Genomic DNA, 142,213 nt, shown 5'->3' on the forward strand with positions numbered 1-142,213 from the left:
AACATGCACTTGGCTCAAGTTTAGACATCAACCACTATAAAGGACTGTGGTTAGATATCACATTAAACTTGACACCCCCAAATATAGGAGGACATGGTCATCACACACCAGATGAAAAAGTTTCTTTTTCCTGTGGCTCAACATTTTCTTTCAGCTGCCTGCAAGATTTATTGGCAAAAACGTTTGTAGTATTTATATGGTAACTTCCATGAGAACCTATGTTGAACAAATGCCCAAACCTACAGTTGATGCCATTCAAATAGAGACACAGTTGTGCTGTTCAAATTATAAATCAAAATTCAGAAGTGTTATCCCTTGATGTCAGAAGACAGCCTTTTTGCCCAGTTTGGACTAGCATTCACATTGAGATTTATGGACAAACCAAGTTGGGGACTGGACGTGATGACCCAAGAGGTCCCTTCCAATCCCATGTTCAAGTTCAAAGAAGTTCAGTAGGATTGAACACATTTTAACTAGGTACCTTAGACTGTTTATAAACCCAGAACTAATCAGAAGCTTAGTCAAGCTTCATTGAAACTCAGGAGTTAGTCTTGACCTGGTTCAGACTGTGTGCCAACAGATCCAGCCAAGAACAGGCCCCAATCTCTTTCTTACCTCAAGCCATCTTCCGGTTTGGATGACCAGTGGCCTTCTCTCGTCCCTCTCATCTTTAGAGGATGGCTGGTAGACCCACTTTCCACACACTAATCTTGAGGGAGCAGCTGATTGGCCAGCTCCCCCTTCTGCTTTTAAGGGATCACACCAGAAACCCTTTCTTTTTTCAACAGGAGCAGCAAGACTGGAAAGAATCTTCTTGGACTCTCTATTGCCTTTTCACTAGTTCTTTAAACCATTTTGGGGCTGAGATACTATGAACTATGAGGTTCAGTGAAGCAGCAGATGCATGAAGAAGAGGCTTTTCAATTCCACAGTCATACCACCTTGAGCTGAGATTGCAACATATGTAAAGAAGGTCAGGTCTATTCACTATTTGGATATTAGACTTCCAGTGAACACCCAAGAGGCTCTCAGATGTGGTGTGGTTGTGACAAGGGGCCCTGTTGTCTGGCCGGGCCACCCCCGTTGGCCCAGTGTGGGGTTGGTACACCCCATCACCCAGTTGTTGGGATTCCCTGTTAGATCAGGTACTTGCAGTATGGTGGGCTCTAGATCCCTGGTGGGGCCGAGCAAACAAACAGCCAATAGCCCTTGAGTCTCTGGGCTGGGGCTGACAACAACAGTTGGAGTTCTGGCCCTCTGAGTAGGATGGAACAAGGGTCAGCCTATAACCCCGAGCAGGGCTGAGCAAACAAATAGTCTATGGCCCCCAAGCCTCCTGGCTGGGGCAGGCAATAGCAATTGGGGTTCTTGCCATCTGAGCAAGACAGAACAGTAATCATTCTACAGCCCCCAGGTGGGGCAGACTAAACAAACAACCTGGCTGCTCCCATTCCACCACGTTCGACCCAGGGCCCTATGAAGCCGGGGACTTCCCCGCTAAGGTTTGAGGCATTGGCTTCTACTACATCCCCTGGGTCACTTCCTACCACAAGTTGCATCCCGGGCATCTCCTCAGCTGGTGGCGGTTGGCGTCCCCATCAGTCTCCGCAGTCGGCGAGTTGCCCATAGTGTAGTCTAGCTCCACAGGTTCTACCTCTTGGAGTGTCATCGGCCCCTCTGGAGAAACCTGCAGTACACGTCCTTCCTTCTCCGCAGCCAGCCCCAACTGAGCTGGGCTGCCTACCTGGAGCATGCGCAGCAGGAGAAATGGGGCATGGCCTCCTAGGCCCACAGTGATTGGTCCATCCCCATTGGCCCAGTATGGGGTCAGTACACCCCATCACAGTAGTGAGTTAGTAAGTGGCAATTTTCATTCTGAATTAGTATTGAACCAATGTTCCAGCTTGGTGTGGGGGGTGCATTATGCTGTTGGAAGAGCTATCTTTTGAATTAGACATAAAAATATGGTCCTTACTACTTGTGTTCATTAAAGATCCCTTGGATCTTTCTCCAAGAATAGGGGAATTTTCCTGATCTTACATTTTGACAATACTCTGATTTAGGTAATATTGCAACTTCACTGCAGTTTCAAATGGATAGGGATTTCTACATTTGGGGCCAGATTCTTAATTACACTAAGGCCCCTTTATATCACTCTGTAAATGATAATTACGTTCACATAAAGAACTCTTTACAATGCCAGGGTGGTATAAAGAGACATTAATGTAAAGGAGAATCAGGCTCTTCAGTCCTAAACTACTATCTGGTATTGCTGCATGCTGTTAAACAGCTGGTGCATTTCAGTGGTTCCTGAATATACATACGGTATATAGAATAGTGTCTAATACCTTGTGGAATGAAAAATAGCATATTCTATATTGTAAATGTAAGATGTCATTATCATTATCATGAAGTTTACTGGAATATTTTATACTGAAATGAAAATGGGAGGGGGACCATTGTTTATTTTGTTTTGCTTTTTTTTTTGTTTAAAATCAGTATCTATATTTTAGAAAAATCAGTAGGTGACACGGAGTTAAATCCCAGAAGCCCAACATTAAGGCTATAAGCACATTCTTCAGCTCAAATAAATTCTCTATCTTTTCTTGTCAGTTTGATTAAAGGCTCATGTTCAATATAACTGATGTCCAAGTACATTAATTTTCCTTTGATAAACTGACAAAGAAGACATTTCTTTAATGTTAATCCAAAGGGCATAATGTTACAATGGACTCTTTGCAATGCACTAAAACATATTTTAACCTGTTCTTATCTCCAAAACCCTTTGATAGCAGCCAATACAATACCTTGCCAGTCCGATGTGCACATTCAGTGGATTAGTCTGGAGCAATTAGTTATCAATCCTAGGTAGCTGTTCCTTTAGTGGGGACAGGGGTATATTTAATCTCCCCTGGGACCTGGAAGGGTAGTAACTGTCTCCAAATCAATCCAGCTGAAATATAGACTGTGCTAGTCAAAGGAAACAGTGATGACCCAACTCAATGAGGACATATGCCCCCCACAGTGGTCAATGTTTTGTCTAGTCTCTGGATCTTACCAGAGTTATCATTCCTCCTGGAGGCCTACAAATGGCTTCTTTCACATTCACCTGTGTATGCAGACTAGACATGCCTATAAACTAGAGTACAGAAGTGTTATAATAACCACTTTTATAGACTGAACTGAAATACAGCAGGATTAAGAGACACAAAGTCTATCAAAGAAGTGTGAAGATAAAGCTTCTATTCCCAGTCTAATCCAGCGCCTTAACCATAGGACCATCTTTCTACCCAATTGGCATATGTACTAGAGAGAGGATGACTAACACACTGTGTCCTGTTGTACACATGGCACAGTTAACATTTGTCTGGTTTAAATAAAGTACCATCTGTTGTCTTACCCTGAAATTGTGTGTCTTGTTCAGTCAAGCAGAACCTTGACATGACAGGAGTTCAGCTCAAAGGAACTCATCATGTCAGCATCATCACAGGAATGAAATTTTCCCCCCTCTCCATTTTCATTTTCATTCAAATGGAAGGAAGGAAGCAGCCCTAGCAGAATCAGTTTGTCAGCTGTATTGCTGGTAAAAATCTGTTTAGAAACCAGATTCCTCCACATGAAAATCAGCGTGTTAATTAGCCCCTTTTGTGTCAGGCTGTTTCTGAGCCAGTCTGGAGAGTGATCTGAGGGCACTGGATGTCTGTTCCAAAGAGAGGCTTATATGACTGAGAGTGTCATGACCACTTGAAAAACTTTCTTCAAGGATGAGAACTTTTCTGTTGGCAACATATTATCAGGAACATCTAGTCCAATAACAGCAAGGGCTTTTCTGTTTATTTTAAAAACATCCAGCCACTACAACTTCTTTTGGTTGCAGTGCTACAAGGAAATGAGAGCAACAGAAAAACGGTTCAGGGAGATTTAATTAATGAATGATGCAGACTTTGCAATTAATACAAATAAGCCTGTATATCGAGGCCACAAGTTGCAGTATTATCTAATGCTTTAACGGTAATTCCTGTAGGACCGGCCCAAGCCAGGAAATGTAAATATTGATTTTTAACTTAATTTCAGTTACAATGCATGGGGATGCTTAGCTTCAGGGCTTTGACTTATTATCAGGATAGGGCCCAAAGTTCAGGGAAGTTGGGATCCACATGAGCCTATCTTGGCTACCATATTGGATTGCCATATCTGCCACTTTTGGTTTATCCTGTTTGGGCCAACAAAAACTGTCAAGTTTGACTTGTCTAAGTTATAGACAACACTTCACCATCCAACCCATCTCTTCTCCCGAGGGATGATTGAATCCCAAATCCTCTGGATGAAACTGGTACAAACAAAGCAACAGTCATCAACTTCCTAATGGAATCTGCATGTTTCTTTTCCCACTAATAGGCCCTGTACTCACGGTATCCCTCCATCAGACACCTTTCCACCCCCTCCCAGAACAAGCCCGAGGAGTCTCCTTCCCTTTCCCATTTAGCCGTACCCACTGTCTTAACAGCATCTCTAGCACTCGTTTTCAGGCATCTTCTGGGAAGGCCAATGCTCCCCCAAAAAGGTTTTTACAGGCAGCCAGCTATTAATAAAAGAATATGTACAGCTAGATTTGAATTCACTACCTGTGTGATGTAAACCTGACATTGCATCCATCACACTACTCAGGCTTTGTTGTCCATGTACATGTGCTAGCTACAGGAGCTCTCTGGTAGTGCTTCCTGAATAATGAGGATTATAAGTATAGTGGGGAAATTGTATCTTTGAACTACACATTTCACACAAATCCAATTCCCTAATTCACACCAGGGTCAATCATATGTCTTTGCAAAATGTCATAAACCTCCACATAAATCACTGAGAGACTCAACAAGTAGTTTAAGTGCTAACTCTAAGTGAACAATGAGATAATACAGATCAGCACTAAACACTGGGGTCCCTGCATATCAACAGCTTAACTATTGTCAAGTTTTTTCTAGGCATGCCAGTGTGAAGCTGGCAGGCCAGGTGCCAGTTCTTGCCCAGGCTGCAGGCATTAACTAAGAACTAAGAACACCTGGGGACCAGACCAGGTCACTTGTATGTTAGTTTTGCTCAAAAAGGTATTAATCTTATAAGAATGTATTTAGTGTTTAGACTCTATGAAATGCTTGTATGTTGCTGTATGAGTTAATCTCACTTGTAATATCTATAGCCCATGGTATAAGGCAGTTTGTTTTCAACCTGTTGTCCACGGACCTTTGAGGTTCCACAGACTATGTCTAAGGGGTCCGAGAATGGTTGTTTTAACCATAAAACAGTGGTATTCAAGCTATGGTCCACAGACCCCTGGGGGTCCGCTAACTATGTCTAAGATTTCTAAAGGGGGTCCGCACCTACAATTGAAATTTTTTAGGGGTCCACAAATGAAAAAAGGTTGAAAACCATTGTTATAAGGCAATATTTAATTGTTTGCTCTGTAATTGTAAAAGTGTTTGCTCTGAAACTGTAACTCCCCACCCCCAATCTGGAGAGAAACATCACCAAATGTGAAATATTAGTTTTCCACAGAAGGTGTTCTCTCTTGCACAACAAAAGAAGGCCCATAGATACCAGACAAACCATTGTGGAACATCATAAGACAAAAGACTTTGTTGATTCCCCCCCCCACACACACACACACACACAAACATGAAGAGGAGACCTGCACGTGAACTAGTCTCATCATTTTGAACTCTGGGGGAAGGGAATAAAAATCCCTGACAAGAAGAAAATGCATCTTTTTGGCTGTTGGAACTCTGAAGGGCCAGAGTCTTGAGACTGAAGCCAGATCCTCCTGGGTCTGCCCTGAAAGACACTTTGATTAGACAGAGCACTACAATTCTGTCACTCTTAGGATTTAGATAATAACTCATTTGTGTGTACATGTTTGCCTGCTTTAACCTGTAAATAACTCTCTTATTTCTTTTTGCCAGTTAATAATCCTTTAGATAGTTTATTTCAGGATTAGCTACAGGCATTGTCTTTGATGTAAGATCTAGGGCACCAATTGACCTGGGGGTAAGTGACTGGTCTCTTGGGACTGGAAGGAATCTGAATGTGGTGTGATTTTTGGTGTAAATGACCATTTATCACAAAGTCCAATTTGTGTGGATGGCAAGACAGACTGGAGTGTCAAAGGGGACTGTCTGTGACTCCATGGTAAAACAGTTACAATAATCCAGGAGTTCACATTTGTTACTGGCTTGGTGAAATCTAATTATAGAACATACTACCATCTGGGAGTGTCTGCCCTGTCTTTGACAGTCTGCCCTGAGGTAGGCACTCACAATCGTGAGCCACTCCAGAAAGTGTAACACTCAGCAAAAGACAGTTTTGAGGAGGAAGTTGAAGTTGGATAATGAGGATTTGAAGGTGGATAATGATATATGGATTACTTGAAATTGACCATACAACCGGACAAATCTTTCTGCCCTTACCAAAGAAAGGAGACATAACAGGATGTAATAATAATTGTATTGTCTCCATGATATCATACACAAGAAAGTTCTGCCCTACATAATCTAGAATTGGATGAAGAAAATAATAGAAGCAGAACTACCACCACAACAAACTGATTTCAGAGAGGGATGAAGCACATGTGATCAAAGAGTGAATATCCTTCACATCATTGAAAAATTCAGGGAGCACAATCACACATTGATCATATGTTTCATTGACTACTCAAAAGCGCTCAGTACCATCCAACATGACCATCTTTGGAGGATATTGGCAGACATGGGGATTCCAAAGCACCTCATTGAACTCATCATAAGTCTCTACTGTCAACAACAGACCATGAGGCAAACAGCAGCAAGCAAAAGCAAGTGGTTTTCTATTGGGCAGGGTGTGACCCAAGGTTGTATTCTGTCCACAAACCTTTTTAACATGCACACGGAATTTATTATGAGATCTTGAAAGTTTTGACAAAATGGAAAGAGCTGGGATTTCAATTGGTGGACACTTCTTAACTGACCTAAGATTGATGATGATATGATTCTCTTTACTACAGCCACTAACGTAGTGCAATGTAAGTCTGTAAAAACAGTTAGTGAGGAATATGGATTATTCCTGAATATGGCAAAAATGAAATGCCTGCATGTTGACATGATTAACAAAAATAAGAGGCAAGCAAACATTGCAATTAATAGTCAAGTTGTAAAAGAAATAAATGAATTAAATTATCTCGGATCATATGTATATTACATAACCAAGAAGGCAGTTCAAAAGAAATCAGAAAAAGACTAGGATTGCCTCGCTCAGCCATGGCCTCACTTACAAAAGTTTGGAAAAAACGTGGCAGCTGGAAATGTATGAAGGTTCAACTGGTTAAATGCTTAATTTTTTTTTCCTTAGTGACTTTTGGATGTGAATCATAGGAAATTAATGCTGCTAACAAGACAAAAACTGAAGTCTTCAATATGTGGTGCTGGCAAAGACTCTTGCATATCTCCTGGACAGAAAAGAAGACAAATGCTTATGTTAGAAACAATATTGGAGAGAAGCATACCATACTGTTTGAAATCAACAGGCGCAAACTTATGTACTTTGGCCGCATCAGGTGTAGAGATGGAAATAACCTCAAGAAATTTATCATGGAAGGAATGTTGGCAGGTCATCTCAGTAGGGGCCGACCAGCAAATAGATGGATAGAAGGTGCTTGCAGATCACTTTGAGGTTAGCTGCTGAATCTTCAAAGATGGATCGAGAAGGCTTCCAAAAATTTTGCTCTGGTGTCACCAATATTCAGAGTCAATGGATTTTACTTACTTAATGAGGTACCTTTGTGAATGTTTATGCCTCAGATTTTCTTGGATGTGATAGCTGACAGTTTTCTTCACCAAATAGTTGCAGAACCAACAAGAGGTAATGACATTTTCAATTTGGCATTGGAGAGGGCGGCTAACAGGGGAGTTTGAGAGGGAGTTTGCAGGGGGAGGTAAGGGGGGAGGCAGGAGGGCGCGGTGTGTTCTGTGCTCCATTCCCCCAGGTGGCGTGGGCAGAGACCGCAGCAGCCGTGAGCCAAGCAGCAGCAGCAGACAGAATGCAGATGGCGACATGTGGGAGCTGTGGTATGTATATAGTCCTAGCAGGAGACCTGGAACAAAGGTATGTGTGTATGAAGTGTCGCCTGATAGTGTTACTGGAGGAAAAGATTAAGGGGCTGCAGATGCAGGTAGATACCCTGGTGGAGTTTAGGCGGGGGGTTGAGCAGCTGATGGAGGAAAGGCAAGGGGGGGCTGAAGGAGAATGCCCTGTGGCGGAGGTAGAGGCAGAGGTAGAGGACGGTGAGAGGGGAATGGAGGGGGGAGAACATGGGAGGTGGAAGCATGTGACTGTGAGAAGTAGGCCAAGGAAAAGAAGGGCCAGTGAGGGGGGAATAGAACTCAGGAATAGGTTCGAGTGTTTGGATAGCGAGGTGGAGGGGCAGCAGGTGGCGACTGAAGGTGGAAGGGTGAGAAAGAAGAGAAGAGCAGCTAGTCCAAGAGAGAGAGGGGAGGAGTTGATGGAGACAGCACCAATTCTGGGCCCCGGGAGGATTCAGGAAGGCATAAGGGGGAGCATAAGGGAAGATAGGAACAGGCACAGGTCAGGACTAGAGGGATCGGAGACTAGATTACTAGATCGCACTGTTGCCAGGCGGCGGCAGGTGTATGTGATTGGAGACTCTTTACTGAGGAGATTGGACAGGCCTGTGACCAGGGCGGACCCAGAGAACAGAACGGTGTGCTGTCTCCCGGGCGCAAAGATACGCGATGTGGACCTGCGGTTGAAAAGGATCCTAAAAGGAGCAGGTAAGAACCCCTTGATAATCCTTCATGTGGGAACGAATGACACGGCTAGGTTCTCGTTAGAGAGGATCAGGGGAGAGTATGCCAGGCTGGGGAAGACGCTCAAGGAGATAGAGGCTCAGATTATCTTTAGTGGGATTCTGCCCGTTCCGAGGGAAGGGCAGCAAAGGGCTGATAGGATTGTGAGAATAAATAGTTGGCTAAGGGAGTGGTGCTATAAGGAGGGCTTTGGGATGTATGGCCACTGGGAGGCTTTCGGGGACAGACACCTGTTCTCGCGGGATGGGCTTCACTTGAGTAGGGAAGGAAATAGACTTCTGGGAGGGAGGCTGGCTCATCTAATCAAAAGAGCTTTAAACTAGGAAGTTTGGGGAGACGGTTGGGAGATGCACAGTTAATCTCCACGCCAGATTCCAGTATGGAAAAGGTGAGTAAAAGGAGAGGAGACATAGCCGGGGAGATGAGATTGGACATAGGAAGGACAGGGGGGACGGACACAAGGAGGCCCGCAACATATAGTGCTGCTAATGGGAGACGGGCTAAACGACATACATTAGGGTGTTTATACACCAATGCCAGAAGCCTAGGTAACAAAATGGAGGAATTGGAGCTCTTGGTCCAGGAACTGAAACCAGATATCGTAGGAATAACGGAAACGTGGTGGAATGGCAGTCACGACTGGAACACTGGTATGGAGGGGTATGCGCTGTTTAGGAAAGACCGGAACAAGGGTAAAGATGGGGGGGTGGCCTTGTATGTCAATAGTGAAATAAACTGTAAAGAAATAATAGTGGATGGATTAGATAACACAGAGTCTGTCTGGGCAATACTCACACTGGGTAATAGGACTACTAGAGCCTCTCCGGGGATAGTGCTTGGAGTGTGCTATAGACCGCCGGGATCGACCCAGGATATGGATAAGGAACTATTTAATGTGTTTAGAGAAGTAATTACTAACAGAAACTGTGTAATTATGGGGGACTTTAACTTCCCGGATATAGATTGGGGAACAAATGCTAGTAGCAATAACAGGGCTCAGATGTTCCTAGAAGTGCTTGCTGATCAATTCCTCCATCAAGTGGTAACTGAACCGACGAGGGGGGAGGCCATTTTAGATTTGATTCTAGCAAGTAGTGAGGACCTTGTTGAGGAAGTGGTAGTAGGGGACAATTTGGGCTCCAGTGATCATGAGCTAATTCGGTTTAAAATACATGGAAGGAGTAATAGAATTAAATCAAAGACTAGGGTTTATAATTTGGCCGTGGGGAAGTTCAGACTTGAAATTAGACGAAGGTTTCTGACCGTCAGAGGGGTGAAATATTGGAACGGCCTACCGAGGGAAACGGTGGGGGCGACGGACCTGTCTGGTTTTAAGATAAAGTTAGATAAGTTTATGGAGGGAATGGTTTAATGGTAAAACATAATAGTCAAGGAAAGCCAAGCAATGGTGGGTAAATAGTATAATGGCTAACGGGGTCGGGCTGGAGACTCTTGCCTATATGCTCGGGGTCTTACTGATCGCCACATTTGGGGTCGGGAAGGAATTTTCCTCCAGGGCAGATTGGCTGAGCCTCTGGAGGTTTTTCGCCTTCCTCCACAGCATGGGGCAGGGATCTCTAGCAGGAGGGTCTCTGCCGATTGAAGTCACTAAAAACAGGATTGGGGACTTCAACAGCAGAGTCCAGGGAAGGGGTAGGGACGGTTTTATGGCCTGCAGCATGCAGGGGGTCAGACCAGATGATCATAATGGTCCCTTCTGACCTTAAAGTCTATGAGTCTATGAGTCTATAAAGTCTATGTGAGGACCTCATAGAAGAACTTGTTGTAGAGGACAACCTTGGTTCAAGTGATCATGAGCTAATTCAGTTTAAACTAAATGGAAGGATAAACAAATATGCAACAAGGGTCCTTGATTTCAAAAGAGCTAACTTAAAAAAATTAAGGGAATTAGTTAGGGAAGTGGACTGGACTGAAGAACTCAAGGATATGAATCTGCAGGAGGCTTGGAATTACTTTAAGTCAAAGTTGCAGAAGCTAGCTGAAGCCTGCATTCCAAGCAAGGAAAAATGTGTAGGGAAAGAGTGGACAAAATTGGATGAGCAAGTATCTCAAACAGGTTATTAGGAGAAAGCAGACAGCCTACATGGAATGGAAGATGGGAAAGATCAGTAAGGAAAATTACCTCTTGGAGGTCAGAAAGTGTAGGGACAAAGTGAGAACTACCAAAAGCCAGGCAGAGCTGGACCTTGCAAAGAGAATTAAAACCAATAGTAAAAAGTTCTATAGCCATATAAACAAGAAGAAAACAAGGAAAGAAGAAGGGGGACCGCTAAGCAGTGAGGATGGGGTGGAGATTAAAGGTTGTCTAGGTATGGCCCAATACTTAAACAAATACTTTGCCTCAGTTTTTAATGAGGCTAATGAAAAGCTTAGGGATAGTGGCAGGGTGGCTAATGGCAACGAAGATAGGGAGGTAAAAATTACCACATCCAAGGTGGAAAAATCACCTTAATAGGACTAAATCACCATGGGGGGAGGAGGGAGGGGGGGGAGGGCTAGATAATCTCCATCCAAGAATATTAAAGAAACTGGCATATGAAATTGCAAGTCCAATAGCAAGGATTTTCAATGAATCTATAAACTCAGGGGTCATACCCTATGACTGGAGAATTGCTAACATAGTTCCTATTTTTAAGAAAGGGAAAAATTGATCCAGGAAACTACAGGCCTGTTAGTTTGACCTCAATTGTATGCAAGGTCTTGGAACAAATTTTGAAAGAGAAAGTAGTTAAGGATATAGAGGTAAACGATAATTAGGATAAAATGCAACGTGGTTTTACAAAACATGGTCATGCTAGACCAACCTGATCTCCTCTGTTGAAAAGATAACTGATTTTTTTTAGACAAAGGAAATGCAGTTGATCTAATCTAGCTGGATTTCAGTAAGGCATCTGATACAGTTCTACATGAAAAATTATTAGTTAAATTGGAGAAATGGGATTAATAAGAGAATTGAAAGGTGGATAAGGAACTGGTTAAAGGGGAGACTACAAATCATACTGAAAGATGAACTGTCATGCTGGGGGGAGGTTACTAGTGGAGTTCCTCATGGATCAGTCTTGGAACCAATCTTACTTAACATTCGCACAAAAAGTGAGAGTGTGATAATAAAATTTGCAGATGACACGAAGTTGGGAAGTATTGCCAATACTGAGAAGGACTGGAATATCATACAAGAATATCTGGATGATTTTGCAAACTGGAGTAATAGAAATGGGATGAAATGTAATTGTGCAATCTGCAAGGTCATGCATTTAGGGACTAACAATAAGAATTTTTGCTATAAGCTGCGGATTTATCAGTTGGAAGTGACAGAGGAGGAGAAAGACCTGGGTGTATTGGTTGATCACAAGATGACTCTGAGCCACCAATGTGAAGTGGCTGTGAAAAAAAGGCTAATGCTGTCCTAGGCTGCATCAGGTGAGGTATTTCCAGTAGAGACAGGAAAGTGTTAGTACCATTATACAAAGCACTGGTGAGACCTCATTCGGAATACTGTGTGCAATTCTGGTCTCCCATGTTTAAGAAAGATTAATTCAAACTGGAACAGGGGCAGAGAAGGGTTACTAGGATGATCTGGAAAACCTACCTTATGGGAGGAGATTCAAAGGGTTTAGCCTAACCACAAGAAGGCTGAGGGGAGATATGATTGCTATCTATAAATATATCACAGGGATAAATACCAGGGAGGAAGAGGAGTTATTTAAATTAAGCGCCAATGTGAACACAAGAACAAATGCATATAAACTGGCAATCAACAAGTTTAGGCTTGAAATTAGGTGAAGGTTTCTAGACATCAGAGGAGCAGGGCCAGCTCCAGCATTTCTGCCACCCCAAGCAAAAAAAAAAAAAAACCGCGATCGCAATCACTACCGGCGGCGGCATTTGGGGAAAAAAAAAAGCCGCGATCAGCGGCGGCAGTTCGGCAGCAGGTCCTTCGCTCCTAGAGGGAGGGAGGGACCTGTCACCCCCGAATTGCCGCACATGCCGCCCCTCTCCCTTGGCCGCCCCAAGCACCTGCTTGTTAAGCTGGTGCCTGAAGCCAGCCATGCAGAGGAGTGTTCTGGAACAGTCTTCCAAGGGGAGCAGTGGGGGCAAAAAACCTAACTGGCTTCAAGACTGAGCTTGATAAGTTGATGGAGGGGCTGGTATGATGAGACTGCCTACAATGGCATACAGCCCATTGGTGACTGCCAGTAGCAAAAATCCTCAAGGGCCAGAGACAGGACACTAGATGGGGAGGACTCTGAGTTACTACAGAGAATTATTTCCCAGGTATCTGCCTGGTGGGTCTTGCCCACATGCTCAGGGTCTAAGTGATTGCCATATTTGGGGTTGGGAAGGAATTTTCCCCCCAGGTCAGATTTGCAGAGACCCTGGTGGGTTTTTTCTTTCTTCTGCAGCACAGGGAATGGGTCACTTGCAGGTTTAAACTAGTGTAAATGATGAATTCTCTGTAACTTGAAGTCTTTAAACCATGATTTCAGAACTTCAGTAACTTAGCCAGAAGTTACGGGACTAGGTGGGTGAGGTTCTGCGGCCTGGAATGTGCAGGAGGTCAGACTAGATGATCACGATAGTCCCTCCTGACCTTAAAGTCTGTGAGAGCAAGAGAGTAAGGAGAAGAGTAAGGGAAGGGATGAGAGTGTGCACAAGAGAGATCAGGGGATGGGATGGGGTCACTGGGGAAAATGGATTTAGAATAGCCATGCCAAGGCTTTGGTCAGAGCCAGTGCAGCTTGAGAATCAAGGAGCCATATCTAGTTTCCTGACTGCACCCTTCACTATTTCCCTTGAGCAGATCTAGGTGCAGAAGAGCATTTGGGCCATACTAATTCCTCCTAATTCATGTAGGATAGAGAAAGGCAAAAAGGTAGGCCTAGAAATAGAAATTTATTCTAACCTATTCCCACCACTGGAGACATTTGACAGCTACTACCGTGGAATGGATATATAGAAAATGTTCCACCCACCCCACCCCCAAGCCTTAGTTTATTTATTTCTTTAAGTTATAATCTTAAATAGAATCTTTATTTAACATTTTGAACAAGTTTAGACATATCTGTCTACTGTAAGTCTAGTAAGACACACCCGTCTTGTTGATTAGATATTGAATGTCAAGTTTTCCTTGGTAGAGTTTTTGAAATTTAAGCGACAAATAAGTAAATGCTATGTTTTCTGTTAATATAGGTCATCTAATTTCCTGGTTTACTCAAAAGCAGTTATTTAATGGTATGTTTGAATCTGCGTTTGGCTCGCTTTCTTTTCTCTACTTTTTGGTGTTAGCAAAATTTTCATAGTTCTTACAAATTTACCTTAAAGGGCTAATTTGACAATCAGAACAGAGTCTGCCTGTCATTCTAATTGTAGTAGTTTTATGGGGCTGGACTGTAGTCTGCTGGGGACTAAAGGTCCCGAACCAAAAGAAGAAAATGCTTTTCTAGATCTCTCTCTTTCACTATTATTTTCACACATGCAATTCAAACTTTCTCATTAGTATAATCTATAAAGAAAGATAACAGCTTTACACATACACAGGTCACTGAAACTGAACATGGACATGGCAGAAACACCTCTGGTGAAAAAGATTACACACTCAACATCTGGAACATATGGAGTTTTCTTTAAATGATTACCATTAAACACAATTTTGTTGTGTTCTGACAGAGCTATAAAAAAGTGTTAACATGGTTACATCATGAATTTCAGCTGCTTTTTATAACACATGAATTTACCCAGAGCAAAGATGTTCACCTAACATTTGTTTGAAAAAATGTATTGCAAGATAAAATGCATTTCATTGGATTTCCAGGGCTGGCCTTACCATGAGGTGAACTGAGGTGGCTGCCTCAGGTGCTAGACTGTGGGGGGAGGAGGTGCCACTAGGACCCAGAGTGTAGAAAATTGTGTCTGCTGCTGGTGCATATGTATTCTCTCTGTTCTAGATGCACAAAGATGGTGGAGTGCTGTGCTGGAGGAAGGAGGGCACAAGAGACATCACAGGCAGGCAGGAGAAAAGGTGAGAGGGAATAACAGAAAGCAGCAGGAGCTGCAGAGAGAGAGAGGAGGAGGAGCCTCTCAGGGAGCTTCCTGTTTCCTGCTGCTTCCCTGAACCCACTTGAGGAGAACAGGCAGTCAACTGAAGTAGTAGGAGCCAGTTAGGCCCTTAAGACGCTGATATTTTCCCTCACTCAGGCCCTGCTACCAGCCGACTTATTTGTCCCCTTCAATTGAGTGTTGAGAGCCACTATAGCTGGCACAGAACAGCAGTCATGAGTGAATGAAGAAAATGCCCCTTTGGGGCAGCATTCAGAAAAAGAAAGAAAGCAGAGGAAGCTTTTCTATATAAGCAGGAAGGAGCTCTCCTGAGATACATAGACACAAATGTTCACGGTGAGCCTTCTGGCCCCAGTGAGGGTGTGAGTGGTGAGGAGATGCCTGATCTTCCAGTTAGTCAGAGTGCAGGTGACCTGGCAGCTACTGCAGCATCCATATCTCCAACTCAAATGGATGTAACCATACACATTCCTGAAGAAAAGTGTAGATCAGAGAACAGTGTGGTGGAGGCGCAAGAAACAGCTGCTGCTGAGTTTACTTCCTTAAGGCTAGATGATCCAGGACTGTGGACTCACTTGAGCAGTAGCCTGAGGGACTTCTTTGTACTGCATGGGCCACAGCAAGTGAAAAACTTCATGTTCCCCAAAGAAAATGAAAATAGAAGTTTCCATCCAACACATTACTGGTGTGAAATCCCCAATGGTGACAAAGTGGAGAGGCCATGGTTTATATACTCAAAATCCCAGAATGCTGCATACTGTTTTTGTTACAAACTCTTCCAGTCTAATGTTCCAGCCACATTGGGTTCTACAGGAACAAAGGACTGGAAAAATCTGGTTAGAAATCTGGCATGCCATGAGAAGGCAGCAAATCACCAGAGAGCAATCCATAGGTGGAAAGAGCTTGAGATGAGACTAAGGTTAAAGGCCACCATAGATGATCAGCATCAAGAGAATATTGCATCAGAGTCTCTTTACTGGCAAAATGTTCTGAAAAGGCTCATTGCCATTGTGAGAATGCTTGCTACCCAAAACCTAGCACTGTGTGGCACTTCAGATCAGCTGTATGTCCAAACAATGGAAACTTCCTTAAAATTGTGGAGCTGATGGCTGAGTTTGATGCTGTACTCCAGGAGCATCTTAGAAGAGTCACCACCCAAGAAATGTACACACACCACTACCTTGGAAAAACAGTTCAAAATGAGATCATACAGTTACTGGCAACAATAGTCAAACAGAAGATTGTGGAAGATCTGAAGTCAGCAAGATATTACTCTGTTATTCTGGATTGCACACCTGACATCAGCCATAGATTACTTTAATGGTGCATTTTGTAACAACAACAGAACCTAGTGAAAATGTCCCTGCAATGATAACTGTCAGAGAGCATTTTCTAGAATTTATTGACATTAATGATACTTCAGGAGCTGGTATGACAAATGTGCTTCTTAAAAGCTGGAAGATACGGGAATTGCGATAGCTGACATGAGAGGTCAGGGCTACGATAATGGTGCCGACATGAGAGGAAAGAACGGAGAAGTGCAGACACAGATCCGAGAGTTAAATCCTCCAGCATTTTGTCCCATGCAGTTCTCATTCATTGAAGTTGGTGGTCAGTGATGCAGCATCAGCTTCTAGTGAGGCTGCTGAATTTTTTAATGTAATTCAAAGCATCTATGTATTTTTCTCTGCATCAACTCATCAATGACAAATTTTGAAGCAACATCTGGGAACATCCTCTCTGACACTGAAACCACTGAGTGCCATGATGGGAAAGTCGAATGGAGGTGATAAAGCCTATTAAACACCAAATTGGGAAGATAGATGAAGCCATAGTTGCCATTATGGAGGATAATGCTATGACAGGAACTGTTCATGGGAGAACAGTGGCAGAGGGAAATGAAATCACCAGAAACATACATAACTTCAAATTTCTGTGTGGCTTAGTGTTGTGGCATGACATACTGTTTGAAATAAATGTTGTAAGCAAGAGACTCCAAGGTGTTGACCTTGATATATCTGGAGCAATGGAACAACTGGACAAAGCAAAGTCATACCTACAGTCTAACTGGTCAGATGAGGGATTTCAAAACATTCTGAAGAGTGCACAGAAGTTGGCAGAGGCACTTCACACTGAAGCTATTTTCCCACCCATTCAAGAATACAAGAGACACCGAAGAAGAAGACATTTTGATTACGAGGCACAGGATAATCCCATAAGAGACCCCCAAATAACAATTCGAAGTTGAATTGTTTAACCAGGTGCTAGATTGTGCAATACAGTCAGCTGAAGAATGTTTCTTGCAGCTCAAGGAACACAGAAGTATATTTGGGATGTGTATGATATTCCAAAACTCCTCACTATACCTGAAGAAGAACTATACTGGCAATGCAGGGCACTAGAGACAGTGTTGACACATGATGACATGCGCGATATTGATGCGAGTGATTTAGGTGATGAACTGAAAGCCCTTTCAAGATACATTTCAGCAGGATCAACTCCAAAGGCTGTTCTGGAATATATGTGCACAAATAAGATGACTACCCTCTTTCCACATACTTTTGTTGCTCTGCGCATACTTCTAACATTTCCTGTAACGGTTGCCAGTGGAGAATGGAGCTTCTCCAAGCTGAAGTTAATAAAAACACATCTACGCTCCACAACGACACAGGAGAGGCTGGTCGGCCTTGCAACCATCTCAATAGAGCATGAGCTGGCCCAGACTGTGGGCCTTCAGGAAGCAGTTCAAATCTTTGCAACCAAGAAGGCACGGAAAGCACCACTTCGATTATTCAAACAGATAAAAATGCCAGTGTTTACTATGCAGACAACAAAAGTTACATTTGCTGTTCAGGCATTTGAAAGTTAAGTGTTACTTAAAATTTTTGAACAAGGCATTTTAAGTTGTTAGTTCTCCTTTATTGGGGTAGGTAGCAGAGCAGTACCATGAGAGGAGCAGAACAGGAAGAAGGCAAAATTAAGACCTTTCAAAGTTTTGGCCCAAGCGAGGAGGCATGGGGGCATCATTTGAGCTCCCCGCCTCAGGTGCCAAAATGTTGTGGGCCAGCCCTGTGGATTTCTTGCAAGTTTCCTCTACTTAACTTGGGTCCAGATTTTGCCACTCTTTACATGCACACTGAATAATACTTTAAAACACATGTAGTCTCATTGATCGGGACTACTACTTTAATAAGGTACAACTCAGTTTGAGCGAAGGTGGCAGAATCTGGTCCACAGTAACTGACCCTTTCTTATTGAACCTCTCTCTCCAGTCTATAGCTCAAACGTTACCTTAATTATAATGTTGTACACAAAGTGCTAGGTGATCGTGTTTTAAATAAAGATTGCATTGGCCATGAAACACAATAAATTAGTATATAATAGTGTGTATCTTGAAGAATCTAAAAGTGCATTGCAAAAAAAGTCTCACTTCATGCAGCAGTAGAGTGGCACATAGCAACTATTTTACATTGCAAAGTACTGCACACTAGAACGTTCAGAATACCGTAACCAACTGAAATTGCAGGGGAATGTAGGAAGTTGATACAGAACCATATTGGGATCTGTCAGGATGCCCCTCATTCCTGCAATAAAGTTAAAAAGAAATAAAAGGCAGCTTTTCCAGCAGCACAGTGCCCACTCATACCATGCTGGGGATGTGTAAGGGCCCAGGAACATAGGGCAGCTGATATTCCCACAGTGCCACCAGGAGGCCAAGAGGAGGCACAGCCAGGGAGCAGTGTGAAGAGCAGGTGCCACAGGAAGTACAGCTCAAGAGATCTAGAGTGACAGTACCCTGCGATTGGCCAAGTGCCACTACTTAAACCCAGGAAGGAAGTTGTCTGGGAAATCACAGAGACTTGGCCTGCTGCAATGCCAGACTTTGCCTCATCTCCTGATCTCTGACTCCAGCCTGACTCTGATTCCTGCCTGTCAATTCTAACCTGGTACTATCGCTGGTCTCTGACCCTGGCCTGATTCTGGCTCTGACTCTTGTTTATGGGACCCAGCCTTGCAATTCCTCCAATTCCTGCCTGGCAACTCCTGTCCCTGGTAGGCAGATCTCAGGCTAGCTGTGATTGCTAGGTCAGACTAGCACTCTGGTCCCTTACTGGAAGAGTGCCACCTGATGAACCAATATTTGCAGTGGATAGAGTTTTTCTCAGAGGCAGGTTTCCATTCAAATACTTACCTTATTAAACCTTTATTAGAGTGTGAGACGTGACAAGATCACAACACAAGATGGTCTGGTTGCTGACAAACTAAGGCCCTGATCCTGCAAACCTGTACAGATGTGCTTGACACGTATGAGTAGTCTCACTGAAACCAATGAGACTACTCACATGTATGTTTGCAGAACTGGAAAATGGCTTAGGAAATGCCAAATTTATAGTTATCCATGCAACCTGGAGTCAGCCCCCTTACTATGATCTTTAATTACATTATCACAACTGCCTCATTCAGTGCACAGGCTGGATACATAAGGAGGCTGAATTAAGATTGCAGAGGCAACTGTAAATCTAACATTTCCTAATTTTTGAGTGCTTAGCTTTGCAACCTAAATAATATTTTTAACTTTATACATATACATATAAAAACTATGTCAGAGGTACCATAAATGCTCAATAGGCAGAGCAGCTTGGTGTGAAAAAATGTCCCAAATCACCTGGAAAAGGATTGAACAAAAGGATTTGCACATACATGTATTTTGGCGTGGTTAGAACGGAATACATACATGACAACAAAATGTTGACAGCACATTTTTGTAACATAAAATAAATAATAAAATAACGGCAGCAGCAAATAACGGGTAAAAAGACAATTTACGATTTTTTTCAGAAGGCAATAATCTACAGTAATGAAATGTAGATATAATTTTTAAACTGTACATGTAAGTGGCTCTCGAACTTTCTAATGAAGCCAGAATATGTTCTGTGTCTTGGTAATGAGATCATCCTATCCAGTGAGGGAGAATTATTAAATTATAACAGTCTTAGAAATCAGATATTGCTCTAGATCCTGAGCTGGCATAAAGTGGCATATCCTCCAATGGCCTTGACTTCACTGGAACCATGCCAATTTATATCAGCTGAGTATCTGGTTTATTGGGTTTTGCAGAAGGTTCAATCATTCTGCAAAAGATGTAAAAGTAGAAAAATACACAAATACACAAATACCTGCTTAAGCCATAGATCTTGTGCATGTGCTTTCCCTTGTGTTAAATACCATATCAATAGAAGTAGAAATGCTTGTTTCTATAATTAAAAGAGAACCCTTTTAATCCATTCACAAGGAGAGACTTTTGCCCCATTCATAAAACCCAATTCATTTACAATCTAAAATGCATTTACTGTCTAATCAGAATTGCTGTTCAGATGAACGCCCTTCCCTCCCCCCCAAAAAAATTGCAGACATGTTCAGTTCTTTTTTAGGATCATGATGCCCTTATTCACAAAAGAAAAGATCATAAACTAGTAAAGAGCATAAAGGCAACACCTGCTTCTCTAAAAGAGCAGCAGTATTATCTGATCCAGAAAATTTCCTATGCATTAAAGCCAAGCTAAAAAAAAAATAGTTCAGCAAAATAAATGTGATAGCTATTAAAACAGCCACATCAGAAAGGCGTGTATTGTTTCAGATACAATTTGCATAATTTGTCTCCTCCCTCCCGCAATCAAAACTTCTGTGTCTAGGTTTAAAAACCCTAAGCAAAGACCAATTTAGCCCTAAATGTACCTTGTTTCACCTCACCATTTTAACAGCTAACCCTTTAATAACATATTTTTATGAATCTCTTTTTATGGCTAAATTGTCCTTTTTCTTACTAATCCTTCTACATATCATAAAACCTTTCAGATCAGTTATTTATTTTTATTTTGAAAAAAGCAGCAAAAATTCATCTCCAATCTCACTGAAGGAGAAAGGGCAATAGAATCACTAAGAATTACAAACAACAATCAAATAGGGCCTGACACTCAGAAGGGTGGAGCACCCACAACTTCAAATGCTTAGCACCTCTCAAAAATAGGCCCATTGTTTTGTTTGCCAAATGTTACCCATGGTTCTGTTTGCCAACTCTTTGCCAACAGATCTTAATTTGTTCAAATGTAGATCCTGACAACCCACTAGAGCAAATGCTTGTGTGGAGCCAGCCACTTGAAATGGGACTTTGCACGAGCATGGGATTCCATGCTAGTGGATCCTATTGTAGGATCAGGGTCTTATTCTCTAATCAGAATTTTTGATGGACAAATCATTTATGGGAACAAATGTCAGTCTATGGGTTATTTGTAACTGTTCACTTCACCTATACATCACAAATAATGAATAGCAAGCAGCTGGTCCCCTAAGTCTCGTGGGCCCTGATTCTCCTATCATGCTGGTTTACGCTCATGTAATTCCACTGACTTCAGCTGAGCAACTCCTGATTTACATTGGCTTATGAGAGAGAAGAATCAGGCCCATGGTATTGTGTGGTTTTTTTCTGCCTGATTGAACAACTGAAGCTTCTTAAACAGGAGAATAATGAACCATGAATATTTATTATGCACTAATATTAGCCATCCTCCCAAACAACTATGTGACACAAACTTGTTTGCAAGAATTTTTGTGAATAGGGTACGAAAAGGGGGATAAGAATAGTCAAAGCAAACAGCTGTTGGAGATTCATCCAGCTATGCTCGACACCTGGGAAAAATGATCCAGACAGTTACCACTAGGGCTATGTCTACGCTGCGAGCTAGCAGTGCGATTCTCCTACTCGCACACACATACTTGCACTAGCTCTCATCGAGCTAGCGCAAGAGTAAATAGCACTGTGGCTCTGGTAGCATAGGTCACTGAGCTGTGCCCAGTTCATACCCACAGGTTTCAAGTGGGTTTGTATTCAGTGTGGCTCAGCCATGCCTCTCTGCTGACGCTACCAGTGCTACTGCAACTACACTGCTATTTATAGTCTCACTAGCTCACTGAGGGCTAGAGCAAAAATGTGTACACAAGCAGGGGAATCGCACCTCTTGTAGTGTAGATGTAACCTAGGTTATGTGGTAATTTGTTATTGCCTATACGAATGTAGAGATGTTACTTTGGCCACCAAGGTGCTCCCATGTTTTCAAAAAAAAAATAATGCATAAATAAGTAAATAAATCACTATGTATATTGCTTTTCATCCATAGATCTCAGAGTGCTTTACAAAGGAAAGCAAGTCAGAGAGCATCTTTCCAGCTGAGGGAAATGAAGCACAGAGAGAAGAAGTGATTTGCCCAAGATCACCCAGCAATTCAGAGGGAGAGGTGGGTCTAGGAGCCACTTTCAACGGAAACATATTTGAGAAAAATTACAAATGGCTAAAGATGTTCTTTTATTTTATTATTTCTGTAGCATCCAAATATTTATCTGAATGCTCTGAAATGTGAAACTGTGGGTTAACATAACTAGCCTCCATGGACCAGGCAGCCAGAACCATTCAGGAAACCTAACATTATGGACGTAAAGAAATAATCCCCCAAAGAAGAGCTGCTGGGGACAAAAGGGATCGATGGAGAATAATAAACTGGCTTGACAGACAAGCTCTTGCTCAGCGATGTGAGGAGAGCCACCAAAGGATTTAGGCAAACATGATCAGGGACAACGGTTCCATACTGGTAGATGCTGTCCCTAATGCAAGAAGTACCCACCAGCCCAATCTAGTTTGTATCTCAGGATGAAAAGCAAATATAATTTGGCCAGTGAAAACTGTTTGGGGTGGAGGGAAATGGGGAGAGATGGTTGCTAGATCATTAAGTATCCAATATCCATTGAAGTCAATGGAAAGCCTCCCCATTGACGTCAATGGGCTTTTGGTAGACCAATACATCATATGTTGGAGTGCTTGCAATATTAATAATAGATGAATAATACAACTTATTTGCAACAATCTTTTATCATCACATAGGCCTTGCATGGGATGTGGCTTGGTGGTGAGTACAAGAAAATGGACTGTTTGGCTTGCCTTTTTCCGTTTGGAGCATCTCCCTCCCCCCTCAACCACATTAACGTTTGTTTCTAGGAAATTTATAGAACTTCAGACATTGGTAAATAAATTCCTTATCAAACATCACACAAGATCGCTTCAGTTTAAGATAAGATAAAAACAGGTTTTCCTGCCATGTCCTCACACTGTCTGATTTGTGTGGAAATGTGTAACCTGGCTATAATATATTTTAAGGCACACAGCCCTTTCTAATTTTTGTTCCTTTGTTAGTCAGCAAAATAAAGAACCAACAAACCTGCTGAATAGAAATCATACATATCCAAAAAAATAAGTTATAACGTCGTAGAAAAAACCCTAAGTCAGGAGCCTCTGCAGGAAACACTTTTTAAAGCACCCCTTTTAGTTGCTACCACTTCTGCTAGGTAAATAAATGAGATGAATTACTCCCCACTACTTGCATCATGCTGAACATGGTCTTTCATTGTCCACTTGACTTTATCCCTTACTGGAACACAGAATTTCATATCAATAAAACTATTGTTCTCCCCCGCCATCTCTCCAAGCCCAGTTTCCTCCCAGGATATAAAAACTACATTCGTCCAGGGTTAATGTGAAATTTTACATCTCATTCACAAGAGTTTAGAAAAGCCAAACAATCCTGGTGTGGTTCAGGAGATAGTACCTATAATTTTACAGCATCTGAAAGTGCGCGAGGTGATTTACAGAATGTATGAAAAGAGATGGTCCCCACTTCACAGAGCTGAGGCTGGGATTTTCAAAGGCAATTAGGCACCCAACTCCCATTGAAATTCAGTGGGAGTTGGGTGTCTTTCATCCCTTTGAAAATCTCAGCATTAACATCTAATTTAGCCAATAAGGACACAAAGGGAAAAGCTGCCACAAAGACTACAATTGCCAGATAGGCCAAAGACTTTAATTTAGTAGCAAGCTAGTCAATCATATTTATTTAGGCATCACTCCAGACAGGTCTCTACTTCTTGGGGAATGAGAGCTGAAGGAATCTTACCACAGATATTCAAGACAAAATATCTCCTCACATTCCTAAGGCACTATCATGTTGATCTCACTGCTTCTCTGCGTGTTTCTTTCAGTATCATTGTCTTTCAAGCACAATCAGATGACTGCCCTGTCTCTGTGCTAGAGTGGGAGAAGAGAGATGTACAATGAGGCAAAATTACTCACTACTATTTCTGTTTATGATCTTCTGCCGTCCTACATCCCACCTTCTTCCCTGCTCAAGCATAGTGACACTGTATTTCTCATCCTCCCTCACACCATCTTGGTCTCTGCCGCAAAGACTTTACAATCTATGCATAAGTCTAGAGATAACCAAAGGATCGGTGGAACACAATCAGTGTAACAGTGATACAGTTATGATTAGTGTATTAAGCAGAAGTCACAGCACCTCAATTGCCTACCCATTGTCGAGTGTTTTGCAGACATCACACCATTAGTGAGTTTTAAGGAGATATTTAAAGAAGGCTACGGTAATAGCCTTGCAGATTTTTACCAAGAGCTCCTCCCATTATAAGTAGGGATGAGAGAGAAGGTGCAATTGTGCTTGTTGGAAAATTTGACAAACGACCATTACAGCATCTAATTGATATCATACAGGTCTTAAAAGTGCAAAAGGTGACACTGATAATATATAAATCTCCACAAGTTCAATTATCTCATACATTTGCAGTTATCTGTATGGGTCTTATATAATTTCAGGATCTAGTTAAGATGAATTCTCACCAAACAAAGCACCACCCATGCAATCATTCTATAATTTTAGATTGATTAGATGTATTCAAATTAAATCCTTATTTGTGACCTAAACATTTCTTGGTGATCATTTTTATGACTACTATGTAGTCTGTAGTTTATAGATGTGCTTCATTTTATGGGGCACAAGTAACCACGTAAGCACTCAGTCATTAAATACTAATCATATGGCACATTATTCCCTGTGGTTTATATAGTCAAGGCTATTAGAATTTGCAAGGAAAGAATGGACACTTTTCTAGTAGTTAGCCTATTTCTACATAGCAGTGACAGTTAATAGACAGTCCTGCATGATAATAAAAAACATTCCCCAAACTGAAATCTACAAAAAAATATTTTCAGGAAATGGCCTCTCACTATTAGAAACTGCCATTTAAAGTTAGCATGTTTCAAAATGGGCAGCTGATGAGGATGATTACAACTCACCAAAAAAGTCAGTTTTATTTGTTTTATATCCAATAGCTAGGACACCCATTTAAAAAATATTGTCTTCAAGATAGGGCTAGAAAGAGGTTACTGGAATGTGGCCACCAGAAAAAGGAGCTGTGACTCTGTACCTTACATGTTCAGGAACTAGCAAAACCCAAGGTGGATGTCACCTATGAAACGGTTAATTTTCTAAAGGAAGGAAGTGGGAGTCTGACAAGGGGTTCTGTCAGAGGGATAGTCTGTGGCTGTTGGGAAGAGAGCTCAGGTTAGGAGTCTTACTAGCAGTAAGTGTAAATGTGCCACTGCCAGGAACTTCTTCTTAACATGGTCTGCTCTCTCTGAGGCTCCCCCTGGTTGCGTGTTCAAGACCTTACTCTTAGGCCAAGAACTGGTAGAAAGAAGTGAAGTGCATCAGAAAGTTAGGCAGGGTGAGGAATGTGGAGTTGTAGTGGGTTTAGCGGTTATCTTTCCCTCTCTGGCTAGGAGAGAGGCCACTCCACTTCACTGTGTCACTGTGGGGTTAGCCCAGTCGCAGGGGGAATTAGAGACTCGAGGGCTACAATATATGGGGCTCTGACCCTCAAGCAGTGCAGAGCCACAAACGGTTAGGGGGCTCTGGCCCTCAAGTAGGGCAGGGCAGCAAACAGTATAGTGAGCTCTGGCCCTCAGGCAGGGAAAAGCAGCAAACAAACCATTTGGCCTAAGGTGGGGCAGCTGCCACCCCAGAAGGGGGATTGGCAGCAGGGGATAGAGGGAACCAGGGCCCACCCTACTCCACTGGGTCCCAGCCCAGGGCCTGACAGCGGCGGAGGACTGTGCCACAGGATCAGTGGGGATCCTACCGAAACATACCGATTCCATCACGGACAGCAAAATGGACTAAAGTCTGGTTTCCCTGGGCCACTTCCTACCACAATCTGGGGGTGGGGAGCTCCGGCGTCCACAGGTCCTTCATCTCCTCGCGGTATTAGGCCACCAGCAATCCCAGATGCTCCTCTCTGGGCTCAGTCTCCTCTGGGGGCAGGCCGCAGCCTGGTTTGGCCACAAGGCCAGAGGCCTGCAGCAAGCAAGAGGCATCTGTCTCCTTCCCTGACTCCTCTTCCACTGAGTTGTGGTCCCCGCTTCTTATACTTCCTGTCCCACCTCTCAACTTCCAGTGAGAGGGCAGAGCTCAGCCTGGCTTCACCCACCCAGGGACAGAGAGAAACCACTCCGCCTCACTGCAGGAGTTCAGAGTGGATCCATGTATGGAGGAAGAATTAGCAGTGCTGTGAAGTGACCAGAGACCTTAAGTCTCTCCAACCACTATAGGAGCTATATTAGTGCCATCTTCCAGTATAATCGCTATCCATCTTGCTAGGAGTACAACCAAGGAAGGGCTAATGAGGTGGGATGGAGGAAGGAAGGACTGAGGGAGGGAGTAAAGGAGGGAGTAAGGGAGGGCTTGTGTTTGGAGTTTTTGCTGGTTAGGGGAGAGTGTGGAGGAAGGATCAAGCATACTCATCTTCGTTGCTTATAAGGGTTACTCCTATAGGAGATCAGTGCTTTGATCACCTCTTTTCCAAAACAATCCTATTAAATTGACGAAGTAAGGTGATACATGCATTCTGAGTTACAGCAGGACATGTCCGACTCTCTGAATGATCATGTGATTATTCAATGGACTCTCTGAAATGTATTGACAAGGTTAAAATACACTGAAGCCACCCTGGAGAGTAAAATAATAAAATACAGTACCTGTACCACACATGAATATGAGGATCCCTTAAATGTTGGATGTTATCTGAGCAACAACATTTAATTTAGCTCAAAAGTACAAATGATTCAGCCTTACTAACCCATGATTAGGAGAGAGAAGTCCCTACCAAGGAGTATTCAGCTTGGTCAGTTGTATGCCACCTAGAACAGTATACAGAGAATTAATCAAAGGAGTATTAACCAGTGAGAGAGTGTTGGAATAACCAAATGTTGTTTGATTAATCATTGTCATATATCTTTTCTGCCTGACTGATATGATGTACTTCAAGGTAAACTGGACTTGAACCATTACACATGTAATGATATGAACTAACATGTGATTTTTAATAACATCCAAGTAGGTGCTCATTATATGGAGGAGTGGAAAGAGATAAGGACAAAATGCCATGTAAATAAACAGTTTTTGTAGAAATAATGCACTGTCTGTGCTATGTGTTTGGTCCCTGGCCATGCAATGTTGTTTAATAATCTTCTTGTATAGGCCACCTCTCAAACCCAAAGGATAACAAGCACAAATTGTATCTATGAAATAGCATCACATCTTTATTCTCAATGGCAAAAATTGAAATGCAATATACATTATAAACAGAAAAACAGCTGGCTTGGATTGTGTTGCAAGCCACTAACAGTTGAGGGATTTGAATGACATCATAACCCGTGAGAGCATGTTGCTGGCCAGCTGGTGTTATTTATAATATACACATAACTGAGGAAAAATAAAAAGGCAAAAGTTATGTATTATAAAGCTAACAAAGTAAAATTATCTCCTGCCTCTTGGCATTTAACTTGTTACCAAGAATAATTATGAAGAATACTTGTGAAAGGGGAAATTTCACTTTATTTTTACTGTACAAAAAAAAGCAAAGTCATGAGACAATGACCCATACTAGGCCAATAGCACTGCTATATTCTGACTACAGTAGGTTCTAGGAAATTATATCACTTCTCCCATGAGGTTGTTAAAGGTATTTTGTCTTATTTAGCACAAGTAAGTGCTCACCGAGTCTCATATTTATATCAAATTGCTAACTGCTATTTCAGGGTTAACATCACTACAAGCTGGAGGCTTAAATTATTATCGATTGTATAGACTACCAAATTTCCAACCCTAACAATGCAAAGGTGTATAAGCTGATAGATAGATACCCAGCTGAAAGTTAACCATAATACACTTTCTTGTTTTCCATGGCAGCATAAGCTTTTTCATGTGCTAACCCTTCTGTCACTAATGCACATTCTTTTAAGGGGAAAAAAATATGCTTCTGTGCTCTAGTTTTAAAATGCAAAGGTATGATGTTATTTGTCACCATGCCCAAAAAAGTCCTTACTCGGTAACTTTGCCAGAAGAGGGAGAGAGAGAGAAGGCAAATGCTCCCCCAGCTGTTTCCTGTCTACAGTGTCTGTGTAATGTAGATAAATGTGAGGATTTTCTCTAAATCCCTCTTCTGTTTGCTAAATCTCACTGTCACTGCTAAAATCAGAGCAGATAGAGCCTGCGCAATGGAATAAAGTCCTCAATATTGAAATGTGACATTGCTCTCAACATCTCACATCTCTCTGGATTTCTTTTTTCTCATTATTTCTGCTAACAAATTCATTTCCAGACTTTGCACTTTTAAGAAGCAATGGAAAAAATCAACAGTCTTTCAACACAATTATTAAAGTGCTGCTTTTGTGATTTCTTGAAGGTAAATCTTTATTACTATTTGAAATCATTTTGGAGTTTTATTTTAGTGTGTATTGTCTGCTTCTGGCTAAGAGAGTGTTATGCACTTTTTAGTAACAATATTTCTGAACTGGAAATTATTTATAAATTGCTGAATATGCAGTTTTAGATGATCTGAAAAATGGCTGTATGTGATAGTTGCAATTACATACCGATAACAACTGTAAAGGTAAAACTATTGCAGGTAATTATTTAAAATTCTGCTTCTGTTAGGAAAACTTTACAATATTTCTGTTATATCAATATTAAAGCTTCCAGTTACTATTATTATCTATAGTTAATTAATGTTGTTCAACTGAGAATAAGAACTTTTAGATATTTTCTGCAGGTGCAGAGGTTTATATTGATATATGCATTATACATATGGTAAATGTTAAAGTACTGTACTATTATTCTATGCAAACAATACATAAAACACTCATACTTTATGGTGTTCAAACTTATAGGTGATGGTATCACTGCAGCAGTGTGTTGCCACTATATTACATTTACTTATTTTTGTGTTTTCATATATTAAAAGTAAAAATGAAGTTCAGTTTGCCTTTTATTTTAGAAACCAGTTACAACTCTTGCTGACCTTGCATATTCATATAGTTTAAACAATTGTACATAAGGAAAGTGGAAATATTCCCCATCATCTTGTCAACTTTTCCCTTTGTAGGGAGGGCTTTTTCAGGCAAAGTTTCATGTTATAATACTATCATTTCTATTCAGGAGTGTCAATTCTCTTTAGGTAAATTTGACTGCAATAGATGCACTGACCTCTGTTTCTATCAACTGGCCCCCATTCAAGTTTCCATTCTCAGCAAAGTCATATCTTTCAAGAATTATGTTGGGATTTTTTTTTCCAATTTGCAAGCACAGTTTTAAGAAGTTGACACAACCTCCACAGCTATAATTACCTGAGGGCCCAATTCATTAAAAAAGGTGCCTGTCACAAGCAGAATTCATCCACTTTCCTTACTATAATTCATAATAGCTTTTCTAGGTAAAATATGTGAATTGCAATTGAACAATTTTTTGGTGTCCAGATAGACACCTCATTCCAACATACCTGAAAGATGAACAAATAAAAAAAATAGCTGAGCAATACTAAAAGTTAAAAGACCTAAAAATAATGGGCTAGTTCTTCAGTGGGTATAAATGAGCATAGCTCCATTGAAGTCAATGGAACAACACTGATTTACACCAGCTGAAGATCTGGTCCAAACGTATACTTTACTTACAAGATAATTACTAGTGAATACTATGTTATTACATTGTAATTACATGTTTCTTCAGATACTCTGGTTTGGTAATTCGCTCCTGCAGTTTCATATGCAACCTGTACTTCAGAAGATACATATAACCCTATATTCTATTTTACGCTGTAATACATGCTACTTATGTCATTACTGGTATTTATACATAGTATTTATAATGACTGCAAATGTAATTAAATGGACAACTGTCATTATGAATGTAAAGATTATTTACATGCAATTTGTGCCAACTGATTTCAAGTTTTTGCAATGGGTGGAGTCAGAAAACATGAAAGGTGTAAAAGAGGTCTGGAGTGTTCAGCCTATGTCAGTTCATTTGTGTGCCATTATTTTGCACTGTTGGAACAGGCCTGCAGTAATAGCTGGTTATGTTACTGGAGAAAGATCCATGGAAATTCCAGCTGTGAAAATATGATCAATCATTTGATGCAATTAATGGAATAGTTTACCCAGGTTCATCCTGTACTTGTATTTGGTGTCCAAATGTAATTAAATGCTTCAGTAAACCCCACCCACTAACCAGTACATTTTTTTAAATACCTCAGTTTTCTATTCAGATTGGGCACACAATAAACACCCTAACCTGTTGTAAAAAAACCTGTGACCAATTGTGTTACATTTCTGTAAGTATTTTTCTTATATTGCCCTCAGATGTAAATGGGAATTTCAATCTTATCACAAACATCTTGAATCAACTAATGGCACATTTAATTAAAATGATAAAGAAAATAAATCCTGTTCCTGAATAAGTTTGGAGGAACACTACCTAACTTTTTTTTTTTTTTAAATCAATCAATTGAGCCCTATGGACATGGCAATCCATTTCTTTTTTCAACATTTTAACTAGTCTGCAAGTTCTTGATTGTTTTATATTTTGGAATAAACTTCAGAAATTCTCTGTGGTTAGACTGTGCAGCTTTCTTGGCCTGTACTAAAGGAAAAACACCGGAGAATCTGTCTTGTCCTAGCTACATGCTGATATTTATCTTACCATGTAACCTAGCTGAAAACTCTTGAAAAACATAAAATTGTTAAATGCTTAGGATTTATGTTTATTGCTGTCCCAAATGTTATTCAAGAACAAACTGTTAAATACATAATGTTCTTATATATACAAAGTCTTTCAGTCTACTGAGGCTATGTGGTTAATATCTTTCTGATTTATCTCCTCTGAAGTAACAGCTATTTTAAATTGCAGGTGCATCACTTTTTTATTTGAAATTCAAGAATATGGAAGGGGAAAGAAGAAACTGGTGTTTGTTAAAATATGGAATCCTTACAGGAAATGATGCCCTATGTTATCAGTTATTTATAATCTGATGTTCTTGCATCTACCATTGAAGTCATTTTAATGCAATAACGTTTGTTGGTTTTTCCATGGCAAAATTGGCTAAAGACTCTTGTAAATGGGAATATAATTATTCTCATACTTTGTATGACATATTAAGGGATTTGGATTTGTTGGTTATTTTCACAGCGGAAATGCCATCTAGAAAAAAGGGAAACCGTTCCAAATTATTTATATATTTTCTTCTTTTGAAATCTGCAACATGGTAAGCATGGGGCGTAAGTCTGCAGAATGTTTGTCTCACTCACTGCCCCTACTACTAGACATAAATGGGTTTTCCTACTATTTTGACAATGGTATTTTCTAAAACTGCTATGTCATTTCTGCAGCCTAGGGGTTGTGTAGCGCTACACATATTGGATTAGATCCTTAGCTGCTGTAAATCAATACAGAAATGGAGACAAATGGGGCTCTGTCAATTTACATCAGCTGAGAATTTGGACCTTTAATATTTTTTCTAGGAAAGAAAAAACTTTCTGTGGTGAGTCTATACCACAAATACAAGAGAGAGAAAGTAATTATAATCTCTTGTTCATATGGTCAAGTTCAGACCTGAGCTAAATGGGTGTAACTCTAACTTCAATGAAGATATACCTGCTGGCACAGAACTGAATTTGGCCCATAAACCATGACTAATTTTCATCTTAATTTTTTGAACATTTCCTGTTTCCTGCTTTTGCTCTCCCACCCTAGTTATTTTGGCCTCCCTGAGTTCCCTTGCCTTCTTTCTACCTCTTCCATATGCAGCTGCAACAAGTCCAAGTCCATTCTTAGAAGGTTCTTTAACTCTGTGTAAACATGAACCATGAATGTTCACCCGGAAGAAAAAAACAGGTTATAAAATGCACGCAATGGAAAATGTAAAGACTTGCAGTATTATCATGAGAACTTTTTTAATATGTGGTTACTCTTATTTAACAAATTACACTGCATACGCATTCCCAATTCACTGGGGTGCAGTATTTCATTTTCTTTAGGACTCTACTGGGAAACTCTGACGCAGTACTTTTGCTTCTTTGGCAGGTGAAGATGCACACTGTGTCCTACATTCATCTCTTCTACCTTGGCCTGTGTTTGCTTACCTTAACCAATTCTGCCACTGCTGGCCCAGAGACACTCTGTGGTGCTGAGCTGGTTGATGCTCTCCAGTTCGTATGTGGAGACAGAGGCTTTTATTTCAGTAAGTCAACCCCTTCTATCGTTCAGCTTCGACATTTTTCCATGTAATCCTCTGGGTTTTGCAACCACTGCAAGCATGCACAAGAATAATCAAACCCGACTGTGAAGTATGGCTACTATCCTAAATCTCGGAGTTCTCCAAATCTGAAGTGAACATGAAGTTTCAATAAGGCATAGAGCACAGTCGGAGTTCAGCTTATCTGAGGTTTTAATGGGTTTTCTTTTTCAACTATTTTATTCCTTTTAACCACTTCCCAGCTACTTCTAGTCCACCTGCTGTGCTGCTACCTTCTGTTGGTCTTCCATTGAAATCAATGGAATGACAGGACATGCTAGACCTGATAGGTCCATGTGGCAGCGTAGTAGGTGCAGTGGTACATAAATGTATCAATTTGTTCTATGTACTAAGATATCAGGCAATAGAAAACAAGTTAAGTACATATCACATCATGTTAAAAACACACTATGCTCCAACATCTGGTTTGAGAGAGGAAATCTGGAAGGCAGCAGGCAGAAAGTTACAACATCCAAATATCCATACACTACATCAAATCAGTTCAGGCGAAGACAAAATTAATTTGCATTGGGATAATAAAAAACAATCACAAATACAGCCAACAGTTCAAGTGAATGGACTATGAGGCTGAACATAAGTTAGCACATGAGTTCCTGTTCTGAGCAAAATCCCCAAAATTGGCCTTGATAGACCACTGCAATATTTCACTGACTTAGCTTCTTTGGTATGAAACCGGAATAACGCAGTGGTGATTCAAACCCATTATAGCTTCCTAAACAATTACAAAAACAATGAAGAGTCCGGTGGTACCTTGAAGACTAATAGATTTATTTGGGCATAAGCTTTCTGTTAGTCTTTAAGGTATAGGGTGACCAGATGTCCTGATTTTATAGGGACAGTCCCAAATTTTGAGTCCTTTTCTCACATAGGCACCTATTACCCCCCACATCCTGTCCTGATTTTTGACACTTGCTATCTGGTCAGCCTATTAAGGTGCTACTGGACTCCTCGTTGTTTTTGTGGATAGAGACTAAAACGGCTACCCCTCTGATACTAAACAATTACAGGTGGTCTACAGTTCAAAAAGAGCAGAGCTATGAAACAGAGGGAATTTCAGTGTCACTTCCTACTTGAAAGGTGGCTTATTCTAAGATTCTAGTGCATCGAACATATTCTGGCTTTACCACTGATACACTTCAAAATATCAAAGTTTCCACATTTACTCATGTCGAGTGCATGTCAGTCTGGTAACTACTCAGATTGCAGCTTTTGAGTCCACTGAAAGACATGTGGCCTCTAATGAAACTTTCAATGATTTGCTAAAGAAAAGCCATTCAGCGTCTGCTGAGGTTACTCTAGTTGGTGTGAGGCTCACTCTGTGCCTTTACTAGCCTTCATTTTGGGAAAACCACAAAAGATTCAGATAAAGTGCCTCAATTCTGGACACTTACCTGAAGCTCCAAATCTTTGGAAGCTTTCTCCATCCTTTCAGTCTATTCAGGTCCTTCCTTTTCTTCCCAGCCATCCCCAACTTCACTTCAATAATGAAGTCACTTCCTCTCTTTCTTCCCCATTCTCCCCAGCACAATCAGTTTTCTGACATGGTTATCTCTATCTCCTTCATGCTTTTATTGTGATCGCCAACACCAAATATCCTTCTCCCTGGTCTCCTTCATGCTTTCCATAGCTTTGGTGATATCACACCAAGTACAACAGGTCTCTACTTATATACAACCACTGTCCTCAAAATTCATATGTTCTGGAGCTGCACAGGTCATAAGAACAACTCCCAATGTTGTATGGTGTATGGCCCTAAGGAAACAACTATGGATTAGAAAGAAGGAAGGTTATTACCAACCTGGACCTTAAAGCTTTGGTTCAAGGTCTGGGTTGAACTTTGAGACACCTATTATTTTTTCCAAATACTTAACCCATTCCTATTGTGACCTAGAAAGACTGTTAAAACCTCTCTCCCACTTTCAAAGGTTTTCATAAAAGGCTAATGAATGTACTGTACATCTCCTGAATATACATCTATCACCAACAGTAATGACGGACATCGAAGCTCTTTTATCTATTGTAAACATAGTTTAAAATACATTTAATGATCTGATGGAAGTTCATACATAAAATACATTTATGAGGTGTAGCCTGTTCATGAGTTTTAAAATATTATATTCCCAGAAATAAAAATAACCTCATCAACTTAATATTAGGGTTCCTACAGTAGGAAACATAAACATTAAAACAAAAACCAAGAACACTACAGGTAAAAAAAACAATCCTATTCATTAAAGCATACAAAATTATAATGATGTCATTGTACCTAAAGATATGAATACCTTTATAGTGATTATACTGCCTAATGAAAATCAAGTGAAAATAAACATTAGATATTCCAATAACAACCTTAACTCTGACCCCTTTTTTCTTTTTTCTTTTTAATTTCATACAGTTATTTTGTATTTTATCTAATTGCTATGGTATGGCAAAGGAAGTCAGATATATAAGTACAATGAACAGTGAAAACATGGTGTTATTTTAGATATTATATATTACCACAGTAGAAGGTGTACTGTACAAAGATATGTTAAATGTATTAAATATGCAACATTCTTCTTTGCACAATGTCTGCATAGTTTGATAATTATAAAATATCAATATTCTGATAGAAATTGTTTGTTCAATAGACCTTGGAATGTGTTGTTTCTGTATTTTGGTGCAAGGGATTATAGTTACTGTAGATCTGCTAGCGCTTTATCTTTCAACACTGTTATTTAAATGTTTATAACTATCGTTCTATAATTAAAAAATTGAAGTGCTATGTTTTTTGAAAGCTATGTCCTGGGGTCAGAGTTGAGGCTGTAATTGTAATGTTTAATGTTAATTTTTACATGCTTACATTTTTCTGGAAGTATCATAGAATCATGGAAATATAGGGCTCAAAGAGACCTCCAGAGGTCATATAGACCAGCCCCCTGCACTGAAGCAGGATTAACTATACCTAGACCATCCCTGTCAGGTGTTTGTCTAACCTGCTCTTAAAATACTTCAATGATAGGCATTCCACAACCTCCCTTTATAACCTTTCCGGTACTTAACTATCCTTATAGTTAGAAAGTTTTTCCTACTATCTAACCTAAATCTCCCTTACTGCAGATTAATCCCATTGCTCCTTGTCCAACCTTCAGTGGACCTGGAGAACAATTAATCAGTCCTCTTTATAACAGTCCTTAACATATTTGAAGACTGTTATCAGGTTCCTACTCAGTCATCTTTTCTCAAGACTAAACAGGCCCAGTTTTTTAATCTTTCCGGACAAGTTTTCTAAATCTTTTACCATTTTTGTTGCTCTCCTCTGGACTCTCTCCAATTTGTTCACATCTTTCTTAAAGTATAATGCCCAAAATCAGACACAGTGCTCCAGCAGAGGCCTCGTCACTACTGAGTACAGTGGAACAATTACCTTCTGTGTCTGACATATGACTTTCCTAATAATACACCCCAGAATGATATCAGACTTTTTTGCATCTGCATCACATTGTTGGTTCATATTCAATTTGTGATCCACTATAACCCCAGATCATTTTCAGCAGTTCTACTGCCTACCCATTTATTCCCCATATTGTTTTGGACATTTGATTTTTCCTCACTAAGAGTACACTTGCACTTGTTGTTATGGCATTTTATCTTGTTGATTTCAGTCCAATTTTCCAGTTAATCAAGGAAATTTTTAATTCCAATCCTGTCCTCCAAAGTGCTTGAAACCTCTTCCATCTTGGTGCCATCTGTAATTTGTATACATACACTCTCCACTCCCTTATGCAACACATTAATGAAAATATTGAATAGTACTGGACACAGGACAGACCTCTGCAAGACTCCAGTAGATACATCTTCCCAGTTTGCTAGTGAGCCATTGATAATTATACTCTTTGAGTAGTTCTAATGGTTGAATTATATGAGTAATTAAACCTATTAATTAAATTAAAACTTTCCTTATTATTTCTATTTTTTAAGTATAACATTCTTGATATTTATTGTTCTGATGTTTATTACTTTCTCTAACAACTTTTACTTTCACAATGAAGATTTTGTCTGAGATTTATTCCCCCTAAGGAATATTAAGAACATACTATACCTTGGGCTCCTGGAGGACTTATGAGATCTTCAAGAGCTCCTGAAAATGTTGACCCTCAGTATTTAAAACTCTATGGGTTAACACGTCCCAGTTCTCCTTTTGCTCCAAGTTACCATGCCTCTAGAGCTGGTCAGATTATTATTTTCCCCTGTGGAAAAATACAACCAAACTTTTTGGTTTTCCTGTTTTGGGTTTTTCAAGAAAAAGTTGAAATTTTCCACAGGAAGCAGGCACTTCCCATGAAAATTTTCTATGGAAAAACAGTTTAGATCAATTTTTTTTTTCAACCAGCCCAACACTGCTCTCCCCAGACTAAAATAAGTAAGGTGTCTCTTATACACATACTATCACTCAACACTTCCCTGCCTTTTCCACTCAGCAAACCTGTTGGGGCTGGTTACAAGGGACTACTGCTGCCACAGAGGACCACAGCCATGATCCAAAGCCAATTGAAGTCAATAGAAGCATTTACATTGATTTCAATGGGCCTTGGATCAGGTCCCAAAGGAAGACCTCAGTGGGTGCAAGGAAGAGGTAGCTTGAGGGAAGAGCTCAGAGGTCATTCCCCTTTTCCTGTGTATCTTCATAGGTCTGTACAAGTGGAAAACCCCATGAGCCTGAGGAGGCTCAAAGCCTATAATGCACCATTTTTGCAAAATTATCTTTTATTTCACCAAGTCTCATTTGAGAATAGATTACATGTTTAGGTCTATGTATGTAATAAAAGGGGCTAGATGCTTACTAAGTTCACCAGAGCCAACATTCCATAGCAATATCTCAATTGAAAAGTTGGTAACTTCTCAAATTGACTTTCATCATCTAAATTCTGCTGCTGTGCACTAGAGGTCTGGGACTGGCTAGGTGAGGAGAATGGGACTAGGAAGACGAGCCAGGGTGGGGAAGAGACAGGACTGGGATAGGGACAGGGCAGAAGCATAGGCAGAACAGTCTGAACTCACTAGAGTACAGGGTTCCTCAGAGCTGCAATGGAAGTCAATGGCAGCTCTCCTTTGAATATATAGTTCTAATAATGCTAAAGGTCCTAGGTGACTCAAATTGGGCCCCCAAAATTAATTGATATTTTTACCTCAGTCTCACTATTCCTCATTTCCCCATCTGTAAAATGGCCCTAATACCACCCCATCACCTTACTGGGGTTTTGTGAAGATAAATTAATTGCTTGTGAAGTACTTAGATTATAGTAATGAGCGCCATAGAAAAATCCATGAGGAAATTAATAATTCTTTCTTCATAGTAAGGTTTGAATAGTGTGAAGTAAATAAGGCTTAGGCCCACCGATTGAACAATGGGGAGAAAACAAAATACTGAATAGAGGCTCACTAAGTGAGCACAGTCCATCCTGTTCATTGAAAGAGGCAGGAGTCCTGTGGCAAAAGCAGTATGGTGACGATGTAATTAAACATTGTCACATAATGCATATGCAAAGGGCACAGGTAACTTAATTCTGGCACTTTTGAGTGCTTGATTTTGCAACCTTTATAATGTTCTTTTAATATGGGGTGGGGGGGTTGTGTTCATAATTATATGTAAATTTAAATTTCCATTTACTAGCACAGCCAAGTGTTTAGTTACAGCACATGTACCTAGGCTATCTTCATTACCAGTGAGGAGAAGCAAACTTTTAACTAATGGTTAAGTATTAAACACCACGGTATTTTAAGTGAATGCAGTGCTCATAATAGGCTTTGTATTGATAGCTTGGCAGACTGAAGTCTTCTGCTTATTCACAGAACAAACAGCATGGGCAGCAGCAATGCAAGCTTCCCCACACCATTCTGCCAATGTGCCTCAACCCTGATCCGGAGGGACCATCTCTAGGGCTGAGAGGGTAGTTCATTCCATACGCTGCTTTTATCTTTGGCGTTCTCTCCTGAGAATGCTATCAAGAGTGCTAAATAGTACTTACTATGATGGCAGTTTTATGATGTGAGCACCTGTCTATTAGCTACTAGACTGAATCCTTCAATTCAACCACATCACCTTCTGTTGCTACTTTGTTAGAACTAGTGTACTAATCGGGTTTGGGCCTGGTTAGTATTTGGATGGGAGAGCTCCAAGGAAAACAATAAGCTGCTGCAGGAGATGCATATTTAATAAGTGGTACTCTTCCCTGGGAGTCAGTATTGAGCCAGTGACGAAGTGTTCTATTAGGAAGGTGCCATCCTTTGGATGAGACTAAGAGAAGTTCTAATCACTGAAAAGATCCTATCTCATGTTTTACAAGAGAAGAAAAATTAGCCCCACTGGCTTGTCCAAACTGTAGTTTGGGAAGTCAGTCTATCTCCCTGCATGCATGTAATTGAATCCTCCTTTATTGTGCTTCATATCTACCTATCACTAGCTATTTATCAGAATTTCTAGAGTGCCCATCAACATGGCATCCAATTGCTGCCCATTCAAACACTGGGATCTACCCTGAAGGGACAGTCAATTCTCCATCCTATGACACATGTTGCTTTAAACACTAAATCCAGTAATGTTCAACAGCTGCTACATTCCATGAAGTGGTAGATTAATAAAAGCCCATATTCTGGCTTCTCTTGAATGGTTTCTGACATGGGCAGAGGAAGTATAGGGAGCTTTGCATGTCCTCCTTCTGTTCCTGCATTAATAGGCAACCTGAATCCCACACTCTGAGTTCACTAAGTAAGAGTTTGAGGAGGGCCATAATGTCATTGCGGGTTGTGACCATGTACCGTTCCCCTTCCATCCTGGTTGGCAGCTGAGGACAATACTGTGAGAAGCATGTGCTGGCCCCTATAATGGTGTGACAATCCTGTGCATACTCACTACCAGTCTTTTCTCCACATGCAGAATTTCTGTTGCTTGTGCAAAGGACCACTGCATCTGTTTACTCCAACTGTGGCAACTAATGCCACACAATGTGACCCAGCGTATGTATAGCTCTTTAGGTTTCTTAGGGGTAAACATAAAAGTAAGGTATTAGTCAGCAGTGATCACTCATTTCACTTTCAGCCCTAGTGATCTTGAGTTTAAGGATTCTGTTTCAAATTATTATACTCCCTGAACCACCCACCCTTTCGTTTAAGATATTACCATATGTAAGCAGGAAGTTAAAAGGATAATTATTGCTACACTGAGGTGGAATTCTGCAGTTTTGGTTTGCAGTCAATGTAGACCTTTCCCCTTGTTTCACTAAATATGGGTTAAGATATCTATGATTCACTAAGAGTTTCGGTTAGAATGAACACAAACAACTCAATTGACATCTTCAAGAGTCACCTGCTTTAGCTTGAAACCAAACCAGTTAAGTGACTGCCCGAGGAAACTCAGGAAGTCTGTAACGGAGTCAGGTATAGAACACAGATCTTGTCCTGATGCAGTCTTGTTGTGAACCACAAGATCATCCTTCCTTGTTATAGCTTTCTAGGCAACGTAGACCTTGTATTCTCACATCCTGTTATTTCAGGTTCATACATTGTAGACCCCGTACTTATTTTGCCTGGCAAACTGATAAATCTGTGTGTAACTTGCTCAGGAAAATAGTGTTATAGGAAGATTATTCTTCCATCATTCACATTTCACTAGAGACTTCAAAGGTAAAGAATAGAAGCAGAACATGCTCCAGAGAGCTACAGCACAGATCAAAGGGGGAGAATTTTGCTGTAAGTGTTCTACTTTTCTTGTAAGAGTTATTCTGTTGATTTCTCTAAAAGGAGATTATGTCTTTGTTTCTTTATATAATTCAAAGAGAATAACAGAATTCAGTCTACTCTAGCTCACATGTCTATGTTATGAATAAATTGCACTAGCTTGGGAGAGGGGAGCATTTTACTCTAGGAAACAAGTCACATTGTTTTCAATTCAGTTCCTTCTTCTTTAAGAAACATGCATTGCCTCATTCCCAAACATGGATGATTAATTTAGTTAAAGGTGCATATAAGTGTTAAAAAATAAATGGCCTTTCAGATGGTTAGATAATTGAATGAGCCATTCTAATTTCTCAGGCCCAATTTAGATGTAATATGTACCTGGGGCCATGTATACAAATGGAAGCTAAAGTTAGGGACCTAGCATAGTGAAGCCCTTCCAACATTCTTCAAAGAATGAATAATGATCTAACACATGCTTCCTTACATAGAAGAAAGAATTTCAGAAGAGGAATGTATTCAGTGTTGCTGTAGCTGTGAAAGTCCCAGGATATTAGAGAGACAAGGGGGCTAAGATAATATTTTTTATTGGACCAACTTCTGTTTGTGAGAGAGACAAGCTTTGGAGCTACACAGACCTGAAGAAGAGCTTGAAAGCTTGTCTCTCTCACCAATCAAAATTGGTCAAATAAAAGATATTACCTCACCCACCTTGTCTCTCTAATAACTGGGATGGGCAGACTTAGGTTTCCCAGTATCCAGCCCTCCCATTGCCTTTGACAACCACTGTGTAGACTATTATGACATATTTTTACTATTGATTTTCTTCCACTGAGACAACAAAACCAATTCAGTATCCTTGGGAATGCTTAGAGATATCCCCCCTCCCTTGTACACGTCATGGGAATACTGCATTATTCTTCCAAACTCCCAGTTCACCAGGAAGTCAGGAAGAATTAATGAGCAGGAATCCCTATAATCAGACCTGTCATCACACTTACCATGCTGTGTAGGAAGGAGGTATAAATGAAGGAGTCAGTATCCTGCAGAGAAGGCCCAGTAATAGGTAGTTATGTGACTGGCACAGTGCTTCTGCTAAGTATCAGGACAAAGATTCCCCATCCCCTGTTAATCAATAGCTGCTCAAAGTCTGCTTTTAAGATGGCTTTAGGATTTTTAGGCCCGACAGCAGAATTCATCAATGTAATTACAACAGATGGAATTGCATTGCATTGCATTCCATACCTCTCCTGTAGCTAGGGGGACTATGATAACCATATAGATGCTCACTCCTCTAAATGTCCCAAGCTGAAAGCAATGATCTATTACAAGCCCTGAAAAGAAACATTGAAAAGTTGCAATTACTGTACTATGTTCAGCTGTGTTAGGTTAATTTTTATAGACATTTCAAAAATATATCCTGATGAAACAGATTACTGTGTAGTAACAACATGGAAACCATGCAGTTTTGGACTGACATAATTGTGGAATCAAATCGGATCTGACACATACCTCTTTTGTATCTGTAAAACCCACTAGTGAATTTGTGCTATGGGTCCCTGCTCTGTGCCAATCCACAGAGGATCTGAGTTGTTCCAACCTCCACCTATAGAGTCTTGGCTGTTTAGCTCAAGATGCAGCAGCTCATGCTTTTTATCTTTGCAGTTCCCAATTCAATCCCTGGTGTGATGACCTACATTTTACTGCCATTCATAAGAAACATGGAGGAATGCCTTAAAAAGAAGCAGGGCCTATGAGAGAGAGGCTGCAATTTTTGCCACATTGGAAAGGGTTGGGGGGCTTGTGCCACTGTGTTCTCCTAGAGAGTCTCCCAGCCATAAGAAAAATAAATTTGCTTTTCATTCAATGGCAGTACAGTGATCACAGTGATCAGCTGATTGGCTGCTCTGAAGCCGAAGCAGTGGGCAAACTTTCACGTATGTACATCTTTGTGAAAGATCCAAATGAGAGTGCAGTAGGTTCTCTAAAAGTTCAAATTAGGTGTGCCCTCATTAGTGGTTAGAGAAAAGAGATGACAAAGCTTGTCATGATGTTCATCTTTATCAATGTGCTAGCTCAACTTTCACACTGAGCAAAAAGCTGTTACTTAACGTGTGATTCCTTAACTGCAGCTACTTTGTATGTGTATTTAATGCATTGTTTAGTCTCATGTTGGCTAAAGTCACTTAAAGAAGCAATTGGCAAGCTCAGCGTTAATTTTTGGCATTGCTGCCCCTCTTACTTTTTCACTGAACCTTAAATACCAAGAAAAACCCTTGACTAATTTTACTTCTGGCATATTCCTTTATGCAACTGGCCAAAACCTTTGCACATGGTCCTCTGCATTTGTCCTGATATTATTAATGGCTTTGCAATATTTGATCAGAGCCGCTAAAGTCGCAAAGACAAATCATACAATTTTGACCAAGACCACACAGTCTCTTAATTCAAACCTTTTGCATTAAATGCTTGAGAGTCTAAGGCAATCCATATTGTAAGTGTTTCAGGACAGGGAATTCATACGGCAGCCTCTCAAGGGACTCAATTCAGCAGCCTATGTCTATTCAGCAAAGCACGTGCTTAAGTCCCACTGATTTCAATGGAATTTAAATATATGCTTAGACATAAGCATGGTCTTAAGTGCTTGGCAGAATAAGGATGGATTTAAGCATATATTCTAATGCTTTTCAAAATGTCTGGGATAAGTTTCTTATTTAACCGTACCTAATGTCGACATTCCTCCTTAAAATGAGCCCATTTGTTCAAAACTATTACTACAAATGAAAGTGATTATGTGCAGCTAAGTTATATTTCAATATAACTAATAAAAAAGTGGCATCAAATTCTTTCATGCTGCTCCTATCAAAGATATTGGGCCAAATTCATCCCTGGAGTAACTCTAGGGCCCCTTATGTCAAATGGAAAAAAAATATTAGAAATTCAAACTATTTTACAATTTGGTTTAGTGCAACTATGACAGTCACCATCTAAACTGCTGCATCAGAGATTAAAGAGCTAAAAACCAGAGCTAAAAACATACATCTCCACAGTTTGAGCTAAGGAGCCTGGTTCTCAATCATAGAATCATAGAATAGAATCATAGAATATCAGGGTTGGAAGGGACCTCAAGAGGTCATCTAGTCCAACCCCCTGCTCAAAGCAGGGCCAATTCCCAGCTAAATCATCCCAGCCAGGGCTTTGTCAAGCCGGGCCTTAAAAACCTCCAAGGAAGGAGACTCCACCATCTCCCTAGGTAACGCATTCCAGTGTTTCACCACCCTCCTAGTGAAATAGTTTTTCCTAATATCCAACCTGGACCTCCCCCACTGCAACTTGAGACCATTGCTCCTTGTTCTGTCATCTGCCACCACTGAGAACAGCCGAGCTCCATCCTCTTTGGAACCCCCCTTCAGGTAGTTGAAGGCTGCTATCAAATCCCCCCTCATTCTTCTCTTCTGGAGACTAAACAATCCCAGTTCCGTCAGCCTCTCCTCATAAGTCATGTGCTCCAGACCCCTAATCATTTTTGTTGCCCTCCGCTGGACTCTTTCCAATTTTTCCACATCCTTCTTGTAGTGTGGGGCCCAAAACTGGACACAGTACTCCAGATGAGGCCTCACCAATGTCGAATAAAGGGGAACGATCACGTTCCTCGATCTGCTGGCAATGCCCCTACTTATACAGCCCAAAATGCCGTTAGCCTTCTTGGCAACAAGAGCACACTGTTGACTCATATCCAGCTTCTCGTCCACTGTAACCCCTAGGTCCTTTTCAGCAGAACTGCTGCCTAGCCATTCGGTCCCTAGTCTGTAGCAGTCTAGGCTACAGACTAGGCTCCATGCTCTCTCAATGGGAGAACATTAACATAGCCATATCTTCTGTGCATCAGGCACAGAAGGGAACATGTAACATACACTGATGAGTGGACTCCACACAATAATGGAGAGTTTAACAGTGTCATTATAAGCACAAGTTTCGACAAGTAAATCTAGTTAAAACGTCTCTCAGTGCCTTCCTGATCCAAAATAGCTCATCATAGTCATGTGTTAACCAGTAGTACTCAGCATAGGGTGACAAATTGCTTTACTTCTATCCAGGGGAGTAAAATTAAATGATATCCTTTCCCAAAACTTCACTGCTAATTAGAAACAATTCTAGAGATGGGTTTATTTTGTCAGTGTTATGGCAGCAATCTTTAAGTTAAAATTCTGATTTCTGTTGATTTTTATGTATCTCTGATTCTTAAATTTCCCCATCCAATGCCAACTCCTGTAGAGTTGCTTTGGAATGTCGTAGTAATGGTTAAACTGCTATAAAATCTGAAGCAGACAAATGAGTCTGAGATAGAATTTCATAAGAACTACAGCATCTATGTAGAGTCAAAGACAACAGGCCTTCAAAGAGCCTACCTCAAAGCAGATTACACTTGATTTCTCTAGTCTATCCAGGAAGATGTTGCTTTCAGGCCAAATCCTTAGCTAGTGTAAATTGGCATAGCTCCACTGACATAAATAGAACCATACTGATTTGTACCAGCTAATGATCTTACCCTTCATCTTTTCTAAACCTTTCATACTTATATTTTCCCTATATTATTTTTGAAATTCAACTGAAATCCCAACTTTCTAGCATTGAAAACGTACCAGAATGTCCAAATCTCCCATTGTGGTGTGCAAAATGAATCTTATGTTTGCCTATGTGAATGCATAAATATGGGGATGGAGGTCCCATTTTATTTGAAAATTAGACCATACACATTAATTCAAAACCATGTGATTCTTAATATAAAAAAATGTTTTTTTTATTCTTCATGCTTTTGTATGATAAGTACATGTTTCCCCATGGTTGAGTGTGTGAAAGAAAAGAAAAGAAAAGAAAAGAAAAGAAAAGAAAAGAAAAGAAAAGAAAAGAAAAGAAAAGAAAAGAAAAGGTTTTTAAATCTCTATCATGTAAACATTTTTTATAAAAACTGAAGAGTGGAAGTGACTCATTCCAATCACCCTGGCCAAGTAATTTTATTACTGAAGATAAATAAAGGGTTACAAAAACACCTGTTGACCAGTTCTACCTCCAAATAAGATAAGCAACAAAATAACACTACCAGAAATATTGCAAACAGCTACCCAAAATGATAAACACTACAGCAAACTATTTCATCTTAAACAATTCTCTCCAACAGTCATCCAACACTAGTTACTGAACCATGAGATAAAAATCTAAACCCTACACACTTGCCATCTCTTTCAATGCAACACCAATTCTACATTACAAACAACTGACAAACATCCATCTTTAACAACTCTACATGGTCAGATTTAAATGCTGTGTGTTTTATATGGTGTTGGAGGGAGAAGGCATGTATGTCGTGGATAGGGGATGTGGATGAGATAGCGTGGAGAAGGTGAAATCATGGTTGCAGGTTGAAAAAATAAGGAAATCTTAATTTGGAATTCCCTGGTGCTTTTGATGTATGTGCTGGTGTTGTATGCACTTCAGCAACCTTGACTGGTTTATAACAGAGTTTTTGTTTGGGATGCATATACACACACAACATACTGACATTTTCTATTTTGTGAGTCAACACTGTCAATTATCAGACAAGTGCTTCTACTATTACTAAGAGCTTTTTTAAAACATCTTTTTGTAACTTTTCATCAATTGATTTTTGAGAGTTAATTTGGACATCTATTTTAGTTTAATTTGCATGTTCACATTCAGCAATACTTCAAAACTCCTGTAGATTAGAAGGTTGTAATGTCTTGCCTCTGCATCCCCTAAATTCCTGAATTACTAGCCAATAGGTCATCCAAGAAGAAGCTTAAATTTTCCTACGTATTTTGAGTTTTATGTTTCTTTCCATTAAAGTTTCCAGCCTTTCAGAGACATATTTAGTTTGGCAGAGTGACTCTGGTGACTCATGGAATGAAGAGATTTGAGAGCAAGCTACTGAAAATGTATCCAATTTCTCCTTGTGTAATTTGGGAGCAAGCTACTAATAATACATGTAATTTTTCTTGGTTTAATCAGATGCATTATTGCCAAATATTTATCCTCTATAGAAGTCTTGTTATTCCTGAAATATATTACAAAGATCAAATGCAAATATACCTGTACATCGGTTTATAAAATATTCCTGGCTCCTTTTCTAATTGTTTTTGGCACTGTCCCCTAAATCAATGGGTACTGAACGAAAACACAGATCCTACGGATCTTACTGAAACCTTTTCCAGTATGATCCTAACTATACTTTGGAATTCAGCAAACAAACATTCCTTATTAGCGTAATTATTTTCTTTCCACCAGGTTCTGATCAATTACATTGATGTCACTTTCCCATCATTTTTGTATGAAGAGATGTGGTGTTAGAATAACTCCATCTCCCAAGCTATATTGAAAATTCCATTGATTCTTTTGTCAAATTAAGATAAGATGTTTTTCTCTTCACTCAGTCCTTTCTCAGACTGATGATCAGTGACAAGCTTGTGTCATTTTGCATTTATATGAATACATGCACCTGAAAGATATAAGGCTAGAAATTGCATAATGTAATAGTGCTAGCGGTTCCTCTCTGTAGTTTCCTTATATGACAGTTTACTTCTAATTTTACAAACCTCATTAAGGCCTGGATCCTCCTATCTGATCCACACAAGCTGTCTCCTGTGCCTTTCAGACCCTCACTTGACTTCAGTAGACTCCACCATGGGCATAGCTCATACAGATCAGATTGCAGGCCTAAGCTTGTGTTAGTTGGGTCTGACTTCAGTGGAACTCTGCATGGACATAGGGATCTGCTCATGTGGATCATGGTAGCTGAGCCTCCTCCTGCTCTCTGACTCAAGCAGAACAGCCAATAACTTCAGTGGGAGTTTCGTAGGAGTGCAAACTTCACACTGGTACAGCGAAAGTGGAAAGAGAAGGCAATCACTGTATATACAGATTAGACTAGGTACAAAGGAAAACGAACAGTTTCTTACAATACAAAACATGGTGTGTATTCCTGAGTATCATGGGAAGTCCATCTACTGTTGTATTCGAATGCCAGTGAAAATGAGGTAGGATCAGAAGAGGCTAAAATAGGGAAAGAACAAGTTAAAAATGACTTAGACAAATTAGACGCCTTCAAGTCACCAGGGCCTTGGATGAAATGCATCCTAGAATACTCCAGGAGCTGACTGAGGAGATAGCTGAACCTTTAACAATGATCTTTGAAAAGTCATGGAAGACAGGAGAGATTCCAGAAGACTGGAAAAGGGCAAATATAGTGCCAATCTATAAAAGGGGAAATAAGGACAACCCAGGGAATTACAGAGCCGTCAGCTTAACTTCTGTACCTGGAAAGTTAATGGAGCAAATAATTAAGCAATCAATTTGCAAACATCTAGAAGATAATACGGTGATAAGTAACAGTCAGCATGGATTTGTCAAGAACAAATAGTGTCAAACCAAGCTGATAGCTTTCCTTCACAGGGTAACAAGCCTTGTGGATGGGGGAAAGCAGTAAATGTGGTTATTTCATGACTTTAGTAAAGCTTTTGCTATTGTATCGCACGACCTTCTCATAAACAAACTAGATAAATGCAACCTAGATGGAGCTACTATAAGGTAGGTGCATAACTGGTTGGAAAACTGTTCCCAGAGAGTAGTTATCAGCAATTCACAGTAATGCTGGAAGGACATAACAAGTGGGGTCCCGCAGGGATTAGTTCTGGGTCCGGTTCTGTTCAATATCTTCATCAACGATTTAGATAATGGCATAGAGAGTACACTTATAAAATTTGCGGACAATACCAAGCTGGGAGGGGTTGCAAGTGCTTTGGAAGATAGGATTAAAATTCAAAAAGAACTGGACAAACTGTAGAAATGGTCTGAAGTAACTAGGATGAAATTCAATAAGGACAAATGTAAAGTACTCCTTTTAGGAAGGAACAAGGTATTGCGGAAAGGGATCTGGGGATCATAGTGGACCACAAGCTAAATATGAGTCAATGGTGTAACACTGCTGCAAAAAAAGCAAACATCATTCTGGGATGTATTAGCAGGAGTGTTGTAAGCAAGACATGAGAAATAATTCCTCTGCTCTACTCTGCGCTGATTAGGCCTCAACTGGAGTATTGTGTCCAGTTCTGGGCACCACACGTCAGGAAGGATGTGGACAAATTGGAGAGAGTCCAGAGAAGAGAGACAAAAATTATTAAAGGTTTAGAAAACATGACCTCTGAGGGAAGATTGAAAAAATTGGGTTTGCTTAGTCTGGAAAAGAGAAGACAGAGGGGACATGATAACAGTTTTCAAGTATTTAAAAGGTTGTTACAAGGAGGAGGGAGAAAATTTGTTTTTCTTAACCTCTGAGGATAGGACAAGAAGCAATGGGCTTAAATTGCAGCAAGGAAGGTTTAGTTTAGACATTAGGAAGAACTTCCTAACTGTCATGGTGGTTAAGCACTAGAATAAATTGCCTAGAGAGGTTGTGGAATCTCCATCATAGAAGATTTTTAAAAGCAGATTAGACAAACAGCTGTCAGGAATGGTCTAGATAATACTTAGTCCTGCCATGAGTGCAGGGGACTGGACTAGATGACCTCTTGAGGCCCCTTCCAGTTCTATGATTCTATGATTTATCCATGTGCAAATACTGGGCCAGGTTCTGATACCTTTTCTCATATTTAGTGTCTTGCTCCATGAGTATACATAGAAAAAATTGACTCAATGCAATTTTCTTAGAGATGGAGGAGACGATTTTACCAGAAGCCAAGATTGAGCTCTGAATCTGGAAACCGTTTTTGTTGTTTTTATATAGGGATTATCTCTGAACCCATTGGACCGTTCAATCTGACAATTAAAGAAACAGCATCTGTATTATAATGCTGTGCCCCAAAGTACATGGGGAAAGGGGCCATATTTCAAAAAGCAAGTGAACACTGAATGACACTAAGCTGAACCATTTGGAGGACCCATAGGTTCTATATGCATTTGGAGGGATTCAATAAAGTAACAGATATTGTAGCTCTACTTAGCTCAGCAATGGACATGTATGTGGCAGAACAATTAATGGAAGAAAACAAGACAAAACTCTGCTTGAGGTCATTACCAATTCATGTGCTGACTCAACAATGCAAAATCCCTTTAACTCCATCCCTTCAGTTTTTCTTTTCCTCTGGGGTAATATAACTGCTCCAAGGATAACCCCATTGCCTGACCTTCTGTGAACTGGAAATTGAAAATGCTAATTGCTGTGGTTGCAATTTTCAAACCAATTGCTGTGGCCAGGACAGTACTTCAGTTATTTGGATCTTGCCAATTTTTTTCAATAGTTACATTCTTCAAGAAGAGCCAGAGAATAGCACTAAAAAAAAAGGGTGATTTATATTTGCTATGAATAGATAAATGTGCAGTTTACTTGAATCGTGTTATTTTCCTTGTCATTCTCAACCCGATCTTAATATTTTGCCTTGTATTATTTTGACTTCGTTTGGAAAAAAAATTAGTCTGTCTCATAGTGTGAACGGAAAATTAGGTTTAAGAAACTGTAAAAATGTGTTGGGGTCAGCAATTTAAAAACTGAAGGGTGTGTTCTAGAAATAGATACTCACAACACTGACTCTTTAGAAACACTGCTAAAGAGCCCTCTGGTCAAGTAATAGATGTACTAAACACAATTTTAGCTTCACAAGCTGTGGTCAAAATAATTTAGTCTCCTCAAAAGAAATAATAGTACGTTATCAGATTATGTGACTGCAAGTAACTCTTAATCACTGCACTAGGTCAGTTCTTTTAATTTGATATCTGTTGTTCATACAGAATGTTTTTTAGTTTTTTTAAAGAAAATATTTTGTGGATCATGAATTACTTTTTCAGGAACTACAAAATGCAACATCTACAGAGACAATAGAATTTGACCCTTAGCCTTTTCTTTTTTGCAAACATTGGAGAACACCTCTGTTATTGTACCTCTGTTTTTAGTTGAACATATTTATTTCAAAGACATTTTATTTTATTTTATTTTATTTTTCAAAACCTACAGGGGTAGATGCTATAAAACTAATTGTTATCACTAAGGCTAGGTCTACACTCAGGGGGGAGGGTCGACCTAAGATATGCAACTTCAGCTACCGAATAGCGTAGCTTAAGTCGGCGTATCTTAGGTCGATTTACCTGGCCGTGAGGACGGCGGCGAGTCGACTGCTGCCACTCCCCCGTCGACTCCGCTTCCGCCTCTCACCGCGGTGGAGTTCCAGAGTCGACAGCAGAGCAATTGGGGATTGATTTTATCACGTCTACATTAGATGCGATAAATCGATCCCCGATAGACCAATCACTATCCGCTGATCCGGCGGGTAGTGTAGATGTACCCCAAGAATAAAACTCATAAAGAGAAGATAATTGATGGTGGTGGTGGTATCCTATTTTTCTATGACTCTTTTCAAATGCAAGTTATATTCTGGATCACCTCTGATTTCAAACAGATCAACCTGAATTGAGTGGAAATAGATTGAAACTTCTTTAATAAATCAGATTTGATATCACCACCAAAAAGAATCAAGTAATAGATAACAGATTCTGAATTTAAAGTGATTATTTTTGAATTATTAAACAAGTAGGACTCCACCCAGTTTTAATAAATAACTTAGCACATAACGGAAAAAATATATCTATCCTTGCACAGAGCAGAAGCGAGACAGAAGTTACAGAGCTAAGACTAGTGCAGACTATACTAAAGAGGGGAAAACCAGATTGGATAACATAAGAACCTACTCAGTTCTTTGTCCAAAATTCTAATTTTGCCAAATCTCAGCCTTCTTTAGGTTCAGAAAAATTTGATCTAAAAAACCAAAAACAAACTTAAGGAACCAATCAGCTGAATTCTTTCAGGTAATGCATAGTCTCATCAACCCAGACCACCATACCCCATCAGATCAGGCCTGATCACAAGTCCACAGAAAGTCAACGAAAAGGCTCCCATTCATCTCTGTGGCTGGTTTCTCTGGGCCTTTTGACTGCAGGTGCCATAGGCTTCAGATAGATTGTTTCTCTTGGTTGGGTTCAATCTGGTTTCTGAGTACCTCACTCACCTTTGTCTCTCAGTATGTCCATTGTCATTTGGGTTCCCTAAGAATCACCACCTGCACGTCTGATTCTTGTGCATCCTGGTTGTTTATAGTAGGGTGGCTGTGGGACTATTGACAGATACTATCAACACTTGGTTTGGATAGGGCAAATGAGACAAACACTAATTTGAGGGGCTTATATAAGCAACCTGTGTATTTTTTGAGGTTCACCTATCACTTGTGCATACACAGTGAATTTTCAAAATCCCCTAGAGTGACTCAGGAGCCTAAGTCTTATTGGCCAAAGTTATTTAGGTCATGTCTACATTAGCACTTATGCCGGCAAAACTTTTCCCACTCAGCGGTGTGAAAAAATACACACCCCAAGTGACATAAGTTTGCCGGGATAAATGCTGGTGTGCACAGCACTATGCCATCGGGAGATGCTTTCCCGCCAACACAGCTCCCACCGCTCATTGAGCTCTCTCCCGTCAGCATAACACGGCTACATGATCGCTTTTACAGTGGCACAGCTCTATTGGTACCACTGTGCCGCTGTAAGCTTGTAAATGTAGACATGGCCTAAGATTAGGAGCGTAAGGCTATGTCTACATAGCCCTGCAGTTCAGACTATGAGTGTGTGAACTGTAGCATGCATTAGTGTGCTGTGCTGTAAATCCCCTGTGTGGAAGCTGCAGGCGTGAACTAAAAGGTATCTTGTCTGCATTAAGATAATCCTTGTTCAGAAGGACTAGGTTAACACAAACTGGGTACCTTTTAGTTTGAGTCTGCAGTGTCCATACAGGGGAGTTTCAGGGCAAAATACTAGGGCCTGCTGCAATTCACACACACACACCCATGATCCAAATTACTGTGTAGACAAGCCCTAAGTTTCATTGAAAGCCAATGGAACAGAGGAGCTCCTAAGTGCCTAACTTCTATTGAAATCAGTGGAAGTTAGGTGCTCAGGCACTTTTGAAAATCCCACTAGATTCTTATCTGCATCTTTAGGAGCACAAATATCTTTAAAAATCTGGCCCTAAGTCAATTTTGAAAATAGAAGATTGACTGCTAAGTCACTTGGGCATTTTTGAAAATTTTACTCACAGACTTTAATGAATGGTTGTGCAGCCATGCTCTCCCATGTGCCCCTGTATTCCATGGTGCAGTATGACAATGGCTCTGCCTCGGTCTCCCTCCTGGTCTTCCACTGATCCACCCGGCCTCCAACACCTTCTGGGCTGAGGTGAATTAGACCTCTGGCTAGGTCACATAGAAGTTCCATCCCATCCAGGATTCCCAAAGTCCACAATAAACACAAAGAAACATAAACTCCTCCCACTCCTCCTGGGCTCAACAGCATACCAAGAAACAAATACTTCTGCCCCGCATGTGCTCATGCAAGTTTAAGTTGGTCACTAGCAACCAAACAAAGCAAACAGGCCAGGCCAAGTCTATGTTCCCTCAAGGAGCTCCTCAATTCCTCACCCCGGGCAGCCTTCTCTCCCACAGTGAAAGCTGAAGACCTGCTCTCCCTCCCAGTCAGTCACCAACTGAGCTGAGCTCTCCCTTTTTACCTTCTTCCTCAAAGCCTCATATCTATCTCAGAAGTTATGGGTGGGTAGGGCTGATTGGACCCCTGCAGCTGTTTAACCCTTTCCAGACTTGTGTAATGTTTGTAAACCCTCTCAGCACTTGTGAAAAAACATGATCATTTTAAAAAAGAGAGAGACATAAAAAACTCTTTAAAATAAAAATTGGCTTAGTGATTCCTCTTGGATGTGAAATATTCTAATATGCTTAGTATAAAATCTTCTAGCATAAGTATGTAAAACATAAAATGAAGGGTGGTAATTTCCAGAGCGAGCTAAAAATAATGAAAGCTGAATATGAACAAATATTCTATATCAGGAGGTAGTCTGAAACAGATGGTGGTCAATCAAGACTGCAAAACCTCAAGTTTGCAAGTTATTGCTTGCAAGACCTTACAACATGCCAAAGCCCAAATGTGGGACACAAACAATAGAGGATAAAAATTCAGTATTGGAAAAACAATAATTGATGCAGGAAGCATGAGACAATGCATGTTTTCCAATATCTTCAATGTCTCATATGTAGAAGAGTATAAATAAAAATACCTCGAAACCTCTTAAGGAGTTTTGCCCATATTATTAAAGGATTTTATTTCTGTGGGTTCTGAATAATCTGACCATAGTTTTGGTCTCCATAACAATGAGCTGCAACTAACTGTATTTAAATAATTTTAAATTCCTTGCAATTTGAAGAATATAAGGAATTGTTGGTGATCTGTAAAGTCTCTGTTGCTAGAAGATACCAGTATTGCTCCTTTATCTTATCTAAGTACTCACTAAGGCCTGGTCTACATTGGGGAAGGGGGGAGGGTCGATCTAAGTTACGCAACTTCAGTTATGTGAATAACGTAGCTGAAGTCAACGTACTTAGATCAACTTACTGTGGTGTCTTCACAGAGATGAGTCGACTGCTGCCACTCCCCCATTGACTCCGCCTGTGCCTCTCACGGCGGTGGAGTACAGGGGTTGACAGGAGAGCATTCGGGGATCGATTTATCGCATCTAGACTAGACTCGATAAATCGACCTCCGGTGGATCGATCGCTGCCCACCAATCCGGCGGATAGTATAGACATACCCTAAGAATGCAGGAATGTATGGGGATGTCTACAGACCACAGAAAAACCCGTGGCTGGCCCATGCCAGCTGACTCAGACTCTCAGGACTTGGCCTGTGGGGCTGTTTCATTGCTATGTAGACTTCTGGGCTTGAGACAGAGCTTGGGCTCTAGGACCCTGCACAGTGGTGTGGTCCCGGAGCTTGAGCTCCAGCCTGAGCCCAGAAGTTTATACAGCAATTGAACAGCCTCACAGCCCCAGCCGGAGTCTGCTGGCGTGGGCCAGCCACAGGATTTTCTTTGCTGTGTAGACATACAGACAGGGTGTGATATCACCCCCATCTTTGGCCAGTATCTCAATATGTAAACAGGCACAGAGACTTGGTTATTTTGGGAAGGGTAGGTATGTGGGAAGCCCATAGTAATGCAAATTAGAAATATTTTATTTGATGTCTGATATTCCAATTAATCTTACAATCCTTCTACAGAAGACACTTCACACAGACAGACAGACACACACATACACACACACACACACTTAATTTTATTACATACTAAAAAGTATGTTAAAAGAATGGTCTCAAGGTTATGTGGCTAAGTAATCAAAAGCTAAGAAGTACCAGAAAAATCAATTTTTCTGTCTTATCAGACAGAAGGTTAGAACTACCACTGGGTGGAAACTGGTTTTCCCATCCCATGAGAACTTTTGAGATTTCTAAAAAATTTTCCTGAACTGAATCTGCATAAAAAGTCAAAATCTTGAAAATTTTTCATGAATTGATAATCTGAAAACAAAATCATATTGGGTAAATTGAACATTTCATTTCAATTATTCAAAATGTTTCATATTGATTTCTACCTTTTAACATTTTTAACCTTTTTTAGTATAAATCAACTAACATAAAAACAAAAAGTTGTTCTGAACCAATTAACAAAACTTTTTCATTTTGAATACAGTATGTTAAAACAGAATGTTTTGAAACTTTCAAAACCTTTTTTTCCAACATTTTTTGAACCAGGAGATTTATCAAAACTAGTGCCTTCTTGCATATAATTTCAGTTTTGATGAATCAACATTTTCAAACAAAAAACTAGTTTTGTCTGAAAATTCCCAACCAAGTCTAGTTAGGAGATTACTTGATCATGGTCTATAAATACCTACATGGGGAAAGACCATGAACAGGTGGGAGTTGTCTTACCAACTCTGAGAGGCCAATTAAGTAAGAGAAAAAAAACTTTTGAAGTGATAATCAAGATAGCCCAGTACAGACAGTTTGATAAGAAGTGTGAGAATACTTACAAGGGGAGATAGATTCAATGTTTGTAATGGCTCAGCCATTCCCAGTCCTTATTCAAACCGGAGTTGATTGTGTCTAGTTTGCATATCAATTCCAGCTCAGCAGTCTCTCGTTGGAGTCTGTTTTTGAAGTTTTTCTGTTGTAAGATAGCCACCCGTAGGTCTGTCATTGAATGGCCAGACAGGTTAAAGTGTTCTCCCACTGGTTTTTGAGTATTATGATTCCTGATGTCAGATTTGTGTCCATTAATTCTTTTGCGTAGAGACTGTCCGGTTTGGCCAATGTACATGGCAGAGGGGCATTGCTGGCACATGATGGCATATATCACATTGGTAGATGTGCAGGTGAACGAGCCCCTGACTAACACGGCTGCTACTCTGATACATGGGGAGAAAATGTCTAATAGAAGAGGGCTTTTTAATAAAACAGACAAAAGCATAACAAGAGCCAATGTAGACTTGAAATATAGACTTGAAATATGGGGCAAACTTAACAGTGAGAGTAATTATCCATTGCAATAATTTATTTAAGAATGCGATGGATTCTCCATCACTTGAAATCTTTAAATCGAAGACTGGCTGTCTTTCTAAAAATCTATTCTATCGCTCAAACAGAAGTTATGGGCAAATGAAGGAATTTCTGGGAGGGTCCGATGGGCTATGCTATGCAGAAAGTCAGACCAGATGATCATAATGGTCCCTTCTGGACTGGAAATCTATGAACCTATTAACCTTAAATTTGCTCCTTTGTGCGGCTTTGGGCAAATCAGGTTCTATATTATGATAGTCTTTATTGAACAGCTGGTCCTATAAATATAGGTGTCATTCTGTAATTATTCATTTTTTCCTCATTATTCAGTGTATGGCCCTATCAACGGCACACCAGCCAAAAACTGCATTGAATAAAGAATTATTACTTTTGTTACAAGCTTTCCTATGCTGCTTATCACTAACATATCTGAGCACCTCACAAAGACTAATGCGGCTAACTTCACAACTTCCCTGTGATTTTCCCTATTTTACAGAACTGAGATAGAGAGAGATTAAGGTCAAAATTTGTAGGATGTTTTCTAAATGTAGATATGTTACTGATTGGGCATCTAACCAAATACATTGAGGGACCAGGACTGATTTTTCAGAGTATTTAACATTTTTAATAGAGCTTTAGATGTTTAAAATAGTGTACACACATCAACTAATTAATCCTCATAGTACCCCTGAGATCTAAGTATTATTATCCCCATTGTGCAGATGGTGAAATTGAGACAAGGCAAAAACAAATTCTATAATACGCAGCTGTAACTGTCCCGCACACTACTCCAGTACCTCTTCAGTGGGGTCTAAAACCTGGCACTGCAGCATAGACCTCTACCACTTGAGCTAAAAGACTAACTAGAACTGAAGGCAACAGGAGTATGAAGTTATACTGTGTGAACCAGCCATTAATGGAGTATGTATGAACACATGCAAACAGTGGGCGGCTTTACAACTTACCAAATCTGAACAGACAGAGATCCACAGGGACAGTAAAGGGCTTTTCTTGACCCAGAAGTATTACTTTGCCAAATATCGAAGTCCTGCTGCAAAGTAGGGAGGCTTTAGAACTCTCAAAAAAAATAGAAAAACTGCACAATGGGAAGTGTTAGGCATTGTAATATAAGTAGACTTGGAAAGATTAGATATTAGAAAATGTCAGTAAATGTCAATTTCACTGTACACCTACAAATCGATGAAAAAATATTTCCATCAATGATAATTGAAATTTACGGATAGGCAAAGTATGAAAAATACTGCTTGAGAACTTATCAGAGTTTAATTTAAGGATATTTACTTTGTATATTTTGACATGTGGTGTGTTTTAATGGTTATAAAGCTTTAACTTTAAATAATTATTGACATCCCCCCCCACACACACACACATCCATAATTTCCCACAATTGTGAACATTTAAATCTAGAAAAATACAGAAAAAATATAAATTAAACATTTATATTATTCGTTGAAATTATTTTAAAAAGTCACAATTGAATTCTTCCAAGTCTAACTATAGATTGTTGCTGCTCCCTCTATAATCTGTGTACATACAGAGTAGAATTGCCCTGTGGTAAACACTGTTATAATGAAGCCAGGCGTACTAAGTGAAATTCACCCTTGTGGAAAGCCCACAGAATGCCGTTCCACTGTGGAACCCTCAGCAGAGTAGCCCTGTACAGCGGCGTCACAAGTGCAGCAGTAAGTGTATCCCCATGCATAAAGGAAGCAATTCCAATTTACCTGAGAAAGCTTAGATACTATTCCGATTAACAATAATGCCTTAACCCTCTTTCAACTTGAGGGGAGGGTGGCTATAGTGTATGTGTGTAGTCACTAAAAATGTTCTCTCATGTTTTCTCCTCTCCTTTTGATTTTTACTTTCTAGCTCCTTAAAAGTTAATATATGGAGATATACCTATGTCATAGAGCTGGAAGGGACCCTAAAAGGTCATTGAATCCAGCCCCCTGCCTTCACTAGGCAGGACCAAATACTGATTTTGCCCCAGATCCCAAGTGGCCCCCTCAAGGGCTGAACTCACAACCCTAGCTTTAGGGAAGCTAATGCTCAGACCACTGAGCTATCCCTCCCCAGAAGTTGTAGCCAGCAATTAACTATGTTCACTGATTTCCTCTACAGATGGTTTGTATTTTGCAGACCTCAGCACTATGATTAGAACAATTTTTAGTTTTGTTTCTAAGAAGAATTTTATATTGTTTTCAGTTCATTGTTCGCTGCATTCAACCTCTTTTTCAAGCCACCAAAGAAGCAAAACCTTCGCTTGTTCCCTAACTTTTATATTCTATAGAAAACTCAGTGTATCTCTTTCAATACAATGTACAGTATTCCAGTTTTACTTACAGAAAACCCTGTAATAGCAAACCCTCTTAACAGAGTATCAATAACTTCTTAAACTCCTCACACCTCAACATCTTTTCTCTATATATTTCTCTGAGCATAGTTTAGATCAGTAAAGCCTCTAGCATTAAAAGTTGTCAGTGAACCTCAAAAGGTTCAGAAATTCGTTTAGCTTTCTTATCCAATGTAAACCAATTTGGTCTGGAAATCTCATGAAATCTGACTCTTTCCTATGATTTTCTCTATTTCCTGGTTTTAGCTCGCTGAAAGAAAAGAAAAGAAAAGAAAAGAACTACAACAACCTTCTTTTCTCTGTCTTTTTTTAAAAAGTTAATGTAGGAGCTAGTGACAGGTAACATTGAGAAACTTAGAGACAGAAACTCTTTATTTGTCCACAAGTGCAGAACTTGCAGCAGTTGTGTAAGCATCCCTCACAGTAAGATGTGAATGTGTTTCAGCCCTGAGCTGGATTGACTATCTCCAAACTACTAGGGGTGAAAGTATAATTCAGGCTTTCTGCTCACTCGGCCATTGCCAGTCTACTGAAACTATTAACAAGAGTGCCAGCTGGTGCCAATGGTTTTGTGATGTGAATTATTGCCCCTTAGGAACTATAACAGAGACTACTAACTCTTTTCCCAACTGTTTACAGATCGTAACGCATTTCACTTATTGAGTCTGATTGGAATTGAACTGATGAACTACAAAAAACCTCACTAATACTTTGAACTATCCCAGTCCGCTCTATGGGTCCAAGTGCCATGATACATTGCTTTCTCCCTTTGTGGCTTTTCTTCTCTCACCATTGTGTGCAACTCTCAAAAACTTTGATCAATTTGAACTGACAAATCAGGCTTTTCCCAATGTGGCCATCTTAACTGGCTTTGATCTGAATTTTTCAGAAGAATAGAGAAACTGATAGCTGTTTCTTTCTATGTTTTCAAAGCAGGTTGATTATACATAGAGTAAAGATTTCATTTTGCTGGTTGCTTATAAACTCAAGAGATGGCGGGCTATCCAGGCAAAGCAGGGGCATGTGCAGGAATAAAAATGTGGCCGCTTTTGGAAGGGCATTTCCTGTGCCCCCGGTGGGCGGAGAAGCTCACTCTCCCTTCCCCCCGAGGCCAAAAGAGCTGAATCTCTCGGCCGTGGCCCTGGGGCCGGTAGAGCTGACTCTACACTACTCCCCCCGCAGCCAGTGGAGTTCACTGTCCCATGGCAACCAGAGGAGCTGGATCTTCCCCCACGGCCCCAGGACCAGAGGAGTTGTCATCATAGAATCATAGAATCATAGAATATCAGAGTTGGAAGGGACCTCAAGAGGTCATCTAGTCCAACCCCCTGCTCAAAGCAGGACCAATTCCCAGCTAAATCATCCCAGCCAGGGCTTTGTCAAGCCGGGCCTTAAAAACCTCCAAGGAAGGAGACTCCACCACCTCCCTAGGTAACGCATTCCAGTGTTTCACCACCGTCCTAGTGAAATAGTTTTTCCTGATATCCAACCTGGACCTCCCCCACTGCAACTTGAGACCATTGCTCCTTGTTCTGTCATCTGCCACCACTGAGAACAGCCGAGCTCCATCCTCTTTGGAGCCCCCCTTCAGGTAGTTGAAGGCTGCTATCAAATCCCCCCTCATTCTTCTCTTCTGGAGACTAAACAATCCCAGTTCCGTCAGCCTCTCCTCATAAGTCATGTGCTCCAGACCCCTAATCATTTTTGTTGCCCTCCGCTGGACTCTTTCCAATTTTTCCACATCCTTCTTGTAGTGTGGGGCCCAAAACTGGACACAGTATTCCAGATGAGGCCTCACCAATGTCTCCTGCCTTGGCCCGGGATGGAGGAGCTCGCTCTCCCCACCCCAGCCCCAGAGGAGTTTGATTGTGCACATCCCTGAGGTAAACTCAGATCTATTTGTATACCAGTGGAAGACTATTTCCTTGCTGAAAGGCCTACAATTGCAAAGAAACTGGAATAAATAGACTGTGCCTGAAGCTGACAAAAGTGAGGAATCACCGTCTCACAGCAGCATGACCCCAGGGCAGAGTAACAATCACCTACCTTTTCTTCAGTCTCTGACTCCTCCTCTATACTATTTTAAAGGTATAGCTGTGATGCTATTTTAAAGCACTGCTTTGTGTTCCATTTTAGATGCATTTAAAATGACAGTAAGTGCACTGACGGCTGCTCAGTCTCAGTGCAGCCAGTAGGAAAGCAATCCAATGACCCCAAGTTCACTGAGATTTCTGGAGAACAATATCACATGCCGCAACACATAAAGAAATATATTGAATACTTTCAAAGATATAAATTTCTTAGAACTGTTGGACAGGCTTCAGTATGTGAACTCGCTCGTCCAAATGGTATTGCTAAATAGCGTGACTCCAGTCAGAAGACTGACACTGTGTTGTTGCGTAACTCATAACCATAGCAATATGACTTCTGTAAATGCACTATGCATTCATTCAGCAACTTAAAATCTCAACAGTCACATATGCTGAATAAAAGCATCATTCAAGATATTTTCTTTGAAATATGAGAGCTCTGGTTTTTTTTAAGTAAGAAAAAGAGAATGTAGAGGTTGTGAAGCCAGAATGCTAGCAGTAGAAATTGGAATCCTTTATTTATTCAGAGAATTGAGGTGCCAGGGGTAGGTTTCACCACCAATAAAATGCAAGCATCATGAGCATTGTTCTGGCAGTGTGCCTGAACCCTGACTTAGAGTGACCATCGCAAGGAATGAGAGAAGTAGTTCATCATCTTCTGTGCATATTTAAGCCATCATTTGGGCTGCCAAAAGTGACTCTAACTATGCTAATAGATTGTGTAATGAGGATGTATAGCAACTAAGAACCAAGAGATTAAATATTCCTTTTTGAAATTTTTTATTAACAGCTTCACATGCTGCAGAGGCTTCCAGAGTTTCAGAAGAAGAGAGGTTGTTAGGAGGAACTAATTCTGATGTTGACTTTTAATAAGCAACAATAGTCTTAATTTTTTAAAGCCATCAGGTCAAATCCTGACCTAGATTTATGTAACAGTAATCAGCATGGTCATCCCAGACTGCTGCATGAACTGGCTTGGGGATGGTCAGGCTTAGTTACTAAAGGGAATGAAGGGTGGTACCCAACTGTGCTAGAGATTGGAAAACTTATGCAAACTAGCTCCTTTCTTCTTCCCCAAACCTAAGCATACTTGCAATGGATTCTAGGCCTCTTTCTGCTTCCTGTGAAACAATGGAAGCTGCCACAGAACTATCTGCCCTTCTAGACTGTCAGTTCCATCTTAGAGTTATCAACTAGAGACAATAACTTGCATTAGGTGACCCATCCACTCATCACAATCATCAGTCAATCAAGGCAGAATCCAGGCCCCAGCCACTTGTTTGTATGTTGACCTAGCTGTAATAAATGTCTGTGACATTGGGTAGAGTCACAGTCTCTGCCCCTGTGGCAGTGAAAGGGGTCGGAAGGGAACCAGCTTAGGTTACTCACAATCCAAATGTATTTTTAGCTGTGGTTATGGCTAATTTCAAAAGATGCCAGAGAGGGTGCCCCAACTACATCAGCATCTAGTTTAGGGTGAATCACAACTTTTGTGGCAACGTGCAAGGGTACATGAGCTTCTCTGATGTCAAGAAACAAGATTAGGGTCTGGTCCTTCAAGCACTCCACATTCGTAATTCCCACCTGAGGTCAACAGTGGTGTGTACACACAGCAATTCAAGTATCAGGCCCTTAGTCACTTGATTTCTCTATATGCAACATAGGACAGTTTTTTGTGTCTCAGATCAAATTCTCACATGTACAGAACAACTTATCCATAATTTTAAATCTATAAAAAGAAAGTTAGCTATTGAAATGATGAAGTTCAGTAAGACACCGTTAAGACTAACTTGGCCCCTATCCATACAGTCCATGAATCCACAAGTGGGAGTTGCGAATTGGGAAGGAGGAACCTAGTGATCCACCTATTCAGTGTTTTTGAGATCCACTGATTAAAAGGACAACATAAATATTATTCCTAGTATTAGAGTGTGATGAAACTGTTTTACTAGACACAATAAGGTTCAATTGTTCTTTTTCTACCTTGTCTTTTTTGTATGTTTTCAAGAATGTTTTCCATCTGATATAAATTCTTTTTTTCTTTTGCTTTAGAAATTCATTCATCTATAGTTGCATTGTTGGAATAAAACTAATCCAAATTTTAAGCAAAATGCAATATGAACATGCCAGGAAATTATAGGTTATAATCAGCTACCAGACTGAGTCCAGGCAAATGCAATAAACACATTCCAATTGACAAATAAATAAAAATTAGCTCCAGCTTTCAAAAACTGTTATGTATGTCACATGGTTGCATAGAATTCTTCAAAGCTTTTAGTAAATCTCTGTACCGTTATACAAAATTTCATGGAAACTAAATGTAGAGCACATTGGCAAGAACATTGCCAATATAAAGAGTATGGGAGTGGGTCCATGATTTGTATTAAGATTTGTTCTCCAAACAAAAGGAATTATTTTAACATTGGTTTAAAAGCAGAATATGAGCCCAATTCCATCCCCATTGAAATCAACAACAAAACTCCCATGTGTTCAAACATCTCACCTTTGAGTTCAGCAGAAGTAGATTTGAGCCTTCCCACATGCTTGGATGAAAAATGTGTTAAGAATTTAGTGATCCATTTCACAGATAGCTAAAACATTAGTTTGCTTTGTGAGTTTGCTACAGTTAACTCTTCCTTTGTTGTCTTGGGATTACCTCTATAATATTGCTGTCTACATGGGGCTATACCTGAAGATCACTGGGAAATGTCAGCTAGTGCTGAATCCAGTGTCTCATTTGTTTATAAATGTCTTATAGGACAGCTTGCTACATATGCTCCACAAACTACTCTGCTTCCAATTTGTTTTCAGGTTAGTTTTGACCTATAAAACCCAGCTATCTAAGAAGCCACCTTTCTTCTTTAATGGTGTGAACCCAGCAGTTGTGACCAGTGGAGATGTCAGAACTAATAAGCCCTTAGTTTAAACAGGAGGAGACTAATGCCGGGACTATACTGGTCTTCCATAAACTGGCACAGTTCTCTCCACCATGCTACTCAGCTTGCCACATACCTATCGATGACAACAGGAGGCTATTGTCAGGACAACACTGGCCTTGTATGAATTGGTGTAGCTCTGTCCACCAGACTGCTCAGCTTGCCACATAAAAAGAGAGGACAAGGGAGGTAGAGTACTATACTATTTGCATCTGACATAAAATTCAAGAAAAACCCTTCTGGAAACAGACTCTTTCAAATGTGCTCATCAAGCGTGTCAATCCCAAATCAAATCCAATATGGGAACTCTAATGGAGAGCAAATCAACCCACAAGTACTAAGGAATTAATGGAAATCACTTCCAAACCAACTCATAATGCCCAACACAGACTGAACTGGATTTTTGTCCTAAAGGGAGATATTAGGGGTGTTGTAATAGTGCCTATAATCTGATCTGACCACCACTTTGTCTAAGCAAAGCTAAGGATGACTTCTCTCCTTATCCTGTAGGGGGAGGAAGAGGATCAACCATAAGCAGGCTTAAACTCCTGCAGCTGGTGCACCATGTTGTCCTGCCTCCAATACAGGACAGACTAAAAAGCAAAAAAACATCAGTGCTCTGCACTTTACAAAGGCTACCCATCTAATTTTGGCATGAGTTCAAAGTGTTGATCCTGAACCTCAAAAGCTCTCAGTGGGATAGGCCCATGTTATCTCAGAGCCCACTTCTCCCTTCATGTTTCATGTATCAGCTACGGTCAAACACAATACTACAATTACCAATCCCTAGAATGAAACTCTCCAGGGCAAGGTATTCTAGATGCAAGGCCTTAGGTTATGAAACACCAGAGGACCAGGATGAGCCTAAGTCTTGGTATTTATAGAGCATGATCTCCTTAAGCAGGTTTTCCCACAATAATAGTAATCTCCTGCCATGATCTCAAGGAAAACAGCCATAATTCGATAAAATAAAGGTGGGAAAGAATGTTTTAGATCTATTTTGGACAGAACAATAGTTAGGTACCTTATTTATGTAAAAAGGCACCTAGGTATTATTGTGCTGGATATGTTAGAAATGTTAAGGGAAGGATAAAAACTATTTTTACAATTCTGATACTGGGCTCTGAGACTCTTGGAGGATATTAATAAATAATAAATACTAATAATAATACTGTTGGTCACCATCTATAACATTAACCTCAACCATAATTCATATCTTTTTACACAGTGGTTTGTTTCTCTTACCACATAAGCTTTTAGATTGTTGTGCTGAGCAAACTGGTGCAGTTAGGTTTTAAGTACCAAGTTCCAGGCTTCAGTTTACTTTTAGGTACGTTCTGACTCATCATCCTTTAACTTTCTCTGAGCCTCCAGCTCATATTTCCCCCCTTTCTCCCTAGATGTGTCACAGCAACTACTGCTGCATCGCTCCACTTCAGTGGAGCAGCCTGGCAAGCAGCTTCTCTTGATTCTCCAAAGTACTCAGCCAATGCCACATCAGGGTTGAGTCAAAAGGCTCCTAGTGACAGGGCAGCATTGCCTCTCCTTTCCCTATACATGTTTCTATAATCAATCCTGAAAGAGTAAAAACTTAATTCAGAGATTTCCCTGGAGCGGTGATAGCTTCAGTTGCCACTCAGCATGTTTCAAACTTACATTCGTGTGTGTCTGAAATGTGTTCAGTACCAGGCTGAAAGCAGTGTTTGTCAGGATTTCTGAGCAACTGCGGGAAAGCAGTTGAGGCTTCAAAAGTCTCTATCTAGTTATTCCTGCTCCATTTTAACTTCTGCATTTCCTAAAACCAAAAAACCCTCTATTGTGAACTTTTAGGATGTTCATTCTTAATTAAAGAAGCTAATTTTCTATCCTATTTTCAAAAAGATAGTAATTGTGAATTAGCATTGGACTGGAAAGAAAGGAAGGAGAGGTGGTGGGAAGTGAAGAGGATAGCCAGGGATGATTGAAGAATTTGTTTAGTCTGGAAGGCAACAAGGATGGGACTTGGGAAGGTGCCAGAGAAGAGAGAGTTGCCTTCAAAAGGTTTAGCTAAGTATCTATTTAGAGGATGGAACTTATCTTACCCTGAATTGAAATTCTGAATCTTTTGAGACTGAACTGCTTTTTCACATGGTTTTCTTAGTCTAATAGGTTCATTCATTCAGATTTTCGTGTCAGTCATAGATTAGGCACAGATTGGGCCTTTGTGACCCTTTCAGTGCCTCTGCACTCTACAAATGATATTACATAAAAACAAAACAAACTTATGTGGTCAAGGCTGAAAAGTCAAGCACTCAAGAGTTAGGAAATGCCTCATGTTGCCTGTACGACAGGTGCCCTTGTGCGTATGCATCCTTCTGTTCCTGTCCCTTCCCCCCTCTGGCTCCTGCTGCCATTCCTCTCCTTTACTCCTTCCCCTCTGACCATCCATCACTCTCTGGGGACAGCGCATGCAGAGACGGGACAGCATGTTGGAGATATGTTGGGCCTGATCCAAAGCTCAATACAGATGGAGTTTTCAGAGATTATAGCTGCCAAACTGTAACAAATCTCTATTCAGCATGTGCAAACTGAGATATTTCAGAGGCTTATAACTTGGCCAAATGTGGGGAAATTTTCACACACATGGCAAATTGTACATTCCTGACACCCAGGCAACCTACTTGCCAAATTTCAAGTGTCTGCTCTGCAGCATGAAAGTGCTACAGCTTCTCAACAAAACAGTGGAACAATTTTTTTTAATATGAACAAAACAATGTATTTTCCCCTAATCTCATTCTTAGAAATGGCAGAACTGTTTTAGCTGAAACGTCCCCAAAAATTTAAGCCTGGGGAAGACATCTTGCATGGAAAATTTCAACCCAAAAGGTTTAAGTTTTCTAAGCTATAAGTAACCAAAAACAGGGTCTTATAATGGGAATTGTCATGCAACCTTAATTATAGTTTACTCGGTTGGTAATATTCTATGCCAGAAATCACAATTTATATTTCATGATTCTTATAACCTCAGTTCTTCCACTAGATTGATGATCATCATGCTAGGATTTTTTTGTTAATTTTAGCAGAGATATTTTGCTATCAAATTATTACATGTACCATTTGCACAATAAGAGCGTATAACTTGCTCCTTAGGGATCAGGCTGGTGCCCAGTGGTCCCCACCCTGAGCTGTGCCAGTGCCATAGGGCCAGTCCTGAGCATCTAGCCCTTTTAACTCTCTTCTTCCATATCTAATAGAAGAGGTTTTAGGTGTCTGTGCAACAGGCCAGAGGTAGTAATTAATACATGGCCCATGGAGAACATGGAGAGGCTTTAGCAATTTCTGAAGGAAATTAGTCAAAATGAATCTCAACAAGATATGGAAGATGGCACAAGTATGTCTGTATGAAAAAGCAAGTGCCCTATCACTGATACGTCTTCAGCCAGTGCAGTGTCTGACAGGAAAGTTTGCAATGTGAAATCATACATTAGAAACTCCAGTTCTATTAGAGCAGTGGTTTGCAATCTGTGATCCGCAAACTATGTCTAAGATTTCCATGGGATCCACCTCCATTTGAAATTTTTTAGGGGTCCACAAATGAAAAAAGGTTGAAAACCACTATCTTAGAGAACAAATATACTCAATAATTATTGCCAGCTTCAGCACTAAAATGTTAACAATATGTTTGAACTCCTAAATACTGAATTTACTTAGCCATTTTACAGCATATCAGTTTGGAAGATATTTTAGATACTTGCCAGATGTGATACAGTGGTTGAGGAACACTACAACACAGAGTTTAGTTATCCTTAGATCACCCCATTCTCTCTCTCTCTCTCTCTCTCTTTTTTTCCAAACCAGAGAGAAATGATTACAGAATTTTCTAATGATCTTGCAAGATAAATATTAGAGTTAGCAGAGCTAAAATGATTCTATTGAAATGAGTATTATATTTTTTTAATGCTAGTGCTAAGAACATAAACCTTTTCTAAGTCCTGCTTATCAGCACAAGAGACCTAATGCAGTGACGTCACCTTGGAGAGGAAGCAAGGATAATCTCCTCATTGCTGCATTATTGAGGAATGGTGGTGAAACACACCTCTCAACTACACTTACATGTTTAATTAGAACCAACACGGAGTTCTCTGATACAGTAGGAAACAATAGGTCATGGATTTTATAAGCAGCACATCTTGTTTTCAGCAGTTACAGTGTCTTGTCTTTCTACTGTATGGCAGTACTTACCAAGCATATTTTTGACACTTAACAGGACTGGGCTCTTCATCTCCACACCACCAGCTGTCAGCCCTGTGACATTCCACAGCACAAAGCTGACAAGGAGTGGCATAAAGCTAAGAACTAAGTCTGTAGAGATCAGTAGCAGTAAAAAAAAAATTATCAGGTTTTAGGGACAGATTCTGATATACTTATTTACATGGAATAGTACCTCTACTCCACAAGCAGTCCCTTTGAAATCATTGGGACCCGCTATTTCTGGAGTAAAGCACTACTAAAGTAGAGTATCAGAATCTTTCCCTAAATTTGTATCACCAGATTTCTTACCATAATTTTCCATTTAATCTGGAAAAGAAGGAAGATTAGCTGGATTGACAGTAAAATAATTCTGTATATAGCAGAAAATCACTTAAATCAGTTTTGTTCTTCAGCATCTGTTTTTTTTTATTATTAATTATTATTTAATCAACTGTCAATATATCTGTAACATTTAAACAATTACTTATACATATGTGAATACATAGCTGATAGCCATGAAAACAGGGAATTATTCATAACACAAGACTGGATGTTCACAAAGCAAGGGGGAAGTGATAGACAGAAATTTTACCTCCTGAAAGCCACATACTTATCACCATTTTTTATTTATTATTATTGATTGGTCAAATCATTTTCAATTCCAATATAAACAAGACCAGAGGAGTTTATCAAAAGGGGGAGTCTTTCCGCTACAGTTAAGACTTATCCTGCCTTTGTTATCTACTGTTTGCCTGGTGTTTGAGCTACTGTATCTGTGATGTCTGGGTACACATAAAGCACCTATTGCAGTTTGTAGACCTGGTCTTAGCATTCTGAGGTGAACTAGCACAATAATTTCTCTTCCACCAAAATATAATTAACTCCTTCAGTCCACAAAGTGATCTGGATCCTCCTAACAATTGATGGACAAGTGGTCATGATTTTCAACAGACCCCAAAGTCCATCCATGGGTGGCTATAAGGAGGACCTTAAATAACCTATTGGGGTTTTTAGGAAAAATTTGGGACAAACTTTCAATTCTACTAACCAGTTTATAATGTTTTACCTTTTCAAAAGAGCCTGAAATGTATTTATTCTTAAATCAAAGATAAGATAAGCCCCTGACATTTCTAGGTCTCCCAAACTGTGAAGGAGGAGGGGAACCAGTCCCAGGCTCCAAAGGTCAGCTCTGACAGTTTGCCACTGAACTTGAGGTCAGCCACATCAGGTTTACGCAGAAGCAACTTTAGGAAATGGAGTCACAGGGTGCTGGCTAAGGCAAGACATCTAAACAGGTACTATTAGGACAGGGGCAATAAATATCCCTTTCCCATTTTCTCTTCCTTCTTGTCTCCAGCTCAGCTGCTTACAGCTTACTTAGTGCAATTCCATGATGTTCCCTCACAATTTTATGTCCTGGCTCCCACAGTATCTCATTTAACCAACCACCTGGAGAAAGGGAAACTCTTTCACAGATGGAATCATGACAGATAAAGAACCAGATAAGTCATTGAGCTGAATGGGAAGAAATGGGATGGGGAAACCAAATTCTTTCAACACTGAAGCGACTCACCTATACTTCTAAAGTTGTTCCTATGGCTTTTGTGTCAAGATGCAAAAATGTGTAAAAAAACAAATAATATAGAACAAATACTTGAAGATGTAGGGTAAAATTTTCAAAAGTGCCCAAGTAAGTTAGCAGCCTAAGTCCCATTTTCAAAATTTCCTTAAGTATCTAAAAGCCTCAGCCATAAGTGAAAGGGGATAAGCTATACCAGTATGTGGTACCTTTATACCAGTATAACTGCATACATACCAGGAGTTCTATTGACGTAACTATACACACACACACACACACACACACAACTGTAATATATAATTGTATAATGGATCAAAATATTTAGTTCACCCTTTGTTTTGAAATTGTTATATTAATATGGCCCTAATAGCTTCAGTTCCGATAACAAAAATATTACCATAGATCATTCTTATGGTGACTGTTCATTATTCGCAAACAATAAATTATATGTATTGTAAAATATGAATAGCCTCCAGATTACATAAATCTTGTGCTGTATAAATAAGGCTTCATTCAATAGTTTATTTGTCATTATCTTTTAATCTCTAAGAATTTTGAATGATCATGGCTTATTGCACAGCATTTTTATTATAACAAATAGAAGATGAAAAATAAAATTGTGAGGCTTTTAAAGAGATTGCATTTTATTTTTAATGACTGCTGTCTAACTGCTAGAGGGATAAACAAGAAAGCATCTTGAATACTTCTATCCAAGGTCTGGGCAATTCATTAGCAGAAAGTTAATGACTAACATTAGAGAACCCAAAGAATAGCAGCAACAACAACCAAAAGGCATGAGAGGCTGACATATGAGGAAAGACCAGAAGCAGCAAAGGCAAATTGCAAAAGATTTGATTTGAGTAAGCCTCCAAAAGCTCAGTAGTGAAATCCTGGCCCCACTGAAGTCAATGGGAGCTTTGCCATTGATTTCAGTGTAGTCAGAATTTCACCCCAGATGCTGACCTGAAGCTTTTCTGAACTCTACAAATTTGGAGGATCTGCAAAAGTAAGGTCTGCTCTGCATGGTGCTGAACAGCAAATATTGAGCGTCCTCTTCTTAATGGGAGTTGAAGGCAGAAAGCATCTCACATGATGAAGACATTAATTTGGAAATCTTACATGAACTGATTCCCTTGTTAGACTTCCAGTACTTCCTTCTTCCAGCCAGGCTGGCATTGAAATGAAAAATAACAAGAGGAAAAAAGCTAGTCCAACTTTCCCAAACCACAGAAAAGGCTCATTTGGTACAAATTTTGACCAAAGGTGCAGTGAGAGGAGCAGTCATATTTTATCCAAAAATCACTCTGTATGGAAAGAACTATGTATAGCTTTGGTACAGGAGGACTAAAGGAAGGATACAATAGACATCTTCATAAACATTTGAACAGTGTAAATACATCAAGAATGTGGCAGAATTACTTAGAGTTTCCCAAGAGCGTTTTAGTAAGAGTAGTGGAATTTAAGTAAGCCAAGGAAACGTTAATCCAAATAAGGTGTTAGGAAGCTCTTCCTAACAGTGACATCTATGGTATTAGGCCCTGGAATATTCTCCCCAAGGGAACAGCACATTACTTGAGTCATTTCAAATTAGACTGGAGAAGCTACTCTAGAATATACTGTATGGACTATCCTTCACTGGCAAGAGGTAAACAAAATAACCTCATGTCTTTTGCACCTTCATATTTCATCATCCCATATTATTTAAATTAAGCCTATTTAAAATGAATTACACCTCTACCCCGGTATAATGCTGTCCTCAGGAGCCAAAAAATCTTACCGCGTTATAGGTGAAACCGCATTATATCGAACTTGCTTTGATCCACCGGAGCACGCAGCCCTGCCCCACCCGGAGCACTGCTTTACTGCGTTATATCCAAATTCGTGTTATATCAGGTCGAGTTATATCAGGGTAGAGGTATACTTACAGTTTTAATTGAGCTGTTACTAATCATTAATATTGATACCATGGAAAAAAGTAAACACAGTGCATGTCTCACTATGGAAATGTTTAGGAATGTAATATGGCATTCAAGGGTTTCCTCCCCATTTTCATGGTAATGAAACATTCTCTTTCAAGGTGTCAAAAACTATTAACAGAGTTAATGAGATTTTATCAAATAACTTGCCGGTCATTTTTCCTTAGTTGTGTGTGGGGAAATCTTTTTAATTCAATGCATACAAGTGTATAATGAAACACAAACACTTTGAAGTTATTGAATCAGTTCCATCATGGGCCAGATTTTCAAAAGATGGTCCCTAATTTTCTGTGCACTATCATTTGTACCCACAGTTAATAGAATTTCACATACAAACTGCTTCTGGTGAAAATGCATTTATATATATAAAATAATCAATCATGTCCTTTCCTATGATATTAGCAAAGGCCATAGCAATGCATGGTGATTTTTCTAAATCTGCGAAGGTTTATCTCCCCAGAATCACAGGGATTGATCCAAAGTCTACAGTTTTGTGGTGAGGATTTTTCTGTTTTCTATCCTACCTGGCTCAGCTCTTGTATTTCAATACCAGATATAACTGTAAAACTCAAGGACATTAGAGAGACAAGATGGGTGAGGTAATATATTTTATAGGACCAAATTCTGCTGGTGACAGAGACAAGCTTTTGGGCCACACAGAGCTCTTCTTCAGGTCAGGGAAAGGTACCGCGAGCGGCACAGCAAATGCAAGGTGAAACAGATTGTTTAGCATAAGTAGTTAGCACATATTCCACTCTACCTTGAATGTTTCTTTAGAATGGAATATGTGCTTACTATTTATGATAAACAATCTGTTCCATCTTGCATTTAACTGTGATGCTCGGAATATCTTTCCCAGATCTGAAGAAGAGCTCTGTGTTTCTCAAAAGCTCATCTCTCTCACCAAGAGAGCTTGGTCCAATAACAGATATTACCTCACCCACTTTGTCGCCAATATTCTGGGACCGACATGGCTACAACTACACTGCATACAAATTCAAGGATAGTCATTCAAAAATGTCTATCATCTCATTAAACCAAACTTTGGTGCCCAGGGAGCATGTTTCACATCACTTCCTTATGTGAAACTGGAATTATTAATCTAGTTTCTTGAATAATAGATTACCAATTTTAGATACATTTAGATAGATGAAGAAACTTCTGACTGCACTGATTAAGAACCTCACGGCGCACAACAAAAAATGTTAGAAGGAGACATCCATACAATGATCTATACCTTTGCAATTGTTCCAGATGCAACTTAGAATCCATGCAGGTGATACAAAGCTTCCTCCAAATTCCCCCAGGCTTTGGAGACATTACAATTTAAAGAAATGAAAACTGAATTACAGATGTTGAAGGCTAGAAAATTAAAAGAGACTGTGCTGTCCAATAACCTACACAGGCATAAAAGACATTTTGTATAAATATATTTATTCCACAAAAATTGTTCAGCCCTCCTTTACTACCACACTAATATGGCACTTGTGGCCCATAAACCTCTCAAGTATGTTACTGACAAGTATTTTTCCCTCCTGCCACTGCTACTATTTTTGCTCCAGAACACTCCTAACTTCTGTTCGAATGAGAGACCAGGCCCAAGCGTCAATGAAGCTGAACATAAATCCCACAAAATCTGCACCATTCCAAAAACCACACTGCTTCTGTCAACCACTTTTAGCCCACGTTACTGTAAACCTCACTTTTAACCCAGTTTAAAAATTAGCAGCAAATAGTTTGACTGTTGCCTAACTGCATATTCAAAACTTGCAAGATTAATTCTGTGAACCATCCCGCCCACTTAAGGGGCTGTCATGATGTGACTAGGCAAAAACATTGTCTGGCTCTTTCTAGAAGAATGATCAACCAGAAAACACATCCATCAAAACTGACATTTAAATGGTCAATTCTAGGATTCCAAGTTAACACAGCATTAAAATAAATGAAAAAATTCACACATTTTTAGAGCTATTGTTTCATCCTGTCTCTCCACCTCATAAACTGAGCTAGATTATTGTGCATACATCCTTGTGTCTGGGTAATGCTGTGGACTCAAAAGAAGTCTGTGAGCTTTTAATATAGCATATGGGATTTAGGAGTTATACCAATCCCAGGAGGAGCTCGAGTGAAAACTTGATTCATTTCAGATACAGACTTCAGCATAACCACACCCCTCTTAAAATTTACAATGTTCCTGTTTCATCCAGAGAATGAACCTAGTGAAACAAAAAGACAGAAAGACTGCCAAATAAAAGAGAAATCTCTGAGAAACATCTTTAAATGATCCTGGGCTTTCCGTCATCATTCAAGTTTTTAGAAAAGTTGGAGTGGAAATAGTATAAGAAAGCAATTACTCTGGTTACTTAAGAAACTCAACTTTAAGAGGGACTTTAACATATGTATCATTGAAACTCCACTAAAAAGACTATACCAAGTTAGTGAGAACTCAAAAATTCCCACTTAGAAAGGCATATGGCCCTTTAAAAAAAAAAAAAAAAAAAAAAGCAGGAATAGGCAGGCTCTGTCAGCTCTGCAAGTTCAGGAATTTTTCCTATTTGCTACCAAACTTCACTGCCTGTAAACAGTCTTCTGTGGTCCTACAAGTATTACACCAGAGATCCCTCTAGGATCCCTTCAGCAGCAATAAGGAGTGTTCAATCATCCAAGGAACATCTCTGGAGAAGCTTCACTAATTTCTCAAAACATGCTCTCTGTTTCTATTGCTGTCACTGAATCAGATTCTCTTTTCACTTACTTTAGTGTTAAATGAGAGCAAATCTATCAAAGTGAATGGAGTTACAGTAATGTAAAAGCAGTGTGAGAGAGGTGAATCAGGCCCACCAGTATGTTTTAGCTACTTGGGGTTTTTTTTTCAGGCACAACTCACTGTCCCTCTCTCACCTGTCACTTTATCCTCACTCTCTAATAACCATATACTCTACTGGAAAGCTTCCCTTTTTCTTTTAGCTCATAAAACAAGTTTAACAGGAGCATCATGACCTCACAGGAATGTTTTTCTTTCAAGGTTACTCTTTTACAAATCAATAGCATAAATCTAATAACTAAAAAGAGGGCTGAAGGGAAGATAGTAATGTGGTTAAGGCATTATACTGATCCTTGGGAGATCTAAGTTTGGTTCCTGACACTGTCACAGAATTCCCTTAGGCAAATCACTTAAGGCTGTATTCTGCCACCACTGTTCAAGTTGAGAAGTCTCTTGCTCCGTGAGGAACCTTCTGAACTTGGAGCAAGGTACTACTTAACATTAGAAGGGATGAACTAATACAGCTATTAATCTCTTTGTGCTTTAGTTTCCCACCTGAAAAAGGGGTAAATATATCACAACCTATCAGAGGACCTGCATGGATATCTTCACAAATACTTGGGAGGCATTGGGAACATGGTGATGACAGGGACATATGTGTACCTCAATAGCTAGAAAGTGGCAGTAAACCAAAATTCAACTCCCTGGCAAATAACTCACTTTTTAAATTATGGACATAAGAAATCTACAAACAGAAATTACATAAGCAGCCATATTTAAGTCATTATCGTGTCACAGCTCTGGTAACCAATCACCTTTTAACGCATAAAGAAAAGTACAATAGCTGGAACTACAAAGCTCTTAGTCAGGGCTGGTTCAAACAAGGCTACTCAGCCTGAAGCCACAGATACAGAATGAAACGTTAGTGGCTTATTTATGGCTCATTCTCTATTTCTGCATAATGTAGAGCATGAAGCTGCTGCTTTGCTGACTGTAATGATAACTTGAGCCTCTATCATATTGTGCACATTGCAAACCTATATAACTGTACAAACTTATTACCATTATCCTCATTCTCCCTCTTCCTGTCCCTCCTATTGTTTGTTATTCTCACTTGTCTTTAATGAGATTGTAAATGTTTTGAGACAGGGAGCATTGTCCACCTATCTGTTTGTAAGAGGCTAACACAATGGTGACTTGATTGTGATCAGGACCTTTGGGACTATCATAGGATAAATGAAAATCATCATAACAACATGTTATGTTATAATGGCTATGTGCAGTCTTACACCGTCACTGGGCTAACACATCTTTGTAAAGTATTTTGACATATCTGGAGTGTGAAAGATGCCACAGAGAAACAAATTCTATTATGTCATTATGCAAAAGCTCTTAAAGCCTACTGTCCCTAACAAGAGAGTGATGCTGAAATTTAGGAGAAGAACACCACAAGTGTAATTTGTTATCTTCTATCATTCCTCACAATACAGTTAAGGAAGGCCATCCAAAGAGCACTACATGGTTAGAAACTTTATTATGTAGCCAGATTAGTATACTATTTTCCATTTTCACAAGGAAAATGATCATTCGGATATAGGGTATCTCACTAGCTTTTTTATTCTTGCCTCCCTCGAGGTCTCCCCAACATCCATTGACCCCATGTCTCTTTACATGTTAGTGAGCTGATGTTTGTTCTCCATCTGGACAGATGGAAGGAAAAGCAGAGGATTACTCACTATGGACCTGATCCAAAGCCCACTGAAGACAATGGAAGTCTTTCCATGCGCTTTGGATCGGGGCCTACATAAGCAGCTTCTTGCAGGCAATGTATAAGGTGAAATCCTGATCTCATTGGAGTCAACGAGAGTTCTGAGATTGACTTCAATGGAGCCAAGATTTTACTCAAACAATGGTTTTAACATTGCTTTTCACCCACTAATCCAACTGGGAAAAGGGAGATGCTACATTGACCACAGGAAAAGATGGGTATTAAAGAGGCATAATAGTTGTTCTCGGGACCATATCTTTACTGAATGTGGGCAAGGAAAGGATACATAGACTCAATGACTTTAAGGTCAGAAAGGACCATTGTGATCATCTAGTCTGACCTCCTGCACATCGCAGGCCACTGAACCTCACCCACCCACTCCTGTAACAAACCCCTAACCTATGTCTGAGTTACAGAAGCCCTCAAATCTTGATGTAAAGACTTCAAGTTACAGAAAATCCACCATTTACACTAGTTCAAACCAGCAAATGACCCTAACCCATGCTTCAGAGGAAGGCAAAAAAACAAAACATAGTAGCCCTTCTCCGCACCTGTTCCAGTTTTAATTCATCTTTCTTAAACATAGAAGACAAGAACTGCACACAATATTTCAGGCGAGGTCTCACCAATGCCTGGTATAATGGTAATAACACTTCTCTATCTCTACTGGAAATACCTCACCTGATGCTCTAGGATTGCATTAGCCTTTTTCATGATGGTTGTTGTTGGTTCCTAAGTGCATGACCTTGCACTTTGCATTATTCAATTTCATCCCATTTCTATTATGCCAGTTTTCAAGGTTGTCTTGTATGATATTCCAGATCTCCCCTGTATTGTCAATACCTCCCAACTTTGTGTCATCCACAAATTTTATTAGCACACTCACGCTATTTGTACCAAGGCCATTAATGAAAATGTTAAATAAGACTGTGCCAAGACCAATCCTTGCAGAACTCCACTACTAACCTCCCTCCAGCCTGACAGTTCACCTTTCAGTATGACCCATTATAGTCTCCCTGTTAACCAGTTTCTTACTTGCCTTTCAATTCTCATATTAATCCCCATCTTCTCCAATTTAACTAATAATTTCCCATCTGGAACTGTATAAACTGTTTTACTGAAATCTAGGTAGACTAGATCTACTGCATTTCCTTTGGCTAGAAAATCAGTTATCTTCTTGAAGAAAGAGATCAGGTTGGTTTGACACGGTCTACCTTTTGTAAAACCATGCTGCATTTTATCCCAATTACCCTTCATCTCAGTGCCTTTAACTACTCTCTCTTTCAAAATTTGTTCTAAGACTTTGCATACAATTGAAGTCAAACTAATCTGCCGTAGTTTCCCGGCAGATTTCACCTTTTTTTACCCTTTCTTAAATATAGATACTATATTTGCAATTTTCCAGTCATAGGTTACAGCCCTTTGCTATTGGGTTTGCAATTTCATGTGCCAGTTCCTTTAATATTCTTGGATGGAAATTATCTGAGCCTCACCAATTTGGTCCCATTATTGTTTGAGTTTGGCTTCCACCTTGGATGTGGTAATTTCTATTTCCATATCCTGGTTTCCATTAGCCATCCTGACACTGTCTCCAAGTACCTCATTATTCTTATTAAAAACTGAGGCAAAGTATTTGTTTAGGTTTTTGGCCATACCTAAGGCTAAATTTTAGTCATGGGTATTTTTAGTAAAAGTCATGGACCGGTCCCGGGCCGTAAACAAAAATTCACAGGCCCATGACTGATCCATGACTTTTACTAAAAATACCCACCATGACTAAAACTTGGGCAGGGGTGCTATGGGAGTGGGGCGGTCCGGTGGCACAGTGGGTGCTGGGGGAGGCGACCTGGAACCCCACTGGTTCTGGGGGTGGGGAAGTTGGTGGGGCTGGCAGGGGCTCCCTACCCAGCTCTACATCCCTGCAGCTCCTAGGCGGCAGAGGCAGGGGCCAGCTGCCGCAGCTCCCATTAGCTGGGAACCACAACTAATGGGAGCTGCGGGGACTGGGCCTGCGGGCACGGGCAGCGCAGAGACATACACACCCCGCCCCTCCTCTGCCTAGGAGCTGCAGGGGGGCCTCCCACCCCAGGTAAGCACCCCCTACACAACCCCCAAACTCCTACCCCTAGCCCTGAGTCCCCTTGCACACATCCAAACTGCTGCCCTGGGCCAGCACCAACCGCTGAAGAAGTCACAGAGGTCATGGAAAGTCATGGAATTCATGACGGCTGTGACCTTCACGACAGACTCGCAGCCTTAGCCATAGCTAAATTATTTTTAATCTCCACCCCATCCTCAGTGCTTAGCCATCCTACTACTTCTTTCTTTGTTTTCTTTTTATTTATATGCCTTATAGTATTGGTTTTAATTTCTTTTGCAAGTCCTGCTTGGCTTTTCACTTTGTCCCTATACTTTCTGACCACCAAGAGGTAGCTTTCCTTGCTGATCTATTCCTTGTGACATTCCTTGTAGGCTTCCTGCTTTCTCTTAATAGCGTGTTTGAGATGCTTATTCATCCAGTTTGGTCTGCAACCCTTTCCTACAATTTTTTTCCCTTGGCTTGGGATGCAGACTCCAGATAGTCTCTCCAACTTTGACTTAGAGTAATTTCAAGCATCCTCCATCTTCAGATCTTTGAGTTCATCAATCCAGCCCATTTCCTAAATAATTTCCTTAATTTTGTAAAGATTGCCATTTTGAAACCAAAGACCCTAGTTGCAGATCTATTTTTGTTTATCCTTCCATTTAGTTTTAACTGAATTAGCTCATAATCACTCAAACCAAGACTGTTCTCTATAGCCAGTTCTTTTATGAGGTCCTTGCTACTTACCAATACTAAATCTAAAATAGCATCACCTGTTGGTTCAGTGACTATCTGGTGAAGAAATCTGTCAGATATCACATCCAGAAATATCTGGGCCCTACCATTATTAGTAGCACCTGTCTTCCAATCTACATCTGGGAAATTAAAGTCTCCCATAATCACACAGTTCCCAATATTTATTTCATTAACAATATTAAAGAGGCCTCTATCCCCATCTAAATTGGATTTTGGGAGTCCGTGTTTTACTTGGATAGGTGAGGGCAGTGCCATCACCACTACCACAGAAAATTGTTATGCAGTACTTCATTGTTGTGAGAACAAATACAAGAAGAAGAGGATATGGTGTAATGTTAATTTATTCTATTGTAACAAGAACAGGGAATATATTCTCATTACAGTTGGAAGAATGCAATCCCAACATCCTCCATGGAAGCTGCACAATAGTATGCAACATTCTGTGAATTCAAATGTAACAATGATCTACTGGCTTCTGATTATCTTATCCTAGACCTTGATAAACCTGGCTATTCTCTTAGAAATGAATTTCTGTCCAGCAAAGCATTTCTCTTGCCAAAGTATAATTTTTTTTTTGGCACTGTCTATCACTTTCCAGTGCTGGAATCTGATCTAGGCTTGTAAATTGTGCTGTGTTGGCAAGGTTTTTACCCCCTGGAGAATTGTATTGGTCTAAAGCAATACATCATATTGTTTCCCAATTTTTTGTTAGTTTTTTTTTTTTTTAAGAATTCTAAAACTATAAAATTTTCACTTCATATCCCAGTGCAATATTACCCAAGCCTATAGGCCTTACTCTTCACATCAGCGCAACTGACTTTGGAAATTACCATGTGATGAATAATGGTCTTATCAGATGTTTAGTAGACTTAAGGGCCTCCAAATAGCAGCTCTGTGCAGAGGCCATAGTGCAATGCAGCTATGTGTGAGGGTAAATTGTTACAAACTCTGTACTTTGGAAACAAGTTTAAGAGGGGTTGTTGGGTTTTCTTGGGGGTGGAGGGAATTAAGATTAAATATCCAATGAAGAGCAAAAAATTGTTTCTAAAAGCAGATTCCTCGGGGAAGAAAATTACCCTGTTCAATTATGTGGCAGGTTGTCTGGCAAACACTAACTAAAATTAAAAATTAACACAAACTGGAGACTAAATCCACATAGATAGAAGTAATAATTTCCTTCTAAGTGGATTTAGCCTACGGTATGTTAATCTAGGTTTTCCAGAGCTGAAATACGTTTGATTTTGTTGTCTGTGTGGATTTCTCTATTCAAAACACAGTGACTTTTTTCTCATAAAGCCTAATTTGTGAGTCTTTATACACTTAATCCTGCCACAGCACAGGGGGATGGACTAGAGACCTCTTGAGGTCCCTTCCAGCCCTAAGTCTTTATGATTATATGATTCCTCAGGCAAAACTCTCAGTAAAGTCATATAACGTCATATGTTACATTGCTATGCCATCTGAGTGCTCATGCATTCCCAACAAAGCTCTCTTAGGATTTGCAAAGACAAAACCCTTTACAATGAATTGAGATAATATCCCCTATTGTTTTACATTCAGAATGCAATGGAACCAAGTATCCTGCAAAGCAGTAGCTGCATACAATCTAGTGCTCTCAATGTTAAAAAAAAAATGCACAACACCCATTCAAATGTTACTAGTACATTTTGATAAAACTCATCCTTTAGTCTCATACATGTAAAAATGAGGCTTCAGAGCCAGTACATCCATTTATCATATATTTACAAATACAAATATATGCTCATTTTGGTGGATATAAACAAAATCCAAATTTGGCTCAACATATTAATTGTACAACACTCAATAAAACAAAAGCAAAATTGCAACTAAGTGTTCAGGATTCGAAACAAATGCAGTACATTTTTATTAAAATCAGCTTGCTTTGTTTGCTAGATTTAAGTTTTAAATAATTCCTAGTGTACAGGAACTTTGATAACAGGTAGCAAGATTTTTGTAAATCTTTCGTACCATCATCAAAACACAGACATTTCCTTTTGATTTAACACAGGCCTCTAGTTTTCCCAGTAGTGACTGGAAACCCTAAAGAAATGCCATAGAAGTAAACTCATGCAGAAGTTACAATGGGAACAATTTTGTCATCAACAGGGGCGTCACTGCAGAAAAATTCTGGGGGGCAAAGTTGTGTCAGCATATAGAACATTATATGTGACAATATCATATCCTCAAAGTCACATGGAGTGAGGCAAAAAGTGGAAGACACACAGGCATATGAAAAGTCTGGTGGGTAGGAGAAACCAAGATAGAGGCCAGGGGGCAACTGCCCACATTGCCAATAGCAAAGGATCCCCCTCATAGTCAAGATTTTCAAATGTGATTTTGGCACCTCATTGCTTAGGTGTCCAATATCAGACACCCAAAATTGGAGCACTCATAATCACTAGTCACATTTAAAAATCTTGGCTTTGCAGATTTGGCGATATTTAACTGGGATTTCACATTTTGCATTTTATGCTTAAAGTTAAGCATGTGCTTAGGTGGTTTCCTAAATTGGGATGGTTTCCTGAATCAGGGCCTAAACATCACTCTCAGCTTCTGCTCCAGTAATGACAAATACATTACTTATTACAGCACAGTGTGAAGATCTGGGTAATGATTCTGATTTGGGTGATGCCACAGTTCCTTCCAGAGCCCTTGTAGTAGTAAGGTTTCAGAGTAGCCCACAAAAGCTTATGATCAAATAAATTTGTTAGTCTCTAAGGTGCCACAAGTATTCCTTTCTTTTTGTAGCAGTAAGCTAGCTCTGTGTTTCTGCTGAACTATTTTTCATGACATTTCTCACTGTTAATATTACCAGTGCAGTTTCTAATCCTCAGAGGAGGTCTAGATGGCAGGATGGTTAAACCTTCTGTAGCTGTCTACACTAGAGCTCCCAATATTGCTACTACCAGTAGAGCTGAACTGTGGCCTCAGCAGTGAGAAATTTGCTGCAAAAAGAAGAGTCTAGCATAGAGAAGGCCCTACTAAATTACTTCACGGCCACGCATTGTTTAAAGGGAAGTTCTGTTATTACAGAAGCCAGCTGTTTAACCATTGGAATTCTATAACTTGGCTCATTTTCAAAAAACAGCAGAATACTTTGCTTCAGTAGATTCAATGGTAGCCAAAAATTCTATTAAATAAACTTTGACCTACATGATATGAAATCTCTTTGGAGCGAACAGCTGACAAAAAAGGAAAAAAACCTCCAAGGACATGAGTATACATCAGCAAAAAGGAATTCCTAGGACTGTTACATGTCCAAAGGCATCATTCTGAAGGTTGAGTAAATATAAGGAACTGTTTGATGGCAGCCAGAGAGCAGTTTTGAAGTTGAGTCAGAATGAAAGGGAAGAACTGTTTGGGTGAGCAGGACTGGATACGTCATACTGGCATATCAGGATCAATCAGTATTTTTAGGCAATCCTGGCTTTTAGGTAACAGATTACAATATGAGCAACAAAAGGTTAGGGAGCTCATTCCCTTGAATGAACTCCCCTTTAGACCATTTCCTTTTATTATAAAATTTCTTATGAACAGGACAATGGATGTTGCATGTGTAGGCCTTCTTGCCTTTTTAAGATAATTTCTCATGCTGTTCACTTGGGTATGGCCTGATCCAGGAAAGCACTCCAAGCACATGCTTAAGTCTATCCCCAGTTAGGAAACCACTAAAGCACATGCTTAACTTTAATGAGACTGAGGTCTGGTCTATACTACCCGCCTGAATCGGCGGGTAGAAATCGACCTCTCGGGGATCGATTTATCGCGTCCCGTCGGGACGCGACAATCGATCCCCGAATCAGCGCTCTAACTCCACCAGCGGAGGTGGTAGTAAGCACCGCCGACAAAAAGCGGCAGAAGTCGATTTTGCCGCCGTCCTCACAACGGGGTAAGTCGGCTGCAATACGTCGAATTCAGCTACGCTATTCACGTAGCTGAATTTGCGTATCTTAAATCGACTCCCCGCTGTAGTGTAGATGTACCCTTAGGCATGTGCTTGAAGTTCAGTGCATGTTTTAGGGCTTTGCTGAACAGGAGCAAGAGGGCCTGATCCTGCAGTCCTTTTGCAGGATCAGACAAAAAGTTACCATTAAAGGAAAAGGTTAGTGTAAGAAATGTTCTGATACGTCTGCATATTAGCTAATTGGCTCTGGTAAAGAACCAGGGATACTGTTATCGTCTCAGGAAAATTCATAAGACACTGTCATTCACAGGACCTGTAGTCAGTGAAGGGAACTTGGTTCTATATCCAACTTGACTGATGATTTATAGGAGTATTTGACAAGTGACTTAATCTTATTGTGCCTCAATTTCTCATCTGGAGAGAATAATATTTACCTACCTCCTAGGGTTGTTGTGAGGCTTTATTGTTTGTGATATCTTTTCATGAAAGGCACTAAAGAAGTATTAAATATTATGATTATCGCTGAAAGCTCATAGCATTTAGATAGATGAAAAACGATGGTGACTTTCCCAGTGACTCAGATATTATGGTGATAAGGACCGTATAAGACTTTGTCTACTCTTGCAGCAGCATGTGGGATACATGTAGCTCCATGTCACTGTGAAAGTCTGTGACAAGGAGGAGGCAGCAGGGAAAAGGTCCAGCAGTGGGGAGCTGCCAGAACCTTTGCCTACTGCCTTTTCCCAGTACCAGAGCTTATCACTGCAGTAGGGAAAGACTCCAGCAGTGGGGAGGTAGTGGCACACTACACTGATAAAAATAGCAGTGTAGATACAGAACGTGCTGCTTGGGCGTGTAGACAGCCATGTAAGGTATATACCATAGGGTTCTGGTGTGTCTCTATTGTACTCACCTAAGCAGTGTCTCACTGTCTACACTGCTATTTATACCAGTGCTAGCTGGGTGTGCTTTGTCTGTACTCTACATACCTTAAGAAGATAAACAGAATGACTGAGAACAGACTGACTTTTTGATGATGATTCCCTGGTCCTAAGCCCCCTCTCTGAACCATGTTGTTCAGCTCATTTAAACCCTGATGCAGCAAAGCATTCAAGCATGTGCTTAACTTTAAGTACATGTTTACATCCAACCCCATTCAGCAAAGCACATTTCAATGGGGCTTAATTGTGTGTTTGAAGTTAAGCACATGCTTAATGGCTTTTCTGAATAAGAATGGACGTAGGTACATGTTTTAGTGCTTTGCTAAAACAGGGCCTTATGCTGAAGACAGCAGCCATGGCTACCATGAATTGGTTCTGTTTTTTGGCAGCGTGGGGGGAGGGATAGCTCAGTGGTTTGAGCATTGGCCTACTAAACCCAGGGTTGTGAGTTCAGTCCTTGAGGGGGCCACCTAGGGATCTGGGGCAAAATCAGTGCTAGTGAAGGCAGGGGGCTGGACTCAATGACCTTTCTGGGTCCCTTCCAGCTCTATGAGATAGATATAGCTCCATATATTAATGTAATTTCTCTTCTATTCTAGACAAAAAAGGCATACAACTCAAATTGCAATTAATAAACAGTGCGTCAGTGAACATATTATTCTGACTGTTTATTAGTAATTCAGTAGCGCCCAGAGGACCCAGTCAGGATTAGTGCTTTCTAGGTACTGTAAAAACACATATCAAGTGAAAAATAAAGTTCTTGACCTCAAAATTTTACAATCTAAATTAAAACAAGACACAACAGATTTGTTAAAATCACAGTCTGTGCATGGGCAATATGTAAAGTGAAAAAAGCTAAATTTTATAAATAAACTAGTTTCTATGAATAGTTCGATGATCTGTGTCAGTGAGAGTTACACAGGCACTTCCAGGGACAGAATTTAACCTGCAATTATTTAAATGTAAAATAAGTCAGAGAGAATCTGAGGGTATGTCTATAATACCCGCCGGATCGGCAGGCAGCGATTGATCCAGCGGGGATCGATTTATCGTGTCTAGTCTAGATTTGATAAATCCACCCTCGAGCACTCTCCCGTCGACTCCTGTACTCCACCAGGCCAAGACGCGCAGGCAGAGTCGACGGGGGAGTGTCAGCAATCGACTCACCGCAGTGAAGACACCGCGGCGAGTAGATCTAAGTACGTCGACTTCAGCTATGTTATTCATGTAGCTGAAGTTGCATAACTTAGATCGATCCCCCCACTCCCCCGTGTAGACCAGGGCTGAGACAGCTCCCAGCACCAGGTAAAGTAAGAGCCACTCTATTTTTGACTCCTAAACACTAAGTTCTATAAAATAAGTTATGCTGAGGAGATCAAGTTAGAAAACTTCAGAATCAAGTCTTGCATACTCACAGGTAGTAGTGTTCCTTACTGGGTGAAAATAATCTAGATAATCCTTTAAAAATTTCTTTATCTCTGCACATTTATAAGACATATCAATGGTACACACACAAAACACACCAAAAAAACAACCCTACATCATAAAATATTACTATAATCTAATATTGGCTTGCTGTCCTGTTTATCCTTATGAAACAAATAATTTAGCAGAGAATGTACAGTATAGAGGTCCTCAGTGGATTACAATGTACTAAATAAGCATGTTTTTCTTTTTCTTTAATTTATAATCCCTGGAAAAGGATGTTTAAAAAAAACTATTGTTTAAGTTTACAAAGCTCACAGGGACAGTTAGTTCTGAGCTGACAGTATCCCTGGCTAAAAAGTTAGACATATTTTATCACTAAAAAAAATCTTTTCTTTTATTGATGTACTATGGTCTCAGAGGCTCTTGATCAGTGATTATTTGTTTTAATCACAAAGGAGTACAAACTGTACTATCTTCCCCAAACTGACAACCCCAGGATGTCTTTATGCCTCCAGAATTTACTGTAAAAGGGCAAGAAGCAAAATTTTCCCAATGAAAAACTAAATTAATCAACTTTGTGATAGTCTCACTCTTCATCCAGGCTAAGTCCCTTGTCCCTTCCTAAAACTCAGTCTCCTGACAGTGCAACTGGATGTCGTCACTGTGTAGTAGTAGTAAAACTACAGGCCCAGCAAAGAGAGGGCTGCTCCATGCCCAACTCCCTGCCTGGTGTCAAAGAGTGGAGAGAAAAGCAGAAACTAGCCAAGAAATCAAAAAAAGAAAGTCAGAAAGAAGGAAGCCATGGATCAGAAGGAGAGAAAAGTAGAAGTGGATGTTGTCAGGATTTTAATAACATTACTGTTGGTTAGAGCTGGATTAATACTGCAAAACATTTTCTGTGACCATCAATTTGAGTTATTAAGTGGATTCATTTCTGCTGCATTGGTTCCCCTGTTGTATTCACACTGGGTAAACATTAGTGGAATCAAGTTTTACTTTCGCAAACATTTAATGGGCAAACACTGCCTCGTTCACAGAGCACACACTTATCGCAACTGATCAGTGACCATAGGGTACAATAAGCAGCAAACAGTATGCAATACCAGTCCTGTTTCATACATTGTGTCGCAATCATACAATGCTAGGTAGCAGTACACAGCATTCCCTCACTCACCATGCACCTTAATGCTTACTGCTTTTACAGCATTTTACTGGTTAGTGCTAACTCAACCTTACTTTCTACTGCTTACTGTTTTCTGATTAAACCATATCTTACAGTCTGTAGAAATTCACTATATTTTCCCCCTTTACACTTAATTTTAGCCTCACGTGCAGGCTCAATGAAGCCCCCTTTTGTTTAAAATGTTAGGAAATAGTATCTTAACAGCACTATCCAATATTTTAAAGAAACTACTATACATTACCTATCTATAAAAAGAGGAATAAGGACAGCCCATGGAATTATAGACCAGTCAGCTTAGATAATGGAGCAAATAATCAAACAATCAAGGTAAGCACCTATCAATAAGGTGATAAGTAATAGTCAACATGAATTTGTCAAGAACAAATCATGTCAAACCAACCTAATATTCTTCTTTGACCGGGTAGCAAGCCGGGATAGCGGGGAAGCAGTACATGTGATATAATTCAACTTTAGTAAGGCTTTTGATACTGTCTTACCTGACCTTCTCATAAACAAACTAGAGAAATACAATCTAGATGAACCTACTATACAGTGGGTGCACAACTGGTTGGAAAATCATACTCAGAGTGTACAGGTAGTTATTAATGGTTCACAATCAAGCTGGAAGGGCATATTGAGTGGGGTCCTGCAGAGATCTGTTCTGGGTCTGGTTTTATTCAGTGTCTTCATAAATGATTTGGATAAATGGCATACCAAATACACTTGTAAAATTTGTGGATGATACCAAGCTGGGAGGGTTGCAAACGCACTGGAGGACAGGATTAGAATTCAAAATGGTCTTGACAAACTGGAGAAATGGTCTGAAATAAGTAGGATGAAATTCAATAAGAACAAATTGTTCTCCTTAACCACTGAGGACAGGACAAGAAGCAATGGGCTTAAATTGCAGCAGAGGAGATTTAGGTTAGACATTAGGAAAACTTCCTAACTTTAAGGGTAGTTAAGCACAGGGACAAATTGCCTAGGGAGGCAGTGGAATCTCTGGGCTTGCACACACTAACGCTTACTTTTCTATAACTTAAGTTGCTCAGGGAAAAGCCAACTCCGAGTGACATAAGTTACATCTAGCTAAGCGCCGGTGTGGACAGTGCTATGTGAGCAGGAGAAGCTATTGCCGCTCAGGGAGGTGGAGTAATTATGCTGACCGGAGAGCTCTCTCCCGTTGGCACAAAGTATCTGCTCTATCAGCGCTAGAGTGGCATAGCTACATCGGTAGCCATTCTAGTGTACCCACTGTAGCCATTCTAGTGTAGACTAGCCCAAAGTCGTTGGAGGTTTTTAAGAGCAGGTTAGACAAACACCTGTCAGAGCTGGTCTAGATAATACTTAGTACTGCCTCAGTGCAAGGGACTGGACTAGATGACCTATCAAGGTCCCTTCCAGTCCTACTTTTCTATGATTTTTATGAACAAACTATGATCTTTAATCACTCCTAATTCTACCAATTCAAAGTCAGTTTTCACCCCAATGATGACAGGTACATTGCCAAATTTAAGCTTCCTACCCTCAACCTCTTTAGTGCTAAAATAGTTCCAAAAACATTTTTACAACATTTTTATAATAAGAAAATATATGTTTTTTCTCGATGGTTAAAATAAAATAGCTCTTAGGCACAGACAAAGCCTGGACATTTTCAGGTGAATGATTCAGAGAGTTATGAGCAACGAAGAAAGGATCTTAGAATGGAAACACATAGGCAGCCTTAACTACAGCTATCACCAGTATTCCAGCTATAATAATGCAGCCTATCATAGGAGTGCTACTGAGGCTTTTGCATTTTTTCCCCAACAATAAAACTCTCCCATTTGTGTTGTGTGCAGGTAAGCCAACAGGGTATGGATCCAGCAGTAGACGTTTACACCACAAGGGAATAGTGGATGAATGCTGCTTCCAGAGCTGTGACCTGAGGAGGCTGGAAATGTACTGCGCTCCTATCAAGCCACCCAAATCTGCACGCTCTGTACGTGCTCAGCGCCACACTGATATGCCAAAAGCACAAAGGGTAGGAGATTTTACTCAAGCCTGGTCATGTAGCAAGTAATATGTGTTTTAACTAATAAGGAAAAGAATCATGATTGTGAATCTTATTTAAAATATCCCCTAGATTTCAAATATAGGTTTCAAAGATTTAGTGGCACTTTTAGAAAGTAATGTCTGTCAAGGGAATGCCTGGTTCCTTGAATATGGAATATTTCACCTCTAAGTTATCTACAGAGTAAAACAGAAAGGAGCATAAACTCTGGCAAGTCAAGTGTAAAGTTATAATTAGCCAGGAGAAGAAAAAATTTGAAGAGTAACTAGCAAAAGACTCAAAAACTAACACCAAAAAGTACATCAGAAGCAGGAAGCCTGCCAAACCATCAGTGGGACCACTGGATGATTGAGATGCTCAAGGAGCACTCAAGGAAGATAAGGCCATTGCGGAGAAGTTAAATGAATTCTTTGTATCGGTCTTCACTGAAGAGAATGTGAGGGAGATTCCCACACCTGAGCCATTCTTTTTAGGTGACAGATCTGAAGAAAAATCTGAGATTGAGGTGTCAATTGGGGAGGTTTGAGAACAAGTTGATAAATTAAGCAGTAATAAGTCACCAGGACCAGATGGTATCCACCCAATAGTTCTGAAGGAACTCAAATATGAAATTGGAGAACTACTAATTGTGGTATAAAGAACAGGAGTACTTGTGGCACCTTAGAGACTAACAAATTTATTTGAGCATAAGCATCCGATGAAGTGGCCCATGAAAGCTTATGCTCAAATAAATTTGTTAGTCTCTAAGGTGCCACAACTACTCCTGTTCTTTTTATGGATACAGACTAACATGGCTGCTACTCTGAAACCTGTAATTATGGTATGTAACCTATCAATTAAATCAGATTCTGTACCAGATGACTGGAGGATAGCTGATGTGACACAAATTCTTTAAAAAGACTCCAGAGACAATCCTGGCAATTACAGGCCAATAAGCCTAACTTCATGGCCAGGCAAATTGGTTGAAACTATAGTAAAGAACAGAATTATCAGACACATAGATGAACACAGGTTTCTGGGGAAGATTCAACAGAGCTTTTGTAAAGGGAAATCATGACTCACCAATCTATTAGAATTCTTTGAGGGGGTCAGCAAATATGGACAAGGGTGATTCAGTGGCTATAGTGTACTTGGACTTTCAGAAAGCCTTTGACAAGATCCCTCGCCAAAGGCTCTTAAGCAAAGTAAGCAGTCATGGGATAAGAGGGAAGGACCTCTCACGGATTAGTAACTGGTTAAAAGACAGGAAACAAAGAATAGGAATAAATAGTCAGTTTTCCAAATGGAGAGAGGTAAATGGTGGTGTCCCCCCCCGAGGCTGTACTGGGACCAGTGATGTTCAACATATTCATAAAAGATCTGGAAAAAGGGATAAACAATGAGGTGGCAAAATTTGCAGATGATACAAACTTACTCAAGATAGTTAAGTCCACAGCAGACTGTGAAGAGTTACAAGGGGATCTCACAAAACTGGGTAACAAAATGGCAAATGAAATTCAATGTTGATAAATTCAAAGAAATGCACAATTGAAAACATAATCCCAACTATACATAGAAAGTGATAGGATCTAAATTAGCAGTTATCGGTCAAGAAAGAGATCTTGGAGTCATTGTGGATAGCTCTCTGGAAACATCTCCTCAAAGTGCAGCAGCTGTCAAAAAAGATAACAGAATGTTAGAAACCTTTAGGAAAGGAATAGATAATAAAACAGAAAATATCATAATGATACTATATAAATCCATGGTACGCTCAGAGCTTGAATACTTTGTGCAGTTCTGGTTGCCCCATCTCAAAAAAGATATATTAGAATTGAGAAGGGCAACAAAAATGATTAAGGGTATGGAACAGCTTCTATATGAGGAGATTAAAAAGACTGGGATTTTTCAGCTTGGAAAAGAGACCACTAAGGGGGGATATGCTAGAGAAATATAAAATTATGAATGGTGTGGAAAAAGTGAATAAGGAAGTGTTATTTACTCCTTCACATAACACGAGAACCATCATGTTTAAAGCAAACAAAAGGAAGTACTTCTCTACACAACGCACAGTCAACCTGTGGAACATGTTGTCAAGAGATGTTGTGAAAGTCAAAACTATAACAGGGTTCAAAAAAGAATTAGATAAATTCATGGAGGATAGGTCCATCAATGGTTATTAGCCAAGATGGTCAGGGAAGCAATTCCATGCTCTGGGTGTCCCTACCCTCTGATTGCCAGAAGCTGAGAGTGGACAACCGGGGATGGATCACTCCATGATGGCCTGTTCTATTTATTCCCTCTGAAGCACCTGGCATTGGCCACTGTCGGAAGACAGGATACTGGGACAGGACCCGGGGTCAGACCCAGTATGGCCATTCTTATGTTCTTACTTTCTTACGTTACCAATTCATCACTGTCCAAATGTAATCAGATGGCTACTGTGGATCTACTGAAAGTGATGTCAAGTATCAGGGGGTAGCAGTGAGGTTTTTACTCACGAAAGCTTATGCCCAAATAAATCTGTTAGTCTTTAAGGTGCCACCAGACTCCTTGTTGCTACTGAAAGTGAGTTTATAACCTCACTCCAGATCCCATTGGACAAGTATTCACATCATAAAACCATCACTACTGTTGGCAGTAAGTGCCATTTTCAATAGAGAAGCCAAACACTACATGATCATGAACTGATCTCCTCAGAACTCTCTCACTAGCTCAGAACAGAGGCACAATGAGGGGACATTAAGGAAGAAGCTTTCACTTCAACTGCCCAAGCGTGCTGTGTCTACTCTGTAAATTAATAGATGACTTTAGTCTCCAAAGCTGTAGTTCTGGCATTTTTCCCCAAAACCAAATTAATTTAATATTCACCACAGCTATTATATACAGACATAAATGATGTCCACTGATTCCTTGTTTTGGTCTTGCTCTCCATTATTATTTCACATATACATTACACTAGCACTCTGAGTCCCCATTATTATTATTTGTGTCGCAGTTGTGCCTAGAGGCTCCATCTAGGATTGGGGCCCTATTGGGCTAAGTGCTGTACATGTATGTAGTAAAAGATGTCCCTGCCCTGATGAGCTTACAATATAAATGACCCTAAGTAAGCTGCCCATGGCCACTGTCACATCTGGACACGTCTCCACCTTGGTCTCCTGTTTTGGCCTCTGAGCATCTCTCCTTTATGTGTTACTTGCCTTTTACATTGTGCAGCACATCTTCTGGGGTTAGGCCTGTCTGCCCAGGTCATTTGACTGAGTACAGTGTGCAGTGGCCTGGTGTCACAACTGTATCCTGTAGGACCCTCTCTGCAAAGTTACATGAAGGATTTTTTCTCCTTAAAGACAGAATCCAAATTGACAGCTGAATTCATAATAATACCAACAGTAGTGAGAAAAGGATTTAAATTAAATCAAATTAAATAAAAATGAATGGTCAGCTTATTGAGATTTATACTTTGCAAAAGTTAAAGCTGATAAAGCATTTTCAGTGAAAGTTACAGAAGAGCAAACTAGAATTTATATACACCTCTACCCCGATATAACACAACCCGATATAACACGAATTCGGATATAATGCGGTAAAGCAGCGCTCTGGGAGGGCAGGGCTGCATACTCCTGTGGATCAAAGCAAGTTCAATATAACACGGTTTCACCTATAACGCGGTAAGATTTTTTGGCTCCCGAAGACAACGTTATACCGAGGTAGAGGTGTAGTCCTAAAAACAAATTCAAAGGTCTGAATGTCTTTTCAGAAATGCAACATCCTGCTTTTTTGAGAGAAAGCAAGCCCTGTCCCACCTCTTCCCCAAGGCTTTTTCAACGCTTTGAAGAAATGGCTCTGTAATACTTGCTGAGAGACAACCACAGAGATGTACCTCCCACTATGAATGTATGCGGAGGAGTCTTCTCCAGGCAGAGATCAACCATAGAGCAGCAACCTATGTGGTTTCTGTATGTCCCAGCACTCATTGCCTTGGGAAAAAAAGAAGAGAAGAACTATGGCAACTCCTCTTTGTGCTCCACACCCTTATGACCTCAGGAGATGGAGAAAAAACAATCTCACCATGGTTGAAGGGAGAGAAGATTCCCAGCAGCTCCCTACTGGTTCCCCATGACACACATCCTCCTGAGGGCCACAAGAACAATCAGTCACCCTCTAGACAGCTCTCCTCTCCACACAAACAGAAGATGGGGCCGCCCTCATCACCTTGGAACACACTTCTCCTCACAAAGGGAAGAAGGATTAGCAGAAAGGTCCTCACATCCTCCTAGGGTGACCAAATGTCCCGATTTTATAGGGACAGTCCCAATTTTTGGATCTTTTTCTTATATAGGCTCCTATTACCCTCCTGTCCCGATTTTTCACACTTGCTGTCTGGTCACCCTACATCCTCCCAAAACCTAAAGTATGATCCTAAGGGAGGGAGAACTTGGAGGAGGATACTGGAAGAAGAAAAAAGTGGGTGAAGGGGAGGGATTATTGAGAGAACCAGGAGGGGGAAGAGAGCACGATGGGAGGGAAAAGGAGAGGGAGAATGAAGTCTGGGGGAAGGAAAGCCAGAAGAGAGTGGGAGATAAGCAGGGGGAAATGGGGACAGAAGAAGAGGGAGGGAAGAAGAAAGAGAGAGCACACTCTGGGGAAGAAAGAAGAGAGGATGGATTGATTAAGGGACCTGAGAGGAAGAGAGAGAATACATGGAAAGACTGAAAGAGAACAGAAGAAGGAGGTGGAGAGAGAACTCAAGGAAACCACGAGAAAGGGAATCACTTACCAGAACAACAGAAAAAGTTGGAGTTCGAAAAATGGGAGAGAAAAAAAAATCTGTGCAAGAAAGAGAAAATAAATAAGGGGAAACGGGGGGGGAAGAGAGTTGAAAAGAGGCAGTCGGAAAAACGATGACAAAATGGAGGTGAACGAAGAACAATCTGAGAGAAAAATTAACTGAAATGTTTGCTAAGCATTAAGCATGGGGAAAATCAGACTGACAAAAGAGACAGAGAAAGAGATGGAAGGAATGAAACTCAGATCTACAACCGATGAAGGGATAAAGTAGAGGGAAAGGGGGGAAATGTAAAAAGAAAGCAAAACAAAGACAAATTGAACATTTTTACAAGAATGCTTTATATAAAGTTTGATGAGACAAACTTTCCTCTGCCTGATGACAGCCACCAAAATTGGTGAGCTTCTTTCTCCCTTAATCCTCCATTCATCTATGTTAACTACTGCCATGAAATGAAAATAAGCATGAGAAATATTTTAACAGCGGATTCTCCTACAGCACATAGGCTAGAGAGTTCAAAATGCAATTAACATACTGCAGACTTTGGAAAGAAGGATGAATTAACTAACTCAGGAACTTGTAGAAATAATATGCATCTAGATGTTATAACTGAAAAGCAAGTTTTAAATGTATTTAAATAAAAAGGACAGTTATACTATATAATGGCTTTTATAGGTGGTGGAGTTAGTGTTTGAAAAACACCATTTTTATGAACCACTTAAACTAATGTAATATGTGTTTTTATTGTTCCTTGCATGGAATAGCTTTTCCAAAACTGTGGTACCTAGGGAAAATTTAATTGGAGCATGAATTCAAGCTCTTACAAATGCAAAGCCAGAATGCCAAAATAAATAGAGATGTAGGATATTTCAAAGCTCATGCAGCTTCCGGGACTTCAGTCTCTAGGGCTGTCAATGCAGGACTTTTCATGAACATAAATTCACTTTGAAATAAAAAAATTAATAAATACAAGCTCACAGACCTTCAGATTTTATATAGCATACAGATGAGACAACAGAAAACATGGCAAGCAATTGATTTTTGTAATAGGTACATTTTCAAATTTAATAAATTTCACAGCTTTTGCAGTCAACTTTGGAAGTGTCCATTGGAGAAGGCAAGGTTAATAAACTAATGAGGGTCAGGTCTTTTCCTCTAATGCATGCCATATATGAATATATTTAGCTGATTGTTAATCCAGGATCTGGCACTCTCATTTTAGTGTATCAAATTAATTATGTTAAATGGGAAAAGATTTTTGGGGGTTGTGCACAATTTCTGTATCTGCTTTAGAATACCCATTGCATAGTTCCTCACACAAGCCTGCTCCAAAGACCATTGACGCCAATGGGAGTCTTTCCAATGACTTCAGTGGGCTTTGAAGCAGGCCCTCTGGGTCAGATCCTGAAGTTCTTGCTTACGCCCTAATCTTGCAAGCATATCCTGTGTCTGTACAGAGCCCCGCTCACTTCAGTGGGCCTCTGTGTGGGCACAAAGATTCTCCTGTGCAGAATAGCTTGAAAGAATGGGACCTTAGGGCTGACAATTCTTATTCAAGCATCTCTCCCGTTGAAGTCAAAGAGGGACTTGCCTAAATAAAAACTGAATAAGGAATTTGAGGATTTGACCCCATATTTACCCACCTACATAAAGACACGGTTGAAGATTTTGTGTGTAGCTGGTGCCAACAAACTGACCAACGTAGGAGTGTACTATAAAGCAACAAGTACTGAGGTTTGGTGAGTAACGAGACTCTGAAGTCCAATAAAATATCTGAACGTCATTGAAAATCAAAGCCAGCATAAGCACTTTTTGGAAGGAGACTACTTTTCTTTCTGAGGAAGGGATCAACTTCTCTATCCCTGCATGTCTGAGCAAAGTCTAGTAATTTTGGACTATGCCTAAATGTTTCTATCTTTCTGTAACAGAGCTCCACAGAATGAAATTAAGTTACTAGAAGTAGGTCATCATCATCATAACATGACTTTAAGCCAATACAAATATAACAGTGATTATTCTTGCCTGTGAAAGCAGGTGTTCTGGAGGTCTTTAGAACCCCTATAATAGCCTGCTGATAAGGTCATTGGAAAGTCTTTTAAATATTCTCTGTGTTGTTTCAGTGACTCTGATGTGATGAGCCAATTCACATATATAAGTAAGATTGGAATAGCATATTTATTTATGATTAAGCTATATTTCAGTCATGGCTTCCTATAATTTGATGAGAGTCTTGTGAGAAGTTTGAGTTTTTCTGTTACAGTAAAAACCATTAATAAGTCAATGAGATACATTTTACACTCAATTACACCCATTCAGCCCCACAGATTTCAGTGGGAATTTGACCCAGTATGTTCATCAGATAGAAGGTAACAGGCTGAGACTTTACATACAGGTTTTGCATAAAAAGATGTACCATGAGGAACAACAGAAATCAAATTCAGAAGACTACAATAGTACAACATAAGGCAATTTGAGTTTTATAATAAAGAAATAGAATAAGTCTGAATTTGATTTCCCATTATGAGTGATTAATGCAGATTTTGAGCTTGGGGAATCTTCTGAAAATAAATATTTTCTTCTCAGAAACAGAAGTTTCACATCTGTGCTCCTTCTTCCCTGGAGGAAAAACTATGTGAGAGCCACATCTCATAGGCCTGCAGGTCCCAGAACTAAATCAATAATAATTTTCACTTCTACAATGCTTTTCTCCCAGAGCTCTCAAAGCACTTCACAGCTATAGTGTCAACAAATTTAAGCCTCACAATACCTCAATGATATAGGGAGTTCCTGTTATGGAGACACTTCTACAGTTAGAAGTGAGTTCTAAAATGGACTTAAAATAGAGCATCATTTTTTGTTTTGCTCTAAAACTTGATGGCCAATGAGAGTGAAATTTCACAGGTGGTTTGTTTTTATTCCCTTTGCATTTTCCCTGTAGTTTTTATTTGGTTTCTTTTCATAAGTTTCAAACAGGAAGACTTTGAATTTGGGTTTTGGCTCAAAAAAATTTTTATTTATTTTTTGGTAGTCCTACTTTTCATCAATGATGGGTATCTCTTTAAAAAAATATATTGGCACAACTACGGCACACTACAGACCACACATTGCAACTGTAACTCCGCCCTCCTCAGTATGCCAACCTCTCATCACCCCCTTTAACTGCTCTTCTGTGCACAACCCTTTACCAAATGATCCTCTCCCAGTGCGGCCAACTACTACGCCAAACATGCACAATTGCTATCATTGGGGTGAAATAATCGGATAAAGTGATATGTGGAGAAGGGCAAGCTGGTGGGGCTGCAGGCCAAACAACAAACTCCATATTGAGCAAGTGCAGTCTTACATGCCATCCTTCCAGCAGGATTTCTGGATATTGGTGGTTAGGGGAGGTTGCAAACTCCGACACACAGCTCCTATTGGTCCTCAATGTTGAAACCTTGGGAAGTAACCTGTTCGCAGGCAGCCACCTGAAAGGATGCCAAAGGAATCCCTATACTCACTAGCTAACCAGGGTGTTAGATTCAGAGCCTCAAGAGTATTTAGGCACCTAACTCCCATTCATTTCAGTGGGAGTTAGGCTCAGAAATACCTTTAAGGATCTGGACCTTAGTGCCCTACTTAACAAGAAAGATAAGGCTGTCCCTTGTCCAAAGATACTATTTTTGAGGGTCCCAGCATACAAGGGCAGCCAACTGCAGGTTGTTTTTCCTCTGGGCAGAAAGGACTATTTGTGGACAGGAAATGCTTTTTATTTTATCATGAAAATTGGTTTTCTCCAATACAAAACCACAATTGTTTCTAGCAACATATCAACATTTTTTACTTCCAAAATCAACTGGCAAAATTCACAAGCTTTGCAGAAGGTGAGAACACTGTTGCACTTCTAATTTAAAAATGCCCTAATTCCAGCATGGAATTTTCAGTCCAGTCAGCACCAAGAGTTTAAATAGCTGAAAAAGCCAATAGCTTGTTCTAGAGTCACAGCCTGAGATAACCATTGTGGCTAGACTGAAGTATTTTGACTAGTCAGAAACTAGTCAAATCTGGGCTGAAAATTAGGTAACCATTTATACTGTCTCATGCTGAAAAGTATTCTTCCATTGAAAGTGATCTGTGAAAGAAAATTATCAGACTTCTGTGACATTCCTCAGGATACAATCTAGACCATGGAACAGCTCTGTCCCTTTAATTGTCTGGCCTGGGGTGTCTTTTACACTGCTTTGCAGTCAGAACATCCACTACTGGCACGCTCACACAGCTTCCAGCATGCAAATTCACTCCCAGATAAATACATGAGCTCTCTGACCAGTCACTCATGAATTAAACTGCAGGGCAACACCTGCAAATTCTTAGTCCCAGCCTTGTTCCCCCAGAAATGAGCATCTTGTACTATTCAGCACACCACCGAACAATGCAAGCCCATAGAAAGTTTGTCATTTCATCAAAAGAAAATGATATGTGCACCAGCCTTGTTATCCCAAATGGAGCTTTCCACACACTCTAATCCAAACACACTGGTTAAGATAAAACAATAAGAAAAAATCTCTCTCTCTCGGTGTAGTTAATAAAGGTAAGTGTTTACAAGCATTGATGCATAAAAGTCAGGATTGGTTACAAAAGAAAATCAAAGAGTAATACACAAGCTAATACCTAACTTAACAAACTAAATGTCCTTAAAAGCAAAGGTTTTGTCTCATCATACGCTGCTGTAAATTTCACAGGCTAGGTCTCCTTCCAGCCTGGGACCACTGGCACCTTAGCTCAGTTCTTTGAGGATAGATGATGTCATGAACAGAGAGATGAGAGGAGGAAAGGTGTAGTCAGATGTTTTCCTCCCACTTTATAACTTAATTGCTAGTGCTAGAAACATCCTTGCTGAGTCATGGTGACACACAGTCCATTGCAGATGTGAGGTTTGAATCATCCATGAAATGTAAATTTCTTGTTTACATCTCTCCTCCTGCCCCACTGGAGGATGGTCATTTAAATAGGTGATGGCCCCCTAACACCTGTCTGGGGTGCTAGTGTGTCTTTGTCTCTGAAAAACTGGTTTGAGCCTGCCTTTCTAACTCTGGAACATGTTACAGCAACATTATGCTGTAGAAATTTATAACGTTACATACAATATTGCTACATATATTTTACCAGGACAATAATGTTCAGCAGATTATAATTTTTAAATTATATCTCAATAAGGCATACATTATACAAAATGTATCATAGTCTTGTAAAAGTGGTGACCATAAGAGTATAGATCATCACACCTTCCCATAAAATAAATAATAACTTACCTTTACCATTTACAAGCTGTCCCCATTCTCCTGTAGGGTGCTCCGATCACTTTGATCTCAGCACAGAGGAAGCTGGCCTGAGCCTGAAAGAGAAATGCAATAAAAAATGTGAAATGGTTTTAGGTGATGTAGTTGCCCTTTTTTAATGTGACTTGTGAAGATATTGGTGAAGTTACTGGAATTTAATACTTTGCCTTTTGTAGGTCACTCTAATATTATTACAAAACAAGAGCCTGGTCATGACCCACAGGTCTCCAACCTGGGCCCACAAGGTTCATGGGAGCATCCACACTCCATCCCTCCACCTAGCAGCCTGCTGGCAATAGCTTACCTGAGACCAACGAAGCCAGCTCCAGTGTAAGGCTCCATCCATGAGGTCCAACTGACAGAGTCCCAGAGCACCTGATTGGCTTGCTGGCCCTATTTAAGCCAGTAGCAGGAACAGGAAGCTGTATGAACAACTGGCCTCCATCCTGCTCTGGACTGTGTGCCTTGTGCTTCCTGCTACCTACTGCCTGCTTTTTCTTCCCTTGGTCTCCTGGCATTCCAACCTGGCTTGATTCCGGACATCTGACTTGCGGTTCCTGACCTCCAGGCCCCAATATCCTGACTTGGCCTGACTGGTTCCCAACTCATGGTTCTGATCTTCCAGTGTCCCAACCCAGTTGACTCTTGGCTTCTGTCCTGTGTCTGCAGACTCTGGCTCTGACTACTAGGTCTGGCTGCCATGACCCAGCCATGACAATCCCAATCCTGCAAACATTTCACTTTAAACATAGAATTCAATGGGACTATTTCAATGTGTAAAATTAAGCATGTGTGTAAGTGTGTGCAGGGTCACGGCCAACCAAAAAATCCTCACCAACTCCAGCTTTTCATTGAACAAGCTAATCCAGTGGTGGGCAACCTGCCATGGCCTGTCAGGGTAATCCACTGGCGGGCTGCGGGAGAGTTTGTTTACATTGACCATCCACAGGCACGGCCGCCCGCAGCAACCAGTGGCCGTGGTTCGCTGTTCCCGGCCAATGGGAGCTGCGGAAAGCAGCATGGGCTAATCTGTAAAATCAGTGCTGTAAAATGTCCCATGTCAAAAGCCATTTTCCAACCTCTCTCAAGCAAGTTAGGTGTTAGCATATGTCAAAAAAAACTAATGAGTTTACTTTCAGTAACACTCAAACCCACATTTTTTTTCTATGACTTTTATGTGGTGGTGATCAACTAAATATTTATTCTAAATAAAGCATATATAATACTGCAAACATAAAATCACACATTTACAGCTATCTTATCTTGAAATAATCAATGCAGAATAATAATAGCCACCAGTAATTTTCCTCTATTCTACCTTATTTGGTTGCATGTAAATTAGCAAGAATAATTATCAGTACTACATATATTTTTACCAGTACCAGACAGCAGTAATTTTTCCCCTTGCTATAACAGATTAGGTTCCACAGACAACTGCATTGATTCCTTAGATGACAGTTAAATTGTTAAACAGTGTATGTTTTATTGCCAAGTTTTCCAAGCTCCACGAAAAAATTCCAACATTGGGAGTGAATTACAAAAATGCCAGTGGAGCTCCACCAGATTTACACCAATGTAACTGTGAGCAGAATTTGATCCAACTGGCTGCAACTGCAATGTAAAATACACATAGGGCAATTTGATGACATGCTATTGCTCAATAAATTATTTCAAGATATAAATCGTGAGCTCCCAAGCATCTTTGGGCAAAGCATACTGCAGTTGCATAAGAAAAGTTATATGCTCCAATATACATTGGAATTCACTAAATTACACAGAATCTATTTTTTAAACAGTTGTATTTAAAGCAGATGTAATTATAGTAAAAATCATATGGACTTAATGGTGTCCTCTTCTGATAGGTCGTGGATTTGATGGGTGTTTCAGTATCAGCCCATTTCTAGTCTATGCAGCTTTTAAACTAACATTTTTAATCCATTTTTTAAAAATCAGTTTTACTCTATGTTTTTAAGACACTAGTTTTAAGTGAATTTTTAGTCTTTGAATACACATCATATTTTTGCAGCACATACAGTCTATTTAATATTTCAAATCTAAAGTTTTATTATGTTGTATTCTGGGAAGACTGAGCAAATATTTTCAAAACATACTTTATATGTTTAGGATTTGCAGTGATTACATGGGTAAAATCCTGGCCCCATTGCAGTAAATAAGAATTCTGCCATTGCATCTGTGGGGCCATGATTTCACCAAATATATACAAATCCATTAAGGATGAATTTCACGCCCTGTGCAGAGGGTCAGCACACAACTTATATCCTACTTAACTCCTCAAAATTAAACTTAAAGTTGATGAACAGCCCTCGTGCTGGCATTCTAGCTCCAGAAGTGAATTTCAACCGAAGTCTTCGAACATCCACTGAGTTTAAGGGCAGTCCCACATATGGTCACAGTGTATTGTTAATATGAGGCAGACCTCTGATTCAATCTGTATTGTCCAATGGAGTTTTAGGTACTGATATCCCTAAACACTGCGTATGTATTGTGACATAGCTGTCTAATTTTAATTGTACCTAAATTTATTTGGCTTTCATTATTTTGCTCAACTATGCTTATCCAAAGTCGCTAAAAGTGCTTGTTCCTTTGTATGTTATTGGAATACTCTGCTGGAAGGTATTACCTAGATTTCTTAGTAATACAATAGGACAGCTAACTGAAGTCTGTTAAAAAAAATTGTTTATTTATCTAGCCAGAATCATTAAACAATAGACGTCATCTAAAATTGAAAGTCCTTGTGTGATGAAAAGTCTTTATACTTAAAGCCCAGCTAAGGTGAATGTAGTTATCCATGTAAAGAAGCAAACAAATTACTACAGAGGACATAACCTAATCATATGCTAATATGCCTAATACCAAGAAAAGAAAACACCACTATATTTTTACAATTAGCAAAGAGATGTTTTAAATCCAATGTACACTGTACTTTGTAACACCTTTATACCAAAGTCTGAATTACACCAATTACAAAACTGGTTTTCAGGTAGAAATCTGATTTTCATGTTTAAAATATCTAAGATTGTAGTATAAAACTGTGGGAGCAGCTCTCCATTATTTAGGCCATGAGGTAACATTGTTGCTTTCCTCAGCTTTCCTATGGAATTTAATTTTATAAATCTAGATATGGTGGGCTGTACATCCCGTGTTAAGAGCGTACATTTTTATTTTTCTGATTTTTTTCTCTTCTGCCAATAAAAACTTAGTCAATTTATCCCTAAATTGAGTTTTGGGTTTTGACAGTTATTTGGAAAAAGTACAGACCAGCACTCTCAAAGGAAATTAATTTCAGTCCAGGCAAAGAGGTAGAGAGATTACCACAACAGTCTGTATGTAAATCAAGGATGTAGGGAAGACTATGGCTTTTCCTACATAGCAGTGCTGTGGTTACCACAGTGGGCACTAAAAGGCCTGTTGATTTAAGCTCAAAAGGCACCATCACTCTTGTACATGTAAGGGTTAGGCAGGCCATTGGTCTGGTTTTTAATATGGACAGTCCTGTTTTTAAATGGTTTGTCCCCTGTCCAGTACTGATACAAAACCGGATGCAGTTTTGTCTGGTATCACAGATTGGGGGAGGGAGGGAACGCTATTTTGAAGAGCGCACTGTTCTGCCCCAGCCAGCATGCGAGGTCACACTGGTGGGAGAGGAGTACTCTCCATAAGGGTGTTCTCTGTGTGGCATGACCTTGCACGCGCCATGCATTCAAGGCCACACTGGCAGGGGGAGGGCCCACGCTGTTCCTGGAATGTCCAGTATTCTGAGAATGCATGATTGGCCACTCTTGTAAGGGTGTCACAGTCAACCTTAAGGGCAAGAAAAGAAAGTCCTGTTTTAGACCCCACATACTGTACTGTGCAAATTCTGGAATTAATGGGCCAACCTTATCTCTCTAAAAGACATCAGGGCTAGAGGGGAGGACAAGGACTCACTACCAGACCATCCCCTCACCCTCTAGCAAAAGGGCCAGAGAAGTGGACAACTCGTGGTCTAATTTCCCCTTTCGTTTATTTTAGGGCCTTGTTCTTGCTTAGCCCCCATGTAGTAACATCCAGGTACAAGTAGCATAGCTGATCTTTAAAAAATTCAGATATTTGGTCATCTCAGAAAGAGTGTATCTATACTTTTGGCCCCAAATAGACTTTTCGACCAAAAAAAATGTGGGAGTTAATATTTTTACATTAAGAAAACATCATTAGCAGAGGAAAAGTGGAGACTGATTTAGTTCTCTTATTTCTGAAAGATTGGCAGCATCTCTGGTGATTGGCACATTAACGAGTCATATATATACATTCATAGGCCAAAATATGCACAATGACATGAATCCTACCTCCTCTTGCATTCATGCCACACCACTGAAGTCAATGGGAAGCAGTAGGTGTAACAGAGAGCAGAATTTGGGCTGTTTTCTTTAAGACTTTTCAGTCTAGTTATTTTGTCACTGACCACATTGCCCACAAAGCTAAAAAGCTTTTTCAAAATAGACTCTAGAGGGTTCGTAACTAAGATATAGTGGCTGTAAACTACAAACATTGGACTTTTTATTATTATTACCAGTAAAGCAGAGAGGTCTTTTTATGCCAATGTTAGGTTTGAATGTCCATCCTGAAAGCTTAAGAAAACCACTGCATGCTTCCTAATCCTCTTTGCCAGGTTCAGTTAAATGACCCTTCAGATCATGGAGATCGTCATTATCCGAGGATTGGCTGGTCTTTCTGTGCAAGAAGTCAGTGCTGAAGAAGACAAGGTCAAATTCTGTTCTCATGCCTCCGTAGCCTGATTGTCTTCAGTAGAGTTGTAGAGATGTAAGGGGAGGATTGGCTCCAATGTGCTGGTTCTGTGCAGGTATAGCAGGCATTTGGCATTTTGCCATTGAAAGCATGGCTACTTTGCTTTGTCAGTTAAAAATTGCCTGTAGTCCTTATCTCTGTCTGTTATGGCAACCAAGGAGATGTCTATCCCAGAACCCAGCATCTGAACAAGATCATAGCTAGTGCTTTATGTATTTAATAATTACTACCAGATTCTCAAATCGTTGAAAAAGAAAAAAGCCATTTTAAAAATATATATATTTCCGGATTTTAATGTCAGCATAAGTGATCAAGTGCCTCATTCAAAGCCTATTAAAATCATTGGAAAGGCTCCTGTTGATTTTCAAAGCACTTTGGATCAGGACTATAGTAGGGTCTTTATTTTTCTTCACTTTGTTCATTTTTGGATGATTTGGGGATAATTTGTTGTATTATTTGTTCAGTTTAAGAATTTCATTCTTATGTGTCAAAGAGTTCCAAGATCCATAAAAAAATGATAAAACATGGCACTCTGGGCTGGATGATCAGTCCCAGTTTATTTGATATACTGTTGTATTTAATGATTACAGATTTCTCATCAAGAATACGGTGAATTAGATTCCATCTGTTTTTTATCTATTCAGCAAGACATGGAAATGCAAGGGGGCTTTTTAGCTGAATTTGGGACAGAGCATCCTAGGCTTTTGGAGATCAATTAAAGTGGGGGCATACATTGTATAACTCTGCATAGTGTGATTGGGATAAGACATTCACTGTTGAGAAAACCCTGCATGATCGAACTAAAACCAACATGTGTGAACCAGCAGATGTGAGCTAGACCAAGCTCCCCGCATACTTTTATTCTATTGCTGTCATTGTCTGCATGAAGAGGTCACATGTGAGACCTTGGGAGATGATCCAAACACTAACCAGACATTCCAGTTAGTTTTGAATGGTCTCAGCCATTCATGTTAGTAGGAAATGTGCTACTTGGGGCAGAGCCATTTTTTTAGCGTGCACTACTGCTGTTGCCACCGCCAATGCCTCCTCTGTCTAACAGCAACGATGAAGATACTGAGTCCGTGACCAGAACAGCAGAGAAGCAACTCCACCTTTTCTCAGATTCAAACCTAATTCTGGGTGCTATGACAGGATAATAAGCAATGTCTCATTTGGCCATATATCATTACGGAAACATGATTTTACCCTGGCCCATCAGAATCTATATTTTGCTTTGATGACTAAGCTATCATAAATTCAAAGTACAACAATAGTGGAGAAGATATATCTGCTCATTAGGGAACTGCATGGTTCATTATTAGCCTAATAGTTTTTGGAAGCCATTTCCTCTACAATGTAATATGGCTGTAGATCAAGAACAGTCATTTGTGCTACTTTCCAGTTTACAGATAATATGCTTGGATAATTTTTGGAATACTTGACTTAAGGAAAAAAATATTGTGTAAAATAATTTGTCCTTTCCCCATCTCTTAGTAAATTCTTCTTAGAGGCGGTACACATCTTGGAGCAACAATGATCACGCTGGTATTTTAAGCCATTGTCATAGCAGAAATTGTAAGGCTGAAGATGCAAATAATTTATCCTTTCCCAGTTTGTTGTAGTCATCAAGGTGGATTAGAGTAGGATCCTTGGTATATTTAAGATATGGGACCAGCAGCATAAAGTGGCCTGGGGCAGCAATGAATCAGTGAAAACTAAAGGGTTCATCTGGGGTGAGTGTATGTGAGATGAAGTCATTTGGGAAAAATTAGAGACAGATAGGGAAAGTTATTTTACCAAGCCTGGGAGAGGCAAATCAAGTATAGCACATTGGGCCAGCTTTCCTTTATTATATTCACTGTTTTGCATTATATTCTGCTTTTATTATATTCAGCAGTAATGCAAGGAACCTACAGGCCTGTATCCTGACAAACATTAGCTTCTGCAAGTTAGCATAAGGCCTGAGGCCTTTGAACTTTGAACAGATATACGGCCCAACGGAAAACCTCAAGTAGTGGGGAGCTGAAAATAGAATGTTTAAGGAGAATTTCTGACTACAGAAACATGAGTCCAATCAAAAGAATGTCATAGCAATGAATTGAGGTACATGAGCTACATCAGCAGATACCTAACCACAAGAGGGCCATGGTGACGAATTGATGTTTATGATAATAAGTTGAGATCATTGATATATCACCCTATAGGAGAAGAAAACTCCATCATTAGTAAACTGAGGATATACAAATAAGAAAAAGGGAGGAAATCCCTCCTGAATATGCATCAGAGTGGCATCAGCACAACATATTATAAAAGTGGCATCCCAGCCTACAGACAGTAGGAGAAAGAGATGTAATCTTTGGGAGTTGCCAGAATAATGGTCACTGGTGATGAGGAGGAAGGTGATGGTGATGAGAAAGATGATGGCTAGCATTTCAGGTTGTTCTACAAGGGATGGTGTGAGTATATGGATGTGCAGATGTACATTCTGTAGTATTGCTATCTACCTTACTGAGTTGGGATGTTTGTTACTGTGCTAAATGGATTAATAAACTATTTGTAAATACAGAAGAATTCCTATAGCGTGCGCGTTGCAGCTGTGTACATTGGGTTTCCCAACTACATAATAATGTGAATAATACTGGGCCCGATCTTGGGACAAGAACCTATCAACCCTCAGTGTTAACTGGTCATTCTTAAAAAGAACAGGGGTAATTGTGGCACCTTAGACACTAACAAATTTATTAGAGCATAAGCTTTCGTGGACTACAGCCCACTTCTTCGAAGAAGAATCTATGATTCATAGATATGCTCTAATAAATTTGTTAGTCTCTAAGGTGCCACAAGTACTCCTGTTCTTTTTGCGGATACAGACTAACACGGCTGCTACTCTGAAACCTGGTCATTCTTAAGTAATCAATATAATCAATCCATAATCTATAGATCGGGCTACACAAGGAAGCTGCAAATGTGACCTGAAGTTATAGTGGATCCAGATCATATTTAAATTTATCCACCCAAGGTATATGAGGCAACTATTTATTAGTGATATTAAGAAGTAATATCTGATAAAGGGGAATCGGTATTTCATTGAGCTAATCATTGGAGTATCCCTTGATTGCTAACTTTTATCTGGTAAGACTGTTGAAAGGTACAGGAGTATTGGAGCAGGATTACAAATCAAATCAGATAAATAATTGGATGTACTTTTCTTTCTGCTGATGCCAGGAGCACTGGGAGTTCTGGGTGCAAGGGGACTGCAGGACCCAGTGCTGTATGTTTTGGTGTTAGAACTCTAATAATACCAGCACTTAGGATATCTGCGTCTTCATATCTGTATTGGTGGACAGAAAACATGTTTGGAAATCATCAACCTTTGAGTATGCACTACTGCCCAGGCTCTAGGGATTTACATCTTCCAATTGTTTTAGAAACATTCATTAATCGCCACAAACCTCTATAAGGTAGATATTGCATGATTGACTTGCCCAAGGCCGCAGACAGTATCACTGTCAGAACCAGTGATATGAATGAAGGAGTTCATGATTCCTAATCCTAATTCCACCCACCCAAGTTATTCATATAACCATATCTCAGATTAAAAAACTAATTAAAATATATTTTTAAACTTTCAGGAAGTGCATTTGAAGAATACAAGTAGAGGGAACACAGGAAACAGGAACTACAGAATGTAAGAAAATGCCATCCACAAGAACGAAGAATGAATGTGCCATCTGCAGGACACTTCACTGTAAATAAATTATTTGTAAAACATTGGAAGACTTAAAAACTATAGTTTATAAGCTTGATGAAATCTCAACCAATGGGCATTCTCCCAATAAACAATGCAAGTAAACATTCCAACATCAAGTCTTTAGAGAGCAGAATGTTATAAGCCAACCCAGTGCTAAAAATGTTCTGAGGTTGGTACAATGCTGCTTGATTATTAACCTGTTATAAATGTCCTGCACAAAAACTCTTAAAATCCTGTGCCCCTCAAAAGCCTGCAAATTTATGGGCCTTTGATGGATCCAATTGCACTAAATTAACCTATGAACCCTGGCCGCTGGAGTCATTCATCAGCCTTGGCTTAGAGTTGGGGTTTTGTTTTGTTTGGTTTTTTTTTTTTTTTTTTTTTTTTTGCACTTCTATACAAGAACAGGCTGTTTGTTTTACAGTGTCTGATAACTTTGTTTGTCTACCCCTTTCATATTTGCACAGTCTGATATTCCCAGTAGCAGCAGCAGTAAAGTAACACAACTTTTAGACATCCATTTATTCCATCTGTGGTATTTTGACAGCATATGGGTTAAACACATTTAAGACAAAGCTTTATTTTTCCACATCTTGCTAAGATGCAAATAGTTGCAACTTGTGAGGCAAATGATTGTTAGAAGCAGTTAAAGCATATGTAGGCTATTAGACCATCAATGATTGTTTCAGGTAACAAATTGTTTTGCAACAGTATAAATAACTTTTTTTTCTTCCATATAATGCAGTATGTAAAATTTAGCATATCAATAATACACATATATCAAACAGTATGTAAAATTCTCTTTTATAGTACAATGGTGCTATTTTATAATCTGTTATATGAAAGGGTCCGGCCAAAACCGTAAAAGGTAAAAAGCAAAATAGAAAACTAAGCCAAAGATGAAATAAAAGAAAGTAGGTTAAAAAAACACACAAGTATATTTTTTTAAAAGACTCAGCGCTTTAGATTCTTATTTCAAAATTGTTTCTCACCTTCAAAAGAAAATAAAGATGTGAAGTTCCAGTAGTTTCCTTTTTGAGATTTGGATTCTAGTATTTATAGTAACACATGAATACAGTTACAGTAACTCTGAACACAGACATATACACATAGGTTCACTGAAGTAAATAGAAAAACGTCAACAGTCTTCAGTGCATAGGATCAGGCCCTAAATCCTTAAGAAACATTAGTATTCTGCTCTTATAACAGGGGGTTAATCATACTCTTTTATTTCTTCCCACATCTCTACGTGACTAAACCGAGTGTTAATTATACTGCAGCATCCCTCTGTAAATCAGAAAAGCTCTTTAGGCAGAGCAGTTCTTTAGACTGTAACTTTGTACCTTTTATACACTCAGATACCTTGGTGATAGAGGAATAAGATTATGTGTTTCTAATCGGTGCATTTCACAGAACCTTGATATGTGACGCTCTGATTCAAGGTTAAAACAGCTCTGTAATAAAGGGTGATATGGAACCAACACTGTTGCAGAGGAAGCACCAGAATAACCTACTATGGGGAGGAGCACACACAACGCTACACCCCTTCAGGGTGTGCAACATAGTTCTACTCTGCATCTGGACAGCTCGGCACTCTCCATCCCATAGTAAATTTTAAAGTGTTAAATTTAAATGACTAAATTTCAGGAAATACCCTAACCTTCTAAAATTTGATACAAAATAAGACTTTCAATTACTACATAGAATTTCACTGAAGTTTAAAAGAAAAGAGAGAGTTAAACCTGACTGTTGACTAACAAGCAGTGCAAAAAGGGCTCAATCTTTCACATACTGAAGTCAATATGGTTTTTGCTATTTACTTCAATGGCAGCAAGATTTGAGCCCACATTCAATCGTAATTAGCACTAACTAACCATTTTGAAAGGATAGCAGAAATAAATGCTCTGCACAGCTGTAAAATTGCACATATAGAGTGAAATTCACACCTGTGAGGAGGGTCTGAACAAGGCTTATTATTATTATTTGCATTATGGCATAAATAGGAACCACCATCAGAGAACACAGTTATATCGTAAGGCACTAGCTCACAAATGTAATAAAAAAGACAGTCGCTGCCCAAAAGAACATGCAGCCTAGATGTGTCTGTAAGGCTTGTGGTCCATAGGCCTTGTATGGGCCTTAGGCAGGAGTGAATTTCATCCATAAGCAGTAGCCATTGTCAGATTGCCCCTTCTGTTGATGGTTGGTATGTATGAATGAATGCATGAAGCCTCTGCTATGCCAATACAATGGCTCAATGACCCTCAGTTTCAACAAGCAAGTGCATTACAACTCAAGTTCAGAAAATAATATGTAGCAATTTGCTTTACCTTTTACCGATTTGGCCAACAATGCCGAAGTGGTGCTATTGTTTTGTTTAAGAAAGTACTTGACTAAAATATAAAAGAAAGCATATAAATATTTTTTTAAAGTATGAAAATGACAATTATATAGATAAGCTTATTGAAATAGAAATGTCTAGCCATAACTTTTCAATTTTTTAATCACAAAAAAGTCATGAAGAAATCTGCTAAATTATTGGGATTGGGCCAGGGTAAGGGCTTTCAAACACAATACAATTATCAACATTTTATTCCAAGTGGGTATTACAGATGAAGGAAAGCATTTAAAGTCATGAAACCATGAGTCTGATTCAAAGCTCACTGAAGTCAATGGAAGGTCCCATATCATTGAAATCAGTGGTGGATTCTGCTTATAGTCAGTGTGACATGATATAGTCCAGGTTCTAATTCAGGGGAATGATTAACACTCCCTATTTCTCCTGCCTAGCCCTCCATCCTCCACTATTAGCCCCAAGCAATACAATAAGGTTTTTGCTTGTACAGAAAGTAATACAAAGCAATGTCTCTGATCATGGTGGGAAATGAAGAAAAATCATTGCCAATGAAAAACAGGTTATCTTCTAATACTGAGCAATTCTGAGTTGTGAGAAAGAGTTGAAAAATATGGCTAATAGTCTGTGAATTTTTTTTTAACTTTATATGGTCACTATGGACAACTTAATGTACAAAAAATGACAGTTCATTGTTTTATTATTTTTTGAATGAGAGTTAGTAAGTTAAACCCAAATAGAGATTCTCTGAACCTATAGGCTAGAATACTTATGTTCTGATGAAGTTATAATCCGTCTATTTAAAATTATTTTAAAGTTATTTTTAGTCTTAAAAGGAATTGTGATAATTTATTAGGGACTCAACCTATATAGCTGGTTACTCTTTTAGGAACACTTCTTCAATTCAAACAAATGTTCAAGATGCCGAAGTTTCACTCAAACAGACTTTTCTATTGTTATTTTTTCAAATGGCAAATCTAGCTAAAATGCCTTTGCATCACTGTTTTGTTTTTTTAAAGGATTTTTTTCACAAATTGACAAAATATCTAAATCTGCCTTGGCAAGACTCCTCATAAATTATCCATTTTACCTGTGGAAATACCATAAAGTAAAGCAAATGGATCAAAGTTCTGTCTTGAAAGAGAAAAAAATCATAAATGCAATTTTTTGTTCATTTTAATCCTACACTACACGTTTTGCTTGTCACAGCATTGTAATATTTTACAGGACGATCATTGTCCAACACAATATCTGATATATACACATCTTTTGTTTGATTTTTACATGAAGGAGGTTATAATATCTGAAACTTGATTACATATAGTACAGTATAGATACCAGTCTGACAGATACAAAAACAAGGACCTCCCTGATGCTTACATTACATTAGGAAGTCTCATACTGGTTGCATAAAGGGTGTATATTGTGCTTTTTTTAAAAAATCTGCAGTGAAATTTGACCTACAACATATTAAATTTTTCTTCTCTTCTTCTTACAAATTTTTCTCATGAATTTCTTCCAACTTCAGGACAAGATTTTAAAATATGAGTGGCTAAAGATAGATCTAACATCCATATTTAGGCCTCTAAATAGATGGCCAGCTTTGCAAAACTTATAGACCCTATTGAAAATTCAGGAAAACCTATTTTGGTGCCTAAGTATGGATTTAAGACCCTAACTTTAGGCACCCAGTTTAGAAAATATTGGCCTAAGTGTTTTCTTTCATTTCATCCTTCATTACATACCATTTGTACAAAAATTGTTAAAGTCTCCTTCTTGACATAGGAACAAAGGGTGTTATAAAATGGGGAGAGTTTGGATCTCAGTCATTTATTGTCATCTGAATTAAGCTTTATAAATGGACTTAAAACTTCTCTAAGACTTCATACCTTCCAGTCACACAGACAAATATTCAAAAAGTGGAAAGGACTTTTTTTTTTTTTTTTACCAAATTTCTAATCTATGGCTCATACATTTCATGATAATCACTAATATGATACTTTTGCTGCTACCAACTCTTTCCCGGAAGCATACACAAAACATACTTGTAAAAATCTGCATCTATGTAAAACCTCTACATAGTATTTGATTGAAAGCTTTTTCTAACAAATACACAGCATCAATCCAGTTAGGAAAGAGATTCACGTGGTTTCACGCTTTGCTTTGGTTAAGAATAGTTGATAAAATACAATAAGACTCAGTGTCTTTTATTCTGATTCAATAATACAATCTCATTACCCTCCTGCCCCCCAATCAGAACAAAACAAATGCAGAATTAAAAGAATTTCTATATTGGTAACACTTTAAATTAATGTCATGCTTATATACTCTTGAATTAAAGCAAAATTGTATCCAGAAAACTATAATTAGAGCTGATTTGTTGTATCAAATTTATATTTGAAAATGGGATATTATCCTGATGAGTTTTAAATGTAAATAACTGTTCCATTACCTTTAATTTATTAAGCACACTTTGCTATTATAGGATATAATTCCACTTTGTGCAAAGGCCCAGTATAGGGGCCCACACATCACTTAAGAACTTTTTTGTGGATTTAAGTGGCACTGTAAACCTCATGCTGGCTAAGTACACGGGGTGAATTTTATCCTTAATGATTTGGTACTTTACTGTAATAAATTAATCCTTCAGATTAACATAGATATAAGTATTCCACATGAATTATGTTTTAATTGAGCATTATTTCCACTAAGTGAGGAGCTTGCATAAAATAGAAATATGCAAGCTACCTAATATCGCTCAGTGAATGAAAACAATGTATACTTTGATTTATGAAGAACTTGTACAATTGAAATATATAGGAGTGCAGCAAACGATCCAATAATGATTGTGATGCATTTATAATAAATCACAATGGTTATCTGATTTAACTCGATGTAATCAAACGAGTTATAAAGTGGCCTGTTGGTATATATCAGCATTCTGAATGTGCTTTCACTGACACAGGATTCATTGGCTGTCAAATAGACTATGTTGCTTTCATCATAATGTGGTGTTTCTGTTTTACATAGACCTAGTAGTCTTTGGGGTTGTGCATTAAACACACTGTTAGCATAAAGCCTCATGATTTTACGAAACAAAGTTAAATTATGAAAGCAGCATCACTAGCCATCTTGCTATTGCTATTCAAATCATATGCACTCTTTCTGTCTCTCTAGCTGTCTGTAAGACCACCCAGAAGTGCTAAATTCTGAGATTAATAGCACTTAGTTCTAAGGAGGTCATTTTTTCCCACAGTGAAATATTAACTGACCTGTCTTTATTCATTGTTAGACTTTAATTGATATCCTGAATAAGCCTGGGTTTACATGATGCAGGCATGAATGTGGACACTTGAATTTCTGATTATCACTACTGAATAATGCTAGTTTTAACAGTGCAAATCATTATAACCCAACAGTGACGAGTGTTATATGTTCACTTTCAACCCAGTAAACTTCCTACTAAACCTCTAACTGGATTCATTCTTTTTTATTATCCTGTGCTTACACACAATGTGATGTCACTACTTGATGACAAGTAATATTTCATACTGTGTATGTAACATCATTGTGTTGCAGAACCCCCCAAATACCTCAACAATGTCATTTGTTGCACTATTCTCCCCATTTAGCACTGATAGGCTTTCTAGTAACAAACATCAAGGCCAAGAAAAGGAGCTTTTAATATGTACAAATATAAAAGCTAATCAAGGATTCTTGCTAGTTTGCAGTTCATGTAATGCCATTTTAGCCATTTTCTTCCCCTCTCTCTACAAACTGTCTAAATCAGTAAACATTGTTCCATAAATGATAGTGTATCCATGCTTCTAAAGGCTTTTATATGCATTCTGGTAGGTCCAAAGGTTGAAAGAGCTAACTGACTGATTTTCACTTTTATCTACTTTGATTTCAGTAAAGGGCTCTGTCATTCTGTATACATAAAGTCTAATGCACCCTTTGGTTTGTAGAATGTACTGAAATATTTGCAACCCTCTTGGTATCAGGTCCAAAATGTGAAGCATTACTGTAAGAGGGTATCTTTCTAATGTATTTGTATGTATAGTTTACACCTCTGTGAGGTCTAATAAAGGATAATGGTTAATAACAACTGTGTATTGAACATCCTTCCTCTCTCTCTCACCCAGACATGTACACAAACACAAATATATACACACACACACACACACACACACTCTATAATGGTATATGATTTTTCTGGAAAGAAAACTAGTTTAGACTCTGGTCTAAACTACACATTCCATAAATGCACATTCCAGTTGGTTAGAATATGTCAAAACAGGGACATCCACCAACACTGTAGAAGATTAGGTTTTAGTGCTGAGATATGGTTTGATTTAGGGAGATGATCTTGATGGTTACTGGCAGATGGCCTTGCTACCTGTAGGTGACTTATTTCACAGTCATCCTGAAGTTTGTGGGTACTTACCCATGCTGTCCCTAATGTAATATCATTCCTTTGCACCAACTTCCATTTCTATACAAATTTTCATAGAACAAAAACAATTTTAAACACTACCATGTTAACATAATACTTAGGAAATGTATGAAAATTGTTGTTTAAAAAAATGTTGATCCAGGGATAATAAACACACACTCATCCTTTAACTCTGAGCACATTATGCAGATGCCAGAGACACGATCAGTTGTGTGGGTTTTGTGATCTGAACCACAATTTGTTCATACTTTGAACTGAGAAACCAAGATTACTACATGTGTAAAGTTAAAATGCATTAAATATTTTGCAATATGTTTCAGATCTTATATGAACAATTGTCAATATATGTATTGTATGTCAAGCCATGTTAACACAGTAAAAAAAAACCATAGATAAAAGATTTATAAAACATGACAAAGTTACTAATAGCTCAGTTAGATCACAGGTATAGTGGCAAACTCCTTTCTTCAAGAGCCCAATATCTGGGATGCAGGTCATTGAATCATCTATAGTACTTTTTTGATGAAAAAGTTTTTCTGAATGACCCAGATCTAGATACTGACGTAAGGGGAAGCAATCTTAATTCAGCCATTGCCCTAACTTCAAAATGGGTTTTGGGACACAGCTGAGGAGAAAGTCAATTCACAATCAATTGCTCCTTGAGGAGATACTTATTCAGAAAGCACTTATGTAAGAGAGAAAGAGGACAATAGGAAAGGAGGAGGTTGAGAGAGCAGAAGGGCAGAGGGCACGGATGTTAAAAATACTTTAAAATCAAACATGTGAGAAGTTAGACACTTATCTGTCAGGAGAAACTTTATTCACCTGTATATTTTCTTGTGTTTATTTTTTGTATTACAATAGTTGATGAAAGAATAGCCTCGCTCACAAATTACTAAATTAATTTCTGTTTGAGCCCTTATAATTTTAGATTCCTATTACATCCTTTCATCTAGAGTCTTGTATTAGACATCTTGTAAATACATCCTGAATGAATATAACATAGAAGAGTGAGGATGGTTTTATGGTACTATTTCCCCCCCCAGTAAAAGTGATTTATTCTCTATAAACAATGTATCTCAATAAGTGAGACAAGATACAGGGAAAGTCACATCCATGCAGATAATCTGCACAAGGACGTCTGCGCCACTGAAGTCCCTATTTTGCAGTTTTAAGTGGAACTAAAGTGGAGCACAGGGCTTGTGCTGGTCCTCCTCACAGGGGAGAATTTTTCCCAGGAGACTATATCTTTGAGAAGAATAGGAGTGCCTACAGAGAATCACAAGATGGGTGAAATAATATCTTTTATTGGCCCAACTTCTGTTGGTGAAAGAGACATGCTTTCTAGGTCCATAGAGCTCTTCTTCAGAGAACCAGAGAGTACAAAAAAGACAAACACTGACTGGACCCAAGGGGGACGAAGGGGAGAGGATGGAGAGAGACAGACTCCCTTGGCTCACTGAAAAAAAGAGCTTGGATTGTTTTGGGAAATGAATCCATCACTTAAATTTCCACCCTCTTCATCTGATGTGTACTGAATTTTTTTTAATTAAATGCACATTGTCATTTTATGAATATACATGGTCAGTATTAAGCCTCTGAAGTGCTCTTTCCCAAAAACAGCTCTTGATTTTCTTTATGAAGAGTGGACTGAAATTTTCAAAAGTGACTGATTTTGGGAGCCCAACCTGTGACATGTTAAAGGAGCATGGTTTTCAGAAGGTGCTGAGGACCTACCCTTTAAAAATCAGGCCCTTTTAAAGTGTCTGAAGTTGGGTACCCAAAAACTGATGCACCCAACAATCACTAGAATCACTTTTTAAAATCTTGAACAGTAGATTTTTAAGATATATTTAGGGAATAGAATCTAGTTTAGTACTCTGCTATTTCCTTACCCTTGGTACAGGTTCTCCGTTCTCAATTGTAAGCAGGCCAAACATTCTTCTATCCTTTATCTATTGTGTACTTATTTGAAAAATCTCTTGGACAAAATTCATTTGTTTCAGTGGAGTTGCATCCACTTACCAAGAACTGAAGTTGGTCCCTTATTTTTATTTGGGATATTTTCTTCAATTTGCCACTTGTCATTTCTTATTGCCCTTCCTAGCTTTAGCTACTTAGTTTTTACTTTGTACTGCTTATTTATACTGTTCTCCCAATTTTCCTCCATCTCTTTGCATGTTTAATGCCCTTCATTTGTCTTATAATCCACTTCTTACAGAAACATTGGGGTTTTTGCCCGTTTTGCATTTGGATTTTATTGAATCAACTTTGGATTGCAACCTCCATAACAATCTATATTTCCACTGCACATTTCTCATGCATTAGTGACACTTCTTCATTTCACATTCCTCCAAAACCTACTTTTGTAGAGACCAACATTTTGTGTCACTGCCTTCCATGCCAAAATCCTCATCATCTCCAACTTCACCTTTATTAAACACAACCCACTCATTCCCAATTGTTAGGAGAAACCCTTTTAAAAAGAAGGGGTTTGAACTGAAGACCATCAAAAAACTGAGGGACAGCCTCTAAGCAGGAAGTTACCTGTTAGCTTTGAACAGTTTCCCAACGTACCAGGGATCTAACATTTCAGAGAGAGCACATGCCAAGTGACTGTCCCTCCATTTCTTGATGATGACCTCAGTTTTTTCCTTTTCTTTCTCTTCTGGTATAAGATGAGCAGCTTTCTTGACTCAAACTGAAGTCCATGGGTATTGAGGGAGGTTAGCACCTTGCAGAACAGACCATTAAGTCCCCAGGTTGTAATATTCACAGATAGGATGGAGATAACCAAGCACGAGGAATAAATGAATGCATGCCCAGACAAAGTCAGAGCTGCCGTATGGGAAACAATCTCCTGACACACTGCAGGTAGCTGGTCGGGCGCTAGAATGGGTATCAAACAAAAGCCCTGAAGGGAAGGACACCTCGCCTGCATTGTAGGGTGGGAACACATTCCTGGGGAGGGGGCATCAGCTCTTCTCACCAAAGCAGCTCTAAAACCAGCCGGTGGCAAGCAGCCTTTTTTAAAGATAAGGACACAGACCCTTCCCTAGAGAGCATTAGGAAAACCGTTATTAGCAATACCCATATGGAGGATAATGGGGGAGGCATTTTATGAAAGATAGTAGGATATACAGAGAAGCCCCAGAGGGTAAGATCAAGGGCCCCAGAGAATCCCACAAACAATGCCTAGTGCCTAAAAAGTGCACAGCAGTGTTACTAGGTTTGGCCCATGACTATCCATTCGCTGGACATCTAGGAATATAGAGGACATTTAAAAGGCATCAGAAAATTTTTTTACTAGCCTGGAATAAACCTATAAGTACAGGAATTCTATAAGTCCTATGACTTTCCCAAAAGCAGAAAGACTAAATCTCTACAAAGCCCCATTGTAACCATTATCAGTAATTGGAGAAGCATTCCAGGATGTTGCCATGGATGTTATTAGTTCATTCCTGAAGCCATCCAAAAATGGGGAAAAAATACATATTGGTGGTGGTTGACTTTGCTACAAGATACCCAGAGGCAGTGGCACTAGCTCATATAGAAACAGAAACAGTGACAACTGCTCTCCTTTCTATATTTAATAGGGTGAGTTTCCCAAAAGAGATATTATCTGATTTGTCAGATTCCATGTCCCACATATTCTCTGAATTGTGGAAAAGGTGTGGGGTAAAACAATTCACGTCTGACCCATATCACCAGAAGCAAATGATTTAGTTGAAGATTTAATAGGACCCTGAAATTCATGCTAGCAATGTATGTAGACCAGGAGGCAAGGGATTGGGATATGTTACTGCATGACCTATCATTTGCTTACAGAGAAGTACCCCAAGAATCAGCAGGGTTTGCCCCATTCAACTTTGTGTATGAAAGGAAGGTCAGAGGCCCCCTAGATCTGGTCAGAGACTTGGGGGAAGGTGACGTTGACTCAGAAGGGAAATCAATGACTGAATTTGTATTGAAATTGAGGGTGGAGCTAAAATCTATTATGGAGCTGGCACCGCATAATCTTGAAAAACCCAAGCTGTACGAAAAGCATGGTATGATGAAAAGGCATGTGATAGAGACTTTAATATAGGTAATTTGATTCTGGTATTAGCCCTTGAAAAAAGGCATAAAATGCAGACCTCATGGGAGGATCTCTTTGAGATAATAGAGAGACTAAATGAAGTGACGTTCAATGCACAGAAACCATATGGAAAGGGCTCACCCCAAACTGTAAATATTAATAGATTGAAAGTTTACCATAATAGAGGTTATAGTAAACATGGTATGCTATACAGATGAGGACCACAAAATATCACCCAAGTCACGGATTTTCGCTGCCCTCAATGCACATTTTGACACCTTGACTGTAAGACGTGCCTCCCTGAGGCTTTTCAATACCTTTCCCACATGTGTTTTATGTTCCTCCAAGGTGTTGCTAAATATAATAATATAATCTATGTAGCTGAGAACAAAGGCCTGGAACTCGGGTAACAGCTGATTGACCAGCCTCTGGAATCTGGCTCCTGCATGAATTAATCCAAAGGGTAATACGTTAAACTCAAAAAGTCCCAAACTGGTAATGAATGCAGAATTTTTCTGTGACGCAGTATCCAAGGGGTCTGCCAGTACCCCTAGGTTAAATCTAAAATAGTTAAATATTTAACTCTGCTAAGTAGGACTGTTGATTAATCGCAGTTAACTCATGCGATTAACTCAAAAAAATTAAATCGCACTTAAAAAATTAATCATGATTAATGGCACCGTTAAACAATAGAATACCAATTGAAATTTAGTAAATATTTTTGGATGTTTTTCTATATTTTTAAATATATTGACTTCCATTGCAACCCAGAATACAAAGTGTACAGTGCTCACTTTATATTATTATTTTTATTACAAATATTTGCACTGTAAAAATGATAAACAAAAGAAATAGTATTTTTCAATTCACCTCATACAAGTACTGTCGTGCAATCTCTTTATCGTGAAAGCATAACTTACAAATGTAGATTTTTTTTTGTTACATAATTGCACTCAAAAACAAAACAATGCAAAACTTTAGAGCCTACAAGTCCATTCAGTCCTATTTCTTGTTCAGGCAATTGCTAAGACAAACAAGTTGGTTTATATTTACTGGAGATACTGCTGCCTGCTTCTTATTATAATGTCACCTGAAAGTGAGAATAGGTGTTCACGTGGCACTTTTGTAGCCAGCATTGCAAGGTATTTACGTGCCAGATATGCTAAACATTCGTATGCCCCTTCATGATTTGGACACCATTCCAGAGGACATGCTTCATAGAATCATAGAATCATAGAATATCAGAGTTGGAAGGGACCTCAAGAAGTCATCTAGTCCAACCCCCTGCTCAAAGCAGGACCAATTCCCAGCTAAATTATCCCAGCCAGGGCTTTGTCAAGCCGGGCCTTAAAAACCTCCAAGGAAGGAGACTCCACCACCTCCCTAGGTAACGCATTCCAGTGTTTCACCACCCTCCTAGTGAAATAGTTTTTCCTGATATCCAACCTGGACCTCCCCCACTGCAACTTGAGACCATTGCTCCTTGTTCTGTCATCTGCCACCACTGAGAACAGCCGAGCTCCATCCTCTTTGGAACCCCCCTTCAGGTAGTTGAAGGCTGCTATCAAATCCCCCCTCATTCTTCTCTTCTGGAGACTAAACAATCCCAGTTCCCTCAGCCTCTCCTCATAAGTCATGTGCTCCAGACCCCTAATCATTTTTGTTGCCCTCCGCTGGACTCTTTCCAATTTTTCCACATCCTTCTTGTAGTGTGGGGCCCAAAACTGGACACAGTATTCCAGATGAGGCCTCACCAATGTCGAATAAAGGGGAACGATCACGTTCCTCGATCTGCTGGCAATGCCCCTACTTATACAGCCCAAAATGCCGTTAGCCTTCTTGGCAACAAGAGCACACTGTTGACTCATATCCAGCTTCTCGTCCACTGTGACCCCTAGGTCCTTTTCTGCAGAACTGCTACCTAGCCATTCGGTCCCTAGTCTGTAGCAGTGCATGGGATTCTTCCGTCCTAAGTGCAGGACTCTGCACTTGTCCTTGTTGAACCTCATCAGGTTTTTTTCGGCCCAATCCTCTAATTTGTCTAGGTCCCTCTGTATCCGATCCCTACCCTCTAGTGTATCTACCACGCCTCCTAGTTTAGTGTCATCTGCAAACTTGCTGAGAGTGCAGTCCACACCATCCTCCAGATCATTAATAAAGATATTAAACAAAACCGGCCCCAGGACCGACCCTTGGGGCACTCCGCTTGAAACCGGCTGCCAACTAGATATGGAGCCATTGATCACTACCCGTTGAGCCCGACGATCTAGCCAGCTTTCTATCCACCTTACAGTCCATTCATCCAGCCCATACTTCTTTAACTTGGCGGCAAGAATACTGTGGGAGACTGTATCAAAAGCTTTGCTAAAGTCAAGGAATAACACATCCACTGCTTTCCCCTCATCCACAGAGCCAGTTATCTCATCATAGAAGGCAATTAGGTTAGTCAGGCACGACTTCCCCTTCGTGAATCCATGCTGACTGTTCCTGATCACTTTCCTCTCCCCTAAATGTTTCATAATTGATTCCTTGAGGACCTGCTCCATGATTTTTCCAGGGACTGAGGTGAGGCTGACTGGCCTGTAGTTCCCCGGATCCTCCTTCTTCCCTTTTTTAAAGATGGGCACTACATTAGCCTTTTTCCAGTCATCTGGGACCTCCCCCGATCGCCATGAGTTTTCAAAAATAATGGCTAATGGCACTGCAATCTCACCCGCCAACTCCTTTAGCACCCTCGGATGCAGCGCATCCGGCCCCATGGACTTGTGCACGTCCAGTTTTTCTAAATAGTCCCGAACCACTTCTTTCTCCACAGAGGGTTGGTCACCTTCTCCCCATGCTGTACTGCCCAGTGCAGCAATCTGGGAGCTGACCTTGTGCGTGAAGACAGAGGCAAAAAAATCATTGAGTACATTAGCTTTTTCCACATCCTCGGTCACTAGGTTGCCTCCCTCATTCAGTAAGGGGCCCACACTTTCCTTGATTTTCTTCTTGTTGCTAACATACTTGAAGAAACCCTTCTTGTTACTCTTAACATCTCTTGCTAACTGCAACTCCAAGTGTGATTTGGCCTTCCTGATTTCACTCCTGCACGCCTGAGCAATATTTTTATACTCCTCCCTGGTCATTTGTCCAATCTTCCACTTCTTGTAAGCTTCTTTTTTGAGTTTAAGATCAGCAAGGATTTCACTGTGTAGCCAAGCTGGTCGCCTGCCATATTTACTATTCTTTCTACACATCGGGATGGTTTGTTCCTGCAACCTCAATAAGGATTCTTTAAAATACAGCCAGCTCTCCTGGACCCCTTTGCCCTTCATGTTATTCTCCCAGGGGATCCTGCCCATCTGTTCCCTGAGGGAGTCAAAGTCTGCTTTTCTGAAGTCCAGGATCCGTATTCTGCTGCTCTCCTTTCTTCCTTGTGTCAGGATCCTGAACTCGACCATCTCATGGTCACTGCCTCCCAGGTTCCCATCCACTTTTGCTTCCCCTACTAGTTCTTCCCTGTTTGTGAGTAGCAGGTCAAGAAAAGCTCTGCCCCTAGTTGGTTCCTCCAGCACTTGCACCAGGAAATTGTCCCCTACACTTTCCAAAAATTTCCTGGATTGTCTGTGCACCGCTGTATTGCTCTCCCAGCAGATATCAGGGTGATTAAAGTCTCCCATGAGAACCAGGGCCTGCGATCTAGCAACTTCTGCTAGTTGCCAGAAGAAAGCCTCGTCCACCTCATCCCCCTGGTCCGGTGGTCTATAGCAGACTCCAACCACGACATCACCCTTGTTGCTCACACTTCTCAACTTTATCCAGAGACTCTCAGGTTTTTCTGCAGTTTCATACCGGAACTCTGAGCAGTCATACTCCTCTCTTACATACAACGCAACTCCCCCACCTTTTCTGCCCTGCCTGTCCTTCCTGAACAGTTTATATCCATCCATGACAGTACTCCAATCATGTGAGTTATCCCACCAAGTCTCTGTTATTCCAATCACATCATAGTTCCCTGACTGTTCCAGGACTTCCAGTTCTCCCTGCTTGTTTCCCAGGCTTCTTGCATTTGTGTATAGGCACTTAAGATACCTCATCGATCGTCCCTCTTTCTCAGCATGAGACAGGAGTCCTCCCCTCTTGCGCTCTCCTGCTTGTGCTTCCTCACAGGATCCCATTTCCCCACTTACCTCAGGGCTTTGGTCTCCTTCCCCCTTCCATGCTGATGATGCTCGTTAAAAAAAATGCATTAATTAAATTTGTGACTGAACTCCTTGGGGGAGAATTGTATGTCTTCTGTTCTGTTTTACCCACATTTCGTGTTATAGCAGTCTCGGATGAAGACCCAGCACATGTTCGTTTTAAGAACACTTTCACAGCAGATTTGACAAAATGCAAAGAAGGTACCAATGTGAGATTTCTAAAAATAGCTACAGCACTTGACCCAACGTTTAAGAATCTGAAGTGCCATCCAAAATCTGAGAGGGACGAGGTGTGGAGCATGCTTTCAGAAGTCTTAAAAGAGCAACATTCTGATGTGGAAACTACAGAACCTGAACCACCAAAAAAAGAAAATTAATATTCTGCTGGTGGCTCTGACTCAGATGATGAAAATGAACATGTGTCAGTCCACTCTGCTTTGGATCGTTATCAGGCAGAACCTGTCATCAGCATGCACGCATGTCCTCTGGAATGGTGGCTGAAGCATGAAGGGACATATAAATCTTTAGCACATATCTTGTGCCACCGGCTACAACAATGCCATGTGAATGCCTGTTCTCACTTTCAGGTGACATTGTAAACAACTTATTTGTCTGAGTGATTGGCTGAACAAGAAGTAAGACTGAATGGACTTGTAGGCTCTAAAGTTTTACATTGTTTTATTTTTGAATGCAGTTATTTTTTGTACATAATTCTACATTTGTAAATTAAACTTTCATTATAAAAGAGTTTGCACTACAGTACTTGTATTAGGTGAATTGAAAAAGATTGTTTTTCTTTTTTACAGTGCAAATATTTGTAATAAAAAATAAATATAAAGTGAGCACTTTACACTTTGTATTCTGTGTTGTAATTGAAATCAATATATTTGAAAATTTAGAAAACATCCAAAATTATTTAAATAAATCATATTTTATTATTAATAGTGCGATTAATTGTGTTTAACTTTTAATCATGCAATTAATCACAATTAATATTTTTAATGGTTTGACAGCCCTACTGTTAAGGATATCTCACATATCAGCCACATGAGGCATAGGGTAAGCATCTGGGATTTTTAACAGCATTAAGTTTTCTATAATCCACACAAAATCTTACTGTCTGGTTTTTCTTTGTGACTGCGACAATTGGGGAAGCCCAGCGGCTGTCTGAGACTGCTATGATTCCCATGTCTAGCATCCTTTACACCTCCGGCTTGATCTGTTCCTTGGTTGTCCTGTAAGCTCTACTAGTTACTGGGTGTGCCTCATTGCAAGAACACCACATTAACACTAAATGAGTGAGATTCAGGGTACGTCTACACTACCCGCCAGATCGGTGGGTAGCGATCGATTTATCGGGGATCGATTTATCGCGTGTAGTGTTGACGCGATAGAGAGAGAAGGCACTCAAAGTAGCAATGAAAATTTAGGCTGGGCCAAAGGGAATGTTTTAGTGGTCTGAACGGTAGATATGCAATGGTTTTCCCTTTCTGGAGCCATAGATTGATTGATCGCGTGTAGTGTTGACGTGATAAATCGATCCCCGATCGCTCTCCCGTTGACTGCTGAACTCCAGCTCAGTGAGAGGCGGAAGCAAAGGTAAGTCGAACTAAGATATGTCGACTTCAGCTACGCTATTCTCATAGCTGAAGTTGCGTATCTTAGGTCAATTCCCCCCCACCCCGCCCACCCCCAAGTGTAGACCAGGCCTCAGTTTGTTACAAAATACTTTTCCTTAGCTTTCAACAGAACCATGATTTCTCTCTTTTCTACTGAGGATAGCCCTTCACCTAATGTAATATTCTCTAAGGGGATCATAAGAACATAAGAACGGCCATACTGGGTCAGACCAAAGGTCCATCTAGCCCAGTATCCTGTCTTCCGACAGTGGTGGCTAATGCCAGGTGCTTCAGAGGGAATGAACAGAACAGGCAATCACTCAGCAAGATACTTAAACACATGCCTAACTTTAAGTACATGAGTAGTCTCTTTCTTTTACCAAGTCTCTAGCATTAAAATGATCAGACTTCTCCCTCAACTTACATATTTCTGTTTTAATAAACTAATTACATATGCTCATGATAGTTGTTTGGGATGCGATACTATGCCTTTTCTTTCCTATTTTCTTCTCTGAACCTTTTCCTATAACATTTAATAATTTAAAAAATCCATTTACATCCAGAAAACCCTCCATATTATCTTATCTAAGGGTTTAAACTACCACATATCACATTAGTATCTGAGCATCTTCCATATAAAACAACAATAGCAAAGTCCCTGCTGGACTTCGTTGAGTCTTTGGCTCTTCTCCCCTTCCAGGGTAAAAACTTCTTCTTGGGATTTTTTTTGTTTGTTTCAGTTTGGGGGTTTTCTTAAGGGGGCTGTCTGAGGTGTCAACAGTGGGAGTGTCATTCTTGCTTTGGAAGAAAGGCTTTTTCAAAGAAGAGGTTTCTGTAGCATTTCATAGAGATGGTCAGACTCTGGATACAACTAGCCATCTCTAGATTTTCATTCCACAGCTGGATCCCCTGGACTGAGAGTGCTTTGTCGTCTAATACTATCCCAATTAAGCAACTGTCATTACCATGCGTTATCATTAGCCAAGGCTAGCTTTCTGAGAGATGACCTAGTAATCACAGCTATTCTAATATACTCTGTCCCAGTGAAGCAGAGTACACATAAATGTATATATTAAATTTATATGACACCTTTCATCACAGCACTTTACACATTGTATACCTATAGCACTATTACACTGCTGCAAGCTCTGGGGAAAACAACAGCCAGCCAATGCATGGAATTAGTATTTCTTATTTTTACAGCACTCAAAAGTGTTTTGACTGCTTTACAGTACAAATAAAAAGAGTTGGTTCAAGCGCCAAAGATGTTACAATCTATGGCTCCAGAAAGGGAAAACCATTGCATATCTACTGTTCAGACCACTAAAACATTCCCTCTGGCCCAGCCTAAATTTTCATTGCTACTTTGAGTGCCTTCTCTCTCCCTCATTTTCTTTTTAAAGTTTTTCTCTGTATAGAAGGTATCTGTCGTGAACATTTATCATCCAACCCGCAACCCTCTCTTCTAATGACATATCCAGAGAATCCTCCATGCTCGCTGGGCTTTGTGTAAGACAATAGGTCTAGAACACAGAGAGGGAAGCTTGCTCTGCTCTATGCAGTACTCTCTACTTCTACTTTTCCAGGGGCAGATAATAAAATAATAAAAAATTATTTAAGCAGAGCTGGATCTTTCCAAAGATAGTACATCTCAAAGCATTTGACAAGAATGGACAAGAAGGCATGATTAGCCTTATTTAGAGGCAGTTTAACCAAGATCTGCAGCATTTTTTTTTTCCTGAGAAGCACCGTGGTCTCTAGCAGCAGGCATCTGGGTTTATTGCCTCCAAGATCTGGGTTCTGTTCCTAGTTCTACCACAAACTTCCTCTGTGACTTTGGGCAACGTATTTAACGTCATTGTACCTCAGTTATCCTGACTGCAAATTGATATTTTTCTGCTAGGAAAGTGGTATGAGACTTCACTAATGTGCAGCGAATTAAGGCCAGTGAAAGGAAGTGATGGGAACAAAACTCAGATGGTCACAATTCTCAGTCCTGTGCTCATTCTCCTACACTAAAGGGATATTTTACAAGGAGAAATTCCATCCCTTTTACCTGACCCTGCATTTCTCTGAAACATTTGATAATGGGGCCTGATCACTTGGGAGTAATTAGGAAACTAGAGTTTACATGAACAGTTAAGTCAGTTACACAAGCATACGCAATGCAGACATATTTAGATACACACTTTACCAGCTTAATGAAAAACCATGTTCAAAAGCTATACTACAGGTGCAAAATGCAATTGCCAAAGGCTCATAACTCAGTCAAGTCAACAACAAATTTTCAGTGGATCAAAGGCACCTCTTCTGAGTGATGGCTATTCCATGCCAATAAAATTCTCCTTCTAGCTTTTTTGGCTGTAGAAAAAAAAATTAAACGGTTGGAAAAATTATAGTGGGTTCTCTCCCTTCTCTATTATCCTCACACAGAAAAATGGTCATGACTTCTTCAACTTTCAAATAAAATTCATTTTTGGGTTGATACCAAGTCTGGGAAATTTCAGCCTCAAAAGTTAAAGTTTCAGAAAATTGAACAACTGAGTGCAGGAGTGGATAATAAAAACTGATACACAACAATAACTATATAGTAAGTGACCCAGTCTCACTTCCCAGTTTGGAAATATACCCTACTGGAACTAAGGTTGATAAATCCTGAGCATATTACAAAGGTGATGTGCTACCTACAGCCCTGATGCTATTACAGCAAATCAAAAACGCAAATCACAATTTATTAAGGATCTACCTCACCCAAGCATCTGAAGTTAAGATGTTTTATAACCTTGGTGACAAGGAGTATAAATAGTAAGGATAACTGGCTTCAAGTACTTGGAATAAATCATATTCACTTTCCTTTAGACTCAATGGTGTAACGCATGATTTAAGAGAAATATTAATCCCTAAAACATAACTTCATCTCAGTGCACAAGGAGGTAGCTGCATACATTCACATACATCAGTACTATATACTATGTGATCGTAACTGAATAATTTGATCACACGACAACATATACACAAGATTCTATAATAACTAAAATAGAGGATGATGTAATGAGATAAATAAATAACAACTCTTTGTATTTAAATAGACCATCTCACTGTGCTTCGCAGAAAGTCAATAAGTCGTATGTGTGATGCTGGCAGACTAGGTCATGCCAGACTGTATTCAGGCCAAGTCACCTGTATATTAGTATAGATCAAAGTGATTGTTGAAGGTAGAAGAGTGTATTTGGTATTTAGACTTCATAAAACTAATAGGACATTACTCACATTGTTTTCTTTTATCTGTATCCTATTATGATGCAACGGCAAACATTTACATTGTGTATATTCCTGGAACTAAATAACCCATCAAAGAAACCTTGTGGAATGCTAATGAAGGACTTTATCGGAAAAAGTTCTAGTTTCAAAGCAAATGGCCATTGGGTGCGATGACCGGAGGTCAATGACTCAAAGTGCATTCCTCACTCACTGTCATCAAAGGAAACGCACATATGTGAGAGAAACTCTCACCTTGCTTTCTGTGAGAAATTATAAACATGGATTCAAGGAAAGATCCTTCATCTCTGGACTGTTTGGACTCTTACAAGGAAGTGTACCAGATGCAAAGCGGTGATCCCGAGGTACAATCTGGGTACCCTGAAAAGACTTTTGGGAAACTGGCAGTTTATTACATCACTTCCACCATTTGGAGTTACAAAGTGTGACTCACCTGTATATATATTTTACCTGCTTTCAGCTCTGAATAACTCTCATTCTTTTTTCTTAGCTAATAAATCTTTCATTAGTTTACTACAGAATTGGCTGCCAGCATTGTCTTTGGTGAAAGATCCAGAGTACGAATTGATCTGGGGGAAGTGACTGGTCTCTTGGGACTGGGAACAACCTGATGTGGTGTGATTTTTGCTCTAAGTGACCATTATCACAAAGTTCTGTTTGTCTTGGTGGCAAGATATACTGGAGTGCCTAAGAGGACTGTCTGTGACTCCATGGTAAGACTGGTTTAGTGATCCAGGAGTTCATATTTGTTACTGGCTTGGTGAAATCTAATTATAGAACACACCACCAGCTTGGGCAATCTGCCCTATTTCTGACAGTCTGCCCTGAGGTAGGCACTCTCCGTTGTGAGCCACTACAGACAGTGCAACAGTATTATCCCCCTTTTACAAACAGGGAAGCTGAGACTCAGGAGTTTTAAGTAACTTGCTCAAAATTTCAAAGCAAGTCAGTGGTAGCGCTGGACAGTATCCAGGAGCTCCAACTCCCAGTCGCTTGAACTTAGCACTAGACACACACTACCTCATTACACACATTTCACATACTCTTTCTAGGATTAAAGAACAAATGGAAGATCATATAGCGCAGTATGGGCCTGAGCCAAAAGTCATGGAAATCAATGAAAAAGACTCCCATTGACCTCTGTGACCTTTGGAATGCAGCACCTATATGAATTAACTGACTTCGACTTTTTTTCCTTATAACACTGTCATTCATTGAGAGTAGCCTCATTTAAATGGAAGAGAAGTGAATAGGGTATTTAAAAGATCTTTCTGTTAAACATGCTTCCAGTTACCAAACATGATAGCATAATCAATGATAGAAGACCACCTGGATCATTTAGTCCAACCCTATGCCTCATGGAAGGATTTCACTTTATCTGTTTAATACATTTATCTAAGTTTGCCTTGATTGTTTCTCAGAGTTTAGAATTTCTATATTGTAATATAATGTTCCACAGTCTCATTGTCCTTAGCCATTAGGAGGCGTTTCAACAGTAGCTATGCTAAATGAAATGCTCTGGACCAAAGTCATCCTTGACTTCAGGGAAAAGTTTGGCCCGTTATGTTACTTTGAAAAAATGAAATAATTTACATCTTAGTGGCTTTTCACATATCATGAATGTAGATGGAGACAACACCTGACACTATGGAGATATTAGGGGAAAAGTTTATAACATGATGAACAAATGAGGATCATTGAAGTTAAATATGGAAAAGACTAAGATATTAAGATCTATCACCTTGCAAGTTCAGAAGGTGCACAATGGTAAGCTGGTATTACACTTATCTTAGCCAAAAGGCCTAGAAGTCTTCCTGAAAAACACCCCGCAGTGCTTAGATCTCTAGAAACAGTATGAACAGTTACATGTAGTTCTCTGCATTACAATTTAGACTTTATACATATTACTAATAGTTTTTCTTTTAGTCCAATTCCTATGCCCTCCCTGGTCTCCTGAAGAGTTCCTTATTGGAATTCAAACTCAAAATGAGGTGGCATGGGGTTTCTAGACCTCAGTCAATTATTCTCTTGAGAAATTAGTACCCAGGTTGGAAGAAAATAAGACATTTTGCATAACTCAAGCAGCCGTGTAATGTTGACTTAGTAGGAATCAGCACAGTTGTAAAGGACTTTGCACTTGCTCAGTCAGTTGTGCTGCAGTACAAAAACCACCACTAGACAGAAAGGTAGAAGCTGAGAACTAGTGGATAAGAAAAACAAAGTCAAGCATGAAGATAACCAACTAATCTCTGTGGAAACATTGCTTCTCTTCTCTCTTCCCCTTTCCCCCCTTCCTCCCAACCTTTTCCTAAACACTACATGGTGTCACCAAAAGATTTTGTATTATTTAAGTTCTATTTACCAAGAAAGCAAGAGAAGATTACAGTAGCCAAATAAATTATAACAAGTGTTCACTAATTTACCAGCTGTTTCCTTCTCCAATGGAAAGTGGAAAATTTAAACCCTTTAAAACTCTCAATATGAAAATAATTCCTTCAAGCTCTGGCAAGTACAATCAAGTCCTTACAAGAGGAAAGACTAACAGGCAATTTAATAATTCCTTACCAGAATACAAATGCAGGCAACTGACATTGAATATTCATCAGCACTTCTAATGACATTCACAGAGTTATTTTTAAGCTTAATCAAATGAGTCTCAGACAGTTTTTGAATACGGAAAAGATGATATAGTAAATTTGTGTGCCAATTTATTTGTCGTGCACTTTACTCAAACAGGGACCAAGATTTTGATCATCGTAAAGACTTGGCAAAAATGTCTCTGTTTATACAATTGTGTCAGGGAGAAAGCAGTAAAAAAACGTTTAAGCATCTCATTATCGATTAAAGAAAAACATTCTTCTCATTTTGATTCCAGGAGTTCTTGAAGGTCAGATAGCTTAATAAGAAATTATGTCACCCATTTTCCTAGTTTAAAGGAATAATAGAATCATAGAACTGCAGGGTTGGAAAGGACCCCGAGAAGTCATCAAGACCAGCCCACTGCGCTGTAGCAGGAACGAGCAAACCTAGACCATCCCTGACCGTGTTTGTCCAACCTGTTTTTAAAAACAACTTCCAATAATGGGGATTCCACAACATCCCTTGGAAACCTATTCCAGAGTTTAGCTACCCTTATAGTTGGAAAGGTTTTCCTAACATCTTACCTAAATCTCCCTTGCTGCAGATTATGCCCATTACTTCTTTTCCAACTTTCAGTGAACATGGAGAACAATTGATCACAGTCCTCTTTATAACAGCCCTTAATATATTTGAAGAGTGTTATCAGATTCCCCGCCCCCCACTCCTCTTTACGCATTTACATTTTAAATTTTAATTGCCATGTCATCTGACTGAACAGGAGGAATATCTCTTGCACTACTTACAAACACAAAGTTGACTCACACTTCATTCAAGTTTTCCTTGGTTGGGATTTTTAAACACACTAATTTTCTGGATTGGCCATGTCCCAGAATGCCAGATTAGCTAAAGAACACATGATAGCACAGAAGACAAAAGCGTCAAGAGCCTGATTAACTTGAACACTGCTGCCAACTACACTATTGATTTGGTTATTTTATCTTTTGTTTTATGTACACATAGGTGGCTAAACTAAATTGGTTCATCTTGGCATTCAAAACTATTCACTGAAATGGAGGAGAAAGGGGCCAAATTTGGCCAGGCCTAAGTAAGTGAAAGGCCTTTGAAGTCGATGGAATTGCACCTGCTTACAGGAATGGTCCCGCTGTTGTGGGGAACTTTCCTGGCTTCTGCACTACCTCGTTGAAATGGGCTAGCCTCCTTTACCCAGAGGCCTCCCTGCCCTCGAGGACTCCCTTTGCACTCTTCTGTCTGGCAGAGTCCTTGTGACCCCAACAAGGTTGGGCCCAGGATTCCTGGGGGGCTCGACCCCCAGCCTTGCTGTGGTCACCTAGGTCAGGGGCTAGGGTGTCCCCACTCCAGGGTACTCTGTCTGCACTGGGCACCTCCCTGACCCATTGATCATTACATACGATTTAAAGCAAATACAAGTTATTTAATCAGCAATTAGTTTAAAAAGGAATAAGGAAAAATGGGAAAGGTTGAAGGAAACACCTCACCCCGCTCTGTGACAGGGGAACATCACAAACAGAGTCTCTGGAACGTCAGGGAAGTTCATAGTCTCTTCCTTGTAGGTCCCAGGCCTCCTCCTCAGGCCCGGGCTGTGCTGCAGGGATGATGCGGGTTGGACACTTGCTCTGGCAGCGGCCACACGCTCTCAGGCTCTTGGTGGCAGGACCGTTTTTCCCAGCGTCGCCCCTGCCCTGTCAGGGTTACGATCCCCCTCCAAGTCTGACCTGCAAGGCCTCTTGGCTGAGGGCGTCTCCCTGTGCTGGGCCTGCTGCCCAGGGTTCCCCTCGCTCTCCCCAAGTGCTCACCGCACCCAGCTCTGACTGCTCCAGCTCCACTCTGCCTCAGCACGGCTGCTGCTGCTGCTCTGCCTCCAGCTCCCTGGGCTGCTTCTCTGGCCCCTCTGGCTCTGGTTGCTACAGCTCTGTTCCCAGGGCAGGTCTGCTCTCTCTGGGCTAGGGTGACCAGATGTCCCAATTTTATAGGGACAGTCCCGATTTTGGGGTCTTTTTCTTATATATGCTCCTATTGCCCTCCACCCTCTGTCCCGATTTTTCCCACTTGCTGTCTGGTCACCCTACAGTCTGGGTTGTGCCTCTGGCTTTGGGGCTGCAGCTCTGCTCCCAGCATAGGGGCTGCTTTTCTGGCACCCCTGGATCTGCCACAGCTCTGCTCCCCAGCTCAGCTTGGGGCCCTGCTTTCTCCTTAGCTCAGCCCCACTCTGTCTGACCCAGGCAATTCCAGCTCACACGGAGGACGGGACCCACCCTGGCCTCCTGACTCCCTGATTAGCCTGCCCGCCCTGTCAATCAGGCTGACCTCTCCCCATTGTTCCTGGGGACTGTCAGTCTCAGGGTCCTGATTTCTCATTGACCCTTCCCCTTTCTTTTAGTACTGGGAGCTAGCCAACCAAAACACCCCCACTGAATGTTAGTAAGGGGACCCCTTATATATATAGATCAACCCTAGTGATGCTACCAGCAATACCCTTTCAATTTAACTACTCGTATTGCTGATTACATAGCACCAATAGCACCTCCTCCTGTAGAATTAAGTATATGCAGCACTTCCTCTTGCAGAAGTAGATCACTGGAGTTCTTGGATCTGTACAGAGACATGTATGAAAGCCTCTAATAGCATTACAATTGTGTTTCTGTACTAAGCTAAGGAGTTCCTTTTAGGTGAGAGTAAATACGGTCTGCTTGGCAACAAAGTATTGGTGGAAAAATGTTTACATGACAATAAGAACTACCCATATACCTTATTTAACTCTGAACAAAGATACATTAACTTTTTTAGTCTGTTAAAGGCAGTATGTATTCTTGAGATGCTTTTTGTGGTTATTACTATGTTATGCAAGAAGCGCAGCTCTGTGGCTGACCAAACATCCTTAAATTAAAGGGCAACACAGAAGATACAGCGGAAGAAATAAAGATTGGAAGACGGAAGCAGGGGTGTCACCTAAAATCAACATGATTTTTTTGTAATAATCAAAAATGCTGGGAAAACTGCAGGTGTGGAAAGTTTGTAGATTTTAGCTTTTTCCTACAGACTCCAAGATTTATTTTTAAAGCACTTGAAGTTTATAAACTTTTCTTCACAAAAGCAGCCAGTCTTATGTCAAAGCGTAATTGTCCTGCTAAGCCAGTCTTCCAGACAACTGTCTCCAACTCAACAATTTCAGAAGCAAGAGGTTTGAATTGTGCCCGTACCACATCTCTCCTCTATCTATACTCTAAAAGATGTCAACTACAAGCCAACGTGCAATTTGGGACTAATATTACCATTACATACATTTCAGTGTCTGGACATTCTTATTAAGTACATTTAGCATTAAGAAAAACATTGTCTATATGCTTACCCTCACCTCTAATTTACTCAACAATTAGTCTATTTTTTGTCAAATCATTTTGCCAGCATTAGCTCTGTGGCATGCTTTAAATAAGCTCAGAGAACAAGGGCAACTGGCAGCTAAAATTGCCCAGTAATGGGTACTATGGAAGGGCCTCTCCATAAAGAATAAGCAAATACTTGTTATAAGCTATTACTGAGCTTGAGATCAGGACTGCAGTTCTGGTTCCACTGAAGTGAATTGCAAAATTCCCATTGACCTTGGTGGAACCAGAATTGCACCCAAGAAAACTAACCCCAGCTTTGAACATAGTTTTTCTCATTTGTTTCGTGATATTGCATCATTTGAATTAGTTTAGAAATGTCTAGTGTAAGTACAGCTGCTAACTGTCATTGATCTGTACAGTGGGCCCCATAATAGTAAACATTTAGTGGTGTACCATCTAAATATCTCACTCATTAAAAATAAACCCATAGAATGTGCATTGAACTAGGCCCCATGTAGACTTGGTAAAATTCTTGTGTATAACGTTAATTTTTTTTTTTAATTCTTGGCTGTACTCAGACTAGGCTGACTATCATAAGTATGACTACCTCAACTATTTATAATAACTAATAACCTAACAATAGTGTGACTCAACTGATCTTGCAAACTTGGATGCAAAAAAGAACATTTGATTCTATGAACCTGTCATTCATGTTACATTATAGTGGTGTGGCAGCACCACTATTGTTAAGATTACGTCACAACTTCTGTTTAAAGGTTAACATTTCTAAGCCCTCTCAAATCAAGTCAGATTCCTTTGAAATACAGTGTGCCTCAGCGGGGTTCAGGCTAGGGTTGGTGACCCAAACTTGAGTCCAGGGCTGCCCAGAGGATTCAGGGGGCCTGGGGTCTTCGGCGGCAGGTCCCAGGGCGGAAGGACACGCCACCCCTCTCTTCCCCCCGCTGGTCTTCAGGGCACTTCGGCAGCAGGTCCCAGAGCGGAAGGCCCCCCTGCCGCCGAACAGCCGCCGAAGACCCGGAGCGGAAGAAGCTCTGGGGGACCAGGCCCCGCGAGAGTTTTCCGGGGCCCCCAGAGCGAGTGAAGGACCCCGCTCCAGGGGCCCCAAAAAACTCTCACGGGGCCCCCTGCGGGGCCCAGGGCAAATTGCCCCACTTGCCCCCCCTCTGGGCGGCCCTGTTGGAGTCATCTGAACTAGAGGTTGCAGAAAGATAGGCTCTTAAAAATAGCCATTTTTTAAAAAGTTACCAGGGGGAGGGGGATTTTTTGCACAGAGCTAGATATCAAACTATTGAAGTGATGCAGATCAAGATGGTCTCACTCTGTTGAGTTTTACCAAGGTAGGGCATGGCACCCATTACATCGTTGGGGGACCAAAACTGAGAATGGTGTTTGAGAAAATGTACTCTTTTACAGTGTGCATGTGCCAATACAGAAAAACAGCTAGAATGTTACTGTTCCCCACAGGTACTGGAACTAGGGGTTCTGCGGGTGCTGCTGCACCCCCTGGCTTGAAGTGGTTTCCATCATATAGAGGGTTTACAATTTGATTCAATGGCTCTCAGCACCCCCACTAAAAAAATTGTTCCAGCACCCGTGCCGTTCCCATCATTTTGTATGCTTTAAAACTTGACACTTGTAACTGCTCTAAAATGCAAATGGTTACTTGAATTGCTTTGAAATTTGGTGTGACTCATGGGTGTATGGTGTAGCATCAGTGATCTAAATTTGGGGTCCTCTGGGGACAGGACAAAGGATGCAGTTGCTGAGGGGGCAGGAAATGAGGATGAGTCGTAGGTAAACCTTGGATTGGTTATTTGGGAAAATCTGTATTATATTAGCTCGTAGAGGAGGAGTGGAAGAGGGCAGGGAGTGGTTACTTCCTGATCTCAGAGCAGATTAATGTGGTGTTTCCACAGATATATAACAGAGGTTTGGAACTGATGGCACAGGTACCTTGACTGCTAAGGGAAAAGAAACATCTGCGCTGCCACGATTGCCAACATATGGATTTTGAGTAATTCCTAGATTATGAAGTTGCAGAAATCTGCAGGAGAGAAAGGAATACACCATGACATGGGGATTTTGCTGACTACATGCTGATTGGGTGGAGAGAGATGGACTGCCTTGGCATTATGTTTCTGCCCACTCTGCAGCGTCTAACCAACGACTTAAGAGGCTGTGATCTACCAGACATTGGTGTGATTAACACAGGTGGAAATGATCTGGGCCTTGCTCTTGGTGTGCACCTCATACAAATGTATGAGATCAGATTTGAACCTCATCGAAGATTTGTGTTCAGGAATTGTGATAGTTTTCTGTGATTTAGCTGAGTGTCTGAATACAGCGAGAGTATGAAAGCTATTAATAAGTGTTAGAAGAACATTAATCGGGAAATGGAAGAGGGTCATGACAGACCAGAAAATGTGTGTGTGAAATTGTATGTCACAGAAGCATTACAAGCTCTGACACCTCGTTATTTCTCAGAGATGGGGTACATCTACTGGACAGGGGACAGAGAATCTTTCTCTCAAACATAAAACGGTCAGTATTTTGGATCAGAAACCCTGTCTGTGATTCTCTCACCAGCCCTGCCAAAAACTCCACCCTCCAACTATTCTGAAACACGACCAGGAACACCATTCTACTGTAATACAGTTGTCCATCATTAAAGGCACTGCATGTCAGGTCACAGGAGGGAGACAAGCAATGGCAATAGAAATGTTTATATACCGAAGAGTGAGGACTTCAGGGAGATGTGTTCCCTGCTTGCAGGGAGGGGATAGGTACAGTAGTCGGCAGGGGATGAGGTTGAAAGGGTCAGGGGCATGGCAGGGGAGACATGCCAAAGCAGGTCTGATGCCACCCAGCTGATGTGTGTGGGGACAGGAGGGGGCTGTCTGGGTCAGTCTGCTAATTGAGGCATATGTACAAGTGACTAAATGACTACTTACTCCTACTAACAACATATCTTTTCCTGTTAAAAAAAACTAGGAAATTCAATCAACGCAGAGTTAAGGTTGCTTGGTGGTATGTCGTCTGCTAGCAGAACATTGAGAGGAACAAAAATCAAACTTCTGAAAAAAACAGAAAATGCACAGGTAAGGTTCCCCATGTATCCTTAACTCTGCCCTCTTTCGGTAATGCTCCAATACCCCCAAGTAACACACACATCTTTACTCTGCCACAACTGCTGGATTGCCACAAGCGCTTCACCTTCTTTTACAGTGCATTCACTTTTACCCCCAGGATTCCATCTAACACTATTAAAGGAGAAAAAAGGAAGGGAATAAAAGGTTCAGAAAAACAAGTGGCAGCCCCAACATGTTATCAGGATATACTGATGACATACTATATTGCTCTGATACAAATCCTAATCAGGATATTAAAAACCATGGAGAGCATCATAAGCTGTTCTGCATTCTAAAAAATTAAGAGAAAAATCTCCGCTTTTGCTGATCACCCATACTGCACATGACAGATTAAGACACTTGGCCCTTCATACTGGTAGAAACTCCAGCAGTTACATAAACACCATCTTTTAAGTGTTGGATAAAAAGATTCATAGCTGACGAGTTTTGTGCAGCTCCATTTGTAACTTTTCTCCTCAGGGTCCCACCGATTTGAAGGAGGTAGAAGCCTGGTTTTGCATTACTCAGAAGCCAAGGGATCTTTGGGGAAGAGGCAGCCAGAGAAGTTGGGGGACACAAATGGGACCGGAATTGGAAGGTGACAGGAGCCACTATGGGGATGGGTCAGCATTGCCATGGGGAGTATGGAGGAGGGAGACCCTGGAAAGTTATTGAGTGTGGGGAGAGAGAGCCAAGGGCAACCTAGCTAGGAAGCTTCTGCAGGGTTGTAGAGGTTGTGGGGGAACTTAAGGTAGCTCCCTTCATTTGCTCCCCCTGAAATTCTGGCCCCATTTTCTCCTCTTTCAGCCCTTGCCCCCTCAGTTTGTCCCCTTCAGACTCCTATTCTGCATCTTTGCCTCCCTAACCAGTTGCTGCACCTGCAGCCTCCATCTCCTCAGCCTTGCGGGCTTCAGTTGACCTGGCGCTCACCTGGCTGCCTGAAAGTAAGAGCCACACCAGCCCCTCCAGCTGTCAGCGGGAACTGCAACTCCTTGAACGTATGAGAGCTCAGCTGGGATGCAGGCCCACTTGTCAGAGTAGTCACGGGCATGAATGCAGTGCAAGATGTGTGACGTTCAGTTGCCATCAAGGTTTCAGTTGTGAATTTCTAATCTCATTGATAAGCAAAATAAATAAAAAAGTAAAGATAATGAGGCTCCCTAAGGGCTCTGTACTACTCCTATTGAAGTCAATGGCAATCTCTCCACTGATTTCATTGAGGGATGGACCAAACCCTAAGTTTTCATCTCTTCTTTTAAGAGCATTCAGATTTTGCTGAACAATCATTTAAATTAACATACTAAGCTCACAGTAGATAAATAAATAATACGGTGAGAAAAAAGAAGAGGAGGTTACTCACCCTGTGCAGTAACTGACGTTCTTCGAGATGAGTGTCCCTGTGGGTGCTCCACTACAGGTGTTGGTGCGTCCCTGCGCCTTCGCCCGGAGATTTTTGCAGCAGTACTCATAGCGGCCACGCATGCTCAGAATCTGCCCCCCCGCTGTGACTCTAGGGTAATAGAACGCATGCGTGGCCGGTCTCCTCAGTTCCTTCTCTACCACGGAGGCCCCCCAACTCCGAAGTAGAGGGGAGGAGGGTGGGTAGTGGAGCACCCACAGGGACACTCATCTCGAAGAACGTCAGTTACTGCACAGGGTGAGTAACCTCCTCTTCTTCTTCGAGAGATGTCCCTGTGGGTGCTCCACTACAGGTGACTTAAAAGCAGTGTATCTTAAGGAGGTAGGGACTTCGGATCTGGTAGGAACGCCGTCGAGAGTACCGCCCTGCCCAAGCGTATGTCAGATAAAGGGCCTTGAATAAGGGCATAGTGTTTAACAAAAGTATGGTCAGATGACCAGGTGGCTGCTTTACAAATGTCAGCCAAGGGGACTTTGCGTAAGAACGCGATGGAGGCAGCCAGAGATCTAGTGGAGTGTGTTCTAATGCCATCTGGAGGTGCAACCCCTTTCATCTGATAGCACAGTCGGATACACTGGGAGATCCAGTTCGAGAGTCTCTGGGTAGAAATAGGCATGCCCTTGGAGCGCTCTGCAACAGAGACAAAAAGTCTAGAGGAGGTTCTAAAGGGTTTGGTTCTATCCAAATAGAATGACAAGGCTCTGCGAACATCTAGTGTATGCATTGAGGCTTCAAAGGAGTTTGCATGTGGTTTCGGGAAAAAAGTCGGGAGGTGTATGGGTTCATTAATATGGAATGATGAGTGAACCTTTGGAAGAAATTTGGGATGCAATCTGAGGGTAACCTTGTCTTTAAAAAATATCGTATATGGTGGATGAGCCATGAGAGCTGCTATTTCTCCTGCCCGTCTGGCAGAAGTAATTGCCACTAGAAACGCTGTTTTCATGGAGAGGTGTAAAAGGGAGCACGTGGCTAGGGGTTCGAAGGGTTGCTGAGTTAGGGCAGACAGTACCAGATGAAGGTCCCAGGGGGTGGTCGGTTGTTTAATGTCTGGATATAAGGTTTGTAGGCCCTTGAGGAAACGCTTCGTAGTAGCGTGAGCAAAGACAGACGTATCATCAATTTTGTCGTGGAAAGTCGTAATAGCAGCTAAATGGACCCTGATGGAGCTGAAAGAAAGGCCGGATCGCTTAAGGCCCAAGAGATAGTCCAATATAAACGGAAGAGGTACCGAGGTAGGAGAAAGATGTTTGGCAGAACACCAATGTGTGAATCGTTTCCACTTTTGAAGATAGGTCTTGCGAGTAGCTTGCGTTCTGCTATGTAGGAGCACCTCCTGAACTTGTTCGGAGCAATCTAATTCGCGTTGGGAGAACCACGTAGGAACCAGGCCTTGAGGTGAAGCATGGACAGGTTGGGGTGGAGAAAACGACCGTGCTGCTGAGATAGAAGGTTCGGAATAAGCGGCAGGGAGATTGGTGGTTGGATTGACATTCTGGTGAGGAAGGGAAACCATGGTTGTCTGGGCCACGATGGGGCAATGAGGATCACCTTGGCTCGATCCGTTCGTATTTTTATCAGAACCCTGTTGAGAACTGGTATCGGGGGAAACGCATAGAATAGGTTTCGGTGCCATGAGATCATGAATGCGTCCCCCAGGGAATGTTTGCCCAGTCCTGCTCTGGAGCAGAAATTGAGACATTTCTTGTTCTTTGCAGTTGCAAAGAGGTCTATTGTTGGGTAACCCCAGATGCTGAATACGTTGTGAATGGTTTTCTCGTCTATCTCCCACTCGTGGTCCCATGGGAAGCGTCTGCTCAGTTCGTCCGCTGTGGTGTTCATGATTCCGGGAAGATAAGCAGCTGATACCCGGATGTTGTTCACAATGCACCAATTCCAGAGCTTCATAGCCTCTGTGCACAGCGAATGGGAACGAGCTCCGCCCTGCCTGTTTATGTAAAACATGCAAGCAATGTTGTCCGTCATTATGCGTACGTGATGATGTTTGATTAGTGGCAGGAAGTGACGGCACGCGTTGCGAATGGCTCGAAGTTCTAGTACATTTATGTGCAGGGAGGTCTCGGTTGGTGACCATAGTCCCTGTACTGTGTGATGAGACATATGTGCACCCCACCCTGTCATAGATGCATCGGTGGTCAGAATGCGTGATGGAGCCTGTTGAAGAAACGGGACTCCAGAACAAAGGTTGGAGTGGACGGTCCACCAACGTAGCGAGTCTTTGACTGGAGTAGGCAGGGAGAGAGTCTTGTTTAAAGAATGCATATTCGGTTTGTAAACCGTTGCCAGCCACGCTTGGAAGCACCTCATGTGTAGGCGTGCATTCTGGACGACAAAAGTGCACGAGGCCATGTGACCTAGTAGTTGCAGGCAGTCTCGGGCAGTTACCTGAGGGCTGTTGCGAATAGTTGTGGTCAGTTGTTTTATGGAATTGTAGCGATCGGGTGGGAGCGATGCTAGCCCGGTCCGAGAGTCGAGGTCTGCGCCTATGAACTGAAGGTGCTGGGTGGGGCGTAATGTGGATTTGTCTTTGTTTATTTGTAGGCCGAGAGAAAGAAAGCACTCGACTGTGAGTCGTGTGAACCGGAGCGCCTCGTCGAATGTTGAAGCTTTGAGGAGGCAATCGTCGAGGTACAGAAATATTATTACCCCTTGTCTCCTGAGGTGAGCAGTGACTACAGCTAGAAGTTTGGAAAAAGCACGGGGGGCTGTAGATAGTCCGAAGGGGAGTACCCTGTATTGGAAATGTGTGGAACCAAGGGTAAATCGGAGGAAACGTCTGTGGGCCAGATGTATAGTGACGTGGAAATAGGCATCTTGTAGGTCGAGGGCAGAAAACCAGTCGCCCTGCTCCAGCGCTGGGATTATGGTATTGAGGGTCACCATCTTGAACTTTTGCTTTTTGATGAATCTGTTGAGCCGCCTGAGATCGAGGATTGGTCGCCATCCCCCATTTTTCTTCTCCGTTAAGAAATAATGGGAGTAAAAACCCTTCCCTCTGTGTCGCTCTGGCACGATTTCTACTGCTCCCAGATGAAGGAGATGTTGCACCTCTTGGAGGAGTAGCTGCTCGTGAGAAGGGTCCCTGAAGAGGGACGGGGAGGGTGGGTGGGTGGGAGGTAAGGAGAGGAAGGGGATGACGTATCCAATTGTAACTACCTCTAAGACCCACTTGTCGGAGGTAATCTTCCTCCATTGTTGGAAAAAAGGTCGTAGGCGGTGTCCAAAGATTGGTGTGCCAGCTGAAGTGAGGGCATTGCTTTCTAAACCCTCGACCAAGTTTTCAAATCTGCCTATTAGCTGGTGGGGGTTGAGGCGCCCCTGTAGAGTTTGGGCGACGTCGCTGGAATCTTGGTCGTGGACGTTGCGGCTGTTGCTGTTCCTGCGGTCTATGGGAAGGCTGTGTAAATGCGGGATAACGTGGCCGGTGGTATGGTTGGTATCGATATTGTCGTCTTCTTGCCGTAGGTGTCTGGAGACCTAAAGACCGGAGGGTTGTTCTGGAGTCTTTCATTGAATGAAGCACTTCATTCGTGTTAGCAGCAAAGAGTTTGTCACCGTCGAAGGGAAGATCTTCAATTGTGTTCTGAACTTCGCGAGGAAAAAAGGAAGAGGAGAGCCATGAGCCCCGTCGCATGACTATCGCTGTAGCGGTAGATCTTGCCGCTGTGTTGGCTACATCGAGGGCTGCTTGGAGAGCGGTGCGTGAAATGGCTTGGCCCTCAGAAACTATAGCTCTGAACTGTTGTTTTCTTTGTTCTGGAATGTCATCAATAAAGTCCATTAACTTATAGTTTTTATGGTCGTATTTTGCCAGGACTGCAGTATAATTAGCTATGCGAAATTGGAGGGTGGAGGATGCATAGACCTTGCGACCAAACAGGTCCAGTCGTTTGTTATCCTTGTTAGGTGGGGCAGAACGAGAATACTGTTGTCTGGCCCTCTGGTTCGCAGCGTCCACTACCAATGAGTTTGGTGCTGGGTGGGTAAAAAGGAATTCAGAGTCCTTTGGAGAAATAAAATACTTCTTGTCCGCTTGCTTGCAGGTAGGTAGGCTTGTCGCTGGAGTCTGCCAGATGGACTTAGCGGGTTCTAAAAGGGCTGCGTTAATTGGAAGTGCCACTCTGGAGGAAGAAGGGGGCTGTAGGATGTTCGTTAGCTCATGCTGTTGTTTGGGAACCACTTCCAAGTTAATGTTCAGGTCACTAGCAACTCTCTTAAAGAGGTCCTGGAATTTTGTATATTCATCAGAGGGAGTGGGAGGAAGGGGAAGTAATGCTTCCTCCGGTGCTAACTCCGGATCTGTTGGACCAGGAGAAGGGCTAGGTTTATCCTGGGAACGTGGCTGTGTTGCCAGGCGTCTCGTGTCACTAGCATATGCATTAGGAGACGGCACTGGATCAGTGTTGCGCCTGGTCGAATGGCCACGGGGCATGTGTTCCCGAGGGTATGATGTCCATGGCGTCCAGTATTGCCATGGTGGCGGGTAGGGCATAGGTGGTGCCATCCAGGGGTTCATCCCCCAAGGGGCAGGGTCCTGAGAATGGGATGAGGTAGTATTTCCATAGCCCTTATTGCTCTGGGTCCGGGGCTGGGAGTCATGATATGGGGAAAAAACTCCCTGTGGATCTGCTTCCTCCTCACTGGAGGAAAACTGCTCAGATCCTGACTCAGGCATCGAAACAGAATATGCATTCATGAGCGGAGACTGCAAGGTAGGTGATACTAGCAGATCAGCTGTCTGGGTAAAATGAGTGAAAGCAGCTCCTGCGGGAGACGAAAGCTGAGCCGACAGAGGCTGCTGCACAAGAGCATTCCTGCGATCGGGGCTTCTGGCTGTGATCGGTGTGTCAGAATGCCCCGCAGGCGTCGGTGCCGCGGTCGGTGCCGGGCGAGAAATGTCGGGCTGCCTCGGGTGAGGCGTGCTGTAGAATGTCGGCACCATCTCATTCGCGGTGCCGAACGGTGCCGTCCCTGAGGCAGGCAACTGGAAGCCTGATGCCTCGGCACCGGAGCTTCTCGGCGGCGCTGAAGCCTCAGGCGGCTTTTGCGCTGTTCTGGAGGAGCCTGGCTCGTGAAAATTGCTGAGGCGAGGAATCACAGGCAGAGAGATCATTGATCTGCCTGGAGAAACTTTATGCCTCATAGTCTTGCTCGGTGAGGAAAGGTGCCCCTTTTTCGTAGGCTTCTTGAGCTTTTTTGAGGGGGGGGGGGCTGTGTCGGGTAGCGGAGCCGGCTTCAATGCCTGGGTCTGAAACTGACCCGATAGATTTTTGAAGCAGGAGC

At 40.4% G+C, this 142,213-nt stretch overlaps 1 protein-coding gene and 1 long non-coding RNA gene across 5 annotated transcripts; both read left to right on the plus strand.

Moving 5' to 3' along the window:
• The first annotated feature begins 28,315 nt into the window (after positions 1–28,315).
• Positions 28,316–112,887, plus strand: IGF1 (insulin like growth factor 1). 4 transcript variants are annotated; one of them, XM_054033259.1, is made up of 4 exons: positions 28,316–28,565; positions 32,237–32,393; positions 87,575–87,756; positions 106,308–112,887. In XM_054033259.1, the coding sequence occupies exons 1-4, from the start codon at positions 28,503–28,505 to the stop codon at positions 106,365–106,367; spliced, it is 462 nt and encodes a 153-aa protein (XP_053889234.1). In that variant the 5' UTR covers positions 28,316–28,502; the 3' UTR covers positions 106,368–112,887. The 4 variants fall into 4 exon arrangements, with proteins under 4 accessions (XP_053889234.1, XP_053889233.1, XP_053889238.1 ...); XM_054033258.1 differs by lacking the exon at positions 106,308–112,887 and adding an exon at positions 102,539–102,721; XM_054033263.1 differs by lacking the exon at positions 106,308–112,887 and adding an exon at positions 91,523–93,548.
• A 25,998-nt stretch (positions 112,888–138,885) lies between these two features.
• LOC128830449 (uncharacterized) lies at positions 138,886–140,720 on the plus strand. Its single transcript, XR_008443581.1, has 2 exons — positions 138,886–139,558; positions 140,396–140,720. It is a non-coding gene; the product is annotated as an uncharacterized LOC128830449 (long non-coding RNA).
• Positions 140,721–142,213: the final 1,493 nt, after the last annotated feature.

The sequence above is a fragment of the Malaclemys terrapin genome, chromosome 1 (genome assembly GCF_027887155.1).
Source record: "Malaclemys terrapin pileata isolate rMalTer1 chromosome 1, rMalTer1.hap1, whole genome shotgun sequence".
Taxonomy (NCBI): domain Eukaryota; kingdom Metazoa; phylum Chordata; order Testudines; family Emydidae; genus Malaclemys; species Malaclemys terrapin.

What these genes read in the sequence shown, in the direction of transcription:
- IGF1 (XM_054033258.1), top strand. Translation starts at nt 28,503, where the DNA reads ATGGAAAAAATCAACAGTCTTTCAACACAATTATTAAAGTGCTGCTTT. An exon ending in GCTTTTGTGATTTCTTGAAG is followed by an intron (nt 28,566 to 32,236) that starts GTAAATCTTTAT and finishes CTTCTTTGGCAG; the next exon opens with GTGAAGATGCACACTGTGTC. An exon ending in AGACAGAGGCTTTTATTTCA is followed by an intron (nt 32,394 to 87,574) that starts GTAAGTCAACCC and finishes TGTTGTGTGCAG; the next exon opens with GTAAGCCAACAGGGTATGGA.